At 43.1% G+C, this 143841-nt stretch overlaps 3 protein-coding genes and 1 long non-coding RNA gene across 8 annotated transcripts; 1 reads left to right on the top strand and 3 right to left on the bottom strand.

Annotated features, from left to right (window-relative positions):
- Positions 1-34367: 34367 nt before the first annotated feature.
- On the bottom strand, positions 34368-73930 carry PDGFRA (platelet derived growth factor receptor alpha). 3 transcript variants are annotated; one of them, XM_085545423.1, is made up of 23 exons: positions 73763-73930; positions 64700-64760; positions 63215-63529; positions 61047-61310; positions 60194-60324; positions 58653-58824; positions 58360-58549; positions 57731-57846; positions 57111-57237; positions 56037-56230; positions 50467-50561; positions 50233-50365; positions 46131-46235; positions 45301-45411; positions 44875-45028; positions 43995-44161; positions 42768-42883; positions 42100-42222; positions 41395-41506; positions 39296-39395; positions 39070-39175; positions 38186-38421; positions 34368-37700 (listed from the first exon to the last, which is right to left on the bottom strand). In XM_085545423.1, exons 1-23 carry the CDS (start codon positions 73928-73930, stop codon positions 37553-37555), a joined length of 3444 nt encoding a protein of 1147 aa, XP_085401549.1. In that variant the 3' UTR covers positions 34368-37552. The 3 variants fall into 3 exon arrangements, with proteins under 3 accessions (XP_085401549.1, XP_015717782.2, XP_015717781.2); XM_015862296.3 differs by lacking the exon at positions 73763-73930 and adding an exon at positions 71962-72136; XM_015862295.3 differs by lacking the exon at positions 73763-73930 and adding an exon at positions 71955-72136.
- Positions 73931-100650: 26720 nt separating this feature from the next.
- On the bottom strand, positions 100651-102092 carry GSX2 (GS homeobox 2). Its single transcript, XM_015862153.3, has 2 exons — positions 101502-102092; positions 100651-101386 (listed from the first exon to the last, which is right to left on the bottom strand). The coding sequence occupies exons 1-2, from the start codon at positions 101980-101982 to the stop codon at positions 101049-101051; spliced, it is 819 nt and encodes a 272-aa protein (XP_015717639.1). The 5' UTR covers positions 101983-102092; the 3' UTR covers positions 100651-101048.
- Positions 102093-111555: 9463 nt separating this feature from the next.
- LOC107313757 (uncharacterized) lies at positions 111556-114780 on the bottom strand. 3 transcript variants are annotated; one of them, XR_001555175.3, is made up of 4 exons: positions 114689-114780; positions 113879-114001; positions 112569-112674; positions 111556-111827 (listed from the first exon to the last, which is right to left on the bottom strand). It is a non-coding gene; the product is annotated as an uncharacterized LOC107313757 (long non-coding RNA). The 3 variants fall into 3 exon arrangements; XR_001555174.3 differs by having other exon boundaries at positions 112569-112677; XR_014945440.1 differs by lacking the exon at positions 112569-112674.
- A 25-nt stretch (positions 114781-114805) lies between these two features.
- On the top strand, positions 114806-139080 carry CHIC2 (cysteine rich hydrophobic domain 2). The gene is made up of 6 exons (XM_015862339.3): positions 114806-115096; positions 121945-121999; positions 122147-122302; positions 131271-131327; positions 131494-131553; positions 134356-139080. The coding sequence occupies exons 1-6, from the start codon at positions 114978-114980 to the stop codon at positions 134404-134406; spliced, it is 498 nt and encodes a 165-aa protein (XP_015717825.1). The 5' UTR covers positions 114806-114977; the 3' UTR covers positions 134407-139080.
- Positions 139081-143841: the final 4761 nt, after the last annotated feature.

Raw genomic sequence — 143841 nt, forward strand, 5'->3', positions numbered from 1 at the left:
ACGCAGCCACACGTGTTCTGCCTGCACTACCTGGTTCCTGTTTTCAGTTCAAGGATTTTGACATCACAACTGCTACAGTAATTGGGAACCGAGATCTTTTTTTTTTTTTTTTTTTGTACGGAGAGATGCTGTAAGGTTGTATTCATTAGTATTCACTATTAATTCTGTGCGGGGAAAGTAATAATTTTGTATTCACTGCAAAGGCTGAAGGATACACAGTAATTAAAAGAGGGAAAAGTTTGTGTAAGTTTCTTGCTTCCAAAAACCAAATGAGAGATAGGTTTTGCAGGAAAAATTGTATGCTCTCATAAGGGCTGTGTCCCAGTGCACACTGCAAGAAGTCGTGTCAGACTGCCTGAGGTGACTCTTCTCAGTCATTTTCCAATCTGTATTTGATTATACCATTTTACCATTAACTTAGAAGCAGTGCTGGATGGATTTTAAAGCATTTATTTCCAAGAAAGGAACATTTAGAGAGATTCAGGTGCCTAAGCGTAAGAGCTGTCTAATGTCATTGGAGATGCTCTGAGCAGCCCATCTGGCTTGCAGCTGCTGCTCCAGCAGGGCATAGATCCTCCCATAAATCCTGTGTCAGAGCTGCCAACACAGTTAGATGGCTCTAGCAACCGCAGTCATCTACAGAGGCATTATGTTTAGGTACCTGTATTTCCCCATTTAGATTACATTTGAGCACTGAAAACAGAATACAACAGGTTGGGGTGTAACTTCAGCTAAGGGATTCCTAACCACAAAGCATACCACTCTCATTTCTCTGTTTCAGTCATTCCTGCTTAGTTTCGAGTTTGTTGCCTCTTGGGATCTCTGTCCAATTTTGGGGAAATGGCTGACAAATCAGAAGTGTGTGATCAGAGGAAACGCTTGCCTGCATGCAGAAAGCAGCAGACGTGGCATTTCCAGGCAGCCCAGTAATCTTCCTTATAACAGGGCTTTGAAATCATAAACAGGCAATTTCAGCCTCCTGCTTTGTGCTGGGTTGGGGATTTTTTGTTTATTTGGTTCAGAAATCCATCCCTGAGTAGTCACTTCTTGCAGCAACGGAGAAGAGGAAACATTTCTAGGAGCCTAGAGCAGGAGATGGAGCACATAGAAGAGACAAAATGACAATGCCAAGGTTGCACAGATACCTGCAATTCCATTCCCGTCTGGAATATGCTCTGTGATGCAATCTCTAAGGGATGAGATTTACTGTCCAAAGAAGACAAGGAAGGTACTGCAAGAATACCAAAAGCTCAAAAGCTCGCAGCAGTATGTGCACAGTCAGAAGATTTAAGGACTCCCAGTGAAATTCCCTAGTATTCTACAATCCTGATTTTATGATTATTTTGGGGTTTCTTAGAAATATGCTTTGGCATATTTAGCTAGCACATGTGAATGTGCAGATAGAAACTATGCTAAGGCCTGATCTAGGAAACAGTGATGTTCTCATCTAATTTCATCAGACTTAACTGGACAGCTTTCTGCATTTGGTCTCCAAACCCTGTTACAATCTGATTATTTCTTTCACATTACTATCTGATGTCCATGCTGGCAACACCTTGTAAGCATAGTGTAGGCCAAAGAAAGGGGTGAATCTTGCTCGGCTCAGTGAAGTGTTAATACCATCAGTAGCAACTGGTATGAGAGAAGTATATCCAGTGCTGGAGATATCAGAAAGTTGGTGAAACAGGCCAAGCAATTCCAGATGCTTACCTGGAGGAACATTCACACGACTCCAGCCACAGCTACCAGATTTTCTTATAATATCTCTGTGTGAGTACTCCAGTGGAGAGACGCCCGACATTTCCAGCCACTTTGAAAAAAATATATAAAGTGAGGAGGTCAAATAAATTCATACGTGAGGAAAACATTTTTTTACGATAAAGGTGGTTACACGCTGGAACTCTCTGCCCAAAGAGATAGTGGAAGTCTTGTCCCTGGAGGCATCCAAGGTCAGACTGGATGGGGCTTTGAGCAACATGGTCTAGCTGTAGGTGTCCCTGCTCATTACAGAGGAGTTGGGCTAGATGGCTGTTAAGGTCCCTCCCAACTCAAGCAATTTGCTGATTCTATGATTGTATGAAATTCTGAAGCAAGAAATATCATGTTCTGAAGTTCAGTGGTTTGGAAATGTGTTCTCTGAAAACATGCATATGTGATTTGAGTAATGACAGCACAGTCATCCTCCCATGCTGTGGTTGCCTTGTGTATGTAGACTGTGCGATCCTCAGAGCTGGGCTGGTCTTTTGTTTTATTTTTTGTGCAGAGTGACCTTTAACTTCAGCCGTAGATATTGCAGCCCAACATAAAGCAAACTGCGGGCAAGAATATCAGTGTAAACAAGAAAGGCATGTACGTGCTGTGATCTCCCCCTCCCTGTCCAAAAAGTATAGCTCATACCTCAGTACATACATACACCAAAGCTGAAAAGGGAAAAATGTTCAGTCCCTAAACAGTTCTGTCAAAAATCCCTACTTGTGGTTGCCATGGTATTTACAGACTGAACAAGGTAAGTTATAGCAAGGAAAACTTTGCTGCAGATGAAAAAGGCAGCCACCCAAAGTCACAGAATGTGAAGTCTGAGGATGTCATTGTAAAGATTTAATTCCTTTTTATTTCTCTATTCTGTGATATGTTTTTGAACTACTCTCCATTGGCAATATCAAATTGTATTCACTCTCTTTCCTTCACCTGTCTTTGCAGAGCTGCTGCAGGAGTTCAGAAACTGGGGGAATGCCTTGGGAACCCCCATTAGCCTCATTCCTGGTGAGAGGACAGCAGGAGAGCTCTGCTCTTGCTGCCCTCACAAGACTCGTGTGACTTCTCAGGAACTGCATGGAGCTTAGATTGTTCTGAGAAATGGTATAAAAAGATGACTTTTCAGATTTGAGCATCAGATAGTGTCATTTGTATATCTGCTATCTGGCTTGTTTTCCCCTGTTGCTCTGTGTGGGTCATCCACACAACAAAGAGGGTAACTGAAGAGTCTGTAAAGAAAGGAAAACATAAAACCTTGTAATTTAACAGAGGTGAGAAGACCTGACTGTTTTACTTTAATATTTCTAGACTTCTTGACATGGGTCTTTAATTAGCTGTGAGTTCAGGGACTTTTCTGTTCCAAATAAGGGCTCAGGTCTGGTGATCCCGCAGACGCTGCAGAAACCCATGTGCCTAGTACAAGGGGAGCAATCTTTTTCTTTATGTGATCGTGAATATTACCTGTCCTGACCTCAGTATTTACACAGTTTTACCACATTTTCTTATCTCATCGATATAGTCTTTCTTTCAAGTCCCAAACTTTAGAGATCATGGCCATGTTTTTAGAAAACCCTCAAAGTCAATACCCTTCTGGACATGCCTGTAAGTGTGGCAAAATAAAACCCACTCAACGCTAAGTGACCTCTCTTCTGAGCCTTCAGAAGAGAAGCAGCAAGAAGAGAGGAGATCTATACACATCATACATTTTTTGCTTTGGTCATCCCTTAATGAAGAAACTTGGATTTTGCTTTCTTGTAAGTGCTTGCCAACTGTGTTTCTTGTATCATAATCCTGCTTTACGAACACTGCAAGCTCTTGGGATCACGTTTTATCAAATGCTTGCACAGCATCCAGCTTGAGGGCTAGCACACTATTGCTATGGAAAAAAATGTCAGAAAGTTAGAGGAAAAGCTTGCTGAAACAGATATGAAAGGGAAGGGAGTAGAATAGCCTCATTTTATACTGAGAACGTGGAGAAGTAAAGCATATCACATCTACATCTGACCTTTAAGAATAAAAGAAAAGAAAATCTGAGCTTGTTGGCATGATGAATCAACAACGACCTAAAGAAAAACAACAGTGAGAAACCAAGGACTGACCTCAGCCTGACATGCAATGCAGATATTTGCAACCCTAACAGTCATTTGACTTAAAACACAGTACACAAACAGCCCAGATAAAAGAACATTCTAACCCTTCTTCTTTCTTCCCTTTAATTCTTTCCTTTCATCTTACTTTTTGCAGATGTCTCCTTTGGCATGCTTGCGTATTGCACTCTAAATGCACTTCCACCTTTAATGAAATGGGAAAGGGCACCACAAGAAATTGGGAATGACCTGAAAATGCTTTTTCTATTACATTAATTTAGCTTTTTCAGGACTGAATGGAACGTTTCTGTGTCAATAAACTCCTTAATCTGCATTAATTTCTTTGATTACACTGTAATGGCTGATACATTAATGGTAATCACTGGCCAAGATATTTGGTTGGCATAGGCAAATTGAAGCTGTAAAAGAAGAAGAAAAGAAATCCCAAATCCAGGGAAAACAAAGCCATAATTCTTGTCTATGTATCAACAGGATGAACCTGAGCTCTGATCAAAAACATTTCTCTGAGCAGGACACATTTGTAAGAATGCAGAGCTTGAGGCAGAAAGTAGGGAACTGGCCGAGTAATGCTGACAAAATGAAAACTTCCAGAATTCCAAAGATTTCTTAATAATTTGTCCATAACATTTATCTGTCCAAAATGACCTGTCCACAGACAGAGCAAAGAACCATGTTTGTTGAACTGCAGTTCTCTCACCATCCCAGATCCCTTCCTTCATACAGCTTATCATACTGAAGAGAAGGAAAATTGAGAGCTAACTTAAATGAAATTGATGAAAATGTAAAACAAACAACAGCTCTGTTGTACCTGTCATTGCAAATGTTTCTCTTTGGTTGGCTATTGCAGCTGGCTTTGAAAAAGTACCTGTATAAATGACATACCATTTTTCATATGAATAAAGCACAGAATTTCCTTAAAACCTCAGGAATTGTGCCTTCCAGGTCTCATCAGTCTGTCCTAAAATCATGAAGTGTGCTTCAAGTAACACATTTTGGAATCTTTTTATTTGCCTTTTAGAACTTCTAGGTGAAATTGCTTCATGTTTTGCATTTTAAAAAAGCTGGAAGTGTTACAGTGACTTTATTCCAAGAGTTTAAGTTCGAAGAAATGAATCAAAAATCATGAAACTTGAAATTAAAACATGAAACTTGGCAGCGGTGGTGAACAGTAACTCACTCTTCCAAGCACTTCCTCACCCTTTCAAATAGAAATTGCTAATCATGAGAAAAAAAATTCATAAACGCAAATTTGTAAAGCACAGATCCAGCCAGCAACATATAATTAGTTCTTCTCTTTTTTATTTTTTTTTTCCCTTCCATATTTAAAACCAAATGTAACATTAATTTCACTCATCTAGCTCCAGTTTCCCAGCACTGGTCTGAAAACATACGTAAAAGAACAAGCCCAGTTTTGCACCACGATGGCCTTGTCTTGTACAAATCCGTGTAAGTGTGGCAGCCATGCATCACCTGGCTGTTTGCATACACATTGATCCAAGTCTATTGACTTCCTCTTCTGTAGTTCTCTCACATGTATTATGCAAAATTGAGCAGGCAGATATTATAATCAACACATTAATCACTGAAGAGACACTTCCAGTTTCCTTGTAGCATCCCAAAGTCACATCCTGAACCTTGAGCACTTAGTGGTGCTGGAATCTTGTTGAGGGAATAATGAAGCAGGACAAAATGAATGTGCTACGATACTTCAATGTGCAACACCAGCTGATCCTCTGGTGTACAAACATGTACCAGAGTGCTTGTTTTCACCCTTTGCCACTTGCAGCAATGAGAATTTCATTCTGACACATTCTGCTGAGGAGCAGCGGTACCTAGCGCTCCATCCATTTGCTGCTGCAAGATGTGAGCACAGCACTCTCTCATGGCTTCTCAACCACATTCTGCTTCAGTAATTTCCTAGACTAGACAGGAGAACTGTAACTGAGGAAAAGAGATACAATGCTACAGAGTCAGAGGTTGAGCCCCTGGAAATTGGGTGAGGTCTCTTCCTGCATTCTGGCACTGGATGTGAATCCTTCTCCCAGACACAGCAGAAATCTTCTTCCCATCATCTGCTTTTGGTACTCACCCAGAGAACGTCAGGCATCAGACCTGCAGCTCAAGCTTTTGGCTGTCAGAAGTAAAACATCATCCAATGTTTGCCACTACTTCTCTCATTCATTCAACTGCTCTTCTCTTTAAGGAGAGACCCTCCAGATGTTATTGGAATGCTATTTCCCATCCTTGGAGATGCTCTTCCTTATCTCCAGCTGTGAGTTTTCTTGACAAGGAGAGAATAAGAGCTGGGGATTCTCCTCCTGTCTTCTTAAAGAAGCTACCCGGGAAATGGTGCCATACTCCTGAGTTTTTGGATTTACATAAAGGATACTGGTAATATGACTGAGTCTCTCGGGGTTTCTAGAATCACCTAGATTGCTGGCACATGGACAGCCACAGCAATATTTCACTTTTCTCATTAACATAAGAGCACTACATTGTTTAATCATTTTGATTAATTCATTATCTCATCATTATTTTATGAAAAAGCTGGAAAAGCTATTAAAATAGCAACAAATGTGCCCTTCATGGTGATTAGAAAAGCTAAGTAGTTTTTCCAACAGCTATTCTCTGATCTAGAGCCCAATCCAAACTAGGTTCGAAAGCTCCATTCGGTTTTAATGGGCACAGGATAAAGAATTTAAACAAACTGAAATATTCACTTTAAGGTTAGCCACACTGATCCAAAAAATCATACTTGAGAAATCTGTCTGGAAATCTACATTCTGACTTGAATTTTATCTAGATTTCTGACACTTCCCCATTTGTTCTGAACAGAATACCATAAAAGCCACTTCTCTTCCCATTCAGAATGCCCCTTTCATTGCTTCTAACCAAGAAGGTTAGAAATGAAAAAGAATACAGTATCAGACCAGTAAAGACAAAATTGTTCTGAGCATGTTTTGGTCAAAAGCTCAAACCAATTCCTTCATTACTTCAACCAGTAGTTTTGTTTTTCATAATCATTTTCAAATTTGAAGAACTTTGTCCTCAAGAAAACTCAGAATGAACAAAGAATGATAATACTCCTTGTTAAAACAACCCTTGGTCATCTTTGCTATAAGCAAGTTGACTTCAAACACCTTAAGAACTGTGAGCCTTTTTCCAATCTGGTTTTCACTTAATTGTAATTACTACTAAACATTTTAGATTCTGATAAAAATGCACATATTTCTTTTGACTTCTGCAATATTTTGATAGCATAGAGGGCAAAATGTTTTACTGGAGATAAATGTGACTGTGGGTTTGTGACTTTACTAATGATCATGAGTCAATAAGTCTCATGATACCTACAGTAGCTTTCTAGATAAAGGAATATACCGATGTTTATCTCTCCAGAGACAGTAGTTAGAAAAGCTTAGTAATGCTGACTGCCCCTCATCTGTGCACTGATAAGCTCATGGTAGGTCAGTCTATAGCTAAATGCAAGTCCAGCTGCCAAAATATGCAAATTTCTTCCATATTCCCTGCCAAAAAAAAATTCCTTGTTGAAATGTCCCATGCTACTGTCTCAGCAGACTAAATATTGTCTGCTAGCTTAATCCCAGAGAGGAAAAGAAAAGGAGTGCAAAATTATAGCTTTAAAGAACGTTCCCCTTTGATTTTTACATTTAAGGGGTATACTGTTAGCTCTGGAAATGTGCAAAGATGGACTACATAAGAACTTTGTTTTATGGATCATCTTCAGAATTAGCTTTCAGCTCAGAGAGTTTAGAGGAAACTGGGGGGAGAAGGTATGGGGCATTAAATGAATCTAAGCAGCTTATCTTACCTTAGATTTATGTAGACATAGATAGGATTAGCTGTGGACTAATTAAAGGAGACTTTTAGAGAAGAAGTCAATGGGACAGTGCATGGGGTGAAGGACAAGGTGCTGCATATCATTGCTCTGACAGAAAAACTGTGCATTTGAAGGCCTGTGGTGCGGCATGGAGGTGAGGATGGGGCATTTGGCACCTTTAAGCCACTGGGAACTGGAGTGGAGAGGCTCCTTCATGTGGGCTTCTTTGGGTGACCCCAAACAGCATGAGGAGTGGGGCCCTTGAAGATGGCTGGAGACTTGGTGGCCTGGAGCAGTGCCACCTTAAAATAACTTGCTGGCAATGTACCCCTAAAATATTACATATGCAGCAGTTGCTCAACTCCCTTGTCTGTAATTGGTTCTCAGGGTTGTTGGCCTCCTGAATTTCAGGGATTTGCATACAGCCCGTTTTTCCCACAATAACCATCTCTCCAGCTATGATGCAAATCGAATACACTGAAGCAAAGGTCTCCTCCACAACTGTTTCTTTGGGGTTACGACTGCTTTTAGGACTTGAGGAAAGAGCTGTCGGAAAGCAAGATTAGCTAGAGAAGATGTAGAAGAAAGTAGTCTCAGCGTGGAAGTATCAAGGCCCATCTGCAGAAGTAGAGCAGGGACACACAGCTTCTGCTAAACCAGACCCCCAGTCTCCCAGGAAACTTGGCAGGAGTGCACTGTGAACCTAGACATTTAGAGGTATTAAGGAGAAAAATAGGAAGAAAACTCTGAGCTGGACAGAAAGAGAACTAGCTGGCTCCAAGCAGAATTTTTTAATGCAATTTTACAAGTATTTCCAGGAATTTTCTTATTGTTTGTTCACTCTTGAAACGCACTGTGTTTCTATTTAAGCAGCTCAATCTCAACTGTATTCAAAATGCTCAGACAGGGTTGTGGCATGGATTTCTTTTTCATACATTGTTTCTATGTGACGATACACAGTTGAAACATGTCAAACTGCAGAAATGTGACTGGCAGCCAATCTCCTGCATATTGCTCAGGAATTCTGTTAGTGGCTGTCACAGAGACATCACCTGTGAGCCAGGGAAACTGCAGAGGGAAGCTACCTCCACTTCAGAAAGGCTACCTTGGGACCTGAAGAATAATATTCTCTTGAGTTTTCTCTGGGTTCTGCTATCTATAGGTCAGCCTTGCTTTGGGAAAATAGAGAAAACAGCCTTGGACATTTTTTTCTAGAAGCCCAAGGAGCACTTTCCTCTGACAGACCATACCTTGTGGCATTTCTGAGGAGTTTCCAAACTACCTCCTACTTACAATCCCTTTGGATGTGGCACGGTGCCTTTCTGCTATTGATATTTTCCATTGTAGGTACAGATGTCTCAACAAGCAGAGCACGCCGAGGTCCATAACCACCTCATATGAGCTACCTGGTCACCTTGGAAATACTTTAGTGATACCCAAGGGTCCACTGACCCTTGGGCTCACCACTGCCCAAGGTGAGCTTCTCCAAGAGAGAAATGATGTAAGTTTGGGTTTTCCCATGGCTTCCAGGCAGAACAGGACAGAAAACCAGTGGCACCTCATCTCAAGGCTGAAGGCAGGTTGTGAGGAGTGATTTCCTTCCCAGACACTAGATGGAGCTGGGTAACTGAGGTTCCTTTCCAGACTTTTTCAGGCTGAGGGTGGGTGGGTGAGCATACATCCCCATTTTTGGAGCTGCAAGGGGGTGCCCGAACAGGGCTTGCTTTTTTTGTCGGCAACAATAGCCTCATACAGCAAGGCCAGCCTCACCCCGACATTACATGAAATAGGTCAGTATTTGGATAGACAGATTTATTGTGTAGTTTGCATTTAGGCTCAACGGTTAAAATAAATAGTCCTTTTCTTCCCTTGGGAGCTGATGAGCCAGACTCACTTTCAAGCCACTGAAGACTTCTGTACTTTTTGACAAACACAGTTCTCCAATTAAGAACAGTAAATAGGATTATACAGTCTGAAAAGGCTCTTTATCACTAGAAAGTTTGTATGTGGGAAGTGGGGGTTCTCTCTTTAGTGTTCATTGTAATTCTTTGAAAATACTAATGATTTTGTCACATCCAGAGTTAGAAGCTTTCAAAGGCAGAAGCTGCTTAAAGGCAGGCAGCCTTCCGCGGGAAGAGATGTGCATCCATATGATTAAATCTGTATAATATATGCAGAATTAACGTATATTTTTAATCAAAGCATTTTAAATGCAATCTTTGCATTGAACCACATGAAGAAGTAAGTTATGTTTAATTTTCTTTCAGGAAAATACTTTATTATTGAAGTTGATGCATATATATATGCTTCTCATTAAATCAGAGTGTAATAAACAGTAAAAGTCAGCAAAGGCCAAATAGTTCAGCACTTCAGGAACTTGATGTGGTGGCTGTCTGCCATCTATTTAGAAGATACCACAGGCTCACTGCAAAGGAGATATAAAATAACCTGTTAATAAGAGAAGTTTGATCCATACGCCAGCAGTAAGTACCTGGTTGATGCCATATGGTGTAAGGGCTTCCATCCTATATCACATAGCTGCAGATGTTCATATTATGTATATAATCATCTAATCTCTCTTGACTCTAGAACATCTGTGACATAGATTAATTATGCATTGTGTAAAGACAAAGCGTGGTGATTTAATTAGGCTTGTGATTACTGATTTTCAGTTCCATTGGCTCCCTCTCTTTTCCTTGTAACACAAAACAGGATTTACCAGTTTATTTTCCTTATTTTTTTTTCTTCCCCTTGCCCAGCTTTCTTATCAGTGCACTTTTCCCTGTTCTCCTCTCATTTTGTCAGTTCCCTGTACCCCTTCTATTTCTCCTGTATTTCTTCAAGATTAAGTTGCTAGGAATGTAAATATTCATCTAGGTGGAGGAAATACCATCTGTTTCCATATTGTTGGCTTTTTTTTCATTCCAGATGCAGAATGATGACATGAATTGCAATATGCAGAGAGTACACTGATGATGATATTTGTAAAACAATACAAATTATGTCCTGAACTTGTTACGTTATGATTTACACTGCAGTAGATTGCATTCATGTAATTCCCTTGGCATTAGATAGTAGGTATTTCTTTTTAGTGTGATTTTTATTTATTTCTTTTAAATAATTCCTTTAAAACTCTGAGAGCATTTGTAATTTTGTCAGTTTGTGAGATTTCTTTTATTCCCCAGACAGCTGTTTCCTCCAGGGACAGGTACAACTCTAAGAGTCCGCTATTAGCAGGGATTGCAGCCTCCCACACTTCTAATTTAGAGCCAAATAAGGATGGTTTCATCTCTTTGCAAGGTGCCTCAGGTCTGCTGAGTACTGAGATTGCATGGGTAATTCCTTTCTGTTCCTTGCAGCATGATGCTGCACTGGCTCATCTGTTCTGTTCTCAATTTCTTCTCTCAGAATGTATCAACAAGAATCACTCTAGTCAAATGATGAGAAATAAAAAGTGACAAATAGGAAGAATTAATGTGGATTTTAAAAAATCCAATTCCAGTCTCTGTTTAATGTTGGTATTTGTACTTCTCTTTGCCTTCTATCACTTCTGCATTAACTTGGAGGTATCTGATGGAAGTACTCATCTCAAAGGTGGAAAAACACAGGTCCTCAACACTGAGAGATGAATCTGAATATGCTTTAAAGGAGAGATTATATTTTGCATTTTTACTGTAATTTCCCAATTTGTTTGTACTTGAAATGTGTCCCGTTTCTTTGATAAAGGAGAGCTGTCCCGGCCAGGGCAGGAGAGTCAGGCTCAGTGTGGAGCAAAGCATGTTGCAGCTGCATCTGTTGGAAATACTCTCGTAATGTCCTGGCTTGATGCCCCTGTTTTCTTGGTGCCCAAGGCAGTTTCGCACATTTCCTAGCAATCCATCTGTGGAAGATGGAAATGAAGCAACAATGCTCCATGCACAAGCATCGGTAAAGGCAGAGGAAGAGCCTTGGCTCTCAATGGCTGAGCCCAGTACGACACTGAGAGATTCATTCAGTTCGGCTGTAGCAAGCTGCAGAGCAAAGGGCCTTTAGGAAAAAAAATCTTTACAGCACACTATAAAGCACACAGCTGCTAGTGACTGTAATTGCTAATGTACATCCGCACCAATACAGATGTGCACAAAATTAAGATTTTGAAGGAAGATAAAGCAGTGATTGACTGCAGGACATGTTCTTCTTTATAAGTATCTGTTGAGAATAGTAAATTTCAGAATTGAGTTTCCACTCCACGGAAACCCATTGCTACTCTCTGGGAAGGTGGATTTTCAATAGATAAGTCCTCAGTGACTTTCAATTAGAGCATTTCAATTTCACCTAAAATCTGTGTGGTGAAATATTTATTATCGCCCTCAGGGACATGGGATCTTGCTATTTTAAATAAATAAAATATGTGGCATGTTTGCTCAGCACCCAATACTTTCATAGATATATCCTTTTCATCTATAATTAATTCTTCCATGCCTTTCAGTTTTTAGTAGAATCGTGTGGAGAAGGATGGGATGCTTAGTTTTGCTGGAGTTTTCATAGAAGCGGGAGTTAGACTAAACACTATAGCAATTGTTCAAAGCTACATGCATTGCCTACCTACATTTAGAGAACAGCCTTTTGCATTTTTTCCCCCCCAATTAATCTTTTGAAACTCTACCTCAAAACCACTCAAGGTACATCAGTCTTTTTAACAGTAATAGCAATTCATCAAGCGTTGGGTGCATTCTTGTAAATGAATACTAAGGCTAAGAACCCGTGTAATGCTTCAGTGGTTTACATCAGGCCTTTCTGCTATGTGAAACATGACACAACATTTGAAACCCATTGTCTTCTCTTCACTGGAAGGGAATTTCCTTGTAACGCATCATTTCTGTAATCATCTTGATCGTAAAGCACACCCTATGATGTAAGGCACCAACAAGGTGCCCTCTGGTGAAGCACAGAAGGGAGAAAAAACTGAGATGCTGAAACATCTCTTGCAGTGATTTTCCCACCCTGGGAATGCTGAACCAGACTCTAAGCAGAAAAACCTGATGCAACTGGATGAAAAATAGAGAAACTGCCCAGACATGGGAGCAGGAGCACTTGAATTAAATCATGTGTCTGGTTTCTGAAACTGAAAAAAGCCCAAACTTTTTGGTTGAAATAAGCCTGTTCCAATGCACTTCTAACTTCTGAACTGAGTGGAAGTGAACTCACAGTGCCTGTCACTGACTGGACCTACCTCAAACTCAGAGTCAAGCTGTTACCTGAGGGATGCTGATTGTGACAAGTTATTGTGTAGGTACCAAGTCCTATCCAAGTAGGACTCAAGATACCACTGAGTTTTGTACAGCAAATGCAGAGCTGCACACATTAAATGAGTTTTAGAATGTCTTCTCAAGACTTTCACGCTTCCATAGGCTCATTTTGCACATGGAGAGCCAGATACTCATTTGGACCATGCATGGCTGAAACAGGCCTGACTTACTTTGGTGATCTTTGGCAGTACAACTTACCTGTATCATTTGCAAAGTTCTGCCTTTGTTGATACAAGTATCATGGTACATAAAAACTATGCTTCCATAAACCTGCAGAGTTTTTGCCTGGGAGTTACAAATAGACAGAGCAATGTTCGACCTCTCACTCTAGTCATTTTCTCAAATCTGAGCAATGCAACTGCAGAAGATTGATATTGTCAAGATGAATTCCCCAAATTCATGAAGATCTCATTCACCTGTTTTAATTAAAACAAAGGTCCATCTGTAAGAGGCATTTTCTGATAGAGATAGGAGCTTTGAACCTAAAAAGCATGGCACGTCAGCCAGGACATTGTAGACATGTGCACAAAAATGTGACTGAGACTTTGGAGCCATAGGTGAGATGCAGTATTAAAACTGGTGCATATAATGCATTTTAATGTTGTTTCACATCAAAGAGCCTTGTTTAGATATTTGCTACTTGACCATGAAGATCCAGAAATGAGCAGAACATACAAGATTATTAACTCCACTGAACCCTGAAATGAGAAGGTGTTACTTGGTTTACAATCACTTTCTGAAACTGCTGCCCTTCTTTCCCTTATAAATCTGTCCTTCTCTTTTTGAACTTGCTTTTTATAAAATAAATTCCTTCCCATTTCATCACTTCAGATTTTCCCCATTTGAACAATTCCGGTACTCCTGTAATTAAAATTGTTCTTGGCAAAGGTATTTACTTACCATTGTGGTGTTACTGACTGTAGATCAGTCTGTTATCACTCTTTTTACATTTGCGATGACAGGATGCTATTGAGCAGAAGCAATAAGGTCATTAACTTTACCACCTCAAAGCTCCTGCAATGTAAATTTGTCTCCCAGTTCAAAAACCCTTCATTCTCAGTGGAAGGGGGAGAAGGGAAGAACTCCTTTTTTTCTCATTTTTATTTTTAATGGGTTAGAAAAGCTCAATGGATTTATTATAAATGCAGTGCATTTAGGTTTCACACAATAATGGCTAATGCTACAAGTTTATTTAAATTACAGTCATATGACCAGGTTTTGTATGCGCTTCTGACCAGCAGTGCATGCAAGTAAAGAGCACACATCAGAACTGTTAATATGAAATTGCTTCAAATTCAGAATTTATTTGACATTGAGTAGGAATATTGAACTCTGCATGTTCTGTGCATCCTCTGAGCCTGCTTGTTGTGTTCTTCTGTTAAGCAAGCTCCTTAGTTTGCCTGTTCCTGGCTATCATTATAGACAAAACTGCCAATGGAGCCAGAGCAGAGTGCCAAACTAACAGTGAACACTATCATTAACTCAAGCATTTGCTGTGATTTCTTCATTGACAAACATGTTTGTTAGAACACATACCCGCCACAGACAACTTACAAGTGAAACAAGAATGAGGAAATTAAGACAGTTTGCTTGACATGCAAATTATCATCTCAGCTCTAGCCGGCTTCTGAAAAAGATACACTCTGTAGAAATGACACACCGAAGAGAATACGCAATGGCTTCGTTTTCAGTCAACTGCTATTCCATTTCATTATTTATTTCTTTATTTTGTATTTATGGTAAAATTCTTCCTTTGCTAAGTATATTATTCTGGATTCCCTTTAAACACGGAAGCTTTTCTCCTGGTGGCTGCAGGTTCCCATCTTATTCACCTTTCTTCCCTCACGCTTTAATTGAATCTGCAAGGCATTCTTCTCCTGGTACTGTAATCGGGTGTCATGGAAACTTTGGAGCCAGCCTAAGGGAGAGGGATTCAGGGGCTGGCAGTCATTAAACAGCGAGAAGGATAGTTTTTGAAAGTGAAGCTTTATAAATTTGGAATTTATACCAAGCTATAGGAACAAGTCTATTTTAATTATTTCCCCAGTACATCTGTGCACACACTGATATCACCAACAACTTCCCTCAGAGTTTCCCAATGACCTGAACCAAATGCCATCAGCATTGGCAGAATGCTCCTATGAACAAAAATTTCTCATTATCTAACACTTAAGCAGCCAGAACTATTCAGGGTTAACAAAAATTAGTTTGAAAAATGTTTGTTTGGGGCTAAACTCTTCATTACTCAAGGTAAAAAAAGCGTGGAAGATGAATTTCTAAAGTAAATCCATACTTTCTGTGAAATGCAGCTGTAATAATAATGCCATGTGCTTGTACGAAAGCTATTGTTTCACTAAGAAAGTGATTTGATTTGCATGAGTACAATGGATGAGACTATGGCAGAAGAAAAGAGTCACAAATCAATGGCTATGCTTTTCAACAAATTGAATGTTCCATAGCCGCACTCTTCATACATACATATCAGGTACAGAGACTTCCATACCTGGAAGCAGAACTGAACACAGCCAAGGAAAAACCCTGCATCCTTGCACCCTAAGCTTAGTTTTACATTGTTGGGACTGAATTACGCAAATAAAGCAACAAATATGTCCCTTGAATAGTAAGAATAAGAAACACCAATTACACGCACTGAAATTGGTGTGCATATCAAAATAATACATTTTTGTGATGGAAAAAGAACACAGGGCTGTTAGTGCAACAAAGCTGTTTTTCTTAAGGGAGATTGCTTTACACTGAATAACATTTCCATTAAAATCTTTTCTAGCTAAAAATGCATTCTCGATTCTCTGTCCTGGAGACCCAAACTCGGACATATCCCTTGTTCCAGTTTTCTGCTGCTGAACCCAAGGTGAGAAGCCTATTATCAGTATCTCACTGTGGTAGCAGAAGACCTCGGGGGAACAAGTCTTATTCTGGCAAGAGCCCATTTTCACCTATGTGGTACCTAAGCCTCACAGATCAAAACTATCAGATCAAAGAGGGAGAAGAGGTCCTGGGAAGGAGAGGAGGGGAAGCTCCAATCTGGTTCAACCCTCCCCCATCTTCCAGGCTCTCTGCATGCATCTCAGCCAAAGCAGAGAAGCCAAGATAAAAAGCTATTGACATTTCTGTATTCGTATTTTTAAAGAAAATTTCAAAAGCGTGTGGGATCCTCTATCACTTCCATTCAGAAGGATTAGTAAAGGGTAAATCTAATTATTTTGTTTTCTCACTTTGCTTTAAACAAAGACCTCGCATTGAATAACTAAGTGAATCTGAACAGCTCGGTAATGCTAAATAAAGGCTACTGAAAAGCCAACGTCTACCCTTGTGGTTTCTGTTTTTAAAATAATTGCTTTGCTCATGAGTAAAATGAAAAGTTTAATTATTCAAACTGGTACCCCACCAGCACCCTTGTGAAAATACAGGCAGCTCAGCAGGTGAGCAGAAGATTACCTGGCACTCATCTAACAAGAATAGAGCTAGCCCTGTCCAGAGCACGGCTGCATGCCTGCTGGCACCAAGCAGCACACACTACACATGCAGCACAGTCCTGCACTTCAGAGATCACTCCTACTACATTGCCATGGCTTTTAGTAGTCTTGATTGCAGGTTTTGGATCCTGCCCTTCCATTAGTGATCTTGGTGAGAGATTTTACCATGTCGTCTCACCGGAAGCAGCAGGTTTTATGTGATGCTTCTAACAGTATGTATAGTGGAATCATTGAATGGCTTGGGTTGGAAAGGATCTTTAAGTTCATCTTATTCCAACCCCCTGGAGAGTCACTTTGAATCTTCAGTTAATGTTTGGGTACTTCTCTTTACAGTGCCCTCCTCTCAGTGATGATGATGACTGCCCATGTCTGCTACAAGCAACAAACTGGCACTGATGTGGCATTTTTCACTAGTAACTCTGAAATAACCATGGCATGATACTCACCATCCTTATGCCTGCATCTCCTTTGCTTTCAGTGTTTTAAATACCAAAATATAATTTTCACAGCCAGTGCTTATGCCCAGGTACAACTGAAATAAAGTAACCTTCAGTCATCAGGTGACACCCACAAAACAAATACTGCAGTGGCTAAATGGAATTAATTCTTAGCATATGATCGCAGGTGTAACATTTATGCCTGTGATCCATTTACCTTCAAATTCTATGCAGTAGATAGACTCTCAGATTTGAAGGTCTGGCATTCAGGATTTCTTTTTCTTAGTGTTTTCCTCTTTCAACTTTCATTTTTGTCATTTCCTGCTCGGATCCGGGAGTATTCTCATAAGCGCACACTGACTTCGCAGGCATTGCTCATGTCCATAATTCCTGTGCTATATCACATTTGGTTTTGAGTATTACTCACTGCCATAAAGCTTCGCAGGTTTGGGCTTCTTTTCAAGGAAAGAGAAGGCACCAGCCGTCAGTCATCTTTTTTTTCCATTGCATGAAAAGAATCAAGTGCTGTCAAGAAGAATGCATTTGCTTTGGAATACGACAAACAACAAAATGAAATGAATAGGCATGAGGCATCCATGAGACAACAGCAGGCAAATGTTTTTTTTTCCTCTTTCAAAACATTAAGTTGATGTCCAGGAGAAACAAAATCGTAAGCCAAGTGCTCTCTTAGGCAGCTGTATTTGTCTGAGGCTTTGGCCAGAATGAGAGACAACCTGCCACAGTAATGCTCTGTTTTCCCACCAGTGTATTATTATAAGATTTCATATAGGAAAATTGTTAATAGAACAAGAAGTTGTCTCTCACACCTACACCATTAAAATTATCATCCTTTTTCTACTAAGGAAACAACAGTGTGCTTTATATATTTGATGTGGATTAAATGTAAATATTTTCCCCAAATTAGGACAGCTGCATCGCAGAGATATGCTCAGTGTTGTTACCTGGCTTGTCAGTGGATTCACAGCTTCTTTATTATTCCTTTTCTGCTGTGGCACCATGCAATTCAGTGCTTCCCCTCTCATTTCCCTGGCAAGCAAGACAGAGCCTCAGGGCTCCCAGGGATAGTCACAGCCCTGTGCAGCACCGGCTGCTTGCCTGTCCCTGTCTGTGCCTTAAAGTCACTCTGACAGCGCTACAGTGCACAGCGTGTACCAGAGCAATGTCACCCTACTACATACATGTGAAAGTATCTGCCAAGGGAAGGTTCTGCAACATGCAAACTAAAGCATACTTCACTTAGTGCACTTTCTCTAATTGCTCCGTGTGTCCAAAATTCAGTTACAGGTGTTGTGAAGTCTGGGTGCATTCCTGCAGCCCGACTGCAAACTCACCGCTCAGGTGGGAATTAACCAAGCAAGAGAGTTTGCTGTGAGTGTTTAATTCCAGCATATATGGAGGATTAGCTTGCAGACTTCTTCCCTGCTTTTGTCCCGCTCTGCACAGGTGTGGGGCAACCCTGCAGGACAACAGAAGGAAGCTGATAGGACACCTGTATGTGGCCAACAACTCTCACTGAAGCAGACAGACTGCTTTCTGGGTAATTAGAAAATCTACAGACTGTCCTCTCTATCATCTGCCTGAATACACTGCTAAGAGAAATAGTTTCCTACCATATGAAAAGGAAAAAATTCTCAGCAGTGAATAATGAATACCTAATACATTTGAATTTGCTTTTTGGCCACCTGTGACTTGTCCCTGAGGATAAGGAGCCGCCTGCTTTCCTTAGGCTTCATGCTGCCCACGCCGATTCAATATTATATGGAGAAAAACCCTGCAGAGATGGCTCACAGTTGGCTCTGCTGGATGTGGAAGGGATGCTGGGGACACTGGTGCAGTATTTGTTTATGTTTTGTGTATGCTTGGAGCAACGGCTGAGAAATAAGTGATGAGCAACAATCCGCCTACTCTGGATGTCAGCCTCTCTGGATGGATCCACCTAACTTTAAATAATGCAGTGTGGAAAAAAAAAGTTTATTCACCAAATACCATTTCCAAGAGAGTCTCTCTGGTATATCTGCTATTTTACACACATGCTAAATCATTCGAGTTTTGTTAGGCAGTATTATTTTTACTAAAATGATATTTTGCTTTCCACAGCTTCCCATTTCCTGCAAAGGAAAATGGTCTTAAAATATATGCCTCAACTACCTAAACCACTAAGCCACAGGCAGAAAGGAATAAGCCAATTCATGGACTGTCTTCACCTACATAAATGAGATTTAAGCCAAAACAAAACAACAAACAAACAAAAAGATCACAAAGCAAGTGCAAGCAGCCTCCCTTTGCAGTCTTTGCATTTCTTTTCAATACTGAGTGTCGGGAGGCACACAACCTCTGCATAAGCTTTTTAGCTCAATTCTTCTGACCCTCTGACTCCTTTCTGAGACTTTCTGCCACCAGCACAATTTCTCCTGGGAAAAAATGGTGGCTGGCATAAGGGTACAAGGCTGAGGAGAGCTGCAAATCACTCTGGCATGGGACTTTGACATGCAGGTGGTGATGATGTTCCTGAGCATCTCCTCACTGTGTTGAACACAGCATCACTACACCCACATCACATCGTTCATCTGCTCCTGCAGAAGTTCTGTTGGCATCAGACATGATCTGACCAAAAAACCACCTCTCATTTCTGCCACTGCTTGGATTTGTTTGCCTCAAGTTTGAGGTCCTTAGAAGAGTGGGTTTAGAACATCTTTGCAACCATCCGAGACAAATGAGTGCTGTGGTAGGAGCCACGGGTGGCCAGAAGACATGCTCACTGCTAAAGGGTGGCCATAGGGGCATCCTAATGCAGGACCTATGAAACCACAAGAAAAAGTACAAACCTGAGGACAAGAGTATTCCAGAACATTTGTGCTTGATCATGTCTCATGCCTTGTACTCCACTGTGTCTTTTACCTTCACTGATTACAGATCAGCCTTTTGATTTTTGTGACATTTAGACGATCTTTTCTTTGTTTGCAGCTCCTTACACATAGTTCTCAGTTCTGAATTTGTTGAACCAGGCATCTCAGAAATCTTTTTTTAACATCAGCTGCAATTCTTACTTTTCTGGCGATTCTCTTCCAGATTTTCTTATTTGAAGCTTCTGCCCATGCCCTGGGTTGACAAGAATCTGAACAGCGTCCTCATTTGCTTTCTTTCAGATGTTCATTTATGAAGGCCATCTCTAGTCAGAAACAGCATCATCCCTGCTTTATAACAAGGAGATACAAACTTGGTCCTGTGTTTTTAGGAAGCAGTGAGAGTAACAAGAATGCTGCCACGAGAGTCGAATGTGCAAGTGTGCAGGCCCAGCGAGGCCTCTGGTGCAATGGCAGTCACCTTATGATGGCTGAGTTCCCTGGAAATGATTACACAAAACTCAGAAAGTGATGGGTACTTTGTGAGCAATGCAGCTACATCTACCCAGTGATCTCCTAAGTCACTCGGGGCTCCTCAGCATCCTGGGGATCAGGCCCTGCTGCCTTCCTGACAGCAAAGGGTGGTTAGAAACAAAATCCGTGTTCACAAGTGGGATCTGAGTACAAGAAGCAGAGCAGTACACGTATCTGTGTGTGTGTAAGGCCTGCTCTGCTGTGGGAAGTTAGCTTAAACTGGCTTTTTTTAACAGAATTTAAAACAGAAGGTTTCTCCAACTTCAAATATTTACATGAACGGGAGTACTGTACTATATCAATCAAACACTCGTGGACTTGAAGATGTGTTGAAATCTATGTACCTGATCTCTCCGAGAGCCTTGTGAGCTGCTTGGAGCTAGTTTACATTTAAAAGCTGTAACCCAAATGACAATACCAGAGCTTGTTAGTTCTGTGTTTACACTGTGTGAACTTAAGTTACCAGCACGACAGGAGAGGATGTATATTTTAGATAACAAAATCTGGTTTCTATCTTTTGTATTTTTAGATTTCGCTCCTATGAATCTCCTAGCCAAGCAAATGAGCATTGAGTTTAACTATTGTTTTAAAGGGGGAAAAACCCAGCTTATCCTTAAAAAAAAGAAAGGAAAAAAAGAAAGAAAGAAGAAAAAGAAAAAGAAAAAGAAAAAGAAAAAGAAAAAGAAAAAGAAAAAGAAAAAGAAAAAGAAAAAGAAAAAGAAAAAGAAAAAGAAAAAGAGAAAGAAAAAGAAAAAGAGAAAGAGAAAGAAAAAGAGAAAGAAAAAGAAAAAGAGAAAGAGAAAGAAAAAGAGAAAGAAAAAGAAAAAGAGAAAGAAAAAGAGAAAGAGAAAGAGAAAGAAAAAGAGAAAGAAAAAGAAAAAGAAAAAGAAAAAGAAAAAGAAAAAGAAAAAGAAAAAGAAAAAGAAAAAGAAAAAGAAAAAGAAAAAGATAAAGAAAAAGAAAAAGAAAAAGAAAAAGAAAAAGAAAAAGAAAAAGAAAAAGAAAAAGAAAAAAAGGAAAAGGAAAAGGAAAAGGAAAAGGAAAAGGAAAAGGAAAAGGAAAAGGAAAAGGAAAAGAAAAAGAAAAAGGAAAAGGAAGAAAAAGAAAAGGGAAAAGGGAAAAGACCTTATTGGTTTGAGCAGAAAAATAAGTTAAACCTAATAATTGCACTTAGAATCTGAGTTGCATTTCTCAGACTCCTTTTTTCAGTTCATGAACCGTGTGATGATGTAGTAAAAGGAAATGGATTTGCAGAATTTTTTATTCTGTTGCCTGCCTTTTCATCACAGATGAACAGAAATAGACTCTGAGAACTGACTTCTGCAGGCATTATTTCTCAACCATTTTCAAACATTTCAAGTGAAACATCCACTTTTCCCCTGCCTGCCCTGTAAACACCAACCTGAGAGTCAAGCCAGACCCTTTCCTCCTCCAGTGAGCTCCGCAGCTCAGAGAGGACTGTGGGACCTTCCAAAAGAACCTGTGCTACACCAGCACACCTCTGTCATTTACCACCTCAACTGTTTGCCCTCACCCTTTCACTCTCCAAAATGATATTTTGAACTAATAAGCTGCAAGATCCAAGCTGGGGGTTCTGCAAAGGGCTGCTTGTTCTTTGTGTGAAGGAGACACACATTATGGTGATAATTTCTTGTGAAAAACCATTTGCACTACATGGCAGTAATTAAACCCTGAAGCCCCTTGATAGCAAGCATGTGGACAAGAAGGAATCAATTAAGTGCACTCTTAGACTGGGACAAAATGTTTTCCTTGGAAAAGACATATTGCTACATGGTGTTATGGTCACTTCAATGTACTCGAAAGTCAGGTTGCTGTCCTAGGAGAAGAGGAAGTCTCTCAGATGTCTTTACCTGATTGCACCTGAGCTTATCAGAGTCCTCCCTTCCTGTTGCTACCACATCTGCTCTAATATCTGCTGCCTGTAGTGGGTGAGCAAGGATTATTTGTTTAAGGAAGGTTAATGTTATACTGTAGGTGCACCTTAGGGCATTGTGCAAGTTGATTTCCACCAAAACAAGCAAAACCAGGAAATGATGGGAGCCAAACTGAAGGAGTGTCTGATTAAAATAAATGGGAATAAGGCTTGTAACTCAAGCCTTTCATGCAACTCAAGTCAAGAAAATACTTTTGATTTAGCACTAAGCTAGCTATTTTAAAAGCTTTGAACAACACCTCTGATGTATCTGACCTTGAAGAAATGTGTTATTTATTGTGCCATCAGCCAAAAAGGTTTGAATTCCTATGAAGGCTTTGCAGGGTGATTTCTTAGGAAATTTATAGCAGTGGAAGCAAAAAAAAAAAAAAAAAAAAAAAAAAAAAAAGAAAAGAAAAAGCAATTCCTATGAGGGAATAAGTAGATCCAGACCTGCATTTTTTAAATGTGTGTCTTTCCCCTCTTCTTCTGTGACTCCATTGCTGCCTGACAAACTGATAGGCAGTTCAGGAAGCTGCGATGAAGGCCAGTTTGTATGGCTCTGGGACTCCTGGCCACATCAGATAACGTCACTGGATGCCTGAGCGAAATTTAGTTGTGGTGCTGGCTGTGCTCTTCTGCCCATAGTCTGGCTGCATTCATCCCTGTTTCTGTGTCTGTGGGGTGATTCATGACCTTTTGCTCCTTTCAACCTGATGAACATGACTGATGAAAGAGCAAAGGGAAGGGGTTATTAAAGAGATGGGTGGCTTTAGCTGGAGCCCTCTAACAAAAACCTGAAGAATTTGAAGACCTCTCTGAGTGCAGTAGTGGGACAGACATCATAGTAGGAATGTATTGAACTAGTCAGGTCAAGTTATGCTGTCAGAGAAAATAAGTGCCTGACGCTTTTCCTCATATAACACTGTGAATGTTCATGTTTCCATAGTTTCATATTTTTCTGTAACCGCATATACTTATACCTCCTTGGCAATAATAAATACTGTTCTTGTTATGTCCACAGCTATGAGGCCTAAGACTATTTTCCAAGACTGACATCTTGGTTGACCTTCAGACTCCTCCAGGCACTAGGTCTGCTTATGGCTTGCTTCATTTTAGTGTGTTAAATGTAAGAGAAATCAAGTAGTAGAAGCCTGAAATATCTGAGCGCCTGATTTTCCCTATTTGGCACTTAAACACTTCCTAGTTTCTGTAGGACTTTAGTTCTCTCTTTTTGAGACATGAAGATGGCTACCTACAGGGCTGGAAAAGGGCCATGTCCTCAAGAAATGCAGTTCCCCTTTAATGGGGAGCCAAGGAGCTCTTCTTTCATATAGTTATGAGAAGTTTCATTTCAGAAAGTGTTGTGAGGCCTTGGAACAGGCTACCACAGGAGATGGTAGACTCACTGTCCCTGGAGATGTTCAAGAACTGTGTGGATGTGCCACTGGGGGACATCATTAGTGGGCATAGTGAGGCTAGGTCAGTGCTGATCTTAGTAGTCTTTTCCAACATTAATGATAGAGTACCTGTATTTTTCTGCCAGTTTTTCTGCCCATCATCCCCTTCCCCCTCCCCCTCCCCCCCCCCCCCCACACACACACACCTGCAATGGGTGCTTCAGCCTTCCTGTTGAGGGCAACATGGCCCAAAAGCCAGTACAGTCCTGACATGGTGCTCAGGGAAGTGCTCAAAGGTGTACCAAGGTGCAGGGGACTGAAATTGGGAAAAAGAAGAGGTTTAGAATAAGAGGAAAGCAAGAGGGATGAATCTTTAGAAGAACAGCAATGTATACTCTCTTTTCATGCCCTGCTTATAAAAGTAGTGATCTCTGGTGGGAGACTGGGACAGATCATAAGCTAGCCAATGAGTGAATTTCATAGTGAGCTTGTGCAAAAGTCTGCAGTGCCAAAACTCCCTGCAACAAGGATACTGCAGAACAGTTTTAACAACATATTCCAAACTTCCTGAGGTTGTTTATACCATACCTCAGACTGATGAAAAGCTTTTTCTTACTTGTGGACTAGTGCGAAATACCTTGTAGCTAGTGCTAAAAAGATCTGGGGGTAGCACATAACACATGGTTTCTAAGCTAAGAACAGAAGAACTGGTTATATATCTCAAGAAGAAAAAAAAAGCCACTCGCATAATTACAAGATTTGGGGCTTTTTCCAAAGCCTTTCCTTCTATAAATTAACATCCCAAACAGGAGATTAACTGTTATTTTTAGAGCAATGTTATGGTGTAGATGTGTCTCTGCAGCTTTTTCTCAGACTCAGAGGATTGATGAAGAGATGTGAAACATCACATGAGAATCATTAGTCTGACCAGAAACAGGGCCACATTCACTTCTGCACCTCAGATGCATGCTCACACACACCACACTGACAGTGGTACAACACTCAAGAGTTACAAGGATGAATCACACCCGAAGTCATTACAGATTGAAACTAGTTACTAATGAATGGCTTGTTTGGTGAGCCATATGAAAAAATATGGTGTTTTCAGTACAAATCCCAGAAGACAGATGTCCACATTTCAGAAATTGCTTCCAAACTGGCACTACTTGGCACTCTCATAACAGAGGGGGTGGGGGGAGAAAGGATTTAAAAGAACACTCTTAATCTAAAAACATATTTGTGTCTGAACTATATTTACTGCTGTGGCCTGTGAACATTTGAATGAAGGACCTGATTCTGCAGTATTTTTGTTGATTGTAGCTATCTCTAGACCTCAGAATTCTTTAGTACTTCTCACCTGAGCAGATAAAAGCCACAAAGGCATCTATTTCTAGATCATCCCTTTCTATTGGATGTTGCACACCCTTTACAAAATCATTTCCTTTATTTGTTTTCAGCTCTTCTGATCTACTGAAACCCCCAAAGGCTGCCACATTAGAAACTTGCTACAGAGGTTTTAATATCGCCACTGAAGGTGTAGGCTTCTTTTCACCACCCTTTTACGTAGCTTAGAGATGGAGAAGTCTCTATGCCCAAAGGAAAACCTCATAGTGTCGTGGGCTTGGCATGTCTTAAGGCCAAAGGCCAGTTCTGGCCTGCTTTCTCCTGTACAAAGAGGTTTTTGCCTACATCCTTTACCCAGAAGACTGGCCACAGCCTTGTAAAATGTTGTGCGGTACAGAAAGGCTTCTGCAGGCTCTCCTTTGGATCCAGCTTTGTTCTGTGCTGCTTTCAAACACAGATTGCTCTGGGGAGAGCATTGCAGCAATCAGGGCTCCCAGGTGGGAGCTGGGACACAGGGGACCATCAGCTGTCATAAATATTTAATATTTACATGCAGAGTGTAACAGCTTCAGCAAGGGAGGCTCTGCACCTGCCAGAAAATGTGGCCTCAAGCAGACGGAGGTATTCAACATGCCTCTCCCAAACCTTCAGCACATGCTTTAGTCAGTCTGTACATTCATCCCAATTAGTGAGCAGGGCCAAACCAGCCATGGACATAGTGTTCTCACACTACACAGCTGATTGAAGCAATGGCAGCATCCTCACCAGGGATCACCAGTTTGTCCCGCTGCTGCTCACAGCCCCACAGGCAGCGCCCATGTTTCACAACAGCCACTGTCTTCTGCTGTCAGTGTGCATCCTTTAGACACCAGCAGGAAATAAAGCACAAAGCTGGAGACAGGAAATTGTCCAATGACAGATATTGGCAAAGACAGGTGTAATCCTCAAGCTACCTTTAACTCATTTCAGGAAATAAGCAGTATCATTTTGACAGCATCCCTCTAGCATACAAAGCTGCAGAGCCCCATGATAGGGCGTGGTCTTCCTGGAGAGAGCAAGGAGACCCAGTCCCATGCTGTTGCAAAATGGAAAGTTCCAGCCTCATCAAAGCACAGGTGGCCATTTTTTGTACAATCAGTCTAGAAAAGTATGTTTTAAATTCAATTTTCAGTGTCATTTAACATCACTGTTAAATGTCAGGTAGGGTGTGGTACAAACTGAAGCAGGTGTATTAGTATCTTCTCTTGATTTGTGAGCTGCTGTTTGGCATCAGCTTTGCCATTTCCTTACCATCAGCAGCTCCTTCACTTCAGACTTTGGGTCAGGATTGACTTTAGTTCATTTCCAGCATCTTCTGTACCTAGAGATTCATCCCCACTCTTTTACTACCTCTTCTACTTAGCTGTTCTCTATTCCTCTTTTTATTTATTCTTTATTTTTTTCCAAGAAACAAATAGTGAAAGCAATCACAAAACTGGAAGCACCAAATTTAAGTCAGGAAGGACTTGTGCCCTGGGAAGAACTTGAAGTCTCACTCAAATACTGATCTTCAGCCTCTCCCCAGCTGCGTGCTCACACACACAGGCACAACCCACTGGGAAATGACAAGGAGCAGTAAGAGGAAATGGACTTCAGAGATACAAAATGCTCCATTCTGAATCCCAAGGAATGGATGAGGTGGAAGAGGAAGTGCCAAATCCCAAACAGACCCCGTATGTACACCTGTGATTGTGTACACACAGCTCTTTGAACCTGTAGGAGACAAAAAGCAGATGAGAAGCTCAACTCGATAAGACAGCCTGGATATTTACATTATTGCATGCTAATGATGGTACATGAGCCAGAATATAAACCTGGTCTCTGTGAAAATGGGGGACACCAGTAGGAGTTGTTTCCCTGTTTTATGGATGTGAATAATTAAGACTGAAGGCAGTGCCTGGGTCTCTTTTGCATATAACCCTTGAACTTTCCTTCAGAATTAGTCTAATTACTGCTAATTATTAAAGACAATTATCCAGGCAAAATATGGATTCTTTAGCAACACACCTTAAAGAGTTACTACCAGACTAAAAAAGATGAAAGAAATGAATGTTTTTTCCTGCCAAAGCATATAGCTGTGCACACAATGATACTAAATCATCAGATTGCTGGTATTTTTCCCAGAGAATGAGGTCTTAGAGAAGGGGTCCCTAATCTCCTATGAACTCCTGTGGAACTGCTGTGCTGGCAGAGGAGTTGGGCTGCCAGGGTGATGTGCTGCTTCACTATGCTCTGCCATGGCTTTGCAGTGTGTGATACAGCCCCAGTTCCTGGAATCACAGCATTTTCACTTCCATTCACACACAATGTGTTTCTCACTCTCTTGGTTGCAGATCAACATAGTAACATGAAGCAAACACAACCCAAAAATTGACCATATGGAACTGAAAGAATGCAGCATATTCTGTGTCGTTGTTAGATCATGCCTTGGAGGATCAGTCCACACTGGAAGCTAAGAAGGAAATGGACCCTCGTTTACAAAGAACTGCAGAGTGATGGTTTTGGGATCTGGAGATAGTAGCAGGGTGCAGGTGCATATTGTTTTTATCATGCTGTTTTTTTCTGGTTTTTTTTTTTATTTCCCTTCTCCGATGGGTAGCCCTTATATAAAACACTTCTATTTTAAAGAGGGGACCTATCTGTGTTTCTGGACAATCACTCACTTGCATGTCACTTCAAAATCTGTAGGTTACAAACTTAAGACCAAGCTGTGATTCCAAACACTGCAGTGAGCACAGAGCAAAGCCTCAGAGTCTGTCAGGGTGATGTGAATGAGTCACAGCACCTGCAGGGACGGAAGAGGAGTCAGACTGATTTTCCAAAATACTGACCACTGACATACCACCGGGGTGATGCAGCCTTCAGTGCTTCATTGAGGGCAAGGACAAGAGAGGAGAAAGACACAACTTTTCATGTTTTCCCTAATGATATGTTTGCGTAGTTAAAAGGGAGGGAAGCAGGGAATGTAATATATATAATATCATTATATATAATATATAATATCAGCTGCCACTTTCAGTTTGTTGCATGCTAAAGGACCTTTCTGCCACTCTCTTTACAAAAATAGAAGTGAGCTAGTTGAATTCTAATCTGGAGCCTTATCCTCGGACAGGACACACTGTTGGGAGAACACAGATATCAAAATCACTGCGCAGATAGATCCTGCCCCTCCTACTTCCCTAGTGCCCTTGAATTACCTCACATCCTTTGCTTCTACTGCTCCATCCAATGCAATAGCTTCAAATTCCATAAAAATAGTTTCTCAGGAGAGAAAATGCACCTTTTAGAAAGACATGAGTAGATACATAGTTATATGTCTATGTATTCTTCAGAATCAGTCCTACTGAATGACTTAGAACACAAACTGCACGCAAAGGTTGATATGCTGACACCACAAGTCTAGATTTTAGGCAAAATTTCCGCAAATCCTTTTGACTCAGTCACTGATATATTGAAAAGTTTGGAAGATGTGTAACTTTTGCAATAAAATAATATTTTCTTATGCTTCAAGTTCATCCTCTGAGCACTTTCAATCACAGAAATGCTAAAGCTGGAAAAAAAACAGGTTATTGAAAAAGGCAAGACTCTATGAAAGTGATTTGATCTAAGCTCAGGCTCTGGGTCACATAAGACTTTCTTGTGGGTATTTTAAAGAAATGGAAAATAATAAAAAAGATGCAGTTGTCTTCATTGCAGAAGGTAACTGATATCTGGAATGTTTGACCATTCAAAGAGCAAAGAAGATACAGGTACATACATGCTTTCAGAAATATGAACCATCTAATCTCAGGACATTGTCTTAATTTAGTTTCAGTAACATAAGAATGAAAAAAATAATGATTTGTTGATATTTTAGCCACTGCATGTCTATGTGACATAAAACTAGCCAAATGGGAGAAGGAGTGAGTGTTTTTTGAGTGTTGATAGGACAATAAGTTGTCAGCTGTTCAAATCCAGCCCAGTTTGCCAACAGAAATAATGGATTCTCCATTGCCGTTGCCACCTGACAGCTGTTTGGCTTATGTGTAATGGGGCAGTGGACTAATCTGATATTTTTAGCCTACCCATCATTCTTATTTCCAGACAGGACCATAAAATGCCTCAGACTGCTTCCTAGAAGAGGTATCGATGCACAAATCCCAACAAGAATGTCTTTAGACACATACAGGACTGAGCAACATCAAGACAGAACAAAAAGCCCTCTGAGTCCTCTCAGTGCAGGGCTGGGACAAAGTGGAAGCTTTGACAGTTCTCTGAAGTTCTGGGGTTTCTTCAAGATAAAATGCTCAGTTGTCCCTTTGTACTTCTATGCTGTCCAGGAGTGTCCCTGTTTAAGCAACCTCTGGCAGCCGTTCCTTCCACTAGTCTCTGCAGCGATGTGGGCTCAGTCCTGGCACGAGGTGTCAAAGCAGACAAGCAGCTCCCAGCAGGAGAAGGGAAAGAGGGATCTTTTTTGGAAAGAGGGGCCAAGAGTGGATTTCGTTAGGAAAAATAAATAAATAAATAAAAATCCCTCTGCTTACGTTTTCCATAGAGAGCGTGGCATTTTCAGGAGAAAATCTGAATACCAAAATATTCGAGCCAAAATATGAAGGTTTTAGTTTTGGCAGCTTAGGACAGGTTTGGGTTGCTCAGTTTTTGACAGTAAAGCAACATATATTCACACTATTTTTTTTTCTTTCTTCTTCTTTTTTTACGGAATGCTGACATTTTCAGACTCATTTTCTTTCAAATGCTGTTTCACTGAACATTCTCAATAACACTTTTCATGGTATTTAATTCTGAGGGCTTCTCACTGTGAGAGGAATAGCCAAGGAACCAGGAAAGGGCAGTGGGAATGCATTAGCTCTGCTGATTCTTAGGAGTGACTTCAAGCAGTGCTTGGAACCTTGCTCACCCTGTCTTTGCAATACAGAAGTGGAATAAACCATGCCACTGCATCTCCTCAGCCACCTTGCAGCCAGAGTGCCTCTCCCAGCCAGTCCAGGGGATGAGAATAGAGGACTGGTGTAATGAAGGTCCACTATCTATTATTCATGCTGGCACAGCTGCCCAGAGAGGCTGTGGATGCCCCATCCCTGGAGACACTCAAGGCCAAGTTGGATGTCATTCTGGGTAGCCTGATCTGTTGGGTGGCAGTCCTGTCCATGGTAGGGGATTGGAACTGGTTGAGCTTTGAGGTCCCTTCCAACCCAAGCCATTCTGTGATTCTATTCTTACTTCATTTGCATGTGTGAAAGACAAACATCAAGCAGAATCCCTCCTGCTCTGCTCAATGCAAATGGATGGCGCAGCTCAGAAAAGACTGAGGAGCTCCTAGGAAAAAAAAGAGAAAACCTTCATGTTTTACTGAGTTCACTCAGGGTCAGAATGTCATACCACTTTTTTGGCTAAAGGCACCTTTCCTCCTCCGCTAACTTCCAGCTAGAGGAGCTCCTGTTGCATATACAGAGCATCAGAGTATTATAAACATGTAGCCAAAACTGCCAAAGATAGCAATGAGGAGCTAAACTGAAAGTGATGGCAATGTGTTGATGAAATCCCTCTCTCCCGCTCATCCAGCCAGACTCTAAAGGATGGCTAACGGGTTTCTGAGCTCCTCTGAGCAAACAGCATGGAAATGTAAGTCATGGTTTGGTTTATGCCCAGAGTGTTGAACTAATAGCACTTGTCTCACATGTAAGCAGCTGCAAAACCTGATATTTACACAAGGATTCACAGAGATGAGAAAAGCCTGCTTTTATTTTCTAGATGACAGCCTCTGGTTCAAACAGGAATTAATTTGGGAAAACCCTCTGGTCTGTGTCGTAGAGAATGCCAGGTTAAATGATGATAGCAGACTCTTTTTTTTTATCATGGAAGATTGGCTTTTAAGTATTGCCATCATTCCCACATCGAGACAGGAGCAATCTTACCTACCAAGGCACCCATCATTTTGCATGCCAAGTAGACTGTGAGCAAAATAAAACTCTACCTTTTAAAGCCATCAATCAAAGAGCTCACCAATGCTTGTATAAATACAAGCACACCCAAACACACTTACTAGTAGTTGCCACATTTTCACAGAGCTATCACCGGTAGTACATCCATACCTGGCTTACCTTCAGCAAGGTGGATCTGACTTCAAAGCTTAAAACTTACTTTAAATCGGCATTTCTGAGATTCAAGCATCAGCTGACACACATTGCTGCTGGCTCTTGTCTCAGACACCCAGAAGTAAGTGCACATTGTAGTCTTTCAAGTCAAAATGTGAAAACAAAATGTTCTGGTGGTTCAATGATGTCTTATATTAGATCATCTAGTGCAGCTGTGAAGTACAGTTCAGCTTCAGATACCAAATCTGACCTCAAGTCCTAATGTGAGTTACGTCTGTATCTTTTTCAGCTACATCAGCTGGTCTGACAAACCACATCCCTGTTCTTACAAACCTTACATCCTTTCCACGGAGAAATGATGGAGCAGGTGAAGCTCCTGCTGGTGGAATGCAGCACTGCTAGTTGCAGGCAGGATACTGAAATGTGTGATACATGAGATTGCTGCTGGATTTGGAATAGTTTGTAAACGCAATAAAAATTTGAACCTGGACTCCTGCTGGGAGTTTGGAGGTTTTGGCTCCATGCATTACAATGGTTCCAGAAGTATATTTTAATATTTACAGAGCCATCAGGGCAGTGAGACAGCATGGCAGCAGCCAGTAAAGCTTCCAGATTTGCTGAGTTTGGTCTTTACGCTGTAGCACAAAATGAGTAACTATGGCCAAATATATACCTGGCAACTTCTCTGTCTACCATGGTGCAGTTCCAGTTTTTCTTGGTACAAGTAAACTTGAGCATGTGTTTTATTCTTTAGACAAGAGCATCTTCCATGGGTCTTATGCTATGATTATTGTACACAAGTTCAAGGTACTTCCAAATCAAACATTTGGAGCTGATGGACAACATACGTATTACTCTACCTCCTATTTCCCTAAAGTCTCCAGTTACTCTGCATTTGGAGTGTCAGCATATCTGTCCTTCTGCTGAAACCAAATGAGGGAAAAAATGGTGAGGAAAAGAGGAGCTATTAAACAGATTTTTGTCTGATGCTTCCACCTTGTGGCCAACTTGGAAAAGAAAACTTCTGCTTGCTTTTTCAGTTAAGGCATTAATTAACGCAAGCAAACATTAAAATGTGTACAGGTGTCCCAAACATTTCCTCTAGTTATAGGAAGGGCGATGAACTACAATCATGTTTTCCATTTTGAAGGAACTGAATGCTGTCAGAGGAAGGGCTGGGTTCCTTCTACATCACCCGCTGTTTTTCATACTCAGAAGAGCTGACAGTGCCAAAGGGCACAGGGCAGAGACAGGGCTGGGCTGATGAGGCCATGGGTGCTGAGCTTACAACCCTTTTCCTTGCTGTGAAACCAGACCTCACATGATGTACAGACTCTCATATAGACTCTCAGCTATCAGCTTAACGAGACAGTCCAGGTCTGCAAAATGGCCTTCCTTCTTCATCATCTGTGAGCATATGATATGCTTACCTTCCATTTTCTCTGATCTTTCCGAGGGGTTATCCCAGCACACAGTTCCCATACCAGAAGTTGATGGGATATAGACTTCTCACTGGGACATGTGCAAGGTCACCATTCCTTAGGTGCCATCAGAAACAACTCAAGGTGGCTGGACAGCTTGGTTCCATGTGATAAAACTGCTTCTTCCCTTTGGCATGGCTCATAACAAGCAAGAATGTTAGCCAAAGGTCTGCTCACCTGTATACACTGAATTGTCCTGCCTACGGCCCACGTATAATGTGATTCATTGATTTTCCTTTCCCATCCTGGCCAGAAGCCCACCCTATCTGTTGCACAGGTCACAATGCTACTCTCACCACAGCTCCAGACTCCTAGGCAAATGCCTTTTCCACAAGCCTGAAGGCTCCCTTGGTAGCCAAGTACTGGCAGAGGCCTTGAAGAAGGGAGCAGGGTCATAAGCATCTTGGTTGTTGTCTCCAGTGCAGTGAGGAATGAGGCTATTGTGCAGGATGGGTCTGCTTCAGCAGGGGGGTTCCTTGAGTGGACACACTCGCACACATGCAGTCACAACCTGTGCAGTGAAGAATGCATTCCTGCTCTGCAAAAAGAAAAAGTAAGAGCTGAACCTGAGCTCTGCGTCCAGCCACAGGTTCTTGTGTGGCCCTTAATCATGGCTTAATGATTAATGAATCTGTCACTCCCTGCATCGGTGCTGGCCCTCCAGAAAGCAAGGCTGAGAGGGATAAACACAGCAACGCCATGACTGCCTCCCATAGCACCTGAAGTGGTAGGAAGGGTTGTATGTCCACATAGCTTTGCAGGAGAAGGAAACCTCTCTGGGAAGAGTGCAAAGGAGAGGAAACCTGCCATAATTCTTACCTAAGCCAAGAGCCCAGGCTGCTGAACCCTGATTGATGCAAGGAGGAGTTTTGCATTGTAAAGAAGTGGTGAAGAATGAGATGTTAGAGGGAAGGTTCACCCCTAAAATGTTAAAAGGAAAGTGAACGCTCTCTGGACAGGAGGTTGCTAACCTGCCCATTCACAAGATTTTCCCACAACAAGAATTTCTCACTTTACATCTGACAGTCTTTGTACTGTTTTCAGGCTGATAATATTTAATTCTTCTCAAGTTCACATTCAGTCATATAAGCTACTGTGGGAGTACAGCATCATAGAGCAAAGTCTGGTTTGGTTCATAAAGAAGCTCACTTCAGCACAGATTTAAAACAAATACCTGCATCAGTGGCCAGAAGAAGAGAAACCATGGCAATTTGAAGATGGATGTGTCCATCCTCCATGTTCATCAAGAGCTTTAGACTAAAGGCTGACATAAGGCAGCTTTAGTCCCTTATTAAAAACAACCTTTGCATAAAACCTCTTATTGTACACCTGTATCAGAAGAAGCAGAACATATATAGGAGATACATGACACAGTGCTGTTTTTCGCATCCCATGCACCCCATTCCCCAGCACGTGCAGACAGGCAGCACTGAACCTACCAGTACCACTGAATCTACCAGTGCTGAAACCAGAAGGATTTTATCTTATGTGGGGAGCTCAGATGTCGGTCACTGGAGCACTAAACCTACCACAGCCTGGGGTCAAAGGAGCTTCACACGGACAGAATTCACTGGTTAAGTTACATTCTCATTGGCGGTTCCTCACTGTGCACACCAGAAGGGCTCAGGGAACTGTCTTTGCTGCCCAATGGCTTTGCAGAGTGTTCTACTAACCCAAATTCTCAGGCAGGAAAAAAAAGTCAAGCAAGACTGATCCCTTATAACAGTCTTTCAATAAGTGAGTATAGACCCCTCACATATCCTTAAATTATATATCATTTATTGAAATATAGAGATCTTTATTTACAGGATTTGATTTTTCAAAGACAAAATATCAACAGGGGCATTTTGTAATACATTTTGTGCCTACCATCACTCGGGCTAGTTTGCCCTTCTTCAAATATTTCACAACAACCACCATTTTGGAAACACTTCCTTTTTTATTATTCTAAAATATAACTTTTGGACATTCAAAGTGCAACAGTTACGTGCCTGTGGAATATATCACAGTTAAAAAAAATATAAACAAAGGCAGTGATATAGCTGTCATAAATGTTTTGGCAGTATTCTAAAAGTCTATATAAAAATACTTATATACATATTGATGTATAACATCACCATATCTCACGTCCTTCACCATGTAATAGGACCATTTTGTACAAGCTGCAGACCACACTGTAAGGAATTGGTTGGCCATTCCAAATCAAATGCTGTGATAGGCTAACACTGATTGTCATTATAAGATTACCTTAGAGTAAGATTTGGGACTATCTTTTCCAGTGGCTTCTCAAAAATTAAGCCATAAACTAAAATGTTGGTAATACTGAAAATATTGTAAAACTAAAGAATCATCTCCTCCCACTTCTCCCTCTCTAATAAATCCCACTCTGCCTCTGCCTCTCATTCCAGTTTATCGGCAAGTTTATTGGATTCCACCCTGAAATAAGCTGGGTTTGGCTAGACTCATGCCACAGGTAAAATTAATGTATACAAACACTCATGAGCGGCTCTGGTTCACATCCACCATTTTGGTCTAGCCCCAATGTATGTTGTGCAATACAGAATGAAATCAATGAGAGGAAGGGGAGACCATGGGAAAATGTCCTTGTATTCCAGTAACTGGTATAGTAAAACATGCCAGGCCTGATTTTCAAACCCCGAAGAACACTGGGCCATGTGCAAAAGTGCAGGTGAAATCGCTTGCCTAATTTGAGCATGCAGTTGTAATGACTACACATGCAAATTAAGGCATGTGCGGTCCCAAATGGCCATTCAGATATCTGGGATATCCAGTAGACAATTTGTGTTTCCTCAATTTATAGTTCATAACTGGAGGGGGACTTTGCATCATCTTGTGTGTCCAGGCTATCCCTTCAAGAGTCTTTATATTTCACAGTTGTCCCCATGCGGAGCTCAGAAAGACACTTGGTATTGGTCTGTTGATTGCAGAGAAAGGAGGACATGTCATTGCTCATGGTTTGTTATGATTGTCGAACATGACCAGGGCTGAAAATGCAGGTGCCTCACTTCAGGTCACGTTTCCACATCTGCAGGACATCTGTATGTGGCCACAACCAGGTGATATTTTTGAAACTCAGAGCCAAAATTATTTGCCTGTAGAAATGACAATATTACATTTATTTTTCTTAAATCCACAACCATCCATGAATGACGTGATCGGGAGTTGTATAGCTTTCCTTAGGGCCATTTCAAGGTAAAGCTCAGTTTGTTACTTAGATCCAGGTAGCTTGTGTTGTCAATTGCTGCTGGTCCATCTTTCATACTTCCTAGGAAAAGTACTTGAACGCAGAGATGAGTTTGTACCACATTTGCATTTGTTCCACCATGCCAGATGCTGAGCGCGTCCTGTGAGGCACTCATCGCACTGAATTAGAGTTAAGTTTGAAAGATGAGCACCAGAAAGGATGGGGCCCTTTGCAGTGATGTACCTTTCTTTCACGTGTAAGTCTTCCAAAACATAAAATATCAATAACACTGTACAGTGATAGCAGTAATCATAATACTTTGCTCTTGTAAGTGGTGTCAAAAAATAACTATTGCAGGCTGAGAGCAGGTTTGTTCTCATGCACCTTCATCCAGAAATCACACCTGAAGGCAATTACTATTTGTAGTTAGAGTCTGCAAAGATAATAGTAAGTTTTCTGCTTCTCTTTAAACTTCAAAATTAAGACAAGGATATTTGTTGCAGAACTATTTCTGCTTTTATCATCTGGAGTTCAAGTCTGGGAGAGGTGTCTTTTTTCCTTGAGCCGTTCAAAAATAAAATTGATTTTTCATACCTAATCCTGGAATAAGATTTCTTTTGAGAAACTATGAAACACTAACAATGGGATGTTGCTGTTGGTTTATCATGATCTTTCACTCTCCAAAATTTGGGAAATCTGGCATAAATTCAAATTAAAAAAAATTTTTTTTGAATGCTTATACGTTCTTTTAACTGGAGGACAATAATTGCTTCTAGTACAGCTGATTAGAAAAGCTGCTCAATTCAAAATAGAAAACTAAATCTTAGCATATTACAGGATGCAACTTCTCCATATTGCATAAGTTTTAGCTAGTCAGAGCAATTATCATACTACATAGGGCCTGATAAAGGTTGTTTCATCAAATTTTCAGGTCATGATTTTTTCCTTGTACTTAATAATATTTCTTGAGATTGCTCTTACTGAAGGACAGTGAATTATAAAATATAGGCTTAGTGTTACGGAAAACAGTAGTAGTATTATCATGAAAACAGCTATCTTCTATGGTTAATAAAGACTTACTAGGTTTCTAACACCTATTATAAACTGGTTTTTATTATTATTATTATTATTATTCCCCTTGCATTAATGTTAAAAAGTAACATGTTTTGTAGTACCGGTCAGTTTTTTGTGGTTTCAGACATTATTGGTCCAAAAGTGGTTTTCGCATGTTCTTCAATTCACATGATAGTTCAACAGCAGCTGACACTGAGATTGAGGGAAGAAGTGCACAAAATTCATGGGTGATCCTTTCTAAAATCCATGGAGTGTATTCAATGTGCACCTCAAAAGATCCTTGAGCTGATAGTTATTTACATAATTACAATGATGAAGTATTGCTGCAGTGGAAATTCTATCCATCAAAGTCATAGGAATGCCCTTGGAACACAAAACTGGTCTGTTTATGGCCTTTCCATCGTCCTCCACCAGCTGGAATGGCAAACAACACTGAGATGCTCATAAAGTACTGCAAGAAGCAACACTAACAAAATCCATCTTTGACAGTTCTCTCTCTTTCATTCTCAGGCTGATTCCTTTGCCCATCACTGGGCATCTCTCTGTACAAATCCATCTTCTCTTCACATCCTTGACATTGCAATGAAGTGGTTTTCTCTGTGTAACAGAAGTCTGTAGACAGCACAGTAAGTTTCCCTGCGTGCAGTTAGAAGGTGTCTGGGATTACAGGAAGCTGTCCTCCACCAGATCCGAGGAGTCAATCCCGATGTCATCCATCATGTCAATGTCCTCAATGGTCTCATCCTCTCTCTTGATAAAAGTAGAGCTACTGGAACCAGTTTCAATGGCGCTTTCTTCAGAAGTCTGGGAACTGGAAGAGACGAAGATCTCAGAGCTAAAATACACATTAAAAGGCACCACGTACCCCAATTTATGAATTGAACTGAACACCACATCACACAGAATCACACACAGAATAACCTAGGTTGGAAGGGACCTCAAGGATCATGAAGTTCCAACCCCCATGCCTGGCAGGGCAGGTTCAAAGTCATCGAGCTGTAGAGGCAAATGTAATGTAAAACATGCCAACTGAACCATCAGACAGTTGCTATGACTTGGTCAAGTTAGCAGCTGCCTTCCTCTGGCAGACACAGAGGAGCCAAAATAAGGTATTTCATATTGGAAACATTATGGCCAGTAATACTGCCACACTACACAGAACCTTCCTAATGCATATCTCCAACAGAGCCTAGGAAATGAATTGCGAAGTAGGATTCTAAGAAGTACTAATGAATATCACCAAATGCAACCCAGAAAGGGGACTATGGGCTACCTGATTTGTAAAACTGTACCCACCTGTGCCTGTTCCTTTTGCCAAGCTCATCTTCAGAAACAGGGTCAATGTCAGGCAGGGGGATGATGTACCCACTGTCAGCACTCAGCCTCTGCTCATCAAATCCGCTCTCTCTATCCTTTAACTTGTCTTCATTCTTGTAGGTGACACCAATGTAGGTGTTGTCACAGTCTCCTCTCATTCGAGTAACAGCTGGGTGATCACTTTTCAGGAAGTCCAGGTGAATTTTCTCGTAGCTCTGAAAACATTCATTTCAACAACCTCATTAGATGCTACTCACTAAGACCACCTTTCTTCAGCTGACTAGCTATGATTCATTAACCCCCAAAACATTTGCTCAATGAGTCCACAACACTGGATGTAAAAGCCCAGCACCACCAAGTGACTGAGAGTTGGTTTTAGAAGATACAGGAGTGAGTGTGGCAGCACAGAGCAGACAAGAGAGACAAGGAAGGGCAGACTGGGAAATGGAACACCAAATGATGGAGCAAGCAAAGCTTTTCCAGAAGCAGCAGAAATTGGAATCCAAACTCTTCTGTGGGAAGAGGGAGGGAGAGAAATTCTACATATGGGCAATACATAGTTCCTTTTCTGGAATACTTTCACTGCCTAAAATATTCTGTGAAAATATATGTAAAAAAAGCATGCTCTGCTAGGAATCTGAAGTTGGTAGGATATCACTGGAAGCAGAGAGTTCTGCTTCCCAGCTAAAACTGCAAAATTGCTTTTCTCAATAACCTCAGCTTCCTTTCCCCAGACCATGTGATGTCCCAGCCTGCATCATGTAACTCATCCAGGTTAGGATGTGTCAGTTCAGTGACCATGGCTCTGATGGCTGGAGCAACAATCGCATTTCCCTCTAAAAACATATGCACAAAATACAGACCTTTTTGTACTGTCCAGGCAACAAGCTCTCCACAATTTCACTCAAATGATAAAATGAAGGTCTTTTCTCTGGTTCACTGTTCCAGCACTTTACCATGATCTCATACCTACAGATAAGACAGAAAACAATTTAATCAACTGGGAAGGAAAGCAAGCTATCAGGCAAAAACAAAAGCCAAAATTGTCCAGAGACTGGCCAGACATGGGAAAGCCAAATATGCACGTACACTTCATTGGTAGCGTGATCAGGTTTTGCCATTCGGTAGCCACTCTTTATCTTATTGTAGAAAGTGGAGTCGACCATCATGCCAGGATATGGTGTGCCACCTGCAGATAAGACAGAAGAAAAAGAATACTATATAAAACTGAATTTAAAAGTATTATTTTACGTTGTGTTAATACTTACAACCTTGAAATAAACCACAGCTTATGATAATAAAAATGTTTGCAAATCCACAAATACTGACTAGCTAGTGTTTGCTGAACCACATAAAGATGCTGACTTGGAGAAAACAGATAATTCAGTTGTCTGGTTAATACTCCTCTGGGGTGTATTTTAAATTTCAGAGAGTGTTGATATGCCTATGAGTCTAGAAGGGTGAGATACAAGTGGTTTTTAAAATCTTCTTGAGAACTGCTCAGAGACCCATATAGTTATTCCAGTTATTGATCATTTTATGTTTTGTGGTGTGAAATACAAACTTTAAAAGAAGTATTAAACAAGCCTGGAAGCTGTTTGCAGGCACGTGTGCCTTTGTGTATAAAATAATCTTTCAGTGAGGAGTTACTTTTACAGAACTGGAGCTTTGCAACTCACTGCTTGCAAAGTCAGGTAGTTCTAAAGCTGAACCTGATCATAAAATTGAAATATTGACATTTCACTGGGGAAGCTGAATGGTTCCCAGATAGTGTCCCCAAATACTGATCAGCTGCTCAGACCAAAGTTTGACATGACATCAAAGTTAATGAAACTAAACCAAAGCTGGCAAAAATGAATAACTGACGTACATTGTGTTGCATCAGCTGCAAGGCATTTCTGGTATGCTCTGATGTGAAACATTGTCTAGGAAAGACTGAGGCTGGTGCCATTTTAAAAAAAAAAATCCCTTTGTAGTGTTTCTGAAGAGTACTGACTGAGCACAGAGGCCGGATGATACCCAGATCAGGTGGTCAGCCTGTATCTGGAAGACTTAAGGTCATGCTCTGCCACTGTCTTCCCGTGCTACTTTGGCCAAGTCATTTGCTTGTGTACGTTTCACTTTTCAAGACAGAGAGTGCTTTCCTGGGTGCAGGCATGCATTCTGTAATGTTTACACCAAAGACCACAGCCTTTTCAAAAGCAAGATTTTCACTTAAAAATCGGCTTCAGACCCTACTTTAAAAGTAAGACAATGAAGCACAGACTTATTTGTGCTTCAGTTCCCCATCTAAATAGCACTTCTGTGACCTCAGTGATGCTTGTGAATGGATATTTACAGGGCCCCGTGATGCCTAGAGATTGCAGTTATCAATACTATAAATAGTGCAAATGCTGTTTCTGAGAAGCAGCTCTATTACAACTTATTCTAGAAAATAACGTTAGGCTTGGGGTTGCCATGGGGCAGTAGCAGATATCATGCAGGCGTGATTAATTCTGCTCAAAGTAAATCTGGGCAAAGCACACTTAGTGAAGCAGGCCAGCCACCCGCCCAGGAGGCTAATTAATCAGCCTGAGTCAGGAGCCAGGCTGCTCCCAGCTGGGAAATGTATATTGTCTGTAACTGCTAAACACTGTCATAACCACTTTACGCTGCCATAAACCAACTGTGAGAATGGTGCTGACCTGGAAATGAGAAATCAGTGTCCCAGAAGATTGACATTTTGTTTTCATTCTGTAATGGGGCTTAGATGGGATCTTTTGAAACATATACAAAGAGATTGCTTCTAAATAGCCACTCGACTGAGTTGCAGCCAAGGCACCCTGATGCATGAGGAAGTTCATTCCTCCACAGTTTGGCCAGAAATTCCATCCTGGCACCAATGCTATTCCAGAAAAGCTTTTCACTCCCTGCCTTCAATTTTCTGTCCAAAAAAAAACAAACACAAAAAAAAACAAGAAAACAACCAAACAAAAATCTTGCAAAATAAATAAATAAAACTAAATCTTTAGGAGAACAGGGACTTCTTGCTTCAAACTTCATGCTGGGACCTGAATCCTCATGCAGAAGAAACTAAAAGTTGATTTCACACCTATATTTCTACTACAGGATTTGAAATGCTTTGTGTAGAACAGCTTGGACTGAACAAAATTAATTACGACATGTAAGAAAGTGTTCACAGTACATACCAAGAGAAAATATTTCCCACAGCAGAATACCATAAGACCAGACATCGCTTAATGTTGTGTACAGATTGTCAAAAATGCTTTCAGGTGCCATCCATTTTACTGGGAGGAAAGTCTGTAGCAGAAGGAAAGAAACCCCAAACCACATAGATTAGTCATTAAAGAAATGCTTCCTGTTACAACTGTTGTTTGACAGTCGGGATTAGCTTCGCCTTAATAAGAAAAACTTGTGAACATGGCCATTACATATTTTTAATTCCATTTCACATGGAGATATCAGGATTAGAAGCAATGCTACTCTTTGCTCCCCAAAAGAATTTATTAAACTACAACTGCATTCATTTTCCCAATAGCAAATGAGTAGGCTGATTGGAGGTAATAATGCAAAGGGTGGCACTGATGATCTAGATCTGATGTGTCATTGATGGACGTGTTACTGCTCTACATACTGACAGATCCTTACTTTATCCACTCACAAAACTTGCCAGTTAAAATTTAAGCCTGTGAAGCACTAAGTGAGGCCGAAGAGCTTTCCAGCTTTCAAGCAATCTTAGAAAAGTCATAAGAATTAATGAACTGAAGAAAGATTGTTCTCAAGAGCGCTCATCTCAGCAGTTAATTAGTGTAACTAATACTGCTAACCAGCATTTAAAGCTGACACTTCTCACTGCAGTTAAAGCAGAGCCCAGGAGATTAAGAAATACATACGCTGCCCTTGGAGACGTAGTTGGAATCATGCATGATGTCTCTAGCCAACCCAAAGTCACAGATCTTCACGATTTTGCCTTGAGCCAGAAGGACATTACGAGCTGCCAAGTCACGGTGTACACACTGCATGGAGAGAAATTAAGTCTTTCAAGGACGTGCTAATTCCTAGAGGGCTGTTTCTCTTCCAAAGCTCTATGAAAACACCCAGATCGTATTGACTTTCTGGGCACAGTCTTAACAAGACATTCTTCTACTGCACAGGCCCCAATACTGCCCTCTAACAGAATCATGGAGGCATAATTCCTCAGAAACAGAGGGGCCTCATGTGCATTTGCAACAGTGGGAAGGATGCAAAAGCAATGCCTGTCCAATGATAGTTTGTGCTCACACCACACTGGCCAGTGCCTGCATAGAACCTCCACCCAGACCCTGCCAAGATCCACCACTGGATCTAAGACCATGGCTTTACCAATGACAAAGACTGCAAATGAGAAAGAGGATGTTGCTTTGATTTCTCAAATCATGGTAATCTCAGTTTCCAGGTTAAAAAGCTGACTAAAACCCCAAAACATGACTATATTGTATTTGTTTTCAGAATCTAAACTGAAACCCACAGCTCAGACATTTGTACATTTCCTGCATTGTTACTTAGTGTTTTATTTACTTACATTTTTAGAAGCCAAGAATTCCATTCCCCGTGCAACCTGGTAGGTGAAGCTTAGCAAATCCAGCAGGCTCAGATCTTCTGAACTGTCATCCGAAAGAAGGTAATTTACTTCTGATTCTACGGAAACATAGAGAAAAGTATATCTATGTTTGTGCTGCAAAGAGTGAAAGAAGCATCCATTTCCTCTACCTGTTTTATTTTGAACTGATGACTTTAACAGTCTGACATGACCAAAACAGTCTTCACAATAACTAGCCACAGCTGACGTCTTCATCAGTTGCTGAAACATGCTGCTTTTGGTGTTAAATTTAACATTTGTTTTTTCTCCTGTCTGTTTTTTTCCCCACAAAATTGCAGGGAAAAGAGGGAAGAAATGTAAAAGGCCCACTGAAGTGTTACACAGGTTGTTTATAATACTCAGTGTGTGGTTCAAAAACATTTACCAAGTTTTTTTGCATACACATACATTCTTATCCACTTACTCTTTCTGAACACTGCTGTATTTCCCAATGAGTATTCGTTGGAGCGGAACCAATACCAGCAAAAAGGATCAGGAATTCTAAGGCAAATAATCTTATATTTTTTATGAAAGATGTTGGCAAAAAAACAGTCATGATTCTGTGATTCATTTATCCCCACTGTCCTAGAGCACAATATGAGTACATTAGTCTGCCATGTAAATGTGGGCTGGCTATGCTTCAGTTCCTGGAGCCCAGAGCCAGAAGTGACTGTGCCTATTTTTAAGTAAAACATAATTCGATTCTGAGAAAAGGAGCAGGGAATAGGATGTATTCATTATCCTCATTACATAATCCAGGAAAGTATTTGGGACTGTTGCACATTTAGTGTCAATTAATGTGAAATGTAAGTGTAAACAGAGTAATAAAAATTACTATTATTGTTGTTCATTCTTACTGCTCAAAATCTTGCAGACCACAAGACTAATGAAACCACTGCCTCCAAAGAGTGTCTGCAGCCTCATTACAGAATATGGCCCCTAAGCAGTTCAGCACAGAAGCAAACACACTGCCCCAGCAGCACACAGTGCCACTAGAGCACGCTGACAGTCTCAGAATCACAGAATCATAAGGCACCAGCTTTTAGCTTGCAGGTGATACTCGTATGCATACAGAACACAGCTGAATAGTTTACAACCATGTCATAAATGGCAAAAATCAGATGTTCATTTGTGTTAGTGATGCATGCAAACAGGACAACTCTACATTACCTGACAAAGATTTCTTCTTATATGAAGCAGGTCGATCATATACAGATCTCTGAATATCAGAATATTTAGATCCTTCCTTCCTTTCCAGCATTGGCACGTACTGAGTCGTATCAGCTTGTTTCATGTCCATGTATTCTCCAGTGTTTTCAAATGATAAAATCACATAGCTGAAATTATTAAATATATATACAGTTGTATCAGCTATCAGGGAAGATGGCTTCCCTGCCATAACATCCTATGCTCTGACAGTTCTCAGGACACACACAGCTGCATTGCTAAGTAATACAAGGGTTTAAGAGCTGACTTACTGATAGGGAATCCTGCATAAGAATCCTACACCACAACACAGCCACGTATTACCACACACACATCACCACAGACTACAGTAATTGAACCTCTACAAGAGCTTTAAACTTGTCCTTTCATCAACAGTCAGATATATATCTATGTGTCAATATACCTTGTCTAACTTCCAGTAATCCCACTGAACTCAGCTATTACTACATAGGGTGTTTAGTTCAGAGTTCCAAAGGACAGATCAATTTATTCGCTCACACAGTTTGCATCAAGCCCAGTTAAGCTGAGCAAACTCATGCTCAGATGAATAGTCCCAGATGGACTTGGCTACTGAGTCAGTTGGTCTATTTGCCAGTGTGTTTTTTTGAAGGAATTTCTGTCCCCTTCTTAATCCTGGCTGATGTTATGACATTGCTTGATTGCTGCTGAAATCTTTTTAGATATTACAACACTGATAAACAAAAGCCCATTGAGATGAATTATTGAGAGCTCCAAATCAAGGAATGAAGGGTAAGGAATAAGGATTAGTAATGCTATTCCTTATATTGTAGGTCATACATTTTCTTTTCCCCTTCTTTCCCACCTTCTTGTGCTTTCATCAGCTGGGTTCATCCCAAAAATATCCATGTCTTTCTTTGGTTTCTCTGGATGTCGGCTGAGGAAGTTGTCCCTGTTCTTGTGTAGATAGTTCACCAAATCACCATAAAAGCAGTATTCAGTGATTATGTAAATAGGTCCTGATGAAACAAGGCAAAATAATTCATCTTTCAAAAACGACAGCTCCCAAAGACAGCATAGAATCAAATATAGAACAAGAAGATTACTAGAAGTTAATAGATTTCAGTGTATTAAATTATGACTGTAACTACTACCAAATAACAAGTAGGCTTGTGAAATCTCGTATTTATTCATATTAAATGTTAAGGTCAATCACACTTGATATTTGTGTGATTATTAAACAGTGAATGGCAGCTCCACAGCAAGCTTCCATTTAATCAGCCATACCCACCTGATTTTGTACAAGCTCCAAGCAGGTTCACAATGTTCAGGTGGGGCCCAAGATGTGTCATTATCTTCAGTTCAGACATCAGAGCTTGTTTTTCGCTGGATCTAGCTGTAGCTGTTGAAAAAGCACACACACCACTGAGTGAGAGCAATCACTATTTTCACAATAATAATTGATCTCCCTTTGCTTGCCTCAGAAGAACATTTCTAAAATTATTTCTTGAAGAAGACTGTGTCCTTTTCTTGAAAATGGGACTTCTTCAGACTTGGAGAAGAGTCATAAGTCATAGAATCACAGAGACAGTAAGGTTGAAAAAGACCTCTAAGATCATCTAGTCAAACCATCCACTTAACATTAATTTTGCCCACTAAGCCATATCCCTATGTACCACACCTCCATGTTTCTTGAATACCTAATGAATGACCACCAGCTCTGCTAATGGAGACCTCTTCCATGGGGCAGAAGACATGAAAGGCAGGAGAAGGAAAACAAAATGTCTTGGTTGAGAAGCATTGTAAGCAACAAAAGGGCTTCAGATATCCACCAGGAAAGAGGACTTATTTAATTTATCTCAAGAGTTGACCCAATCTGTTTGCCCTTTTCCAGGGGTACACTGGATTGCTTGTGTGGCACAGAGGGACTTTGCAAGCTGCTTTTTACAGCACTAGGAAGTTCCTCGTTGCTCTTGAGCAAGTGGTACAAACCAGCTTCATCCACACTGCAGGTAGATTTGAAAGTAGATATTGAGAAGCTACTTATACACAAACAGTGCTCAAATAACCCAATGGGAACGTGCACAGACTAGAATGGAAAACGGAACAGTGATAACTTACGTTTTAGCATTTTCACAGCTACTTTCATCACTGGTTGAGAACGACTCAATCCATATGCTGTCCCTTCCACCACTTTTCCAAATGCACCAGAACCAAGGATTCGACCTGAACATGAGGAAGAGCATTATTAATTCCAGGGTGTAACAGCAATTAGCCTCATTTCCTGCTGCTGTTCCTCTTCAGAATATGAGTACACTCACTCAGAACACTGGTGTTAAAAATAATAATAGTAATAATAATAGAAATAATGTGATGTTGTTGAACAGAAAATGCAAATATATTTTAAAGAAATTAAGTACAGTTCCCAAATGAAAGCAAGCAATCATTAGAAGCACATCTATATGTGCGAGTTTGTAGGACAGGAGCTCTGAGAAACAGTGCAGTTCATATAAATATGTCCCTAATTCTGCCCTCCCACACTCACCCTTCCTAAGCATTGAAATTCCTATGTCTAAACTTGCCTCAGCCGGTATTTGACTAGAGTATAGTTGTGCCCTTCATTTCAGATATGAACTGGGCTCTCCAGCTGTGGTTTTGGGCTGTTATATTGATGCTGATACAGCTAGCAACAAGACAGGCTGAAGAGAATCAGCAGAACATTTAGAAACAGACAAGCAGGACCATCAGTAATATGAAGGAAGCTGAAATACATATTGATCATATATGAGGGAAACTCCTCTGAAGTTTAATGTACAAGTGTGTTTCATCTGTTTGAATAAATTTTATTGCAAATTTCCAAGTGCTATGATGAAACAGCTTATGTTTATACACATTTACTCTTCCCACAAATCAATTTAGACAAACAGTTTTGGTTATTATATCCTGTTTTCTATTACAGATGCAGTGTGCAGAACAATTGTGTATAGATTTAGCAGAATTCTAGAGAAGTATGAAGTGCACAAACATTATCCAAAATGCTGTAATTCATTGATTCCATATTGGACAGCAAGTTCATTAAGGCAACATTTATTCAGTAAACGAATCCCTATATGAGCTCCAGATGCCAGGACATTTTCATATTCCCAATGAGCTCTTTCATTTCATGTGTTTGTTTTTTCTAACTTCCAACATGAGGAGACTATATAGGGCTTTTTACTATGGAGATAAATGACATTCTGTCCATGATGTTCACTTGCAGTTTGAACTTTCTGCCTTTTGCACATCTGAAGGTGTTATCTGGCATGCAATGCCACATGTTTCTGTTATCCTAAGGCTACAGCCCATACTTTTGTTGTATACACTCCTTAGGAAAAAAGTTTCCAGCAAAAAAATAAATATCTACATCATTAGCAAGAAATGGTGCGTGCTGAGTTACAACTAACAAACCTCTCCAAGATCATGACAGTGTAGTTTGTCATGCACACGAAAACCATGCCGTTTCTTCTCAAGATTCCTGCGCTCCAAAGGTTATTCTTTCCAGTCATTCAGGATGTGAGAAATCTTCCCACTAAATTTCAGACTAATTCAAACAACCTGAAATTTGGCCCCTGAAATTTTTCAGCCCGAAAATCTGGGAGCCACATGGCAGGATGCAGCCCTTCAGAAAGTGATCGCGTTTGCTGATGCTCCTTGATCTTCTTGTCTTCACGAGCCAATTCCTCCCCAAACCATGAGACACACATCTCCCTCCCGTCCCTCGGCCCAGCCTGAGTGCATTCAGAGGCAGGGGGAGCACTTCCGGAGTGACAGGGAGCTATTGCTGCTATTCCCCTTTTCACCCCTCTCCACACACATTCCATCTGTTCTGCACTTGAAAATTCAGAGCCAGGTGACTGCTTACAAGTTGGAGGCATCTGTAATGCAATAGCTCCATCACTTTCTGGATGTCAAGGCCTTCAGCAGAGACCAAAATTAAATTGTGTATTTATTACTCTTAGTATAAAGGCACGACTGGGATCTGCCTGCTGGAGGACTGCTTCTCTGTGACATGAGGACCATGCAGACAGCATCATTTCCAAGCTCCTGAAGCTTCTGGAGGGACTGTACTTGGTGTGAGAGCTAATTTTAGTCCAAGCTCTGCCCAGGTCCGCAATATCTGCTGAGACCAGTGCAGAGGTGCCATGTTTCTCATCTAGAGGACATGCCTACAAATATGAAGTCCCAAACAGTTTTCTTGACCAGACTGCTCTTTGGCCAAAATTAAACTTGGATTCACCCCATACCAAACCACAACTTCCTTAACAAATACCAAAAGCCAAACAAGATTTATATTCTATACCCAGCTTCTAGACTCACGAAGAATTAGGTACCACATCCCTAAATGCTATAAACTTTGAACCTTAACTTGCCTTTTGCAAGCTGCAAATGGAAATGGGTCTAATTCTATCTATTAGACCAGCATTTTGTTTTATGAACTCCACTGTGATAAGTAGGTGGTTTGTTAGGAAGTGATGGGAGCAACTCTGCAGTCTCTACTGCCATTCCAAAACCTCGAGATGCCACAGCACTCAGGTTCCTCTCCTTAAAGGACCCTGCTCTGCCTCCCCAGCTTCAGGAGGATGAGCAGGGACCTCACAGCTTCACAACAGCACCAGGAAGAATGGCACACAGGCAGCTCACTGCATTATCCAATTTCTAGTTGTTGCACATCTCCTAGTCCTGTGCTGGCTGCTGGGTGTTTCAAATAGCAGAGCACTACACACATAGTGGAAAGAGGATAGCAAAGGGAAAAATGCAAAGTAACTCTAATTTATTAATTGAAACTCCAGCCAGCCAACATTCAGAGTTGGCATTTAATGCCACTCTGCACTCCAGGCCCTACTAGATGGAAAAAAAAAAAAAAAAGAAAGAAAGAAGAAAAGCCATACACACAAATAAATACCAGCTGGCTTACTCAGCCAGAGTGGGAAGCACTCATCTGAATGAGCCAAAATGTTTTTTCATCCTCTTTCACAGCCTCCTTTAGTTAAAGGTGTGATTCCTTTGCTGCCATCTTCCACTTCAATAAGGGAAAACCCACACAGACCAGAATTATCAGACCCAGAAACAAAACAGGTCCCCATCAGCCTGACAGGAAACATTTAAAAAGACAAAACTGCCAGCAGAGAAATGTCAACCACATCAAGAAGAATGCTTGAGCAGTCCTGTTTGCTAACAGGACAAGTAGCACCCGTGTTTAAAGCTCTGACTGTCATGAATGTACTTGTAAACAGGAAAGCACTGAAGGAGACTGGTGCTCATGAGTCAGAGGGAGACAAAGTCACGGCGGTGGTCTATTAACTCAGATCTGACAAATCCTATTTAGGCAGATAATTAAAGTCTGAGTTGTAATAAAATAATTCCATTAAATATTCACTCTCTCCTAGTTTTCAATTAGCAACATGAATTTAACATGAAGTCAGTCCTGAGCCAGAAAAAAACTATGCCTCTTTTAAGAATTAGCATCAATTCTTTCTTTATGGTGGGGCAAGGAGAATTACAGCAGGGGAATGCATTCTCTAAACAGCATCACAGAAAAAAATCTCCTTTTAGTTCTCTTCTGCATTTTTTGTATGCAGCTTGATGCACAGACACCTCCAAGAGAGGGCTGATTTGTGCATGTAAAACACTCTCTGGATAGAACATTAGAATTGTTTATAGTCACTACAATTTCAGCTGATAGAAATGACAAATTGGGCCGTTTAGCTGAATTCTGTATGAACTCTAATGCAGGGACAACAGAACGAGAGATCAAAGGTGGAAGGAAGAAGGGCAGTAGCCACAAAAAACACATTATTCAGTTACTCAGCAATTATATATGTGCATAATGGATTAATAATTTAAAAAATATTTCTAATAAAACTATATAACGACTTGCAGGTTTCCCTTGGCCTCTCCACATAAAAAAAAATGTCTTGCAAATTAAAAATACTGATTCACTTCTCGTGGGTGTCTTAGCAGCAATGACTGTTGGAGCTGGAATTTAACTCTGGCAAGGGCCACTTAAGTAGTGTTGAGATGGGCACTGCACATCTGGAGCACTGCAGTGCTGGAATGAAGGTGTAGAAAACACTAACATGTTGCTCGAGGCTGACACCAATGCAGAAGAAGGGGATTTGGAAGGAGAACAATGGAAAAACAGATAAAGAGAGACTCTGGCCTCCAAGGCCACCAGGAAACTTACCAAGCACTAACCCATCTCGAGGAAACTCCCATCTGGAGTCATAAGGCAGCTGCATTGGGTCCACATAAATATATTCATGGCCATCGGGGCTGATAGACTCAATGACTCTCCATCTTATCTCGTACCTTGGCTTCTGCAAAGCACAATGAATGTAATCATTAGTCTTATGTCTGACTTGAGATCAAAACCCAACTGGGCTCCACATCCAAACTGAAATCTTTATTTCTAGATTACCTGCTTCCAGATGATGACCAGGACAATCAGTGAAATTATCACAATCACCAAGAGTACTAAGACAGCAGCAGCCACCGTCAGTTCTGATCGCAAGGCTGTGGAGTAAAAAGAAAGGCCATATTTTCCTCCAGAGCCATGAAAACACAACACATGCGCAAGACACCCTTCTCCCACAGCTTTGCACTTCCCACATCCTACAGACATGGAAAGAGCACACTGAGTTGGTGTCATGGTTTTGTAATTTTGTAATTTTGCTATCATACTATTCTGGAGAGAGAGAGTTTCCGATCTGAGATTCAAGCCCAAGTTAACTCTGATCAGTCACAGGAGGCATCAGTAGCAATATCAGTTGCCCCTGTGGAAGGCAAGAAATGGAAACGGGTGTCCATGCATCTAGAACGAAAAGAAGGAGAAGCAGGGGGGGGGGGCAGCAGAAGACCCAGGTGCCGGGCATGGAGCAGTACCGAAAAAAGCAAAGGGAAAAGCCAAGAGGCATGAAGCTCTGAAGCTGACTGAAATCCAAGGCTCAAGAAAGGAGTTTACATGGCGTCAAGATGAAGGTATCCTTTCTTGGTTGCTTCGCTGCTGGGACAACAGGGCCAACAGCTTGTCTCTAGATGGTAATGAAGCTCACCAACTAGGAAGCATTGCCCAAGATGCAGGTGTTGACAGAGGGATTAGCAGATGTTCAGATGGAGTTGCCACTCTCTGGTTGCGGCTGTTAGAAGCTGTGAGAGAAAGGTACCCCTACAAGGATGCTTTGAAGCCTAAAATTACTAGTTGGAATACCGTCCAGTACCTGAGGGAATTGGTCATGTTGGAAATGTTGTACAACCCTGATCCAAGCGAACATGATCCTGAGAGAGTGAGGGCCGATCCTGACATGTGGCAGAAAATCACAAGTACAGCACCAGAGAGAATTGCACAGTCATTGGTAACAGCATCTAGAGGATTCGAGGGCAGATGGCCCCGAGTTGTTGAGCTGATTATAATGCTTCAAACCGTCAATCAGCAGCTCCCCCAACTGCATGCCACAGTTTCTGCCATCTCACGGCTAGAAGACCGACTAGATGAAATGTGCAAGAAATTGTTTCCATCAACTAATCGTAATGATCCCGTAATAGTATCAGAAACAACTGATGAAGGTCAATCCTCATACGGGCCACCAGGTCTAATGAAAGATCTGATCAAAGTATTCCAGTCCTACTCCTCACCTGTATCATCAAAAGTCTCAGCTGTTAAACGCACACGCTTCCCAGCTCGAGCAAAGAACAACAGTACGATTGCACCGCGTGTTTCCGTGTGGCGCTACCTACGTGACCGTGGAGAAGACATAAGGAAGTGGCATGATCAGCCTACTTCTGCACTACGAGCACAGGTGAAAGAACTACTAGACATACCAACCACCAGTGGAGTTGCTCCAGTCATCACAGGTAACCAATAGAGGGGCCCTGTCCTCAGTCAGGGGAGGGAAAGGGATAATAGAGTTTATTGGACTGTGTGGATTCGATGGCCTGGTACATCAGAACCACAGGAATATAAAGCACTGGTGGATACCGGTGCACAGTGCACCCTAATGCCCTCCAGTCATGAAGGGACAGAATCAATCCATATTTCTGGAGTGACTGGGGGCTCTCAAGAATTGACTGTGCTGGAGGCTGAAATAAGCCTCACTGGCAAAGACTGGCAAAAACATCCTATTGTGACTGGCCCAGGGGCTCCATGTATACTGGGTATTGATTACCTCAAAAGGGGGCATTTCAAGGATCCTAAGGGGTATCAATGGGCCTTTGGGATAGCTGCTGTAGACATGGACAACATTAAGCAGCTGTCTGTTTTGCCTGGCCTGTCAGAGGACCCGTCTGTTGTGGGGCTGCTACGAGTAAAAGAGCAGCAGGTACCGATTGCTACAAAGACAGTGCACAGACGGCAGTATCGCACCAACAGGGATTCCTTGCTCCCCATTCAGGATTTGATTTGCCAGTTGGAGAATCAGGGAGTGATCAGTAAAACTCACTCACCTTTTAACAGTCCCATATGGCCAGTGCGTAAAGCCAGTGGAGAATGGAGGCTGACAGTAGACTACCGTGACCTGAATGAGGTCACACCCCCATTGAGCGCTGCTGTGCCGGACATGTTGGAACTCCAGTACAAGCTGGAGTCAAAAGCAGCCAAATGGTATGCCACCATTGACATTGCCAATGCCTTCTTCTCTATTCCTTTGGCTGCAGAATGTAAGCTTCACCTGGAGGGGCATTCAGTTTACTTGGAACCGTTTGCCCCAGGAGTGGAAACACAGCCCAACCATTTGCCATGGGTTGGTCCAAACTGTACTGGAACAGGGTGGTGCTCCTGAACACCTGCAGTACATTGATGACATTGTTGTGTGGGGCGATACAGCAGAAGAGGTTTTCACAAAAGGAGAGCAGATCATCCAAATTCTTCTACAAGCTGGCTTTGCTATTAAGTGAAGCAAAGTAAAAGGACCTGCCCAGGAAATTCAGTTCTTAGGTATAAAGTGGCAGGATGGACGTCGTCACATCCCAACAGATGTGATCGACAAAATCACTGCCATGTCTCCACCAACTAGCAAGAAAGAGACACAATCTTTCCTGGGTGCAGTGGGCTTTTGGAGGATGCACATTCCAAACTACAGCCTCATTGTAAGCCCCCTTTATCAGGTGACGCGGAAGAAGAATGATTTTGCATGGGGCCCTGAGCAGCAGCAGGCTTTTGAACAGATTAAACAAGAGATAGCCCGTGCTGTAGCCCTGGGGCCAGTACAGACTGGACAGGATGTAAAGAACATCCTCTATACTGCTGCTGGAGAGAAAGGCCCCACTTGGAGTTTGTAGCAAAGAGCCTCAGGAGAGACCCGAGGCCGACCCCTGGGATTCTGGAGTCAATCATATAAGGGGTCTGAAGAGTGCTACACTCCAACTGAGAAGGAGATCTTAGCTGCGTATGAGGGGGTTCGGGCTGCTTCCGAAGTAGCTGGGACTGAAACACAGCTCCTTTTGGCACCTCGACTGCCAGTGCTGAACTGGATGTTCAAAGGAAAGGTTCCCTCCACCCATCATGCTACCAATGTCACCTGGAGCAAGTAGATTATGCTGATTACACAGCGAGCGCGAATGGGAAAACTCAATCGTCCAGGAATTCTAGAGGTAATCATGGACTGGCCTGAAGATAAAAAGTTTGGAACATCACCAGCAGAAGAGGTATCACGTGCTAAAGAGGCCCCACCATACAAGGAATTACCAGAAAATGAAAAGAAATATGCCCTATTCACTGACGGATCATGTCGCATTGTAGGGAAGCATCGCAAATGGAAAGCTGCTGTGTGGAGCCCCACATGACAGGTTGCAGAAACCACTGAAGGTAAGAGAGAATCAAGTCAGTTTGCAGAGGTAAAAGCTGTCCAGCTGGCCTTAGATTTTGCTGAACGGGAGAGGTGGCCAATGCTGTATCTTTATACTGACTCATGGATGGTGTCAAATGCCTTATGGGGGTGGTTACAGCGGTGGGAACAAAATAACTGGCAATGGAGGGGTAAATCTGTTTGGGCCACTGAACTATGGAAGGACATTGCTGCCCGAACAAAGAATATGGTTGTAAAGGTGCGTCACGTGGATGCACATGTGCCCAAAATTCGGGCTACTGAAGAACAACAAAACAACCATCAGGTAGATAAAGCTGCCAGAATTGAGGTGGCTCAAATTGACTTGGACTGGCAGAATAAGGGCGAATTATTTCTAGCTCGATGGGCTCATGAGACCTCAGGTCATCAAGGAAGAGACACGACATAAGTGGGCCAGAGACCGAGGGGGGGACTTAACCATGGACGCTATTGCGCAGATTATTCATGATTGTGAAACATGTGCCATAATTAAACAAGCCAAAAGGATGAAACCTCTCTGGGAGGAAGGGCGATGGCAAAAGTATAAATATGGGGAGGTGTGGCAGGTTGATTATATCACCTTGCCACGATCTCGCAGTGGTAAGTGTTATGTACTCACCATGGTAGAGGCAACCACTGGGTGGCTCGAAACATATGCAGTACCCCATGCTACTGCTCGAAACACCATATTAGGTCTTGAGAAACAAGTCCTATGGCGACATGGCACCTCAGAAAGAATTGAATCTGATAATGGGACACATTTCAAAAATTCTCTTATAAATAGGGCCAAAGATCATGGCATTGAGTGGATTTATCATATTCCCTACCATGCACCAGCTTCTGGTAAAATTGAACGATATAATGGATTGTTGAAAACTATGTTGAAAGCAATGGGTGGTGGAACATTTAAGCACTGGGAGAAGAATCTGGCAGAAGCCACTTGCTTGGTCGACACTAGAGGATCTGTCAATCGTGATGGTCCTAGTCAATCTAGCCCCCTACACACTATAGAAGGAGATAAGGTCCCTGTTGTACATGTAAAGAACATGTTGGGAAAAGCTGTTTGGGTCCTTCCAGCTTCTGGAAAGGGCAAACCTATCCGTGGAAATGTCTTTGCCCAGGGACCTGGGTGCACTTGGTGGGTAATGCAGAAGGATGGGGATGTTCAATGTGTACCACAAGGGAATTTGATGCTGGGGGAGTGCAGTCAATAATTTTATGTATCTATATATATATGTTTGCATGTGTAGTGTATTTTAGTTATTATAGTTGTACATTTAGTTATGTTACATGCAATTCTACTATTTAGCTATCATAGTTTTACATACGTGCATATATATGTATATATATTAACCATGATGTAATAATGTAGAATAAGGGGTGGAATGTCATGGTTTTGTATTTTGCTATCAGTATTCCACATCATAACATCATGTAAAGCATGGATACTTCTATTGAATGTGCAGTCCACAGAAGAAGACTACATATCCCAGAGAACAACAGGGGTAATGATAAGTCACGGGACCAGGACGCTATATAATCTTGTTCCCAGGCTGGAGTGCCCTTCTTCTCTCGAACTTCTCGGAGAGTGGGAAGCGTTCCAGACGTGTCGCCTAGAGTTCACAGTAGGCCTCTCAGTTTTCGGGGACTCTCTCTCTCTCTGTTTCGTTCGATTCGTTAGCCTCAATTATATTATATTGTGTTATGTTGTATTTCGATATCATATTTAGTAAAATAAGTTTTTCCTCCTTAGATTGCCACTGTTTTTATCCCATTCCCCTTTTCCCCCTCCTTTCTGGGCGCCGGGGGGGGAGGGGGGGGGGGCACAGGGTGGCTTCCCCTGTCACGGGCATAGGTAAATCTAAGTAACTCGTGACAGTTGGTAACTGTAAAGCCTCTCTGAGACCAGAGCTACACTGTCTACTTTGTTTAGAAGAACATCCCATGACCAATCATAATGAAATGATAAAACAAATCAGATACCCCATAAAGACCTGTAAAATGCTTCATTCTCAGTTGTTCCTTGGTGGATAAAATCCATTTTCATTTATTCTTATTTGCTGCAGATTATGTTTTTATCTACTAAGCTTTCTTATAGACTAAAATGAGGTATGTTAACGAGAGGTTAAGATGGCTTCTGTAATCTCATAGAAGGACAAAGCAAACTCACTGGGAGCCACAAGTTTCAGTTCCCGAGTAACAGCGCCAAGGTCGTTTCTTGCTACACATCTGACAGCCAGGGTTTCCTCTACCTTCTGGAAGGTCACCTGGCTTTCCACCATATTCTTCTCATCCAAGTGGGCTTCCATGTGTATATCAGAGACGTTGCTAGTCAGAAGAGTCCAGGAAGTGTCATTGCTGCATCTGCAGAGAGTGACAGTGGAAATACATGTTGGATGTAGGTGTAGATAAAAAGTCACCACAGTGGGAATCATCTTTTCCTATGCCTTTCTTCTGTCAATTATATTTTTAAAGAAATGCTTAAGACCACCTCTGTGAAAAGCCTGCATCATTCATATCCTGTAGAGTTATAGCAGTGGATCTCTACTTCTGCCTGAATCCTTCATGCCATACAAGGCTTCCTGGGGCAGGGCTAAGAGGACAACTGTCCCAGGTGGCAGGAGGAGATTTTAGTGCAGTGGGAGTGGAGCACAGCTGGGAGGTCCCAGGGCTCCTAGCCTCCCTTCATGTTTAGTCTCCTTTTCCTTGGATCCTTACAGATTCCTTTAGTCTCCTTTTCCTTGAATCCTTACAGATTCCCAGGGAGAGCTCAGCAGTTCCCAGCAGCTACAGAAGAAAACAGTCTAGAACTAGCAAAACCAGGAATGATTACTACATGTGTCTAGAAGTCTTAGAAGGTGAAAATTATAATCTGGGGAGAAACTGTCCAAGTGAAAATTTAGAAGCACACAAGAGTATTAATGAGGCAACAGGGCTACCTGTGAAGTAGCAGGAGTCCTCAGAATGGAAAGACAGTTAACTTTAAGATCTACTACATTCAATTATTGAACACAGAACTTTTATCAAAGTTAAATGGATGCATTGTGTATTCTTCTATAGGACATTAACACTAGGAAGGGTACTGAAAACCTCTCAAAATATAAGCAGTGTGTCTCCAAAAAGACATCAGAATTATGGCTTACTGGCTCTTGATGAAGAAAACACGGTATGATAACTAATAATGTTAAGCTAGCCAAGAACAACGGAGTCATGTTTTAGATAACAAAGTTCCTCTTCTTCTTACTTTTTAATGTCCTTGCAAACCAACCATTCCACATCAGGAAGCGGGGTCCCTTCAGCCAAGCACCTCACTGTCTGCCTGCCAGTGGAGCCCTGGTGGTCATCCACAAGGTCTAAGATCAAGGCTGGAACTGGAAAGGAGTCAAGAATTTGTTAAAACGTTCAACAGGGTCTAAAAGAGCAGCCTGAAATCTCAAACAAAGCAGGGCAGGTACTGTTTGTCTGACAGCTTAGTGGCATCTAGAGCCACTTGGCCAGGAGGTCCCTGTCTGCTGAAGAACACAGGGTATCACAAGCTAGAGCGATGAAAAGAAAGTGCTGCGTGTATGCCACGTCCTCATGTCATGCTAAATGAGTTATCGTTCCCGCTGTCAGCTGGAATAACTTAGACAGGAGGATAAAGTTTCTTTCTGGCACAAGGCCAGTGCAGAAGTCAAAGCCAGGATTACAGTATGAGAGCTACGAGGACTCAGCAGACATGCACTGCTCCAGACACCCCAGTTCACACTTCTCTTATCTCTATAGCCCAGGCAATCCAGTATTCATTGTTGACCCATACATAAGTGGATCAAATTCATGCTGTGGCCCATCAGTTCTGGTAAGGAAGGCTTTTGAAGCCATTACCTTGTATTAGCAAGGAGAAGGTGTATCTCTTAACCTCATCTTCATTTTCAGCAACCAAAGTATAGTACCCACTGTCTTCTTCCTTGGCCCGGATCAATTTTAGTACACTTTGAAACCTGCAGAAATGAGAGTTTTGGTTTATATTTTTGTATTTTTACATTTTGTTTGTATGTTGAAAGCAGGCATAAAAAATCTACTTCAATGCAACATATAATCTGGACACACGGATATTATAATGTGCTGACACTCAGCATTTCTGGCATGCCTTCGCACTAAAATCATTGTTCAAACAGTAAATAGTCACCAAAACACAACCAAGAAAGAAGTGGGCATTATTATATCCTGCTTGGCTCCAACGAAGACTGCGATGTTTCTAGAAATAGCTAAAGATAATTAGAGAGAAGATTTCTTGGAGGGACTGAAGAGGGTTAGTACCTAGAATCCAAGATTTGTATGGTTTAGAGATGTTAATGTTATTAAGGCATCACCCTTTAGAGCAGAAAACATAGGATTTTTAAATGTTATTGAGGAAGAACTGCAGTGGAAAGAGAAAGCAGAAGTTCTCAGGTTTCTAGGGGAGAAACACTTGAGTCATCGTGGCAAAGTAAGATTCATAAGAGTATTTTTACCGTGTTTCCTGGACTCTGTTTGAACTAGTAACAATCTCAGTAAGGTTTTCAATCAGAGTCACATTATCCTTCAACCAGTACATTTTTGGAGCGGGGTACGCCTGCACATCGACGACAAAATTTTTGACTTCATGTAGATTGACAGCTTCCAAAGGGCTAAACTGAGGCTCTAGATGAATGAACCCTTTGTCTGTAAATGAAAAAGCCACGCATGAACAATGCTGTGCAGCATTTTTCAAGAAGAGTGTTTTCCAACACATTAATAATTTTTGGACACTGAAATGAGACTATACCATGAACTGTAATGACTACTTTCTTATTTTCCTTAACCTCCTTGGTTGCATGTCGAGCAGTACATTCATAATCCCCTGTGTCCTTCACTGATGCGTCAGGAATGGTCAACGTGTAAACCAACTTCTGCGATGGGACTTTGATATCATCAAGTTTTATCAGACCTTTTTCTTTCTGTAGTTTGGAGAAGGAAAACAACAACAAAAAAAAGCCTTACTTAAGTAACTAAGCTGAAAATTGAGGATTAATGCCACTGGAGCAAAAGCAACAACCTAAACCTTGTATGTCAGAACTGTTTAATCAATCAGGGGTATGTTTTGAAGCTACAGGCATAAAAGGTCTGTCTATACAAAGAATGTCCTTCTGGGGGCAGCCACAGACCAATGAGGAGACTGAGAGCTCATGTTTTGTTAATATGAAACAAAATACCATGCAAACTTTGGGCGTGCAGCCTGAAGGTGCATTTCACTGATCCTGCTACCTTCTCCTCAGATAGAAAAGCTGAGGGACACTTTCTGAATTTTCTTTCTTTAGTTCCCACAAAGAAGGGTGAAGTTTTATCCCCTCCACCAGCAAAAAAAAAAAAAGTAACCATTTATTAGATGCTTCGTCCTCCCTGTTCTCAAAACAAGAATAATTTATTGGTAAGGAGAAGAATCCTGCAAAGGTAAGGATGGTGAGTATGGTTGACCATGATAGGCTAGAATAAAAAACATCTCTTGCAGATAGTTTTGAAAGACGCCATTTAATGTAGAAAACAGAACAAAATCTCAAATCATTTCATTTTTGGGATCTTAATTTACTCAAATAAAAGCTGCCATTTGGGATCACAATCAGGTAGTCATTTCTACTGCTCCATGCCCTGAGTTACCAGATTTTTATATGGGATGCTCTGAAATTTTCCACTGACAGGGAGACTAACCAAATTTCACTGAATAAAGATGTTGAGCAGGTTTGAAGAGTTCCGAGGTTGTCTCAAAGTTTTAAGGCTTTCTTACAGCACTGTTCTCACATGCTCTTTTTTTTCTTGTTCAAAAATTCTCTTTAGTGAGTCTCTTTACATCGACTGTAACAGTTATTTAATTAACACTGGCACAAGATGCAACTAAGGCTCTGAACTTGATTCCCCATCATTCTACGTTATGCTGAAACATCCAGGATTTAAGAGAGCTATTTTAGAGATTCACACCCTCAGCAGTAGCACTAAGTGCAGATGTCTGACACATTCCTAGATCTTTCTATTTCTACATTTCTTTTTCTGAGCCAGCACAAGACCCGAGAGGCAGCATTCCTCCCTCTGCGCATGGGCTCCCAGTCACACCTCACCTTCCTCTCATGCTTTGCATACTTACTAACAACACTTTAACTTTTGATACCACTTTCTTTTGTGGTACCCTGAAAGTAAAACAAACTACTTTGTTGGGTTGTTTTTCCTCAGCTGCCCTCATTCAGAGCAAAGATTATTTCTGACCCCACCTTCTTCCTAATAAGTAACTATAAACATCCAAATAAACAAACAAACAAAAATTAATGAGAGATTTACCACTTTCCCGGGATAATTCCACTGTAAATTAACCACCTCATTGTCAAAGACCACACAAGTTACTACGATCGTCTCGCCTGTTTTGTAGACAGTTTTCAGAGCTTCAATTTCAACAGGCAGCTGTGAAGTAGCTAAGAGTAAAGAGAGAGTGCAAATTTAGTTTAGAACAGTACTCGATGTTCACATTGTGTGATTTCACAGCAGAAGAATAATATGGAAAATTCAATGAAAGTACTACTGATTTACACTGATACAAATGCTGTATATTTAAAGCAATAAGTATAGAGGTATTGAGTTTAACCAAGTCAGTTACAAAATGATCCATGCCTAAAATTTCAGTTCCTATCTCAAATGCACTGCATTCAAAGGCAGGCAGTACAAAAGTGATTTCCCATTTGCAAATCGGTGACTATAGTTGAAAATCTTCCTCTTGTGGATAAAACCATGGCCTCAAAATATTTGAATCTTTTATTTTTTTCCTAACTATTCCAAATCCTACAGTTTGAAACTACTGGGAAATGTCAGGCTTATAAGTGATGTTTCAGCAAACTGGATGAAAACACATGGATTACAAAAGATTTCTGCAAACATCTGAGAGAGGAGGTAAAGTTCAAGACATCTTATTGCCATGAAAATTGTATGCAACTACTAAGTGAGCTAGGAACTAAGTGACTATCAATATAGCTGCAGCAGCAAGGAGTTCATCATCAGAGAAGTATCTGATATAACCCCATGATGACAGTGTTAATATAACTTATTACACGTATAGCTTATATATGAGAAAGGAACTGGCCTACACATTATTTCTCTGTTTGTTTGTTTGTTTGTTTTCCAAATGAAAATAAATAAATACCTCTTAAAATATAGACGAGGAACTCATCGGACTTGAACTCCATGCCTTTAACCGTTGTTTTGCATGTGTACGGTCCTGCAAGGAAGTTCCCTACAAAGCCTTGTTTGCTGTCATAGAAAGCATAGACAGGCTTGTCTAAACTGTTAACTAAAGTCACTTCAGCACTTGGGTCACTTGTCCGACATGGGATAACAGTGGGATCACCTTCTTCTACTAGGATGAACTGATCTTCTGGTAAGGAAGGTACAAAAGGCATGTCTGGGTCTGTAAGAAATAAAAAGTAAGTTTACATCACCTTGTTTTTTTGAAGTCCATGTAGAGGAAATGGATGTCAATTACTGTGTTCAGGACCTAACTGAAATTAGTACAGTAGAAATCTGTTTTGGTGTTGCTTATATGGCTAACGCCATTGAAGTCACAAATTCATCGAAAATACTTCAGGGTGCACCTCTTTGTGCATTTCTAACATATCTAACATTGCATTTATGAGACATAGTCAATTATGGTTGCAGCATGTGGTTTTCAGATGATGGTATTCAACCATAAAAAAGCAAACAAACACCTGGTAATTTTAGTTCTTTTAAAGTCAACAAAATACATGCCAGCTTTCCTATCCGGCTAGTCCAAAGACTAAGTTCAAAATATAATTGCATAACATATCAAACATAAAAAGCAGAGCCCTCAAATTATCTGCACTTGGCCATTCGGAATAAACAAATAATCCCCGCTAGCCTGAAGCTTCTGTGCAAAGCTTTATAATGAAATTTAATAAACAGCAATATAAATCCCTCCAACAATAGTATTTGTGCTGCACTGGCAGGCTCTTTGTAACAATAGTCCAAACACAGCCCTGTATCCCAAACACACTGCCAAATCCATGTATTCATTTTCCCGACTTAATTTGAAACAGAAACAAGATTCACCTAGTTTAGTTTTCTCAGTGCTTTTAGTGAAACTAGGATATTGTGTGAAGTCTCAAAGTAATCTTCCTTGGCCAAAGTGGGTTGCTGCCACCCATTGCCCTCCTAATTCGTTGCAGGAAAAACAATTGTAAAGACGGTTTATAGTGGAAACAGAATCATTCTCTGTAATTTGGAGGAAAGGAACGTTTCTGCATTTATGACATCTTCATGTTTGCTGAGTGGAAAAAATTACAGGGCGTTCCTGCCTTGCATATGTGGTAGACTGAAATCTACACGCTCTTCAAAATCAAACCAAAAGAACTCTTCTTGAGGAAATCTTCCATCTCTTGCCTCTGTATCCTTTTACTAGGTGAATTACAAGCCTACTTAACAACAGAATCTTTTGGCAATGTGGGTAGACCTGGTTGGAAATTGAAATGCATGTGCCAAGGCCTGAAACCTCTTACTACTTCAAAAATGAATACAAAGGTTTTAAGTTTATTGTGGGAAATGTAGAGAAAGTCTTGGAAGAATCACTGCATTCAGATCACACATCATGAACTGCAAAAACTTAATACCACCTCAAAACAGCCTCAGAAAAGCCTCATTATACTTCCCTGCCCTTTTCCCCTTCCACAATTCTCCTTGCAGTTTCAGGCATCATCTCCTCTAAAACTTAAATAAGTTTTGCAGGATTATCTACAATCCCTTCTTTTCCCCTTCATTTCCTGCTCAAACTATTTACTGCAAATATCATAGCTTGGACTCCCCTGGCCCTGCTCTTCTGCCACTCTTCAGCCTCAATTAAAGCAGCCACCTCAAAAGAGCTCTGCTTCTTTACGCTTCTTGGGCCCTGTGCATGTGTGAGCTTCTCCTTACTCTCAGATTAAGTGAAGAAGGTGAGATGGCCTTCCCCAGCTGCTTCAGTGACTGATTCAGTGTCTGGCATGACACTAGTTTGGCCAGCACACATCCTAGAACATCCACCAAAGTCACCAGGAAATGGACCAGTTATGCTGTATAACTCCAGACTCATCCTTCTTGAGAACTGAAGCTTCTACCAAACATGTAAAAAGCAGTATAAAGAAAGCAGAATGTGTCTATAGACTGAGAGATGCTGGTCTCAATTCACATGTTAGGGAGCAGCTCAGAGGTCATTTCCTTTCCCTCACTGGGCAAGCTGCCCCCAGCAATATGCTTCCCGCAGACACCTACAGGGCAGCCCTCCCACCCAACCTTGAGGAGGGCTATGGCACCCCCACTTACCAGGCACATAGATGTAGATGTCCTTCCCCTCAACTTCCCCATCCTCCACTTGCGTGTGGTTATAATAGCAAACATACATGCCCGTGTGAGCGGCTGAGGCATTTCCGACTTCGAGCACTGTCACGAAGAGGCCACTGTTGTTCTCCTCGTGTCTGATGTCTATCCTGTGGCTTCCCTCAGTCACCGGGTACTGCCAGCTCACTTCGCTGTCTCCAGAGCATTTGAGTGTGAAATTGGAATTCAGCTGTACAACCATCTCATTTCTGTCGGGAACAATAGTCGGCAGAGGAAGCTGGCAAAGTGTTAGGAGCGGTCCTGGAAAAAGAGACAAATAAAGAACACATGAGCACACAGCACATCCTCAGCGCAGGGATGGGAGAGGAGGCAGTATGGACCCAGATCAGGCACCTTTATGGCCATTTCAGACGTGCTGACACCCCAGGAAATTTGCTCTTGTTAAAAGCCAGAGCTGTTCCCAGCGGAGGGCAAATGGCCTCCCTTTGAAATGCTAAGCAAGGAGTGTTTGCTTGCAGCACTCTGTTTGGCAAATCCAGAGGTGAAAGACAGAGGGCGAGGTTAGAGAAGGCTCCCAATCCACACCTCGGCTTCCTGCCCAGCTGTAGGTGCTGCTTTTTTGGTTGGTGGGCACTGCAGGGCTGGGCTGTAGGGCTGCTCCGTGCAACATGGTCGGGAAGTCAGCGGTCAGACACCGCTCGCAATCGAAAGTCAGAAACTGCTTCCCAAAGCCAACACCTGTATTTTACATCTGGCACCTCTTTCTGCAGAGGGCCAGAGCAGGGGCTTGGATCCAAAGTTTGTGCATCGGGTCTACCTCTAGCCAAAGCGTACAGAGGGTTTACAGCCAAATAAAACTGTATTTCGCTGAACTAGATGTTGTAGATGGCACCGCTATTCAGATGCCACCTATGTTTATGTGATCAGATTTGCAAGCATAGGTAATTTGTAGGTGGGCTGGGGTAGGGCCAAGTCCCAGAAGGAAAATGAGAAGGTGCACCCCCACAGTTCCTGAAGGAAAAGAAAGGGGAATTCACCGGGGAAGCAGTGTGAAAGTGAGCTCTGCACAACAAACCAGCGCCGGGAGCCCAGACATTCTTTGAAACCAGTTTCCCACATCTGCACGTGTTATCTGAGCCTGCAGGGCCCGTTCTATATTTGGCAGCCCTGTGGCAAGCCTTGCCCTCCCCTTCCAGCACCATGCGTCCTGCAGATGTGGGCAGCTCTGTGGTGGGGACAGGGGTGCCGGGCCCACACAGGCAGCCTGGCCTGTGCAGAGGTGCTCCGGCATGGCAGGGCCGGCGGCTGGATCTCTGCCTGCTATTGGTCTACCAAGGGGAAGGGCAGAGAAATAGAAGCTGGAGGCAGCTGGCCAGCCATTTGGTGTGGGTTGGTGTAGATGCTGGAAAGGAAATTTAAACATGGATTTACTGAGGAGCGGTGATGGCTTAGAGGAGTGAGGAATATTACCTGTGAGAAAACATCCCAGGATCAGGAACGTCCCTGGGGGAGTACCCATAGCTAGCGGCAACTGAAACAGAAAGAAGGCAACAGGGAGCCAGTTAGTAGCTACAACGGCTTGTGGGATCCTTCACTGCTAAAGGCAGGCACGTCCCTGGGACCCCACTCACATGCCAGCTTGGTGTTGTGCATGGGGCTACATGGCGCTGGTGACATAGCCAAGGCACCATGACCGCTGCCATTCTGGCCCACCCCACTCCTGAATTCTGCAAGCAGAGCCCAAAGCTGGCACTTGCAACAAACAGCCTGCACACAGCCTGCTGCCTGCCATGGCATTTGGCATAGAGCCCAAATAAACACCCTGCCCTGATGCGGGGTTGAAGCTGGTGAGGGTACAAAGCTGTACGCTGTATGTGTCTGCCTTCTTTGCTACTTCCAGCTTTTTTTCTGGGGGAGGGGAGGAGAAAATGTATATTTAAAGCCTACTTTTCTTATAAATCTCCCAATTGTAAGTGATATTTTTGTCTTACCATTGTACACATGTATATATATAGCTTACTGAACACAATACAAGACAATAGTGTTTATTGCTTATTTACCAAGAATTGAGAGACACGCTATTTAAAACACATGCCAACATTTTCTGATGGAATAAATACCCGGCAGACTACAGGCCTGCACTGCCATCACGACAGTGTGAAAGAGCCACACATCATACATGATAATTTCAGCTTTCAAACAAATAGTCATAAAGCATCAGTTGAGAAGAAGCAACAAAGGCAACAAGCAACCGCTGTCATTTCTGTGCAGTCTGATTCTATTTCTACTCAGAGCCCTCCAGCAGACTGATGGATGGTTTGCAAAGAAGCAGCTCCATTGCTTCCATTGAGATCAATGGAGATTCTTGTCAATTTTAATAGTGAGTGGATTTGGCCCCAAATCCAATGTACGTTTAAAAAAGACTACGAGGAAGAACCCCTAACCTGAAATAGGAGTAAAATAAAGGATGATGTGGCAAAACAGAAACCACTTCTCAAAGGTTCCAGAGAATTTTAGTTCATCTTCTGCTATTCTGCTCCACAGTTCTGAGACAGGAAAGCACATAGGTGCATTCAGTCATTAAAGCGATGCCAGCACCATATGGGAGCAAAACGATTGCAGCGTGCCAAGGCGTGTTTCTGAACCAGCCCTTCTTTCCTCCTGCAATGTGTGGAGCAGGCGGCGCTCCTTTGCAAAGCACAAAGTATCTGACGCTCCAATCAAACTGAAAGGTCTCGGGAGCAGAATTAGAAGACCTACAAAATACCAGTCCCCCAAACACATCCAAACAACCTCAGAAATACAGCTGACAACATTCCAACAGAGACGAGCTGTTTTGCCCCCATTCTTCAATTAGCAACAGTTGCCATGTGTTTATGTATCTGTCTCCCGCTGATAGCAGATTCTCCGACATCAAAGAGGTTCCTTCGTTTCAGCCTCTTTACTCCTTTTTTATCACATCTATACCTTGCAATATTTTCTCTGATAAAGTAGCCCACTTAAATCCTTAAAGAATTCCCATCGTTGGCCTTACTGACCTGATTCCTAAGCTCCCAAGCAAGATCCACAAGACAATGTTACCCCACTATCTGCCAATTTTCCTTCTGCCCTTTCCATCTGAAATGAGCAGATCTCTCCCCAAGTTGTAGTGTTTTTCCAGGCTATTCAATGCAAGGGATGCAGTACAGGGAAAGAAGACTCAAAACTAACTCATCTTTGACACACAAACCTGCAGAAGCTCTGCCGAAGCAGATTTACACTCCTGTAAGGCTGTATGGGGGCTGCAGCTCTGTGATTAACCCAGTTTAAGCACAGGTGATGGCATTTCCAATGCATTACTTAGAATCTAAGGTCTTAGCTGGAGTGCCATAGCATTCAGTAAGAGCTGAGTGCCTCAGTCTACCCTGGCAGTTTAAAATAACACAAGAACGTACTGAATTTGCATTTCCCAGCAGGGTATTCTTTCTGAATCCCTAGTTTTGATCTTGCCCCAATGATCTGTTAATCTCATCAAAACCCATTGCAATATTTATTCACCTTGAAAGACAGAATAGCCTGCTAAGGACTCATCGTCATCCATACTCAACATCTATTTGACCTGGATTAAATTACCTTGTGCACCAGAGTCAGGCATGCCAAAATCACTGTTTAGCACAGGCACAATTAACACCTCTGTTTTTGGCAAAAGAGAGTTTCCTCATTCCCACTCCAGGCAGAGATGCTTAGTGTTGGTTGATTATTTACCAACACCTTTTTTACTTTTTCTGCACTTATTTGGCTTTTTTGCCTTCTTCATGGCAGGGAAACCCTTCTCGTCCCAAACTACCCACATCTCAGCCCCAAGTAAACGCACCAGGTTCCATTTCTAGCATCACCACATCAATCCGCAAGTTGCTGTCATCTTAGTGAAGCTACAGATTTATGGAAGTATTGCCAGTGCCCACGCAGTGTAAGTTTGAGCTAACTTTGATTCTGTGCATAGCTTGAAAATCACAGAATCACCAAGGTTGGAAAAGACCTACAAGTCCATCCAGTCCAACCATCCACCCATCATCAATAGCTCTCACTAAATCGTGTCCCTCAACACAACGTCCAAACATTCCTTGAACAGCTACAGGGTCAGTGATTCCACCACCTCCCTGGGCAGCCCATTCCACTGCCTGACCACTCTTTCAGAGAAGTAGTGTTTCCTAATGTCCAGCCTGAACCTTCCCTGGTGTAGCTTGAAGCCATTCCCTCTAGTCCTATCACAAGTTACAAGAGAAAAGAGGCCGACCCCCAGCTCACTACAACCTCCCTTCAGGAAGTTATAGAGAGCAATAAGGTCTCCCCTGAGCATCCTCTTCTCCAGACTGAACAATCCCAGCTCCTTCAGCCGCCCCTCATAATGTTAAAATAGAAAACATGGGAGCACACAGTGAAAGTGCAATGATGCCATGAGGGGTTTGCCATGTTCACAGGAGTGGAGGCTGATTGCCCAGGGTAAAGCAATCATCGCATCTGCCCTAATCACTGGGCTTCAGAAGGAACTAGCTGTAAAGCTGGTATCTCTGTTGTGTGCTTTAATGATAATAATAATTTAAAAGAAAAAAAAAGCCAGGAAAAGAACATCAGAAGAACTTTTATCAGCAAGGAGTCCATCTTCCCAATTCTCACTGCCAAATGCTGGCTTTCCGCCAGGAAGGATTTCATTGACTGCCAAGTAGAAGACAAAGTAAAATCAATATCCAGAAAGCTGATGGAAATATGTGTTTAAAAGATGACGATACTCGTAGGTGATTGTTCTGCATGACCTAGAGGGAAAGCATGACCGTGCAGTAAAAAGACCCGGCAGTATATGTATTTTTTATACGGCAGTAAATCAAACAAAGAGCTCATTCAGGACAGAAAGCCATCCCATCTACCAGGAGCCTGGAGACAACAAAACTCATTTCCTGTCCGCTACCGAATCGCCGCAGTTCATCCTTTTCGCCACACGATGGCAATGTTGATCCACGTTGATAAACCAAACCTCCCGTCCAAGAGACGGAGACGCTGGTCTCCAGCTCAGCAGCTGGAACCCAAACCAGGTCTCCTACATCAACTTACAATAAAATGTCTTATATGTTAATTTCATGCAAATTTGACGATTTCTCTTCTTTGGGGGATAGAAAAAAAGAAGTGTCTATTGCTTGTATTTACATAGATTATATGATGGTAAGTGAGTTGCGTATCTTGGCACGTAATGATGTGATTATCCTTGTTGTGAGATGGCCGGGTAATTTCAGGGGAGATTTTGTCTGAGTGGCAATCTGACCTTCTGGGAAATCTTTACAGCCCAAGAAAAGAGGAGAATGTTTCCTCCCTGTGGCATAAACCACTGGTTGAATGTAAATATCCAGTCGGGACCTCCTGAAACTTCTCTTGGTTTGCAGTTCCCAAGTTACAAACTCAGTTCTCTGTGAGAGCGGAGAAACCCTGCGGTGCAAACAGGAGGATCTGAAGGTTTCAATGGGGAAAGGCACAAACAATGCAGGAAAATTTCTTACTTGAAAAATCTGGCATAAATGTTCTTCTCAAGCAAGGTCCATTTCACAACCCTCTGCAAATATTTGCCTATAGTGTAGCCTGTACATCCCTTCTGAGCTACGTGGGAGCAACCACACATCAAGCTGAGCCCCTGTTGGGCTCCAACATCATCTTAGTGCTCTGCAGGATACCTAGAGAGGGGTGGCAACCTGTGAGCCTTCTGGTCAGCCCCAACCCTTCAGCCTAACCCATGGGGACAGAATCCACAGCACTAGGAAATGACAATGGAGAGCAACTCACAACATCTGAATTGGACTTTCTAGATAGTCCATCCAGCGGACGGACACAACAGGCACTTCCAAGGAATGCATCTCGCTCAGGTTTTCAGGTTCAGAAACTTCAGAGAACCCCTCAGATTCCAGTTTAGGTGCTCAGAAGCACCGCATGGAAAAGCCAATCAATTTCTGTCCACCACAGAAACCAGGAAGACTCACCATTGCAAGCTTTCCCCATGGGCATCCATGCAAAGCCTTACTGACAGCAAGAGATGAGTCAAGCAGGAGAGCAAGGCAAGAGGGAGAGACAGGACAGCTTGTTTACTTGCTTGTTCCTTTGAATTACCAGCAATTTTTGCCAGCACCAGAAAAACGACCTTTCAGAAACTATACCTTAGTCTTTAAAATGAGGGAAGCAAATACGTCCCCATGAAAATTGTAGAACTGATACAAAAGAATGATGCCATTTTGGCCATGACGACCTAAGGATACAAGTGAGGGGAGGTTTCTATAAGGTTTTCCATTTTGCCTGTTTTTAGACCAATTGGTACTACTGGAGGTAAGCAACAAGGTCTGAGCTGCACAAGCCTTTTTCTGCCTATGTAAACGGTGCTCAAATCCCAGCTTGATGCTGCGGCACCATGGAGATGTATTCGTTTAAAATATTTATTACTTTCTGCTTTCCTGAAATCTAATACCTGCCTATTCCTCTCACAGCCACATGAAGGTTTCCAATACACCAACAAATGGCAAAGATGGCCCCGGTGCAGCACCACGAACCTTCTGCCCGTGGTGCCTTGGAGCAGTACTGGGACAACGGGCTCATTCTGCAGCAGGGAAGCTCGCCTGCAGGCTGGGAGAGCAGCTTTGCTTGCGGACTCCTAAATCCCACTGCTTTGTGCAGCCTCGTTTTTTTCCAACGTTTTTTTTTTGCTCATGCATCGAGGTTGGCTGAACTGTTGTTTAGCCGAGGGCTCTGCAATGCTCTTTGTTAACTGGTAACTAAAACAGGAGATCTGGGTGATCTTGCTTTATCGCTGCTGGATCCAGAGTTAAAAAGCAGATCTCGGCAGTTGGGATTTCGATCCACCAATGAGAGAGGGACCATTGATGCTCTTCTATTTGTTTTGATCCCTTCTCTGGCCAAATCCAGGCCAGTGCTGGGCTCCACACCAGCACAGAGAGATGCTGAGGGTATCCTCCTTTTTCTGGGGTGCCGCACTCTGTCCCCACTCCCCTGAGCCGCATCAGACAAGGGAGCTGGAGGGAAAGGAGGCAACACCAGCTAGACGTGGAATAACCGACCGCCCACCGTCTCCCAATGGGGAGGCAGCGGGGACCCTCGGCCAGCCAGAACGGGGTGGGTTCATACTTTCCAACCCTCATTCTCGGGGCTTTCCTTCCCTCTGCCCTCAGGGAGCTCGAGTGGTCCCCGAGGGGGCGGGTAGTAGGGTGCCCCCGAGCTCCCCGAGCTTCCCTCTCTCTGCTGAAGCTGCTGCGGATCAAAAGCTGCCGGGACACCGAACGGACCTTGCAAATATGGTAACTCCCGGCCACTGCGCTGTTTGCGCAGGAAACAATAGGAAAGCCTTTGCCAAACCGAAGGGGGTTTTGTTGTTGTTGTTTTTGTTTTTTTTTTAAACACGAGGTATCTAGAAAATAAAGCAAAGCGGGACGGGAGGGTAAAGAGAGGGGCTAACAGAGTCGTGTTTTGCTGCCCCGACGTGCGCTGTGCTCCTTCTCCGGCGCGCTCCATCAGGAAAAGAGCTGACCCGCCGTGCCCCGGGAGACTGGCGTTGTGCCCCGGCCCGGAGAGACGCGCCCTCGGTCCCGGGACGGTTCCGCCTGTCCCCACCCGTCCCGAAGCGATGCTCGGGCCGTACAGCGGCGGGCTCCTGACGCCGGAGCGTTTGCAAGAATCGAGCCGAAAATGCCGTCGAGGGGCGATGGACGGGGGCTGGGGCAGAGGGAACCCCCCGCGGCGGGTGCTGCTGCAGCCTCTCTGGGTCTGTCGCTGCTCTCTCCAGTAAAAGCAGACCGAGTCCTGTTCTCTGGAACGGCTCCTGGGCTGCTGGGTATCCGTCCAAAAATGTTGAGCAACGCCGCAGCCAGCCAAAAAGCCATTTCCTACTCGCTCCCAGGACTTTTCCAGGGGACTCCAGCCTGGCAGCGGCTGGCAGCTCCGCAGCTCAGCGCTCCGAAAAATCCAAACGGTGACCGCAAAGACTTCGAACGCCCGGGCTGAGGGGCGGTGGGCTCAGGCCGTCCAGCGGGGCGGCGGCGGTTCCTTTGCGAGAGCGGAATGGAAGCTGGAAGGGCTCCAGGTACCCGTCCTGCCCGAATTCAGCATCTCCCTTTCCGCTGAGACGTGTAAAAAAGACGGGGCGCGCGGGGACGAGGATGGGGAGGATGGGGCAGCGCGCGTCCCGTCGGGGGAATCGGCTGCGGGATGAGGCGGGGGAGATCCGAGGTGGTGAAAAACAAAGGGTGGGGGAAGGGAGCGAGTGAAGGAAGCGAGGGCAGAGGTGCGGACGCGAGAAGCGGGAGAACTCTGGGCGCGCACCCGCCTCATTTCGGAGCGCGTCCCCCCGACCCCCCGAGGAGCGCACGGTCGCTGCCCACGGAGCCGCGGCTGCAGGAATGCGGCACGGTGGCCCCGCCGCGTGTCCCAATGTGTTTGTCATTAACGCTGCCCGCGCCTCTCCAGCTCCGCCGCAGCCGCCGCCGCGCCCCGACGGCCCGCGGTCCCGGAGCCGGCAGCGCCCGCAGCTCCACGGAAAGAGACCGGTTGAGCCGCGCTTGGGCAGAACGTCGGGGGAAAGCGAACCACCAACAAATAAATACGAGGGGACGGGGAAAAAAAGAGAGAGAGAAAGTGGGAAAAAAAAAATCAACCGGCGAAAGGAAAAAATAAAACAAAAGGTGGGAAAACTGCTCCTCACCTCTTACCTCCTCCTTTAGAACGCGCAGATCCCGTCCTGCAGATTGTAAAATATCCAAAATATGTCCAAGGCTTTTGTGACTCTCCCCGCTCAAGCGCGCTCCCTCCCGCTCGCCCTCCCTCCGGCTCCGACTGCAATGGTCTCACAACCCGCGTCCCGTAATTGATTCAATGTTATAGTCCATCCTTCCAAAACTAATCATTTGCTTTAAGTAAATAGCTGTCAGGAAATGAAGCCCCCTCCGGCCCCTTCACAATAAGAGCCGCCCCGGCTCGGCCCGCGCCCCCGGCCCCGAGGGCGGAGGCTCTTACGCAGGCAGGGGGACAGCCTCAGCCTCCAGCCTTCCCCGGCCTCGCAGGGGAGGGGGCGGCCGCCATATGGCAGAGGCGAGGGGGAGGGAGGGGAATGTGAGCGTTATGAGCTGCGCGGGGGAAAAAAAAAAAAAAGAAAGAAAGAAATCTATAAGAAAAAAAAAGAAAAAATAGTTCCATGTAAACTCCGAGTGCTCCCCATGTCATGAATGAGCCTTTCCTCCTCGCACCCTCCGGGACGGCGGGGCGGGCCCGGTGGCCGCGGGCACCGTGTTGAGGCTGCGGCCGGGTGGTTTGAGCTGGAAACGAATTGGCGGCTTCCTCGTGTCCTTTATAGGCGGCGGACAGGGGGTTCGGGACGGAGCGGGCGGACGGTGCGAGGCACGGGAGCAGGAGGCACTGACACGCGGGGGGCGAGACGGAGCCCTCGTGGGTGTGAGTGAGAGCAACAACGAGAGGTAACCGCCGGGAGCCGGCCGTCCCGAGCCCTGCTGTTCCGACGGGACCGGGGCAGTTCTCCTTTTCGTCTTTGGTTCGTTTCTCGCCAACAGAGCCCGTCCCGTCTGAGGCCGCTTTGATCCCCGCCGGGTATCGCAGAGCCGCTATCTGAGGGCGATAAGCGGGAGCCGCTCCTCCCGCGGGCACCGAGCGCGGCGATGCGGCGGCCGCGGGCAGAGGGCAGTGCTGCCCCGAGCACGGCGCGCCCTGGCCTCCCCGGGGACGGAGGGCGTCGGAGCTGAGCCCCGGGGCTTCGCCCGCCTCTTGCTCTCCGTCTGACACTTCTTTATCTCTTTTTTCCCGTTTAACATTAAACAAAATTTGGTCCTCTATTTCCAGCGACAGGATGCGGCGGGTTTTCTCCGTCCTATCCTAAGGCTCAACCTCCGAAGCGAAGATGCCCCGAATGTAGCGAGAGCAAAACCGAGGCCTCCATCCCCGACGTGTGCGCGGGGGCTGGGAATGAGCTCCCCGGGGTAGCTCAAGCGGTGCCGGCCTCGGGCACGCTCCGCTCCGGGGCTTCCCCGGTTTGGGGAGCTCACGTCCCCGCTATTGCTTCCACATGTTTCTGCAGGAAACCATCGGAGTCGGATCTGCGAGCGGCTTCTGCTCGGAATGCTAACAGGACACCGGAATGCTTGTGAATAAACAACGATGAGACTGAATCAAAAGCATAGGGGGAAAATAAGGAGAAAAACAAACCAATACACCCGGAGATTCTCTGCCTGGGGGCGAACACACGCAGCAGCCCGACCCTGGAATTTGAGGAGTAAAAATCCCATCTGTGGAGCCGAGGGCTTCGAGCACCGCGAGGATGCGGCCGTGGGCAGCGCCTGGGAGCTCCACGGAGACCCCGCGGCCGTGCGGGTGGGGCGATCCCCGATTGGAGCATCGCAGGGATCGAATGCGATGCGAAGGGCGCTGCTGGGAAAGGAGAGAGCAAAAGGAAGGGGAGAAGGCGCCTTCTGGTTGCAATTACCTGCCTCATTTGAATAATACCTTTGTCGTGATCTTTATCGAGCATTCGTTAACGGCTTCCATGTGGGATCTCACAAGAGCGAGAAAAGAAAAAGAAAAAAAAAAAAAAAAAAAGGAATTTGGGTCTGGCAAAGCGGCCCGTGGGGCCGGGCCAGCCGTACCCCTTCCCCCGACGGGGCTCCCCGACATCCACCACGGCAGCAAAAAGGGGCGAGGGCCCTGACCGCGGGAGGCACCCTCCGCCTTCCGCCTCGGTCCCGTCCGTCTGGCGGCGGTGCCTACGGGTTGGTCTCAGGCAGGAGGGCTATGGCATTATTTAACACAGACCCCCTGGGACGGCTCCCGAGCTCTTCCTCCCGCCCCGTGAGGCGCAGGGGGGTCCCGTCCAGGAGGCGCGGGGTTACCGAGAGGACAGGCTGGGGGCGGGGGGATTCTCAGCACGGCAGCTCCTTCTGCTCTCCCCTCCTCCCCCGACGTGTTGCCGCATCAGGCATCCCGGAGCGTGTGTTTATGTGGCAACAGATGGGAGCTGCACGCTCCGAACAGCACCGCGACGCCCGCTCTGAGGCCGCTGCCTCTGTCTGCGTCCTCAACCCGCACCCAGGGGCTCGCTCCGGCCTCGCAGCGCCGATGGGCCCCGACGGGGCGGCCGGCTCCAGCTCCGCCAGCTTTCCGAACAAAACATTCACCAAAGCGAGAACCGCAGTGCTGCGTAGGGCAGCTCCAACCTGGCGCAGAGAGCCGTCAAACCTCCAGAGAGGGAGAAAGCCGAGCGGCCTCTCCTCGCTTGTCACTACCAATCCGTGCTCACGTCTATCATGGAGGGAAGAGAACGCAGCCTCCAGGGCCGCCTGGGACAAACGGGAGCAAGAGTGTGCCGGGCCCACCGGGGATGTTCGGTCCACGGGAGCTTATGGGGAGGTTATTTTTCCTCTCTTTCCACGGCTCTCCCATTCTGTTTGTTCGAACATCATCTGGATCTGCTATGCAGAGATCCGGTATCTCCAGGCGGACAGGAGCCAGAAAAAAAAGGAGCTAAAGGCAGCTCCCCGGCCCCAACCTCCCCTCCCCACCTTTGTTTTGATTCACCCCATGGTGTTTAAGGTAGTTCCCTGCGCCCACCGTGCTCCCACTAAGGCCACTGCTGCCGCGACATCGAGTTGTTTTGCTTTCAGTGTTACATTTGGCTCTTGACATTAGAAGTTGCCAAAACAGCCGGGAAGGTTTTATTCGTTGTGGTTGGGGGGGGAGAGGGGAGGAAGAGAGAGAGAGAAAAAAAAAAGAAGAAACAGGCTTTGTTTTTCCTTCTGCTCTCACCCTGGCGTTCAGGATGGGGCAGAATAAACAGGCTGCTCTATTCCCAGCCCGGCTCAGTGCGAGGCAATGCGGCCGAGAGGCGCAGCAGGACACTAGGGGGCACCGCAGCCCGCGAGAGGAGCGGCCCGGCCCGGCCGGGAGAGCGGGCACCGGCGGAGCAACCTCGGGCAGCCTTAGGGAGGGGGCAGCGCTGGGTGCGCGCCTATGCCTCGCAGCTGGGGGTGATTATCTCCTCTCTTAAACAGCACCCGCTTAGGCGGGGTTTAGCGTGTTCGTGTTTGGTACGTGCTTGGTTTTGCTGGTCTTAGTTACGCGATCAGCTGCATCCCTGCGGGTCCGGCTCCGCGCAGCCCCCAAGCTGCCTGAATGCGGCGAGCAAAGTCACGAGAGCACTCTCGGCCCCGCCACAAATAGGATGTTTCCCTCCGAAATCAAAGGACCCTCTCTGCTGATTCAGCCCAGGTTTGGTTTCGATCCATAGGTTCCCAGACCGTTATTTTTGCCTTTGTTCTTTGGAGCTGTAGCAATTAAAGGTTTGCAGTAGGACGCAGGCACGGTCGAGCCAGGCTGCTCTGTTTCTGTGTCTGGTTCCTATTGGTGTGGGCTTTACGCTTCTGGGCTGCTGTGCTCGGGACCTTCAAGTGTGTCCAGAGGAGCTGCCCGGGGCACTGCTGTTCTTACACTGGGCACAGCCAGCCTGGGTTGGGCCCTTGGACGTGCCGGGACTGCTCGTGTCTCCCACGTGTCTCTTGCATAGGCAAGGAAGGACCGAGGCAACTGAGCACCGTTATGTGCCTGGCTCTGGAGGGCACCATTCCACGGTAACTCTCCCTTTGCTACACATCTCTTTGGAACAATCTGCTGTAGAATAACTGAAGCTAAAGCCACGGTTTCTGAGTAGCAAGTGAGTTTCAGAAAGGATCTTTCTCTTACACGGACGTTTTCTGCTCTCAAATATTATGGCAAACAAAGCCTTGTCTTTCCTTTTATGTGACATGGAGAAATTCTGAGTATGAATGTCACCCCTCCTGTGGATGAAGAGGAGGGAAATCCCTCAGTGCCTCCTAAGAGCCTGCTAAACTGGGGTTCCTAAGCTGCAAGTTTCACCTAGTGCTCTTCAAATATAGTTCAGCCATTTGGAATCGGAATAATAAACATCTGTGCTGAAACACGCAGCAAAAGCTCCAGACTGAGAAATGAATTGAGCTGCTCCTTTGCTGCAGCATTGAGGCTGTGCTGGAGGTGCGTCAGCAGGAGCTGCCATTCTCGCAGTGCTGCGCTTTTCCTGCTCTCAGACGTGACACTGAGGATTCTTATAACCCTGATCTGAGACAAAGGAAATCAAGAATTTCTATCAAGAGCAGTTCCAATAGGTGCTCAGAGGCTTCCTTTAGGTAGGAGGGACTGACGCTCTGAAAAGTAGAGGAAAATCCTTTCTCCCTCTTTACTGTCACTTCGATAAATGAGTAATGAGGCTTTTCCTTTTGTCCGAGGTCAACAGGTTTTAGCCTGTCCCTCATCTCATTCTCCGGGGAGTACTTGCCGCTCCAGTTACGTGTTTATTTGCCTGTCCATTGTCGAGAGTCCTTTAGGGCGCTTAGTTGTTTGCACTTCACTTGAGTGGAGCAGTTGCAGAGGGAGAAATGAGAAAGTGAGATGAGGAAATGGCAGGGACAGCCCCGCTCCCCCCAGCCACAGAAGGGAAGCGATAGCTAAGGGGAGACTCGAGAATAAGGCAATGGGAGCGTCTAGGTAGGCTTTGACACTCAAACTGGTGGCTGTTCTGGTCGTATATCTCTGTTTTTAGTCTCAAATATCTTTTGGAAACAAACAAGAAGTGTCTAATGGGGAAACTGGGACAGATTCTGCATTGTGTAAATCTGGTGTAACTCCAACTTCAAGGGAAATATTCCAGATTGAATCTGGTATAATTAAGATTAAAAATTGGCTCTGGAAATCTTTTCTTTGGCAATAAAGTTAGAGAAGTACTGTGAAAAAAAATAATTCAAACCAGAACATTGTTTCAGTGCTCTTTTAAATAACATTCGCTATAGGCTCTTTGAAGGCATTTGCTCTCCATGACAGCAGTACTTTAAAACTTTCACTTTGGTTCCACAATCTGGGTTAACCCTTGAAAACCAAGAGTGGCTAAAATAGCTAAAATGCCTTATGTGCACCGACATCATTTTGCAGGACTTTCTCCAAATTAATTAAAAGAAATCAGTGGAAGTGCTACAATTGCTGCCACGGCAAACCTCTCTGCAAGGATAAAGCTACACATATCACTATCATACCCAAAGCAATTCGGGCATTGCGATCGTTCTAAATTTATACTTACTTGTCAACGGGGTTTGTTTTTGTTTTTCTTTCATGGTGAAGACTTTATCTGAATGTTAAACTCCCCACTGAGGAGGAGCGACTTCCAGAAGGCAGTTGTTGAGTATTTCTGGGAAGCAAACTCTGAATGGAGTCCCTAAAGGAATGCTGAAAAACTGAAGACCCATAAGTTACTGAGCATTTTTCTAGCATCATAAACCAGATGGCAAGATGTCCTTTAGCAGTCATTGCATCCAATGCTACCTCATTTATTAGGCCTGTGTCCCCAGACAAAATGACTTCACTGTCATTTTATTGCAGTTCCTGAGAAGGTGCTGCTGTTTTGTGTAGCTGGATGAGTGTCCCAGGTCTGTCATTAATTCCAATCAAAGTTTTGATTCTTTTTTTTTTTTTTAGTGGACCTGGATATTCAACATAGATTATTAAGAACATTCTTTAAGGTGTGGAAGAAAAGAGGGAAAAAATGCATCAGCTGAGCCTGTCTTGGGTTCCTTATGGCATACACGGTGTGGTGTTTTTTTGCTTTTTAAGTCAGATGGAGAAGTAGGAGTCATTAAATCTTATTTATTTCAAAAGCACAGGAACATGGAGGCTTGTCCACTGTGTTCTGGCCAGAGAACTTCTCTGTGAATACTTGAGCTGGGACACTGGGATGACGTTGGTTCCATGGTGGCAACTATGTTGAAAGATAGTGTTTTGTAGCTGAGAATTTGCTCTGTCAAATAGTGTTATTGTGCTCTTTGTGTTTGTTGTAGTTTCCACTGAAATAAATAGGAGGTGTTACTTTTGAAATGACATACATGCAATTTATAAATCAGAGCAACGTTCTTTTCTGGTTCTCCTTGTCAGCCAAGGGCACTGCAGAAAAAGAGTAGGGTAGGAATGGGTCACTTCAGCCCTATTTTCTATTTTTACAGTCAAAGGGAATAGAAACGTGTTCTCCTCAGTGTCAAGAGAATTCAGAATTTCCATTTCTTCTCTTTTTGTGACGAGAGAAAACATTTGTGGTGCCAAAGTAAATCCAAATAAATTCTTGCAATTCCTATCCATCACCAAACCTGTGTTTCCTCTTCTCAGCTATTTTTCTCTTCGTTTGTGTTATATTTCTATCACAAAAACTGTTTATTAAATCCATACCTCTACCAAACTTTGTAGGGAACATCTCATTAAGAAGGCAGCTTGTAGAATCACGGGAGATCCAAATGAATCTACGATGCCTGCAAGATTATTCCTTTCCAAAGCAGTAGGATTTAGTCAACATGACAACAGGAAGGCTTTGAGGAAATGCTTTCCTCCAGAACATCAGCAGCTGTGCAGCTGGGGGCCACTTGGATCAGTGCTGGAAAGCATGGCCATGTCCTCCACCATGGATGGGAAGTCAGCAGCATGTGGCCCTGCTCATAGCAGGATAAAATACATGAGTGGTGAGACAGATCGGGTGGACGGGAGCCATTGTAAATAGCTAAGGAGTTGAGTGCCTTTTATTTTCTGGGAGACAAATGGCCTCACAGCCCACTTAGCACCTGCCGGTGCCCCTGCTGCCCTCTGCCCTGTGGGGCTACTCACTCCAGTGGCTTCTGAAGCTCTCCCGGCTTAAAATGCCTTCTCCGTATGTCAGCCTTTTTCATTGCTGCCTGTCCCAATATTGACTTAGGGAAGGAGGAGAGCTAGAAGCAGTCAGCCCTATGCTGCCTACAGACCTTCTTCCTCACTTTGCTTTAGGCCCCAAACCACAAACATTGGCTTAAACTCCATTAGCATCTGAATGGTGGTAGGGTTGCAAGGAGCCAAGAGGTGTAAGTGTAAGATTAAGTGTGTACATACACTTACTCGTGTCAGTGTGGCCCCTCAATTATTTGGAGTTGGAGAAAAGTGAGATCACAGCTGAGAATGTTTGCCTCTCATCTCAGCAGTGGGGATTACTTGTCATTAAAGAAGTAACAAAGCTGCCTTCTAAAATGTGTTTTGGATCCCGTAAGGAGACCACTAGAGTCTGAGCAAAGCCCAGTGCCATAGATAGGTTGTTTCATGTCTTCACTCTGCCTCGAGTGCTGCCCTGTGCTGCTTTGCCCAGCACAGGGATCCCAGGGTGCCTGGCTGTGAGGAGGCCATGGGGCTGGCAGCCAGGGGGCTTATGGCTATAGGGAGGGCAATAAGCTCCATTGGGCCACCAGGGAGAGTGGGCTTCCCAGCTGAAATCACTCAAACACGTGGTCCTGCATGGAAAAACAACCTTACTCCAGCCTCTGGGAATGCAGCTCTGCCATGGTTTGTAAGAGTGTCCCAGAATATCTCTGCACTGCACAAAGACAGCCAGACTCTGAGAGAGATGCCTTCAAGGCAGGATTAAAACCAACTGCTGGATTCCCACCCAGAAGCAAAAATAAAGCAGCAGAGGCTGAACGTGGCCCTGCAGGCTGCCTGGGCTCCACTTTGCCTCAGCCTGCAGCATTTCCAGTTGCTGTGGCAGCGTGGAGGTGCTGCAAAAACAGCCCCAAATGGGCCACATCAAGGTGTCCTCCATAGCAATGCTTTTCTAGAGCTTCACAAAAGCTGAAGCACGCCAGGAGTGACTGCTTTGACCTTGATTTGATTCTGAGAGCAGGTGGTTGAGCCAAGAGCATATTGGCTTTATGGCTTACTTTGGCAGGCAGACAGCACTAAGAGAGATCTGATGTCACCCTGACGTCAGAGTTTGAATGCAATGTATATGGGTATGTCAATATAATGAGCAACAGAAGCTCTAAAATGGCCAAGAATGCTTTGTTTCTTTCTAACATAATTTGCTGAAGTGGGACTGAGTGTCCTCTACATGGGTAAGTGAGGGGGGATGTGCTAGTGATGAAATGGAATCATCTCTCTCCCTTTTTGCTGTGCTTGCTACTGTTTAAAGCTTTGCCTGCTTCCAGAACTTGGCAGGATGTCCACAGTGCCAAAGATGTCCTGTCACCAGAGAGGCATCTCCAGAGGCCAGCTCTGTTGGGGAGATCTGGGCTCAGTCTGGTCTCCTGACTTACATGGATGCCTGGAATCTGGATAGGAACACAGTTTGAGAGATGCCCCATGCTGGGGATACAGGCAGAGCTTGTATTCACGCACTCTTTACAGTGGTGGTAATTGGTCTCCAGGCTTACTGTATTTGTGTTCTCAGTCCTCAAACTTTTTGGACGGATGGAAAGCACTTTTGCTGACAATTAGAGCAGATTGTTAACATTAGGAGGATGAGTTTGTCAGGGCAGAGAAAATCCAGGGTAGAAGGAAAAGCTAATCACGTTGAGAAAGTATAGGCAGAGGTTTGTGTCCTCTCACTGAGATTTAAGTTAACCGTGCACTCAGAAGTTCTCCAGAACAGCTGCAGAGGTGCAGGTTTAAACTACTTACCTTTAGTGGAAAACCATTGGGTTGTCTTAGAGTCTCAGTTCAGGCTACTGGATTAGGCTGAATGAATGAATCACAGAATTGCAAGAGTTGGAAGGGACCTCATGGGATCATCAAATTCAACACCCCACTAAAGCCAGTTCCCTACAATAGGCTGCACAGGTAGACATGTAGATGGGTCTTGAATATCTCTGCAGACAAGACTCCACAACCTCTCTGGCCAATCTGTTCCAATGCTCTGTCACCCTTATTAGAAAGAAGTTCTTTCATGTGTCAGAATGGAACTTCCTATGTTCAAGCTTTAGGCCATTACTCCTTGTCCTATTGCTACACACCACTGAGGAGAGCCTCATCCATTTGCATCCCATCTCCCTTTAGATATCTAAACATGGATATTTGTAAACATTAATCAGATGAATGAAATAAGTCAGCTGGTGTTTGGTGCTAGCTGTATTTGGAAAGAAGGCCAAAGGCTTCACAGTGCAGTGAATTTATTGATGGAAAGGAAGGGGAACTGTTGAAATCCTTAAAGTTACAGCACCATGTTAGCATGGAGATAAGGGGATCAAGAAGATGGAGATGTTTTCCTTGAGGTCATGGTGATCAGCCTCCATGTTTTTCACATTTGAAAAACTGAAGTAGTGAAATGTATAATCTTTAAGGACATTGTGCACAACAAGCTGTTATCTACGGGGGTCTGCTAGATGTCTCTGAGAAAAATCCATGTCCAAAAGGTGGGGCTTAAAGAGAAGTTACTGTTGTTTTCACTTCACTCATTTGGTCTATGTTAAGAATACCACCGACAAGGCTTTGCTTTGGAAACACACAGAAAACGGAGCCAACTTTCCACTTCCAGCATCTCCTATTCACAAGGAATGTGCAGAAAACCTTGATATGATGCAAATTACAATGGTTATGTCTTTGCCAGCCCTAAATTCCAGGATGTGAAGCACACCGTCCTCATCTGCCATTCCGGCAACATTTGCTTTTGCTCTAGCCTGAATAACAGACTGTTTCCTTCATCTCTAGGAGCCGACCGCCCGCTCAGATCCTTGCCCTTTCACAGCTGAACAGAGTGTTCTCTCCAGGCATTTTGTATGCTCTTGTGTGTCGTTCAAACCTCTGCCCATGGAGACATAAAGGTGCCTCTTGAAGGAAAGCATCTGGATCCCATGGCACAGGCTGGTGGCACAACATCTGCACAGGGTCATCTCCATTGGGAACAGGAAATCCTGTTGAAACTCATGCCAACAGTCTGGGTTACAATCCTGCAGGACAGTGGGCTTATAAAGAAGATTCAGAGCTTTGTGAAATCCTTCCATGGTGCTATCAATTATTGCTTTGTTCATACCTCGTGATATCATCTTCTGCAGCACAACTTTCAATGCACAGGCATTGGGCATCACACCCCTCTAGTGTGCATCCTCCTGGAAACATGTAGAAGCTCTCTTGTCTGGAGCAGATGTCTCCTGTGTAGATCTGTGTGCTCTGTGACACAATGGATGCCTCTCCTTTAAATCCTGCTATGTCCAGCACTCCTGTAGGGGAGGTAATGTTAATAACCCGCTCCATCTACAGAGACAGAGCAGCTTTATGCCATATCCCCAGCACTGGGCAGTGGTATGAAGTTCCCATGCCCTGACATGGGCTGAACAACGCATTCAGTGAGTTGGTCCATTTTGATGTTTCCTCCTGCTCAACACATGTGGGTGTTGCAGAGGAGGGACTGGCCGGGCAGAATAATGGGGGATGATGCTGTCCCAGCATGCAGCACCAGCAACATCTGATGCTCTTCAAAGAGGTTATAGGCTGCATCTGGTCGAGATGCTGTCATGTGGAGGAAGGATGTGAATTGAAGGACTTGTGTAGTAGCCAGGCAGCCATTAAAGTGTAGAGATTCTGATCCAAAGGAAAATAAGGTCAACTGAAACCTCACATTTGATGGGATTCCCATGCCTGCTGTATGCTACCCGTGCTGCTTTCTCCTTGTGTCACCAAATTCTGCTGATAGTGATATACCAGAGGTGCAGGACTGTAGCATAACAAGGAGTAAAGCATGCTGAAGTCTGTGGGGTTCCTCCTAGTTTCTACTGATGCCTGATTTAAAAGAAAAACATTTTAAAAAGCTGTAATACACTATAATACCAAATAATTTACTAAATGTTTTCTGAAGTTGCTGAGATATTTAAGTAGTGAACAATGAAGAACAGTACTCAGAGGTAGTGTAGCAGCTTTTAATCTTGAAAAAATAATTAGACACAAAGCATATCTCAGCACATAAGAATTAATCAAGGATGTTTTAAGTGTTTTGTCCAGAACTGTACCTAGTATAAAAAAGCCTTTCTGCTTGGCCATGCCGCCTGAGGCTGGGTTAACATCCATGTTCCCAGACACTCTACAAGGTGAGTAGAGAACTTCAGAGCAGAGCATGCATGCACACATCACCTGATGTTAAAGGCTCCCTTTCTGCACAGTTGTGGGAGGAACTGGGGCAGTGAGTGCAGCTCGGCAGCAGGCCCCCATCCAACATCCCTCTGTGGCTAAATGCTGCGAAATCACTGCTCATGTTGGGCCCCTTGGAGCTGCTCACAGAAATGGAAAATCTTCAACTATCCAAAACAGATCACTCCTGGAAATGTTAAAAAGGCCTTAGTGGAAATTTTAAGTTTTCTCCAAGAATTTATTTATTTGGGGGGTGTCAAAAATGTGAAGATTCAAATCCTTAAAATAGAAAAAACTATTTAAAACACCCTCATCTTCTGCAATTCTTAATGAGCAAAGAGAAAAAGAAGAAAGGAGAATGGTAGAAGTCTCTTTAAAGGTTGCCTGTCTCACTAGCACCAGCTCTGTGCTTGAGCTGTCCCTATTTACTCCTTTATGCAATGATGCAGCCTGCTGGCTTGCCATCAAGCTGTTGCAACAGCCGCCTCCTGTCATGCTCCCTCTGCCTGTCTTCCATTAGGCTGAAGCATGTTCCCACTTACTGGAATGGGAACAGAGGGAAATGAGGTCCAGAGAAAGTGCCAAGTCTTCAAGCTGTTCTGGGGACACAGGTGGGCCAGATGCTGGATGCTACACTGAAACAGGTGTTCACATCTGAGACTGCAGGAGATGGGTTTGGTCAATGTATGGGTCCAAAACTTCTCTAAGCAGTTTTGAAAACAGAGAATGGTGAAATGCAGGAACAGGTCTAAAGAAAAACGTGCAGCTCCTTTCCTGTTCCTCCCTCCTCTGTCACCTCATCTGGTTAAAGCCGAGGTGTAGGAGAAGAGCTCAACAGGTGGGGACTAATCCTAAGTGATCCTAAAGATATCAAAAGAGAGGAAACTTTGGTAAAATAAAAATGAACAACAACAACAAAGTACCTTAATTTCCTTACAATACTGAGAAGCCTGCAGCGTGCTGTCTCAAGAAAATGAGATATGCAGTATTTCCAGTACATCAGATAACAGTCATACAAGAAAAACTTAGAAGAATGTGACTATACCAGAAACTTAGGTTGATTTTCATTTTACTTGACAGCCACTTTGAACAGAAATCAGCATTTTGGAAAGATCTTTCATTTCTTATGCTTGTATCAAAGAGATTTTGAGTTGCAGAGGTTAGTGAAGGGTGCGGGTGTGGTGCTACAGATCAAAAAGTTATATCACAGCATCAGATTTGCTTCATTACAAACTTTAATCACTATCAGCTTGTTACGATTCCTATCACAGAAAAACTTTAAAAAGAAAACCAAGTCCCAACAGCACAGTTCTGAAACATCATCTCCGGGATTTATTTTGAAATCTCTTTGAAATATTTTTGTCACACTGTTTGCTTTCACATGTTTGTTTTCCTATTCAGTGAGCTTTATATTTTAATAAGGGTCATACAAAAAATCCAAATAGTAACCTCAGAGAAAAAAAGAAGCATGTACTCAGTCTGTGTATTGTACTATACATTACCCGCCCCTTTGATGATGACACATTTTGCAGTAACAGGTATAATTTCCAGTTGGCAATGTAACCTTAGGCTTTGATTTTGAGAATTGAATTAACATGACCTGCCAGATTTCCATGAACTAGAGATGTTGTGTAATGCTTCTGCACTGCCATCCCTTAGCATGGATCTTTTTCAGAACAGAAGAGCATCACGGCATTTCTGGGGCAATGAAGGTAACTTCACAAGGCATCTCTTCTAGAGAAAGATTACCATCACCCATACTTTTTTCAGCAACTTTCTTAATTTCTCAAGGTTTTCAATTAGATTTGTCCTGCATTGATTCGTTTGCTTCCAACAATTGCTTATTTACCACTAATATTTTGTCATTTATTTTTTACCACAGCAAGGTACCAAGGCTGGAGCTCTGTACTGATGGGTGCTTTGCATACCCACATCACACACAGATGGATGGATTGTTTGATAGATAGATGGATATATGGATAGATAGAGCCTGTCCCAGAGACTGCAGACACATGCTCCCCTTGCTCCTGTCTCAGCCCTCAGTCCTAGAAGAATTGAGTAGAGTTCAGATCTGGTTCAGTCACCGTGCAGAGATGAAGCTGCTCCAGCCCTTGTTTTGGATAAGGATTGAGTGCTACTGGACAGAGATACTCTGGAGAAATGATTACTGCTGAGAGCAATGCTGTTACCAGCAAGGTTGGAGAGGCTCAATACGAAGTCAAAACTGAAAAAATAAAGCGTTAGGGATGCCACTAAAGAGAAGCATAAATCACAGCAGGCAATAAATAAGGAAACTAATAGGAAGGTTCATTATAAATTTTATAAAGTACAGTGTTTTTAAAACAGCAAGAGATTCTTCACCTCTATCAGAAAGAGCGTCTCACTGAAAGATCTAAGGGCCCACTGGATCATGAGGAATAGAGGGGAATATTCAAAACAAATAAATTGCTGAGAAACTAAATAGTTTCCCTTCATCCACGTCCATCATCAGAAATGTGAAAATATGCCTGCCCTGAACTTGCTTACTTCCTTTAAGAAATATGAGATCTTCTTGAAGATGAAAATGTCAGAGGAAATCAGAGTTTACAGGCAATTAAGTTAACAGTTCCAGACGTTTCCTATCTAAATGCTGTGACTAAATTCAGTATTGGGGGAGCTGAGAAGCCAGCAACAACACACAGTCCCAAAAGTCTCTCAAAGACTTGAGCAAAACAAACATGTATTGACACTAAGCTGGGAAGCATCACTGATTGATAGGCAGGAGGACTGGGACAGCAGCAAAAAGAGGAACTTAAGGACAGGAGTTAGAGAAATTAGATCAAATCCATGATAAGAAAGTGCAAGGTCACATCACAGTGGACTGTTAAAAGATTTTGCTGTGGAAAAAGAGATACTGTGGGTTCACGGCATAACTTGGAGCTCCTAGATATGTGAAGGCAAGGAGAGAAGGCAAACAGATAACAGGATTTCTCTGAACAGGAATTTACAGCACAGAAAGGGAAGAATAAAAGTCATTGTGCAGAGAGAAAGTGATCTCTTCATCCTGATGTTTAACTGTCCTAAATAAAGGGAAAGCAGCAGTGGTGCTGCTGGTTCATCAGCTGGCTTGTTGAAGTTCAGCATTCATTCAGGATTTCTTCTGAAATTTCTGTTTACTGAATAGGTTATCAGAAAGTCTGGAGGAGGAGGCAAAAAAAAGGACAGGGTTGGAACCAAGGCTGCAACCTGGTAACTCCACAGTGAGCTGGCACGCTTCTCTGAGAGTAGCTCAGTGGTGTCAGGGTATCAGCTTGTGAATCCTCCCTTCTCACCACACAGCCTTTCAGAAGTTGGCTGGAGATGACAGTGTATCACAAAATACTTTGGCTGTGCGCTGAATTGCCTTATTGCACTGCCAGGAGTAAAGGGAAGATATTAAAGCAGGCATAGCTGGAAGCTGTATTCTGGGAGAGATCTGGACCTCGTGTTGTTTATATCTGTAAAGTGATTAACCTCTGCACTCTTCTTTCAACACATCAGCTCTGTTTCATTCTAAAAATAATACAGTGAAACTACATCTGTGGATATTTCATAGGTAACTGTGTATGTAGCTGCCATCCTTACTTGCTCTCATGGCTTTCTTGCTCTTCAGCACCCACATCTACATTTCTCTAAATAGCGTATCCAGGGGCTGGTACTGCGCCAGTCTCCTCTCACTCACGTGTACTTATTGCCTCTTGGTTTGCTGAGACACAAACCCAAATTCCCCTGAGGTGCTGGTAAATATTTCCCTGTATTTGCTCAGACTCCCAGAGCAAATGCCACCCCCTCTCTCTGCATTTACTTTCTTGTCTCTCCAATCTCCTCTTTCTCTGCCACATCCAGAAATCAAAATGTTTTGCCTTGGCCCAGATTTTCTACTTTCCACTGTTATTTTTCTAATGCTGCAATGGTAGTGTCCACTTTTCTTTGCTCTAGCAATCAGGTAGCTAAGTTTCTGTAAAGCTTTGCTGCCTGCAGAGGGGTGCAGGTTGACATCTGTGGGTGACTCTCCCCCCACAGGTGGCTCATGGAGGCTCATGTGCTTTGAAGTTGAAAGATAATATTCTCATTTCCAACCTCACAGTTCTGTGAGGGTTAAAAAGTAATTTATGTCAACTGTGCCCTCAGTCTGCATCGCACGGCTCCACTGACACCTCCCAAAGTCCATTAGAAAAGTACACTGACTGGCTGCATCAATTTAAAGTGTTACATGTTTCCTGTGGAGTGACAAATTCTAGTGTGGACCAATGGAAAATGAGGTCTCTGTATCAGCACACATGGAAGCGGGAGAGAATTAGAGCCTTTCAATAATCAAAAATGTATAAAGTTGAGGCTCAATTCAAAGCCTGAATCAGAACCCATTGAATCATCTGGAACACTTCCAAAGGCTTCAGTCAGTTTTGGGCCAGTTCCAGGCTGTAGAAAATAAAAAGGTGAAATTCAGCATCCAGAGATATATGGGAGCACACTTCGGATGAAGTAATGATTTCATTTCAGATTTCTGCTCTGTACACCTTGTCAGCTCTGAGGCTTTTTAGCCTCTTAAAAACAGTTCTAGCACAAGAGGTGTGAAGAAAACAAAGTAGATGCATACACTGAGGGGTGATACAGGTCTCCCAGGGGCACTGCTGCCTGCATGCTGTTCTTCAGCTGCATGGCACTGTGCCCAGGCTAATAAGACCTGCTGAGCAGCAGAGCTTGTTAGCATCAGAGCAGCTTGGCCTTTATGGTTTCTCATCTTTTATGTTCCCATTTCCATGCAAAGACCCCACCCGTTTCTGTCCTATCTGCTGAACTGTTTGTAGGGTTCTGATGTTTCCCACAAAATAGGTCAGCTTAGCAAAATTCTGTTCTTTGAAGTGATTAAGTTAACCTGGTCCACCTCTTCTGACTATGTAAAGTGAAGTAGGAGCAGCTCTAAGTACGGATACAAGCACTGCACCAAATCTTGAGTATCTTGTTCTAGCACATTGTTGCAGCTCTCTCTAACTCAGACATGCTTTGAGTTACGTGGACACAGTTTGATGGGCACGGTGGTGGTGGGCTGACAGTTGGATTAGATGATCACAGGAAAGTTTTCCAACCTTACTGATTCTATGATTCTATGAAACTTTCAGGCAGAGGCACTACTCTCCTGCTCTGGAGAGGACTGCAGTTCAGGCTGACATCAGGAATCTGAGATTCATCCTGAAATAAATAAGCAGGTATTAAGTGCAAATGAGACAAAGAAAAATGGAAGAAACCTTTACTGTCTTCTTTTGTTATTCATTAACTTTTACAGAAGAGGTAGCAAACATAGAAGAAGAGTCAATTGTTCCACCTGTTTCTGGCTTTAAAATTAGAAGTTTCCTTCATCATGAGCACAGACAACAACACATTTTTCCAGACTACAGTTTATCATTCCCTCTCAAGACAGCTGATTATGCAAAAATAAAGGCTATGACTGCATCATTTCTAGTGTTGTGCTTTCACAATATTAAAAGACAGCCATGGCAATTTCACCAAAAGATGTGATGTGTGATATTTTCCCATCGTGCATTAAAAATGCCTTTAAAGTGAAGAGAATCAGCACAATTTTCCAAATTATGCCAGAAATAGACTATAACTCTTCAGTACTCTGGAGGAATGGAAATAACAGTTGGCCTTTTTACTGCAGAAAGCACTATTACTCCAATAATGAATCATTTGAAACATTCACACGGCCTATTATAACAGTATTTTAAATCAAACTGTAAGGGAGTTAACCCCATAAATCTGAAAATGGGGTAAGCCCTATGGGAACTACATTGATGTCTTGATAGGCCGGATTCTGCACCACTGAAATCAAGGAATAGTTTTACTTTCCTGGGGAAAATAGGCATGAGGAATTTATGTTCCATAAGTTTGTCCTGTTGTGTATCCATATGCATATGTATGTGTTCAGGATGTTAAAATACAGTTTCCTTTCTGTCAGTCTCTCTTAACCATCACAAGTTCTCCCATCATTCCAGCTCTGATTTCTCATGTGCAGTGTGGATTTCCTAACCCTGTGGTACAGCAGAAGTGCTACACGAATTAGCAATGTTTAGGAACAGGAAGCAAAGAATGCCAAGAAATCTACCTGGTCTGGAAAATACACTAGTGGAGTAACTCTGGGGCACAATAGAGAAACCTACGGAGGTGACAATATACTAAGCTCAATATGAATGTAAAAAAGTAATATCCTTAATAAAATTGCATTTTGCATTTTATGCCACGTGCCTCACTTCCATCTAGAAATGCTCTCTATCACATGGAAAGGTGCTTCCAGATAAAACCTCATAGAAGTTAATGTACAGTTAAAATATGATATTATTACAGTACTACCCCTTCTTTTTTTTTTTCTTTTTTTTTTTTTCTCCTTATAAAGCTGTCAAAATAATATGGTAGTTGTAAATCAAACCTCTTTTGTTTCAGCCCAATACTGGCCCTGCTGCCAAAGCTGCTCTTGATTCCTTGACACGGAAAGCAGGAAATCCCATCTACTCCTCTTCCATCACACCTGCAACCAAGCATGAGCTGCTCTATGAGCTTGCTCTGAGACACATCTGTTAGACCTCCTTATTCAAAATAAACCTCCTTTGAGAGGATACCATCCACTCTAAGGAATAATCTTTCCCAAGGAGAGCCATAGAAGTTCCTGAGCTGAGGTGTAGAAAGTGAGTTGGGGAAACACTTCACTGCATATTCAACCTTTGAAGTGTGTATTCAGTTTTCAGATCAAAAGCCTGGGTACTTACCCAGCATACAGCCACAGTGATGAGAGACAAATCAACAAACACAAAGTACTAAGAGCATCAGTTTAGTCTTCCCTTATGATGTAAATTCTCTGCAAGATTTCTTGAGAGCACTTGTATGCATTGCCTTCTGCTAAGCACAGCCTGTATCTGATCATGTTTCTCAAAGAGTTTAAGTACACTTCTGGGTATTCCAGGTGTTCTAGACACCTGAAGAAAAAGGTTCCTTGACAACATTTTATACTTTATTTCATCACATATATATACATATATAACTTACACATGTATGTATATATATATACATTTGTAAGATAGGTGTAAATGTCAAAGCATACTTACAATGTTTTACAATCATTGTTCAGGCAGTAGGATCTTTCACAAGTCTCATATTTCTGTAGTCTGAGTAAATGTGAAAAAACAGGAAGCTCTGACACCTTGTAAAATATATAGTATAGCCAATTCTTGAACTTCCTTTTTCTTCTGGGCAGGGAGGGATCCACCTTGCCTTAATTCAGGCATGCGGTGTGGGCTATTTCTGTATACAGGCTGGGATACAGCCCATGGAGGAAGTGTGCTGAAGTGGCCTCAGGCTGTATTTTGTATATGTTATTTCACTGTCCAACAGCAGTTCCAAGATGTGGCTTTTGGTCATCAGTCTGTACTGGTGCTCCTTCATTCTCCATCACCCAACATAAGGACAAAATGTGTTGATAAGTTTTCTCCAAATAATGGGCAAGTGAAAGCTCTGACAAACTCTTAACATTGGCTTCAGAAAACCGTGGAAGAACACGAAAAGGAAGCTGGTGGGAAATCTGCATTACTTCTACTGTTGGGTTGCCCACAACAGTATTGAGGACACACTCTGATAGCACCAATCTCCATGTCCTACAGGTAGCTAAAACCAGTGCAAACCTCAGCCTCTTCAGATCTGTATTCAAATATAAACCTCACAGAGAAGCCATTTTGGTTAGGCAACAACTTGACACATCCCATCATTTTATAATCTGCGTGTGGAGGACTGTGTTTCCCTGATGTTGTTGAAATATGCGAATGCATTATGATTCATTCAAGTGAACAGATGCATTTTCTTCCTTTTATTCCAAATCTATTATTTCTCCTTAGAATGCTGATAATAGATTTAGGGTGAGATCACTTACTGTACATCCATGGCGGGTGGTTTCCAAATACCACACCAGCAGAAGGACAATGGAGTCCTAAAAAAAAAGGAGCATTTTTTGTTTATGAAGCACCAAGAAATATTGAAAGATGCAAATGAAGGAAAATAGCTGATGCCTTTGGCATGGATAATTAAAGTACATTTATAAAATATCTTTTGTGTTAGACGGAAAGCCCAACTCAACCTTAAATATGAAGCCATCACCACCACCACCCATTTTCTTATTTATAGTATTAATATTTTATTAAAACAATGTATGGCATTTTATATGGCATGTTTATAAACTTTATAAACTGGGCATACTTCACCCATAAGTATCTCTGGAATCTGTCATGTATCTGCTAAATGGCACCTCATGCTGGAATTCCCAAAGTATTTGGATGAGGTGCCAAACACACCTACAGGAATCGCTTAGATTTTAACCAGATTCTAACAAGCTTGCCTTAAAAATGTGGACATGCTACAGAAATACACCACAAAGTGTTAGAGTATCAACCAATTGGAGAACCTTGGCACCCATCCTACCCCTGCTCTCTCCCAGTGCTGCTCCAACACCACTCCACCCTTGGCTCGGAGGCTCAGCATCCCCCAATAGTCCCTGGGAGCCTTTCTGCATAGACCCATCTGACTCCTGCTGTCACTCATCCCTGGATCCGCGTCCCACTTCTCTTCCAGCTGGATGCAAAACAAGCAAGCTCTATCTGCAGCCCAACAAACCCTTCCCAGCTCTTTCCCAGGAGAGTGGGAAATGGATAACAGCATGAAATGTTCCAGGCAAATATTACCATCCTGCTTCACTTTCTAAAACAATTAAAGCAACTTTTTCCCACTGTTTTCTGCTGCAGCTAATCAGTGCGTGTAAGCAGACTCCTGTTTACACACGAATCCCATTTTGTATGTGCAAATGCATGGATGCATGCAGACACCGTGGGCTGTTTGCTCATGGGTACAGTTGTTTGTGTGCATCCTAGCCAAGACAAGCAGTTTGAAATATTTGCCTCTTAACTTTTTCTGCTGAGAATAAGCACAGCACACCTTAGACAGAAGTCTGCTTTTCGGAGTGCTCAAAGTGATCAGGATAGGCTTGTATTGCAAGTGTGTCCTTAACCACTGTGACATCACTTTTATGATGCTATAGAACAGTTTGAAGATGTTTACTGATTTCCATCCATGTCATTAAAGTGGAAGCTGCTGTTCCTTGAAGATGAATACCTATTTGTTAATGCAGTGTTCCAGAGCTGTGAGCATACAGTCGGTCCAGAAAAAAAACAGCAAATTCCACAACATAAAGAGCCAAAGGGTGTTGGGACCACACAAGGGCACCTTGTTAAGGCTGTAAGGGGTTACCTTTGTGCCAGTCCCATTCTCACTGACAATCATTGCCACTAGAATGGATTCACATTGTGCCACTTTTTGTCCTGGCTACAATCAGAATGAAGTTTTCAAATCCCTGTCTGCTCTTTGATTTGGCTGTCATTCCCCCTCCCCCTTTTATAGCTTGGCAGTAGAACAGTAAAATCGACAGAGAATCAGAATATCCCTTTTGGCAGGCAAGCTTTTGTTCTCCATTTGCCTTTACAAATCTTACCTTTTGCCTTCCCCACACCTTCCAGGGAGGCTTTACAGGGACCGGCTGCAGCTCTCCTTCCTGGCCCTGAGTGCTGACCTCCTGGGTCTCTCCATTAGGTGGCATTCGCTCTAGTTCCTTCTGGCACAGCACACAGCCCCCAGCAGCCCCCTGGTGCTCTCCTCGCCCCACTCCTTCATGGCTCCCACCCCCAACACTGCGAGCTCCGCAGGCCTGCCAACATATCCTGCCAAAACCTTGCAACAATTTGCAAATATATACATTTTTTGTGTGTGAATAATCTTTTAAAGCACACAGTTTTCTGTGATATTCTAGAACTATTTTCAGTGCATAGAAAGAACAGCGCATACACTTCTGTGTTTAATTGAAAACATGTGTACAAAGCCAACCAATTAAGTACAAACCAGCATCCAATATTATTCTGCTTGCTTCAAAGGGGAAAGATGTTGGGAAGTAAAAGGGAAGTAAGTCTTCCTTATCTCCTTCCTTAATGAATCCTGAAGCAGCAAGAGGGGAAAAAGCCAGTTATTCAAACTATTTCTCTTTTTATTTTCTGTAAAATGCTGTTGAGTTATTTACAGTATAAATATGTAGCAGAAAGTCCAGGGTATAATGTGGTCAGCTTTCTTCTGAGAGAAAAGGTAAAGGGAAAACAAAGAAGGGAAATGGAAAAGGAAAGGGAAAGAGAAAGGGAGAGTGAAAAGGCGAGGGAGAGGGAAAGGGGGGGGAAAGGGGGAGGAAGAGGGAGAAGGAAGGGAAAGGGGAAGGGAGAGGGAAAGGGAAAGGAAAAGGGAAAGGGAAAAGAGGGAAAGGGGGAGGGGAAAAGGAGAGGGAGAGGGAGAAGAAAGGGAAAGGGGAAGGGAGAGGGAGAAGAAAGGGAAAGGGGAAAGAAGGGAGAGGGAGAGGGAGAGGGAGAGGGAGAGGGAGAGGGAGAGGGAGAGGGAGAGGGAGAGGGAGAGGGAGAGGGAGAGGGAGAGGGAGAGGGAGAGGGAGAGGGAGAGGGAGAGGGGAAAAAAGAAAAAGAAAAAGAAAAAGAAAAAGAAAAAGAAAAAGAAAAAGAAAAAGAAAAAGAAAAAGAAAAAGAAAAAGAAAAAGAAAAAGAAAAAGAAAAAGAAAAAGAAAAAGAAAAAGAAAAAGAAAAAGAAAAAGAAAAAGAAAAAGAAAAAGAAAAAGAAAAAGAAAAAGAAAGAAAAAGAAAAAGAAGGCACGTAAAAACCATAGAATCATTGATACACCTATAGTTTTCCTTCCTGGAAAAGATGACGCAGGGGATTCCCAAGTCCCTGCACACTAAATAGGAATGGGAGATGTGAGGTGTATGGACTGCTCTGGTGAGGACTGCTTTATGCCCCAGCACTGGGGAGGCTGAATCTGAATGCTGAAAATGAATGTAAAGCAGAAATAACTTTCAAATATTTGTTTCTCATGTTGACTTTTGAAACAGAAATTACTCCCTCATTTTGAGGATCGGATTTCTTCATACGCCCTTGGGTTTGCCTAGGGGGAGAAATGCAGACATAAGGAAAAAACAGTAGAACCCTTCCATTCAGAGTTAGAGGAAGAACTCAGCACAAAGTTAAGAGCGGAAAAAACAGTTGTGAAAACAACGTGTCTGAGCTGCCCTTTGCTCTGAACACACACCATGTTTAGTTTCTCCTTTTCCAGAGTCTTTATGGAAGGTTTTTTCTCTGCAGGTCAGACTCCCAACTGTAAGGACCCCAGTTATATCATTCTGTGTCTCTGGGCACAACATGGTGCTGCTGGTACTGCTGTACCCCAGCATCTTCCTGGAAGAAATGCCTCCTACATAGGCTGCATTTATACAGAAGATTCTTAAAACGATTTCAACTTTGACCCAGCAACTCTGGGAGTGCAGCTTCTGCCAGCAGCTGTAATACTGCATTTTCCAGAGAGATGAAATGGATGAGAGCAGTCTGCCCATCCTTCCCTGTCTGTCTCCCAGACCTGTCCCACCCACTGAGCTTGGCAGTTCTGGGGTCTATGAACCAGTGTCAATCAGGAAAGGAGCAGAGGTCTGAAGGAAATACTCATGCCCTGTCCTCCCTGCAGGGGCAGAGCTGTAAACAGGATGACCTGGTTGCACCCCCTGTTTTCTTGTACTTTTCAGGAAATGGTATGAAGACAAGGACACAAGTTTCAGCATGAAATAAAGAGGAATAAAGGAGGGGACAGGCCAGAGAACAAGAGATGGGCAATGGCAGGAGATAAATACCACCTTTTTAACTAGATGATCTTTGAGATCCCTTCCAACCCAAAATGTTCAGTATGATTCTATCTTTTCCAGCAACTCTGACGTCTTCTATCATGACCCCCCATGCAAACAAGGCTGATACACACCATCCTGGCAGCCTATGTTTCTCACAATTCACTCTCACAGGATTTCTCTCACAATGAAAAGCAGCACGTTCCCTTCTGTTTACCTGAGAGTGCCCTCAGGATGAGGAGCTCCAATACTGCAGTTCTCAGCCCAGCAGCATCCATGCAGACACCAAGCTCAACTCCTGGTAGGGCTGTATGGGGACGCATCTGTTCCCCTGTGCATGCTGATGGCATTTGCCACACTCCGAGCATTGAAATGATTTCCTCAGCCTTGTTCCTGAGTATTCAAAGAACAAGAAGCCACAAATCAAGACGTTTAAAGAACTCGGTGCCTGGTTTAGAAAAATCCAAAACTTGAGAGCTACTTTCTGTGCACTCAGTCACTTGCTCACATTTAATAGCAACCGTGAAAGGGGACAAAAAATGCTCTGACAACTTCGCTGCAATTTGACAACTCTCACTGAAAAGCCAGTGGGCTGAACTGCCACAGTCTATTACATCACATATTGCCTAAGCTCACTCAGTCTTGTGGTAATTACGGAAGATGAATCTGGCTGTGAAAATGGCTTTTTATCAGGAGGAAACCCGATGGCAAACACAACAAAATGCCTCCTGTCTTATGACCTTTCCTTAATGGCATGTTAATACAGTGATTTCTGAGATGCTATCTGTTACCTGTGAAAGACTGGTAGGTACTGATACCTGGGAAAAAAAGGAACTTCTGATTGCTCTCCATAACCTCATTACAGTCCCTTTAGAAGCACTGAGGTTTCTGCACAAGCGGAACTGACTTATGATCAGAGTTCACCTGTACTCACTGAAGTCACTCGTGTCTAAAAATTTCATGGTGTCTTTACTATAATTGTTAGCTTAATGAAAGCCAGTGCAGGATTCTTGTCTATTCATTCCACAATATGTATCACAGAATCACAGAATTATCAAGGTTGGAAAAGACCTAGAAGATCATCCAGTCCAACCATTACCAATACTTCCCAGCTAAATCATATCCCTCAACACAACATCCATGTATTATAGGCTAGGCTGAGTCTGCTGGGGAGCTGAACTACAGAACATCCCCCTTGCAGTACCTGGACTGGGGGTGGGGTTTTCCGAAGACACACAGAGTCTGAAGCTGTGACTGCTCCAATACTGTTCTGCAGGATGGAATAACAGTGACAGGTTAGTTAAGATCTAACTATACCGGTGAATAACTAGAGTAACAAACTTTTGTTTAAAGGTTTCTTAGCTCAAAGCAATCTCTGTCAACTGTACGTTGGCCAATTCTGGCCTATGCTTCACACTACTTGAGAAGGTCAGGAACACTTGTAGTATGAAAACATCTTTGATTTCCTCCGTTGTTGCCTTCTTCTACTTAGTGCTCCTGCCTTTGTGGACCTGTTGCTGGTGCAATACATAAGTTTTGGTTGGTGGATGTCAGTTACCTACAGCCGAGTAGGGCTGGGGCTGTGCCATCAGATATTCACCAAATAACAGAGGCAGGTACACACATCAGCCAACCCACTCAAACCCATACCAAACCCATATCTACGTTTCTTGTTGGTTTTGTTGTTGTTGTTGCGTTGTTGTTGGCTTTTTTTTCCACCGCCCCTTCGCATAATTAATATATTCGCGTTTCCTCCCACTCTCCCAATGGGCTACCAGCTGCAGCGCTCCTGAATAGCGAGCTTAATTGTTCTTTGTCATGCAGAGTACCTCCCTTTTCTATAGCAGGTTCCAAAGGGGCCCCAGCGGAGGTGGCAGCGGGCGGGAGGGCGGGCGGCCCCGCACCGTGCAGGTAGCGCCCGAAGGGGACCGATCCCACTCTAGGAGCCCCTTCGCTATCCCACACGGGGTGATACAAGCGGGACCCCGCGGGGGAGTTTCGTAGCGAAGATGGGCGATGGGGGCTGATGGCAGAGCCCGGGCTAGGAAGAGCTTGGCCGTTATAGGTTAATCATGTCCATAAACAGAGTGGAGTGTGGGCTGTGGATACTCACTGCGAATTACGCCTAATTATTGTTTAGATAGCAGGATTTGGATTGCGCTGCCTCTGCCCGCTGACCGGCACCTCTGCCTTCACAGCATCTCTCTCCCCCTCTTGTTTCTTGTTTTGACAGTTTGAATCCAGCTCTCTGCGACATAGAAAGCCAATAAAATTCTCATTTCATCGTTAATCTGATTCCTTCGCGGTGTGGGTTGTTACCCTCACACCTGCGTGGCAGGGTGTAATTCCATTAATAACAATAATAATAAAATCAACATATTCATTGCATGTCTTTTCCCCGATGGTATATTGTGAGCAGTGCGAGTTAAAAAGAGCCATTTATTCTCACCGTGAATGAGTCTGCCGGGAGCCGAAGACTTCACCTGCCTCCTCCGTCAATTAGGAATGTATCGAAAATTCTACCAGAAAACGAGTTAAATTAACCGTTGCCTAATTTCCTTGTGTCCCTCCTCCGTAATCCCCCCTTTTCAGCTTGCCCCAGAAATTACCACATGTTGCAAGGTTCAAATAGCGCCTAATGAAACAGTGACTAAATGGTTCGCTCAAACTCACAGCGAAGCCCTTTCGCTGTGCCTTCAAAGCCTGTGGGGCTGCAGCGGTCGGGGGTCCCTGTCTTAGGAAAGAAGAGGAGGGAGTGGGGGGAAAAAAAAATGAAAGAAAGAAAGAAAAAAGAAGAAATGGTCGGTTTTGGCAGAGAATCCTGCCCGGCCGCACAGCCCTCCCGCCCCGCCGCACACGGACGGGAGATTGGGACCGGTGGGGGCGTCTCGGGAGGCGCCCTGGGGACACGGGGACAGGGGGACGTGGGGAGCAGGGGGGTCGAGGACAGGAGGACGTGGGGACAAGTGGACACGAGGGACGGGGAGCGCCGGGGGTGTCCCAGAGCAGCGAGATGCTGAGCGCATGCGGTTTGCACTGAAGGACCCCAAATACTCGCTATTTTAGAGGTCTGGGGACGGAAAGCGAAGCGAGCCCCGGAGCAAGAAAATAAGCCCCGGGCGGAGTTTTGCCCCGCGGCGAGGGGCTGCGGTCACTGCCCGAAGCTGTCGCACCGACTTGTCATCTGCAGAAAGTCGGTGAATTCCCTGAAGGGAGCAGAGTCACTTCTGTGAAGCGGTGAGGCTAATACAAAGTCATCAAAGCACTATGGTTCTTGTCTTTAAGTGACAACCCCCTTTATGGGACTGCTTGAAATACGCCTCCCGCTTTTCAATGTCCCTCTATCCATCTTTGTCTGCTCTTCAGAAAAGCAGACAATATACAGCAAAGCCTGGCGAGCTCCCCACGCTCTGGCTTGGGCAGTGCCAACGTTAGCCTTGAAATTGTCACTCCTTCATTAATCTGCAAGCAGTTCTTTTGCCAGAGCGAACAGCACACGCTGCCGTTCCATTTGGGCTCGCCTTCGCCCGGGGGGCTGCTTCGGGCCATATCATTGCGCGGGGCTGTCACCTGCCGGAGGAGCGCTCTGTCCGCCCCCTCTGGCCCCGGAGAAGGGCGGCTACAGTTTTTCCTCCCTCTGGAGAAGGACCAGCTTTCCCCCCGCTGCGCTCTGCTCTGCCCAGTGCCCGTCGGATCGCCGCCCTCGGGGCCGCCCGTACTCGGGGCACCGGGACACGGCGGCGGCTGTCCCCGGTGGTGGTGCTGAGCCGAGCTGTGCCGGCTGTGTTTGTCGCTGAGCCTTCCTTCCTTAGCGGTTCCTAAAGAGTGGTTGATGGATTGCTCCCTCGGGAGCGCTAAATCCAGCCGCGTTTGCAGCGCCTCCAAACACCGCCATGACAAGTGCCGAAGTAGGAGGGCAGAGTTTGTTCGCTGAGGTTGCAACGAGGTTGGAATGGCACAGAATCATGGAAGGAAAAAGCTGCTATTTGGGTTCCGTCCCATGGCCCTTCAGGCAGCCCCACAGCTCCTGCACCCCCTCTGCTGCTGTCCCGGCCCTCGGGCTGCCCTAGCGGCGCTGTTTCCCCTTGTAACGACCTTTTAGGATGCGTCAGGTCACACCTATAGCTGTGTTCCTGAGTGGAAATGGGGAGGGCTTTTCTCACATCCGATGCTCACTTTGAAATCCAAACAAGTCTGGTGATGGCAGCAGCTGCCTCAGTGGCACAGCTTGCACACTGAGCCTAGGTCACCGTTTCTTTCCAGTCCCTGAATAGCACACATTACCATTCACACTGCAGGTAAGTGAATCTCCTTTCCTTTCCTTCTCATCTTTAAGAAACTACTAAATACTTCAAGGAAGTATTCCCACATCTCTGGTGCTGAACTTTAGAAGGAGACAGAAATACCCATTCATTCCCTGAGTTACTTCCACAGAGCTACACTAAGGACATACACACACACAGGCAGCATCCCTGCAGCTCCAAAGACAGCATCACCCCGATGCAGAAGGGTGCAATGCTCCTCAGGCCTGGAGCTCCGCACTGCTTTGGGACATTGGTGACATCACTGTGACTCCCACGGTGCTGATTTCTCCTCTCACAGCTTCCAGGTGGGAAAGGCTCAGGAGCCTGGAGTTCCTCTGTGAGGGAATCATAAGGGCTATGTGAGGACACAGTTGACTAGATTGTCTAAGTTTTTTTCCAGAGTTAATGTTACAGTTCTGTGACATAAGGGAATGGCATGGGCAGTGAAGGGAAGGCCTTTGGGGAAACAACGTGCCCCCACTTTTTCAGCTGGGTGCCAACCTCTGAGCAGCCCTCATCTGTGAAAGAGTGGAGTGAGGGTCTGCACTTAGCTCCCAATCCCAGTCTGGTTGCCATCCCTTCCCAGCAGGATCACAATGCTATTCCAGACCCTGAAGCAGGAACAGGCCATGAGCAGCCCATCCCTGGCCTTCTCCTCCTGCTCTCAGCAGCTACACCCGGCACTGAGCAGTTTCTGCTGAGCTGCATGAGGTCTTGTTCCTCTTTTTTCTGATTAGAAGCAAGGCAAGCACTTGGAACTGGAGCTTTGAGCTGAACTTCTGAGGTTAAGGATCAAGAACGGAAAGTGTCCAGGGTATTTTCCTAAAGGCTGTACACTGGATTCAGGGGCTTAAGTCAGAAGCATGGATGGAGTCAGCTGAAAACCCACACTGGGAAAGGTGTGAGTGGGGAACAGCACAGTGGGATCTCCGATTGTCACCACCCAGCTCAGCACGGGATAAAAGTAGCGAGGTCGCTGTGTGCACGCAGCCCCTTCGGGAAGGCAGAAACAGAGTGTCCCGGAGCACAGCCCCGCGCCGGCACTGGTGGCCTCGGGACAGACAGACAGCGGCAGCCGTCTGTGCCCATTCCCGTCCCCGTTCCCTTCCCCGACGGCAGAGAGCTGTGGTCGGTCTCGGGCCGGGCTTTCCCGGCCTCGTTCATATACCCGGCTCCACCTCGCTGCCGGAGCCCCCACCCCGCACCTCCTGAGCCGTGGGTAGCGAAGAGCCTCTCGGCTGCTGGCTGCGGAGCTCAGCAGGGTTGTAGCGGAGTTAGGGCACACGGAGCAACGCTGTCCCGGCTGCTACTGTGCCTTCTCTAGGGCAAAAGAAGTTAAACAAAAATAAAAGAAGAAGAAGAAATTCTCATCCGATCTCATTTATTTAAATAAATATAAATAGAACTTTTATATAAAACTATTCACAAACAAACCGACGGCCCGAACCCAAGCGACTGGTGCTTTATTGCTTTCCTTATTCACTTTCAGAAAGTACGTCCAGGAGGTTCTCAGCCTACGAGTTCTTTCAGGTTTTAAAGTCTCGGCTTTCGGGCCGAAATACTTGGGGTGGGTTTTCCTTCCTTCAAACCGCTCTGGCGAGAGGCGGGGAGGATCTCCTGGCCGGGTCCGCGCCCCGAACTGGGCAAGGCAGGTGCCCGTCCCAGGGTCCGTGCACAGCGCCGTGGCTGAGCTCCCACCGCTGAGCACACCGACAGCCTCTGCCCGCAGGCTCCGACGGCGGTGCCCGAAGTGTCCCTGCCGGTTCAGAGAGGGGAGATCTCCTCCTCGGTGGCCGAGGATGGGGAAAGGGACTCTTCGTCCTCCGACCTGGGGAAGTGGCCCTGGCCCGTGCCGCACTTGCAGCCGCCGTGAGAGCTCCGCGGGGCGCCTTTGCCCTCCTTCTTGTGCTTGACGCGGCGGTTCTGGAACCAGATCTTCACCTGCTTCTCGGAGAGGTTCAGGTACGTGGCTATCTCGATGCGGCGCAGCCGGGACAGGTACATGTTGGACGAAAACTCCCTCTCTAGCTCCAAGAGCTGCGTGCTGGTGAACGCCGTCCGCATCCTCTTCCCGTTCTGGATCTGACTGGAATCGGACCCTCCTTGGGAGGCAAGCGACAAGTTAAACGGGGCGGGGGAAAGGAGAAAAAGAAGAGAAGGACAACCGAGGAAGGAAACCCGCCTCAGCCTCCCCGTGCCCCGGTCGCGGGCTCCTACCCATGCCGAGGCAGTGGAACCTCCGCGGGTCGCTGACGCTGTAGGCGGTGGCCGCGCAGGCGGGGGGGTGATGCGGCGGGTGTCCCAGGGCGGCGGCGGGCACGGCGGGCGGCGGGGGCTGCGGAGGGGGGGCGGCGGGGCTGCCCCGCGGGCAGCACTGGGCCTCGCCGGCGGCGGCGGCTGCAGCAGGGGGAAACTGGCCCTTGAGCAGCGGGATGGCCCCGCCGCCGCCGCCGCCGCCGCCGCCGCCCCCCCCGCGGGAGGAGTGCAGGTGCGAGGTGACACAGAGCGGGCAGACGCAGAAGGACCCGCTCTTGCGGGACGGACATCCCGGGCCCGCCACCGACATGACGAGGGGGGACGGCACGCCGAGGGGGATGAAGAAGTCCTGGCCGTGATGATGGTGGTGCTCGGGCAGGGACGGCAGCGGCCTCGAGGAGTCCTTGATGATTAAGGAGTCCACATAGAAGGAGCGCGACATCGCGGCGGGCTGCGCTGCTGCCGACCGGGCTGCCGCTGAAGTCCTGGCGAGGCGAGAAGGTGCTTATGTTGGAGAGGCGAACAAAAGGGTCCCCGGAGAGGGCTGGTCTTAAAGTCCCCCCGCCTGGATCCCCTGCGCTAGGGGTTTTATATCAACTATTTAAACACGTGATGGCTGAAAGCCTCTCGGACCTAAATCTGCCCAGCTTCTCAGGCCGCCGGGAGAGGCGGCGAGAGGAGGGGGAGGGGAGGGGAGCGGGGAGGGGAACGGAGCGGGGAGGGGGGCACCAAGTGTGCACTGGTGCTTTTTTGCTGCCCGATGGCTTCAGTCTTTGCCTTCGTGCCAGACGAACTGTGAGAGCGTGGGAGCGGGGGAGGGGGCTGTGGCCCCGCACCCGTCCAGCAGCAGATCGGAGGGGAGATAAACTTGCGTGAAACCGTGCGCTGGGATCTGCTCGGAAAGCACCTCTGCATCCCGCACGGAGGGAGAGGGGGAAGAGGAGGAGAGGGGAGAGCCGGAGTCGCGTAGGGAGAATAAGGCAGCACTGCCCTAGAGGCCGGGGCTCCCCCTCGGCACCGGGAGGCCGCTTCCGAGCGGAGAAACCCGGGTCGCCGCTGTGGATATGGGTAGGGAATTAGGGATGGGGTGAACCTATGTGCGTCCATAAGCACTTCTGCTGACAGGGTTTGGGGTTGGTTGTTATTGTTGTTGCTATTACTATTATTATTTCGCCCTTCTCACCCCATTCGAAGCTGTCTCCAAATTAGCACTGAGCGCGGTGGACAAAGCCTTCCCCACCGGGACACGTCTCGACCCAGTGCTACCACAACGGCACTGCCCCACTAAGTGCCCGGCCTCGACGGGACCGGCGCTCAGCGCTGCTAAGAGGCGGCCGTGCCGGGGCCGCTTTGATGTGCACCAAGTGTGCTGAAGCAATCATTCAAAGTAAAATTGGATAAACAGCTAAATACGGTCGGTGGCTCCCGAGCATTTCAGATTGCATTAAAGAGCCGAGGTATTTGCGGCATATTACGCGATTTTCCAATGACCTGTTTTATGGGAGTTTAAGAAGAGTCCTCGGTGGAGGAAGGGAGATCGCACTCCTGTTGGGCAGATGCGAGGCGGCATGTGGAAGCGGCAAAGCATCCCGCTCCGCTCGGCTGGCGGAGGGGAGCGACGACTGTGCTGTAAGGCGGAAAATGCAAAGCAAGGCCGATCGCCGGACCGCTGCCCGGGAGGAATCGGCAGCCTTCACGCCTTTAGAAGTGGTTGGCGTGCTCAGAGCAGGGACACGGACATCCCCCGTACTCCTTTGCTGTTTAAACCCCCAAAAAACACCACCCACAGCACCAATACAGCTGCCCACCCTCCGATCGGGGTGGTTCTCCCTCGGGCTAGGTCTCAGCGCTTTGCCCCAGCCCCGTCACAGAGGACACGGGCGGCCCTGGCTCCCCTCGACGGCCGCTATGCCGCTGAGTTTTAGGGACGCTCCGCAGCCTCGAACCGAGGATTTATGGATGGCAATTAACGTTTTATGAATTGCAGCTGAGGCTGGTTATGGAGCTATTTGAATGTGATTAGAATTCAATTAGAAAGTGTTTACCGGCCGGCGGGGCTCCGGAGTGTAAACAGACAGCTATTCCAGCAATGCGCTAATCCTGCGTCTTGTGACAACAATTAGGGACCGGCGGCTTTCGGCGGGTCAGCTCCGACCTCACCTAGATCTCCCCAAACCGCTGCCGTGGTTTCGGGGCGGCCGGAGCCCTTCCCGAGACTCAGTAGTTACGGTCTAAGGATGAACGCAGTGGGCTTGCTCGGCTATCTCCGGTTAAAATGCAGTTTTGTCTTTTCTGACGTTGTTTTTTTTTCTCTCTTCCCCCCCCTCCCCCTTCCCCTTTCCCCCTTTTTCTTATAGGAGAAGCTACTTAAAAAGAAGTCCGGTGTGCATGGAAAACCTCAGTGTGCAGCGATGGAGCAGGGCTGGGGGTTGGGGTGGGGGCTGCTGTAAGCGGGGCGGACAGCGAGAGTCGGATCAAAGTTGCGATTTCTAATTGTTATAATAAACCAAGCGCGGTGATAAAAGAAAGGAGGGGGAAAAAATAGCACAAAGCAAATCTCAGCCCTGAAAGCAAAAAAAGAAGTCATTTGAGAGCAGAGATATCCCAAACCAGGCGGAATGATGTAAGGCGTGCGCCCACATCACATCGGCCTCGTTACGATTTTATTTTTCAATAATTCTGTCCGATAAAATTTCATTGTCCATTAAGTAATCCCCGAAATGAGAGCTCTTATGAGCCTATAATGAGCTCTAATTGCTACGACTGGGAGAGCCACGTGGAAGGATTTAGAAGGTATTAAGCGGTTGGGTACAGAGCACAGGCTGTTACCTAGCCATTACTTTCATAATTCAAGGAGAAAATTAGTCCTTTTAAGGGAAAATCCTTTGATTCCCTTCATTCTGCTCGGGGTGACAGAGTATAGCTTTGTCTGCCTTTAGTTCAAGGCAGTGTAACAAATGAGAATGTAACGAAATTGCCCCCTTTTGAAAGTGGAGCAGTTCAAAAAGAACATCAGAGCCGCTCCCCCGGCCCGCGGAGCGCAGCGCTGGGCGCAGGTCCCTCCTTTCTCCCAGATGTCTCCAACACCTTTATGTCGGGGAGATTCACGGCTTATGCGACAAAAGCGGCTCTCTCCCCTCCCTCCCCCAGCCCCGGCTGCAGAGAGGCACTGCCCGCCCGGTGCAAAACCGGCAGAGAGCCGCACCTCGGGGCCGCGGTTTGAGGAGCAAAAAGGGGGAAAAGAAAACGTTTGCGGGGCTGCCGAGGGGGCGAAAGTGACCCGAAGAGGGATCTGGGCGGCCGCAGCCCCCTCCCCAATAAATCCCCGTGTGGCCGCCGGCTCTTACGCAGGGAGAGCGCTTCTTCCCCGGTCTAACATCAATTTGGTATCAGCTCCCAAAGCCATCTCGGAGCGGGGCTGTGTGAAGGGAGAGCAGGCAAAAAAAGACAGGACTTGCCCACAGCTCCCATTAATGAGGTCATTATAAAAGCGTGAACAAGTCTATTAATGTTTTGTTGAAAGCGCATCGTTAACTTGTATCCATCCTTTTCTGAGAGTGGCATTGTGATATTGCTGTCTGTGGCACATCTTACCCGATATAGCCCGAGATTTCTCCATTATCTGTAACCAAGCAACACTTTCTGAATACCAAAAATTGAAAAGAACCGCTTAGTCTTCAAGAAAGTCCTCAATAATAGTGGAAAAGAACAAAGATCCAGGAGACAACAAAATGCCACAGGGGTGACTTTTCATGAGCAATTATCTCTCATTAATCAGAAGAACAGCTGCAATATTAATTTTCCTTCTTTCTTCCTCTCTTTTCACACTCCCCAACATTTGAATAATCATAAATTTTGATTTCATGGAGCGGCAGCATTGCCAGCGGCTTCGAGACACAAACCACCTACACGGGGAGGACGCTTTGCAAACGGCCCCCCCCTTTTTTTAAGGCTGCCAAAGAATAAAGTGGAGAAAAGAAAAGAGAGAAAAACTCGGGGCCGGGCCGCTTTCTCCTTTCCCCTCAGCCGTCGAGGCCCGGCCCCGCCGCCCCGCAGCCCCACGGCGGCGGGCGGGGACGGAGCGGTCGGAGCGCAGCGCAGCTCCAGACGTGGGAGTTTCGACAACTTCGCTGGCCATTTAACTTCCAAACATGAAGCCAAGCGTTGTAGATCTGTCCAAAGAGACAATCTTGGGGCGTAACATGCATTGTGAGACATCAAAAGGCCCTGGCGTTATATGCACTGAGGAGTGCATTCAGCAAGAAGGGTGCAATGCCTCTCCTTTCAGGGCTCGGGAGCTGATTGTTTAACGAGCGATGTCGCCGAGGCCAGAAAACCGCACTCTTTCCAAAGAGAGGGGTGTAACATTGAAAACTCCCCCCTTTATTTTTGAGGGTTTCAAAGGATCTCAGGGACAGGAGGCGGTAACTGGGAGAAACCGCACTTGGGGTCGGGAGCGCACCAGGCTGAGACCCCTCAAACTCAGCCCCACCTCCAGGCGCTCGCATGTCCCCGCCTGGCCCCGGGGAGCAACCCATAGAGCAGAGGCAGCTCGTTTTCCCCTTTGCCCCACAGATGCGGCCCTGGCCTGCTCTTCCAGTGCCCTTCCCTTCTCTGCCTGCAGGGTTAAATTTCTTTAACTTAATGATCTTTTTCTCCCGCTGTTTCTTCTTCTTATTATTATTGTTAATAGTAGTAGTAACCTTCATTAAATACTTAAAGGGAGCTTATAAAAAAAGATGAAGACCAACTTTTTACATGGTCTGATAGTGATAGGACAAGATAGTTTTAAACTAAAAGAGGGAAAAGTTAAATTAGATGTTAGGAGGAAATTCTTTACTCAGAGGGTGCTGTGGCTGCCCCTCCCTGGAGGCATTCAAGGCCAGGCTGGATGGGGCACTGGGCAATATGACCTGCTGGGTAGCAGCCCCATCCACGATAGGCAGATGGAACTGGGTGAGTTTAAGTTCCTTCTAACCCAGGCCATTTTATGAGTCTACAGTTCTGTGATTCTTGGCTTAGACTTGTGAGGCTTTGCCATGTCCTTAACTACATGGGGCAACACCGGGCCAGACTTCAGTCTGAGTCCTAGTTTCAGGAAGGACCTTTATTTAGAGCTCTTGCAGCTAAAATTGTTACCTGCCACAGATGACTGAACACAGCATCCATGACCGGAATTGGTTTTTACACTGACGTATCACAAAGTAACACAGGAGTGCTACAATTTATTATGATAGGGACAAAGAATACAAGCTTCTATTCTTTTGTCAATTATCCTATTTCATTTCTGTTCTTGAAATTACACCCTCAAGCATTTAAACCCTTGGAAGTCATGCTTAGGTTGAAGCGTTCTGTTTGGGAGTGACAAAAAAGTGGTCTTTTGAATTTTCTACCAGAGGTAATGCTACTTTTCTTAGATAGACAGGCAGGAATGAACATTAAGCATGGATTGTGAGGAAAAATTGAGGTAATAAAACTTACTATGGTAATGCAGGATCTGCCTTTCCACAGACTGAATATTGTATGAATATTGAGTTCAACTCATCCACACTGAACAAATCAAATGGTGTTCATTTTTTATGTTTATTTTTAGTTTTGGTGTTCTTCTGGAATACAAATGTGGATGAGGGGTAGTTCAAGAACTGCAAAGCAATGGAGGAATTTCCTAGAGGAGATATGGTGCTACCCCTGCAGGCACAGAATATACAGGGGAACACAACAAACAATGGATGTCCTTGAATGCTACTCTCAGAGACAGCTGAATTAGTTGTAATTCTTGCTGTGACCAGTAGGACTACTGCATTCACAACAGAGTATAAAACTACTCACATTCATAGTCTTGGCTATACTTTTTGCTTTACATTACTCATTATAAGGAAAAGTCAGAATCTGTGGAGGGTGGTACATTGTACTGGAATGAAGGGGTGAAATGATAGAGAAGTAAAGAGATAGAAGTGCAATTACAAAGCAAATGTAACCACTGGCACATTAATCCAAGGTTATGAAACATCAGTGTGGCATGGCCAAATGATGAGTGAATGCAATTACACAGCATAAGCAGCAGTATAATTCCACTGAAGTCACTGCATGGGAAAACCTTGTCTGTCGGAGGGTAGAGCTTTGGATGCCCATATTCAGGAAGGACTAAATGAGAACAAGTCTAGAGAATAGCATGAGGAGTATGAGTGGAATGTGAACCCTCAAGATGCACAGAGAATGGATTATTTAGGAAAATGAAGGCTTGGAGTAGGTGTGCTTTTTGCATACCTCAGGGAAGTATGTACTCATGAGGGAGAAGAACTGTTCCATCTAAAGAAGTTTGAAAAAGGAACAAAAACGTGTGTTACATGAAGCAGAGTCTTAGTAAAGTACGGGCTAGAGGCACTCAGCCTCTCACTGCAAGGAAAAATGGGCCTTCTTACAGAAGCACACAATATGAGTGTGTGGAAATGGAACCCAAATTCAGATTTTTATTAAAACAATATGAGGAATTTTTGCACAGCTTGTCTCTTTTTATTTATGACAAATATATTTTCCAAGCTTGTATTCAAAGCTTTCTCTTTGAAAAACCCTAGAAACAAAGGATTTTCTGAAAATGGAAGATTTTCCATAGGTATACTAGCTCAAAGACTCAAAGACTGTTTATTCTGCTACAGAATTGAGGTGACACTGAAACCTAATGGAAAAACATTCAATAGCAGAAGTTTATGAGATTCAGAGCTCTGCTTTAGTGGTAAGAAAAGAGACTGAAATGGAAAAATATACAGTGTGAAGCTTCTAAAAAAGAAAGAAGTACTAGAACCTAAACCATAGAAGGGAAATTGGAAGAATTACCCAACTTCTATTGTAAAGCATGAGAGATGAGAATAACTTGCAACTCGAAAAGTGTTTTCCTTTCAGAGCAAGAGAGATATTGGAAAAATAATTGCCTGTCTTTGCGATCCTGTTCTTTCTTTGGCTCCAGTTCATTTTTGGCTGCTGGTAGCCTTGCGCTGGCCATCAAACTTGTTGTAGCAGATACATACTTCCTTGATGAATGTTTGAAAGAGTGAAGGACTGTCCATGTGATTCAAAGGCAGTTTTAATCAGATTTGTAAATCTTGGTATGACACTGAAACAGAGTTGTTTTCTGTCTCCAAAGAGAGGAGAGTAACAATTCCAGCCTGCAGTAGAGAATAAAAAAATAGTAATACTGGTCACTTTGTACTCAATGGACAACTTTTACCAGAATCTACCTGAGGGCAGAATAGCCTGTAGAAATTCTTAACCACAAAGGAATGGGGAAGCTGCATTAGGGTTCCTTTGCATTAACAGTTTTTAAAGTTCAATTGATCAGATTCAACGGACTTTGCAATTCTGAAAAGATCACTTGTGAAGCAATTCCTAGAACAAGAGCATCTATTTTTTTTCTTCTTGGTTTTAGAGCGATTATTGGTCAAGACTGATACTATCATAGAGAAAAAAATATTTCCTTGGAAGCACAAAAGACACTATTCAAAGATGATCAGAAATAAAGTTGTCCTATCTGAAACAGAAATGCTAGGAATATGTCTTTGCTTGTGTGCAGAAGGTATGAACATGTTAGTATATCCAAATATCAGTGAACGTTAAAGTGCTTACAGAAAATTGTTATTCATGTTTTGAGGACTTTACATGAAAGCCATCCTTCCTTATTCTCTTTAGATCAACATTTGTCACAGTAATTAATGAGGAAGTAATTATAATGTAATTTGTCAGAATAATCTGACAGGCAAAGAATTATGTTCTCAATCCTAAAAGAATACGCAGTTCTAGTTTTCCGACTGATTGGGTAGATGTGGGTGGCATAGCAGAAGGTATTTGCCCTTAAGCAGGATAAAAATGTTGGCACTTTCTATTCTCAAGCAAAAATGGGCAGAGTCATTGTCTAACTCTCTTAAATATGTCATAATAATGCATTTCATCTTAACAGATTAGTAAATCTGATATTTGAATCTTCATATAAAAGTTATTTCATGGTATAGTGAAGATTTACAGCTCACTTGCAGTAGTTAGGTAGTCATCGCTATTTATTGTAGCCAGACTCTGCTCCTTTATATGGTGAGTAAACAACTTAGGCATTCAGCCATGTGTACTAAGAGAAAAATACTGTCCTTGAAATAAACACAAGCTGTCAGGTGAGGCTTTAATGGAGGTAAAACCAGTAAAACTAGGTAAAATAAAGATGATGTTCAATGGGATATGAGTAATCACATCATTAACAGCTAGAAAATCCTCAAGTTTGTCTTTGCCTTTTCTGGTCCTTTTAAAGCTGCACCTTTACTCAAATAACAGCATCTGCATCTCTAACAGCACAGAGAATCTGGCCCTCAGTAATCCTTGGAACTTGTTTTCAACAGTGCCAACAATACTCTTCTATAAGGTGATCTTCAGAAGAAAAGTCAGGTACTGCACATTTGCCATTTGTGCATCTTAAGGACCTTCATCTTACTGGTCTGTTTGTACTTCTAAATGGATTTGCTGTTTGTATTCAGCAGACTTCACACTTCTGTACCTGCAGTGTGAAAATATGCCATCAGTTTCAGTGCTATATCCATCTCACCAAATGACAAATGAAGACTTTGTGTTTTTTTTCTGCTTGACTGATGTGATTGTTATCAATAAATACATTAAAAAATAAATAACCAAGAAGTATAGCATCAGATTTTCCTATTGATGGGAAGGGGTGAAACATGACCACATATATTTCCTACATCAGCAGGTTCTACTGAAGATTAAAAAAATAAAAGAAGTCATGTCTAAAAATATTCAAGAACTTATCTTGGCTGCCGGTTATGTGGAATATAAGGAAGTCTTTAACTTTAGAGTATTCCAAATTCTTTTTGGATTAGCAAATTCTGCCTTCAATAATGTGTTGTCATGTATTTCTTGAAGGAGCAGAAACATTCAGCTGCACCTCTCCAGTTTTAGCAGACTTGAAACTGCAAGAACCCTATTATTCACTTTGATATATGTAGGCTGCACCAAAAGTAAAGCTTTCATAATGTAACACAAATCTGATTCTCATTTTGTTTTGTTGAAACTCCAGAGGTCAAGGTGACTGATACCATAGTCCTACATTGTCAGTCAGGTTTGTGGATAGCAATGAGACAGAGGAGCCAACTCAGAGAGGAGAGGCTGTGTGGCAAGGGAAAGGCTCGTGTGAGAGGTGGTCTATATAATAAGTACAGCACGAAATGAAGTGAACATCTTCAGAAGTCTGCTACAGTCCTACGGCTTTTCTCAACTCCCTGTGTAGCATCAAGTGCTGTATATTATGGTCCACTATTTCTACCTTATCTCTGACTTCATGCCCTGTCCTCCTCTGCTTGCTCTCTTCCCTTGCTATCGCCATCCACCTTTGTTTTTCCTCTTACTACCTCTTTTCCCTTAATTAATCAGAGAAAGTAAAAGAGAAGTTGTTCTTGTCAGCTTTGCTTTGCTGTTTAGTGGTAGGAGTTCAAAGAACAAGGTTACCACTGCACCCGCTGCTCTTTCTTTGATTTTTCACTTTTGAGTGGGAGTTTCCTTCAGGAGCTGAACACCACACTAATTAACAAAGGAAAAGACAGGGAGAAACAAGCCAGCGTGTATGGCAGCAATGAGGCAAATGAAACAGAGATGTTAGGGAAACAGAGGGAGGGATAAATGGCAAAGGGGAAAGTGGGAAAGAAGCACAGAACCAGGAGAGGAGCAAGCAGTAAAGAAAGGAGAGGGAAATAAATATATCAGGCAGAAAAAGATGAAGAGAGGGAGCTGGTATAATGAGCTGCCAATAAATAAATAAATAAAGGGGGAAAAAATAGCAGCAACAGTTAAGAAGCCCCTTAGATTGCAGTATGTGGCTCTTACAGGGCAGCTCTTGAGGGCAGTTCGTACTTTGGTCAAACTGATTTGTGTGTGGCACCAGTTCCATCCCACTGAACAGGCAGGTGCAGAAAACAAATTAATGGGGCAGGGAAATCCTGCTTGAAACAACAGCAAAGCACTTCTCAAGTTGAACTTTAAACCCACCATCTTTTATTTAGATATCAAGAGAATAAGTGGCTTAAAAATACAATCAGTACAAGACTGGCAATATTCATATTGTTCCTTGTAAAAGGACAATGCACTGTTGATAGGAGAGGTATCTCACCATTTTGGGCAAGTAAATGTGGTGATAAGGAGGCACAGATGGGCTCTATTCTGGCCGAGCAAGTGTCTCATGGCTGACAGTGAGTGGCTGCCAGGGGTCCAGCAGTGAAGGTGTGACTACTTGTGTGATATCCACTGAAAGACAGGAGAGAGGCCCAACGTAAGTCCTTCTGCAGCATGTGCTGGGACACCAAGATCATGAACCATGGAATCTGCTGCCTCTAAAGGCAGTCCATTACGTGTCTGGGAAAGATTTCTGGCAAATGAGACAAAGAGACATAGCAACCTGGTGGTTAAGGCATAACATTTCTGCCTAACTGCCAAACTTTAGGCTAGCTGTTCCTATGTGAGATGATGGAAAAGTTCCTTAAACCAAACCTTTCAGAGGTGGTTGCTATCTGTATGTACTTTGTGAGATGCTGAAGTAGCTGGTGCTCACTACCCTTTAGTCACACGCTACAGAACGCAGTGTGCTGAAACATCATGGCCATCTCAGCCTAGGAACTTGCTACTACAGTTCAATATTTGTCACAGCTTTTCCTCTGTTCAGGTAACCATAGAAAACAGGTAATGTATACTTCATATGATGAGCAAGTATTCTGGGACTATTTTTTCCTGCTCTTGTCTCAAACCTATTGAGATAGCAAACCAAGCTTGCCACAGTATGCAACACAGGGACTGCAGACCTCAAACAGGACAGCTGGCTTGTGTAGGTCTACTATAAGAACTCATATGTAGTGTTGGTAAATCCACTCCTGAAAAACCATTTCCAGCACGGTGCTGCACTGCATTAACTCCAGTTATCTGGCTGCTACAGTGAAACAGCCATTTGAAAAGAAAAACAAGAAAAAAGAAAAAGAAAACAAGAAAAGTTACCCAATTCATTTGTGGAGTGAACTCGCATATGAAGCTTCACTGAAACCAGTGGGTTTTCACTAGCTTTTGCCAATATGAAACTTGGCCAGTTTTCCCAGTTTTAGGACTGCTAGGTAGAAGCAATTAGTCATCAGTATCACAAACTCCAGTTTCTACGTGCGAGACATACACAAGAACATTCACTAGATAAAAATACAAAACACAAACAACAGAACGACCCACACATAAGGATACTATTATGAAAGCAAGAAATTACTCAGCGGGAAATTTGTGTTATTCTGCAGAATCTTGTTATTTGGTAAGTGAAACCTGTTACAAGTAGGTCATGACATAGAAATACAGTTTTCCAGTGTGACAGTGACAGATAATACATTATTTTTTCCCCTCTGTGGCAAATGTAGAGTTCTCTCTTCACTTAAATAATATAAAACAAACTAAAACCAGGTTCATCCCCTGAAAGTTTCTGAAGAAGTTTTCCATGTCCCCATATCTGTATTATCTACCCATGACCCATGAGTTTCCTGCCCAATACAAATATCTTTCTCCTCATTTAAATATCACGTAGCCAAAAACAACTCAGTGCTGCCTTCCTCTGCCTTCACAGCAGCCAAGAGCTCACCTGCTGTTTGGGCTGTCACAGTCTCACTGGCTTTGCTTTAGGTTTTGAAGTCGGTATAAGGCCTGGTCCTGTTTAATATCTTTATTGGTGGTCTGGATGAGGGGATTGAGTGCACCCTCAGTAGTTTGCAAATAACACCAAGTTGGGAGGAAGTGTGGAACCATCTGAAGGTAGGGAGGTCCTACAGAGTGATCTGTTTAGGCTGGATTGATGGCCTGAGGCCAATTGTATGAGGCTCAGCAAGACCACAGGCCCAGTCCCACATTTAGATTCACAACAGCACCATGCATTGTTTCAGGCTTGGGGCAGAGTGGCTGAAACAATGCATGGAGGAAAAGGATCTAGGGGTGTTAACTGACAGCTGGCTGAACACAAGCCAGCAGTATGCACAACTACCCAAAGAGGCCAATGGCATTCTGGCTTGTATCAGAAATAGTGCAGCCAGCAGGAGAAGAGGGGTGATCATCCCTCTGTACTCTGCACTAGTGAGGCCACACCTTGAGTAGTGTGTTCAGTTTTGAGCTGCTCACTACAGGAAAAACAGGTTCTGGATTGTGTCCAGAGAACAGCAACGAAGCTGTGAAGGGTCTGGAGCAAAAGGGAAAGTTCAGGTTGGACATTAGGAAAGAATTATTCTCAGAAAGAGTGGTTACGCATTGGAATGGGCTGCTCAGGGAGGTCAGGGACTCACCATCCCCAGAGGTGTTCAGGGAATGTGTAGATGTAGCATTTACAGACATGGTTAGTGGGCACAGTGATGATGGGCTGACAGCTGGACCAGATGGTTTTTGAGGTCTTTTCCAACCTTAATAAACTGTGGAATGAGAATCTCAACTCGCTTTCAGGGATTCATGGTTTATTTTAACATGCATTATCCAAAAAGGACCATTCTCCTGCAATCTCTCTGCTTTGCCCTCCACGCACAGAGGACCGGACAGGCTCCCAGAAGGCTGCAGTACTCAGACACACTCACCGCACCAATACGTTTTGGGCTGACAATAGCAGGACACGGGGAAATGGTTTTAAGTTAAAAGAGGGAAGATTTAGGTTGGATGTTAGGGGGAAGTTCTTCACTAGGAGAGTGGTTAGGCCCTGGAACAGGCTGCCCAGGGAGGTTGTGGATGCCCCGTCCTTGGAGGTGTTCAAGACCAGGTTGGATGAGGCCCTGGGCAACCTGATCTAGTAAATGTGGATGTTTGGTGGCCCTGCCAGGCAGGGGGTTGAAACTACATGATCCTTGAGGTCCCTTCCAACCCGGGTCATTCTGTGATTCTGTGATTCTGTTTTGCACATCCCCCATGCGAGCAGCAAAGCAGCCATTGCTGGAGACCACCTTCCTCACAGAGACCTCAGCTAAGCCATTAGTCCCAACAGACACCGGTCGGTTGACAGCAGACCCCCAACCCGCCTCACTACTTCTGCGGACACCCCATAACAGAGCACAGACACACACTTAACACCCACCCAACCCCACTCGGCCGTACCGCCCCCCGTTACCCACCAGCGCAGCGCCCGCCCCCGCCGCCCATGGCGTGTTCCCGTGCGTTGCGGGGCGTGGCGTGCTGCCGGCCGGATGTTGTTGTTGTTGTTCCTGCCCCGCCTCTCGCCCCCTCCCCCCGCGGAGGGTGACGGGCGCTTCCTCGCCCGTAGCCGCGGTCTCGCAGCCGCCGTCTCCCCGCGGGCCTGCGGCCGCCCGCTCCGACCCCGGGACCTGGGGCCTCCCGCGGCCCTCCCCAGCCCGGCCCGCCGCCTCGGCTTCTCGCTTCGACCTTCCCCTCCCGGGCCCGGCCATGGCGGACTTCGACGAGATCTACGAAGAGGAGGAGGACGAGGAACGGGCGCTGGAGGAGCAGCTCCTCAAGTATTCTCCCGACCCGGTGGTGGTGCGCGGATCCGGCCATGTCACCGTGTAAGGGCCGCGCCGGGGCCTGCGCGCTGGGGGCGGGGGGAGGCCGGGGACGGGCGGCGGGCCGAGCTGCGGACGGCAACCGGAGCTGCTGCCGCTGCCTCGGTGCTGCTGCCCCGCTGCCGGCCTGGGCCCCGTGGGGGTCGCTTGGGGCTCGCAGGGAACTGCGGGAGGCGAGGAAGATGCGGGGCTGTGAGTAAGAGAGGAATGCGAAGCACGGGTCCTAAGCGCTGAGGTGTCAGGAAGTCAGGTGCGTGGGGCTGCGTGGGATCAGGAACTCGCTGCCGAGCTGTCTGCCTGCCCGCTGCACACCCGCCGTCCACCCCCGAGGGCTCTCGGGGGGCAGGAGGAGCCCCTGGGACACGCGGGTACGTGTGCGGTCGCGTTGGGTTGCGGTGGGTGCACGTGGTTTCACTTTGTCTGACACGGGAGTCGCTGCGAGTTTTGGTTTGCAAATATCCCCGGCGCTAACGCTGTGAGTTGGTGTGGGGCTCCTCAATAATTAAACAACTGAGGGTGGCTTCCCTCCAGTCGCTTCCATCGGGCTCGCGCTGTTGAGGCATAGGGTTGTCAGCTGTGATGTACAGCTTCAAATACTGAAATAACAACGTAGAGAAAGCACCGTGCGACAGACTTTATGTAGATACTTCTGTTTGTGTGCGTATACATTTAAAAAAGTATATTTTAACTGTTCAACAGGACTAGCCTGGCAGCAGAAGCATCAGAGTTGAAGGTCTTGTGTTCTTCTACTCTGACTCCTGTGACCTCTGCTGATTTCCAGATACTGACTCGTCCAGAAATCTGGGTTTAACTTCAGAATAGTTTGGTGGCGCTTTGATTCATCACTGCTATAATTGATTGATATTATGAAATGCTGACGACGAGGTGGTGCAGATTGTCAGCTGGCTATAAACAGGAAACAAGATGTGATAGACAGAGTGGTTTGGAAGCTTGGGAGGGTGTGGAGTGGGCAGGAGGCTGTGAAGCCCTCTGAAGGAAAACATATCCAAAATATTCAGTGGCTGACTTTGTATTTCAGTTCAGGGTGATCAGGAAGTTTTTGTTATCCAGTGGCTGTTTGCCATCTGTGAAAATAAGCTGGTAGCCTTCATTTTTCTTTCTGGTGAGCGATCAAGGACATTGATGGTTGTCTTATTGACAGATGGAAGTGTATCAAGAGCTGAAATTGAGGCAAACTCTGGTTTCTTCTCCAGTACATGAAGACCAGTTGTGCATGATCTGTTCGTAAAGTCATGAGGAAGCTTGCATACCATGTCTGTGACTGGTATGGACTTTGTGGCTGAAGGATAGCTGCCTCATTAATTGTTTATTAATGGTCACCGGTTCATTATAACTGTAATACCTTCCTCAAAATATTAGTTCTGTAGCTTCTGGATGAGTAAAGAAGTGTGAGCGTGGACCTCCAACATCATGCAATTGGATTTTAATGAACTTTGTTTATTGTACTGGGCACACAAACAGTTCCCTGAATAGTGGTAACCACTTTCACCTTCCTACAGCCTATAACATTTTTCTTAGTGATGGAGAAGCTTATTACTAGTACTTAGATCACTGTCAGGACATTCACTCGTTGAATTTAAGAAACAGGACAAGGTGTACATGTCTAATCAGTTTGTTCTGCCTGGCATAAAAGCATGTATGTGCTTTGAAGGCCTGGCCAAAAAGTAAAATAAAAATCAGTGGTTAAATAAAGTGAATGCTGGGTTGGTCTGTCTCTGACTCTGCTGTTTAAAGAGGTACTGACTGCTTTTGCTGTGTGTGTACTTAAATAGAAGCTCTCTTCTTCATTGACCTTTGTCATATCCTCTGATCTTCTATAGGAGTCATAATGTTTTGTTTGAAATACGTCACTTCTATGACTACAGATTTATGTCAGGAAGGCATTTACTATGACTCGATTTCATCCAACAGACAGTGGAAGTGTGTGAGAGTCCTTTCTAAGCTGAGTAGTTTAAAGAGAGTCAAAAGAATATATTATATTGTATATATAAGTATATGTATCCTGGTACTCAGTAGTAGTATTTGAGGTGGCAAGTTGGACATGTGCCTTCACAGCCCAGAAAGCCAACCTTATCCTAGGCTGCATCAACAGGAGTGCAGCCAGCAGGGGGAAGGAGGGTGATCCTGCCCCTCTGATCTGCACTTGGTGAGGCCTCTTCTGTGGAGTACTGTGTCCACATGTGGAGTTCTCAGTGCAGGAAGGACATGGACCTGGAGTGTGTCTACAGGATGGCCACAAATATGATCCGAGGGATGGAACACCTCCCCTGTGAGGAAAGGCTGAGAGATCTGGAGCTGTTCAGTCTGGAGAAGAGAAGGCTCTGGAGTGACCAGATAGCTGCCTTTCATTCTCTAAAAGGGGGCCATGAGAAAGAAGGGAACATTCTCTAGCAGGGTCTGTTGCGATAGAACAAGGGGAAATGGGTTCAAACTAAAACGGGGGAGATGTAGATTGGTTATAAGGAAGAAGTTTTCTACAATAAGGGTAGTGAAGCACTGGAAAAGGTTTCCCAGAGATTTGGATGCAGTGTCCTTAGACACATTCAAGGTCAGGCTGGATGGGGCTCTGAGCAACCCGATCTAGCTGTGTAGGTGTCCTTGTTCATTGCAGTTGGACTACATGACCTTTAAGGGTCCCTTCCAACTATGATTCTGTGATAGATAAGAAGAATGGAAAAAATGGTTCAGTGTCTCAATAACAGACGACAAAGAGGAGGGAGATAATGGCTATCAATTTTATGTGTTAGGAAGATCAGAGCTGCAGCCTGAGAAAAGGTGTGTTGGCTGAGCCCTATACTGTAGTTTCTGTCCTTTGAAGATTCCGCCTCTCACCATTTCTTTCTCCCCACTGTAAACAAGGGAGGAACTCAGCCGTGCCTTTCAAGCAGAGACATGTTTAAGAAACACTTTTTCAGGTTCCAGGAAGGTTAAAGGAAGTGCTCGTTTGTGAGGTGAGCGTGCATATATTGAAAACATGGAGGTCGTGGTATGAAAAGAGGAAGGGCATAGAGCAGGCAGGGGAATGTATGCTTTACTGAGGATGGAGCATAGTACAAAAGACATGTAGTGCTAAATGAGGACAGCTGTCTGAGAAGTGCAGCTCCAGGATTTTACTTCACATGTTTGATTTTAAGGCAGTTTTTGCTGCTTTTCCCAGAGCTCCTGTATCATTACAGTGAAACTGTAGAAGTGTCATGTGTAGTTCCTAATCTTTTAATTTCCAAATTACAGCGTGCAGTCAACAGTGATAACACTGGGATTGTATCACTTACTTACCAGAGCATTTGAAGTATGGAGTCATCATTTTTTACCACCTACATGTGGCAACTGTAAAATAGAAAGCTCAGAATGCTATTGGTAGCTGGTGAGCTTTGATGTTTCAGTTTGGCTATCCCAACATATATTAAATGTTGCCACAAATCTTGAATAATGAATTTTAGTCTCATTTGCTTGTGGCTTTACCAAAGTGCATCTGTATTGGTCAGAAGTTTCCATGCTGGAAAGCCACTTTTGAAGCAATTTACAATCACACTGAGGCAATGTGACCGTTTCCAAATAGAAGAGTGGGGAAGAATATTTTGTTTACTATAAATACTGATGTTTCATTCTAAAAGACTCCAGTAACTCTGGAGCTTTCGAGTTGGGTTGTCTTTGTCAGGCAGATGTGCTGTAATCTCCATGAATATTGGCTTGTGTTTGAAGCTGTGAGTATTTAAATACTTCTGGATCATACATTTACAAAAAAAACCCCTTGTTTTTATTCTGCTGTTTTCCCAACCAAACTTCAGCATGAGACTGCAGTTATGTTGTTTTGTGATTTCACTGGGAACATGGGAACATAAGCTTTTGCTTTACTTGCTCGTGCCTTGAGGTAAAGACTTCCCTTAGCATTGCAGGTAGAGGAACAGCTGAAATTCTTTCATCTCTTGATGCAAGGCTCAGCCTTACTTCTGTTTGAGGACCAAGAGTTGCTTTGGATGGATTTATCCTTACAGCTGGCCACTCCTTTATTGTATTAGTTCACATTTAATCTTTTCTGGGTGTTGAAGTATCAGGTACATAAGATTGCTTTATGATTCATTCTTTGAAGATGAGATGTTTTAGAGGAAGCATGTCCCTGTTGAGTAGATGAACTTACAATGTAGTAGCGTGGTGTCACCAGGCTCGGCTGCATATGAAATATGTGTGGATATGTGAGGTTTTTTTTTTCAGCACTTAGTTTCGTCTTCAGCCTACTGGCAGTTTAAGTAGCTTAACTAATAAGACATGATGCTTCTGACATAACCTTTGCCTGGGTACTAGGTTTCACTCAAGATTTTGGGGAAATGTAGGAAGGTCTTCCTGCCATGGAATATTCCACAGAACTTTCAGTTGTAAAGTTGTATTTCCAATAAGTGTGTGTGTTATGTCTTGAAATGGTTAACTTGCCTTACATTTTTCTAGCTAAGTTTCTGTTCTTCAGTTTTGAGGGATTTCTACTTAAAATGTTCCACTGTGTTAGATGACTTAGGTGTAAGTTAAGGTACTGTATGCTGTCAGTGGCAGGGGTATGACTTATCTAACTTCTGAAGAACATATGTAGGGGTTACAGAATCACAGAATGACCCAGGTTGGAAGGAACCTCAAGGATCATGTAGTTCCACCCCCCCTGCCTGGCAGGGCCACCAAACATACACCTTTACTAGATCAGGTTGCCCAGGGCCCCGTCCAACCTGGTCTTGTACACCTCCAAGGACGGGGCATCCACAACCTCCCTGGGCAGCCTGTTCCAGGGCCTAACCACTCTCCTAGTGAAGAAAGGGTTACCTATGACATCCAATTGATAAGCCATCTATCCTGGCATGATTTTGCAAACTGTGGCAGTGGACGTTGCTGTTTGAAGGCTGTGTGAAACCCTAGCTTTCCTGGCATCTGTTTGCCCTATAGTCTCTGGCATCTGCAGCTGTGTATGGGTAATATAGACTTTGACATTTTTTTTCCTTTAGTGCTTGTTTGACTGGGAACTTGTCTAATCTGCCTTAAAAATCTGTTGGCACAGTCTGCCTCTATAATCTCAAGTGAAAATAAACCCAGGAATTTGCTACTTGCAGTTTAAAGAAGCTCTTGCCTTATCTGTTTAAAGCCAGTCTCCTGCCAGCTTCATCCCTCTGTTGTGGGATTTGGTGATTAATGGTTGATCATTCACCTTAACCACTCCTTTCTTGAATCTTTGTGCTTCAATCCCATAACCCCTTCAGCCTTCTGTTTTCCAAGTTAATGTCAGCCTCATGGTCTTATAAGGCAGCTGTTCTACTCCCTTAGTTATATCAGTCTTTCTTCTCCCTGCTTTCTCTTAACTCCAAGTTCTCCATGAGATGTGGATGCCAGAAGAGCAACCAGTACTGAACATGTGGGTGTACAAGGGTTTTATGAAGAGTCAACATGATACCCTGTGTTGTGGTCTTAATTGTCTAGCTAATGATTCCTAGTCTTCCCATGCCACTTCTTGTGGCAGCTGCTATTTAATTCATGTTTTAAGAGAATCATGCCTTGAGAGCTCTAGTTGCCAAACTAAGTTGAGCATCATATAAGCATAGTTTAGTTTAGCTTTCCCAAGATTCAGCACCTCTGATTTAAGTTCACGTACCACTTTTTGCCCACTTGGTTTTGTGCAGTCTGTCTGCATTGACCTCTCCATTGGTGAAGCACTGAACTGCTCATTGACCATTTACATACTTGGACACACTTGTCCATTGGCAAGCAGAGCATTCAGTTTAGTAAAAAAAAAAAGATTGTCTGAGGAATACCTTGCTGCTCAATCAGTGTGTTCTCTAATAATTTCTTTAAAATTGTCGTATATCAGCACTTGAGTTACCTTGAGCACAACTGAGCTGTGTAATTGGTCTTGTTGTCAACACTGAAGTCTTGCATAGTTTAATTTCTGATTTGGTGTGTAGTATCTGCTGGTAAGTCTGCATTGGTTTGTATTCAGGGAGTTGGTAATTGCAAATTAAATTTGACCTGAGTGTTGTTTTCCAAATTAGTAACCTGTCATATGGTTTTGTTATCACCTTTTTCAGACTGTATAGTCCCTAAGCTACAACCCAGACTGAATGCCAGAAAGCATTCAAGTTTTCTTTGAGGTGTTTCCATTCATGAACCCTGTCAGCCAACTGTAAGATAGAAAACAAACAGGATTTTCAGTCTTCTTGTTTTTTTGAAGACAAGGTGACACTCATTACTTCCATGACCTAGAACAGCCAGTAATCCTAGTTCATCTAAGACTTTTTCATAGCTTTCAATTCTCAATTGATATGGATGTTTGTTTGTTTCAAGTTAGCACTTAAACCACATTTAGTAAGTTTCAGAACACAAAATACAATCTAACTAGTTATTGTTATTATTTCTGAATAAGCAAGGTGTTACTGAACCCATTTCTATGCTTAGACCAATTTGGTGTTACTCTGCTTAGATCCTGCTAAATGAGCTTCTCTTCAAGATGCGTATGTACTGGGTGGAGTGGGAGGATTTGTACTGTCTTGTTACCTTTCCTCCTTTAAATTCTTCTCCTTTTTCATATTTGATACAGTTGCTTATAAAGATTTTGCTGAGTTTAAGGAAGAGTCTGCAAATGTCAAGGGAACTTTAAAAGAGACTGGAGGCAAGATGAATTCCAGACTGTTTATAATTGCATATTTCTGTCTGGTAGGATGGTAATTACCTTTAGGAAATACTTTTTTTTTTTTTTTTTTTCTTTTTTTTTTTTTTCTTAAATTGATGCTGTTCTTAGGGTTCATATCAGGTATTCATAGCTTTCTGATTCTGGTATGAATATCATTTTGTTTTTTCAGGTTTGGACTAAGCAACAAATTTGAAGCAGAATTTCCTTCATCTTTAACTGGAAAGGTGAGTATCTGAACAGCATCAACAACAAAAAAATAGAATTTGATTTAAGACTTTTGCTATTAAAAAAGCAAAAGCTTAAGTCATGGTCCATTCACAGAGTAATAAATCACACTGTTGTGGTAATAGGTAGTTTGTTTTTTCTTGTAGGTTGCTCCTGAGGAATTTAAAGCCAGCATCAGTAGAGTTAACAGTTGTCTTAAGAAGAACCTTCCAGTTAATGTACGATGGCTACTTTGTGGATGCCTTTGCTGCTGCTGCACTTTAGGTTGTAGTATGTGGCCAGTTATCTGCCTCAGTAAAAGAGTAAGTTGAACTATTCTTATTTTTGTAAGTCAGAATTGTATTGGCTTTGCTCCTTTATTTTTCCTCTTTTTTCTCATATCCTCTTTTTTCTTGGCAGCTTTAATAAAATATACTACTGCTTACGTAGATGAGTTTGATTTCATATGTTTTGATCTCTCTTGTCTGTCATACCACTTAAAATAGGCACCAGTCAGAATGCTGAGCTTACAACTCTGTGACTCGTAGTTTAGCACAGTGTCTCTGCTAGAGCCATGTGCTGTACAGCACTTACTGTTAAAGTAATAACTGTGCATTTTTAATAGCTTCTCTGTGATTCTGTTAGGAATCATCAGAATTGGGCATTGACTGTTGTGAAAGGTATTTATGAGTAGTTTCTAGTTATACTGTGACCTAAGTAGCCATATGCTTGCATTTACAAATGAATTTTTTAAAGATTGTTTTACCTTTCTTCCAAGCTGGAGATGAGTAAGGTATTTTTTTCTTGCACTGACAGCTAGAAATTAGTGTTTTGTCTGAGTCTGCAACACTTGGTGTGTTGTTCATAACAAAAGCTTTTTGCATGTGCCTAATTTTTTACCTCCCTAATCCCATTGCAAGTAATTTTGCAACCCTCCCCATCTCTTCTGTTCTCACATGTGTAAAAATTTTGGCTAATCCCATTTCACTTATTTGCAAGAAGTCTCTGTGCATTGCCATCCTCTTCTTGTATTGGCACTGTAAATCTTTCCAGTTCACGGTGATGCTTGTGTGTAATCCATCTTGTGTAATACCCGTTAATGCTGCAAATCATTGTACTGTACACTGAGCGCTATCGTGCTTTTCTTTACTGAGGACCTCATTTTACACAGTCAGTAAATCAATGCTCTAAAATTGACAGTGATTGTATGCTTCTGCAATGTGAGCTTATAATTTTATTTGCTCATCTTTTCAATACTGATCAAGCATTTGCAGATGAAGGCTTCTGCACAAATGCACACCTGCTTGAGCAAGTGGTGTTGCTAAAACCAGAAGTTGTGCAAGCTCCTTTTGTAGTTTTAGTATTGGTATTACCATTATATGTTATAAAAGCTATGTCTGAACTCCTGAAACTCCCATGTACTGAAAGCAAACAAACAGAAAAGAATAGAGCAGATTTCTTTTGTCCAATTTTTTGTGTAAATCTTAACAAATACTCTCTTGAAGGGATTACTTTAAATTAGTTTTAAATGTATGTAGATTAACCTGCTGGTAATATTGGAGTCCTTGGAAAGATACAGTTGTCAGTTTGAATTATTTCAAGCCCTTGGTTTTGTACCTTTAAGCTGTTACGAACTAGTGAGTTTCCTGTAGGATGACTGTATATCCATATCCTGAAAGTCTACTGCAGGAAATCAGCTGATTCATTCAACAGATAAATTGGTGCCCTAACCAGCTTGCAGAGATAACTATTTTCTGTTCCAGTCTAGCTCTGTTTGTTAAAAACACAAGGGAAACTCACATCTCTACTGTCCCTGTGTAACTTCAAAGCCGAAAGCTTCTGATGTTCTTAAGTTTTGTCCCTCTTCTCAAGTAATGAGCTGTTGTAGCAGAATGTAACATGGTCATAAAAGTAAAGCTGCTTTTGGGAGGACGAGGCTGATGCCCCTTAATCCAGCACTGAAAGTCACTACTAGTAATCAACTTCTTAATTCATTGTTTAATAGTCAGAGAAAAGGTAAGGGCTCATAGTATCTGGAGCCAGGAAACAGAGTTTCAGTCTGAGGAAAGAGGTTCTGTGTATGAACCTAGTGAAGCAACAGAGGAGTGCTTCAGTTGAAGTTAGCTTGGGATGGGAGTTATGGCAAGCTCTCTTCCTGAAGGATAAATCTGGAAACAATGTATGGATGCCCTGTTCAGAAGAAATTACTTAAGGAATTCCATACTTTTTCCTGCACTGAAGATGAGTGATTCATGCTGGATTTACAAGCTTAAACCCCAGTGAAATTAAAGGTAGGACTCAGCTGCCTGAACATTGTGTTGTGCCACTGTGAGTGGTGTAGTGGCACTAGAATTTATGCCTATAGCCTTTTTGATAGCACTGAATACATTTGTTCAGGCTGTTTGATTATTGCTGTGGAATAAAAATCCTTTAAGTCAGATGTTGTGGCAACATCATTTGTCTGTATCAGCAGCACAACATATAGATGTCTGCTTAGAGGATTATTGTCTATCAGGTGAAGACCTGTGAACTCAGTCGGGTGAGCTGATGACTATAATATAGAGGAGAGTTAATTAACTAGCAAGTACAGGAGTGCTTTCCCAAATTGAACTCTTAATCCTGGAACTGGCTGAGGAAGACTTGAAATGAAAACAGCAATTTCAGAGTTTTGAATAATAATAAATAAACAGTAATTCTCTTGTTTTTTTTTTCTTTGCTGCTCACAATGACTTTTTGAATTCTAATATGTGAATGCAGTCACAAATGTAACATATTTTGAAGCTACACACTTCGAATGGTTGCTTATATAACAAGCATATATGCTTATTTTTGTGCATTTATGTGAAAATTAAGTTATGGATTTGTCTTGTTAAATCAAGTCCTTCAAACTAGGCATTTTTTAAATCATAGGCATTTGCAAGCCTGATTGTTAGTTTTATCACTTTAATGTATTTCCATACAGTGAAAGCTTTCCCTTCACTGTGTTTTTCTTCTCATTACTTTGCTCAGCGTAGGCTCTGAAATCTTTGTACAGTATTGTTTCCTTTCTTCTTTTGCAGTGAGATATTAGAGAAAAAGCCTGGTACTCTTCACCAGTAGACTGTTTAATTTGATTTAGTATCTTACTGCCTCTTTCCTTTAATGTGGTCTTGATTGGATTTAGATGAATAAAAGCTGCAAGAAAATTTCAGGAAGTACAGTCCCTTATTTGCAGATCTAGATCATCAGTGATCTTCAGCAGTTGTACATAGATTGTACCATCCTTCCTGGGACAATATCCATGTTATACAGATGGACAATAAGTCACTGAGGTTTTTTTTCTTTGAATCAAAAGAATGACTTAGTGAGCTGTAAGTCAAAAATCCCTACAGGCTGAGATGCCCATTTGAAGCCACTTTTTCAAATTAATTGACAGTTTTCAGTACAAGTGCTGTTGTTCTTGATGTGTAAATGGGGTAAATGTTTTCAACAGAAACAGTAACAGTGAAAACTATTATAAAATACCATATCTCTAGATTTCTTAATAGCTAATATGCTGCATGGAAATTGTGTGCTTCATAAGGTTCATGGGCAGTCTCTCAAAATGAGTAGAATGAGAGATTTAAGAGCAGTCTGCACTAGTACTTTCAAGAGCTGCTTGTTTGTTTTTGAATTCAAACAAAGCTGATGAATGCTGCTTAAACCCTGTTATTAATTGTCACTAACATAGCAATTTACATCTTCAGAGTGCTGTATAAACATAAGCTAATTACAACTTCCAAACTGCTGATTAAATTAAACGTACAGTAGAGACGCAGGATTAAATTTATGGGTGATAGCAATAAAGCGTATCAGTTCTGTTTATTGTTGCTATTAATATATTTCATTTATTTTCAAAATCGAAGGAAAAAAAAAGATTTTCTTCTCTACATACCTGCCAGGAACTTGAGACGGGAGATGCTCTGATATGAGAATAATTTTCCAAATTGTTTCAAGGGACAATCATATAAAACATATTAATAAGTGAAACCTGGGAGTGTTCCTAGGAATTAGAGCTTTATAATTTGTACTTGTAGGAAGGTTCGTGGCAGGCGTTGGTCCTGTATTGTGTAACAATTTCTAGGCATTATCAGGGTGCTCCAGACACTATGGGTGGTTCAGAAAATGAAAACTTACTAATGGAGATGTCAGCTCTTCCCTGCCAGCTGGCTTCAACTGAATGGGAAAGTTTCTGGGCACAGCTTCATTTCCTCATACAGTTGTAACCTGAGATCGTTGAGTTTCTCCACCTACACTGGCTTTGAACTATATTCTGTAGCATGTTACTAGATACTTTGGCAGATTCTGTTCTGTTCTCATCCCTGCTGTGGTCAGTTCTACCTTCCACATTCTGTGCGGCCCTTCTTGTGATGGTGTCATTCAGCAGGTGGGTAAATGCCTTCCTCGTGTCCAGAAATGAATCTATTTGGAGGGATGGAGATTTGTGGGTTTAATGACAGATTCAGAGCTGGAATTTCATCTTGGTATGAAAGAATTAAAAGTCCTTATTTACCAATTCAAGTTTGGGGTAACAATATTAGTTATCATCTTGATGCTTCAGGGATTGAGTCAATATCTGTCTGTCCAGGAAATGTGTTTTTCCATATCAGTTAGGCCTTCTCAGGGGAATACTGCTAGTTTTGCCAAGGTCAAGACTTTTCACTATAAGGCTTCTCCACAGTACGATGTTTCCAGCAGAAATGCTGTGTTTGTTTCCAGGTATTATTCTGTCCATGTAGTATGGGTTTCAGTCACTTTCTTGCACAGATGCTGCAGTGGCTTCTGATATAAGCCTGCTTAAGCTTGTCTTTAGAAAGAATTATCTTAGCTGCTAACAGGAGAGGTGATGCAAGATACACTTACGTGGTCTAACAGACACCTTTTTAAACATCTATAAAGATACTTGTACTTCAGTTATGTATGTATTGATATTTTCATGCCATTAATATAATATTTAAAACTGTTTAGATTTCTTTCACAGTCCACAGTTACAAACTCTACAGAAGGCATTTTAGTACTAGAAGCAACATGCTACTTAGTGATGCTATCTGCAGTATCAAGACCTCCTCCATCTAAGCTCCACCCATAGAATGTTTTTACATTTTTCACACAAAGGTGATTAATCAATATTGATATTGCCTGAGCATAACTATATACTCACACTTTTTTTCAAACTCTTTCTGAAAGTATTGAATCTCTGAAATAATTTGTTTGTGACAGAGGTAGTTCGGGGATGTTCTCTCTTGCTGAAAGCAAGCATATGACTATGTGACTTGGTTAGCTTGGAACTTTATAGGTCCCTATTAGGGGTGATAACAAAATTACTTGAGTGTGAATTTTGCAGACCAGTGTGTCTTTGTCTGGAAAATTAATAGACTCTTACTTCAATCATTGTTTTTTCTTTGAATGAAGGGAGATAGTGGAGTTCAGAGTTCTGATAGGATTCTAAGCTGATTTTCCTTGAGTTGTATTTGAAATTTGGGCTGTATGACCATCAACAAAAAGCTTTTTGAATTGGTCTCCTTGTGTTGTGAAATTTGAGCTTAAAGTATGTTTATTTTTTTCAGTGCAATATTCGTGATTTTTAATACTTGACTGTGTTAAAGTCTTGTATTTGAAAGTCTCCTTGTGCAGCTTATGGGGCTAGCATGTAAAGGGAACTTCTGCTGTTTCCAGACAGCTGTGAATAAAGTTGGTGATGATGAATAGTGTTGTTACTGTTTGCACTGTTTCTCCACTTAAAGCAAAGGAGTTACTCAAACAAGCACAACTTTGGTTATCACATAAGACCTTTTGTTTAGTATTATGCTAGTCATTCACTGGGTTACAGCATGAGATGAGGGAGCTTTGGCTCATTTGCTGGTACTGCTTGATGCAATGTGTATGTTCTGGGTCAGGCACTGCAAGGAGCCTTATATCTGTACAGCCTCACAGTCCATGACTGCATCTGGAACTGCAACCTAACATCACTAGACACAGTGAAGGCATAAGAGGAAGCTCTTGCAGTTGATAGTACAAGTGGTGCTTTGTTTGTAACAATTACTTCCTTTTTGTGTGTGTGTGTGAAGAGTTCATAGTTAGTTTTTCTGATACTTTTCATGTTCCGGGCAAGAGTTTATCTAATTGAGAGCAACACAGATTGGTAAATACTCATTCTGACTTGGGCTTTTTTGGTAGTCTGAATTTCCAAAGAATACAGTCATACATTAACATCTTTAAACATCTTGAAAGTCATTTTATAGAGATTCTTTCATTAAAGGCTGCATCTAGACTGAAGAGCTCTATGTCACAAAAACACTTAGACAACATTAAACGCTGTCTGCTATTTTACAGAATATGTTACAAAGTAAACCTTCACATCATTGCTATTCTAAAAACTATATTTGAATTGCAGTTTAATATTTGATTAGATATTAATGTGTTTTCTAAGAAAAAATGTAAAAGCTGGATAGTGTTAGATCTTTTTAATAAGCAAGTCTCTCTTCCACTTAATTTGTGCTTTTGTTGTGGCTAACAAATAATTTGCTGTATAGGTTTTTCTGTACACCATTGACAGAATATATAAGCTTGTCATCCTAGTGTGTTGGAAATGCTACACTCAAATCAAGTGTTCCTTTCTGGTTTTGTATATCCTCACCTGCTCCTCACTGTAAATCATTGAGATGTCAAGAGCAGTGATTAATTAAGCTGCACGTGCAAGTGCTTTTTTTCACCTGTCAAGTAGGAAGAAAACTTACTATAGTGAATTGTGTGATGCTGCTTAATTCATTTCTTTTTATTCCAAGCACTGAGATTTGCAAAAATAATTTACATTCTAATTTTCATTAACATTCTACTATATGTAATGTGGTGTGATTTGAGACTTGTGTGTCTCCCAGTTTATACTCCAGGATGGTTTGGATGTACATCCTTGGGAACACAAATTATCATGGTCACAAGGCTGCGTGTGTTTTTATCTAATGCTGCTCAAATGACTTTAAACTGGGTTCCTATTTAAGACAACCAATTAATACTACATAACTACCTATCAGTTTCTTATTTATGTGTATGCATTGTAATATATTTGTAATTTTATTGGAGTTTGAAAAGCTTAGATGTTTTTCACACTCTTTTGGGCAAACAATGAAATTAAATTGTATAGTGATCTTAATCTATTATTAAGAGGTCCCGGCGAGGAAGATTACAAGGTAGATTCAGGTTTTGAATCGGTTTTGCCATTGGTTTAGCAGCGGGTGGGCAGGCAGATGCCTGCTCAGAGTAGAACCTATTGCCATTTTTCACCATTGATAGAGTAGCCTTTCAGAGTCAATGAGCTCTGTCAATGTGAGCTTGTCAAGGCTACAACTTCATAGACCTGAGAGGCGGTTTGAGAGGTCAGCCCTTTTCAGGTTTGCTGTGATGCAAATGAACTTTAATGCTTAAACAACTATTGGAATTTTTATGTCTGCTCCTTGTTCTTTTTTCTTCACAAAGTCATTGACGAGACATTCAGTGCTTTTTAAATTGGAAGTTGCATTGTGCTAAAGACCTAGTACAGATTTACGGAGGGCTGAAAGCAGTTAGATCATGTTCTTTTCATGGTGCGATTAGAATCAAATCGATTTCCCTACAGCCTTCAGCATTCAGATGGCAATTTTAACAAAGCTTGGGGGCTAGACAAGGGACAAAACGACTGAACTGAATGTTAATTACACTCTGCAGCCTTATTTTCTTTTGATTTGGAGCTGACTGGCAACTAAATTAACAAAAGTGTGACCATAACTGCTGCCCTATTTTCATTTAAAAGGAGAGCAGACTCTAAAAGGCTATCTTTACAAAGAAACAAGTGAGGTCTACTGATTATTGTTAAAGGGCACTGTCTTTAAAAACATAATAATAACAATAACCCCCAAAACGCTCAATTCCAAACTGAAGTGATAAATTAGTCGCTGGCACCTCCACCTTTGGATAATTCCTTGACTTACGCTTTTTAAAATACAGAATAATAAAAATTCAGTTTAATGAGTATTTATGGATGGCAATGATCTAATTTTTAATCACGTGACCTCAGTCCGTGCTCAGACGTGCTTCCCTGTAGCCACCACAATATTGTGTCGGAGAGTAACTGGAGTTTTTAAAGCAGAAAATGTTGTTATATGATGGGAAATGAATAATTTGTTGTCTGATTTTTAGTTTGCTCAGACATTCTTGTTTGCCAGGACAGCATTTAGCTTGATTTGTTAAGGTTCATTTACAGTACTTGTATTTTGTAGTAATAGCAGCAAGATGCTTTCTCATCCCTTCCCCTCACCCCTCTGTGCCTTGTAAGGAAGCTGCAGCTGCACTAAGTTGTATTTGATCCTTGTCATTGCTCCGTCCTTTTGCACCTGCAGCTCTGTTGGTCTCATCTTAACACCTGGCACCATGAATTATCCTCTATTTATTCATAGTCAGTAGCAAATCCCATTTAGAGCTAAGCAGTATATATTCTGGCAGTCAAATGACCATAAATGTCAGAATGTATTTCTCAAATGTAAATACAACAGAATAATTATATTCAAAATGCCGTGAAACTTTACAGCGCAGAAAGTCCTTTAATGCTCGTGTGTGTGGTTTGAAAAAGCTGCGAAGAAACAGATTTTGGAATTCTCTATCTGAAGTGTCAGCTGTGGAAAAGACAGGCATTCAAACTTGGCTTTAGAATCCTAAATACTGGGTTTGCTCTTTATACAAATCATAGGCTTTCTAACATTCGCTTCTGTTGAGTTACTGAAACTTCTTGCGTTTTGGATTCGCTCCCTAAAATCTGAGTATAAAAGTAACAACTCCTTTTTTGTTTGCTTTAATAGACTACTGCATGTTTGTACTCAACCTATGACACTGTAAAATACTGTTTGCAACTTTAGTCTGCTGAAATGCTGACCTTCTAAGAAGCAGCGTTTAGACCGCTGGTACTTCTGAGCTACGCTCCTGCATTTATACTTAGGTCACGTTAAAGTTTCTGTAACAGGTTTTGAAGCTGTAACTGCTACGAAGGTGAATATATGCGAACAGATTTTGTTCCAAACTGGTTATATCTTTCTACACTGTTTTGTCAATAGTTACTTGTGTGTCAAAAAAAGCAGTTTTCCCCACTGGTTACTTTTTAAAACCAGGGAAGTTTTGGTAGTGCTGCAGACCACCCTGTACTCAGTCACTGTCCTGTACCTCTCTCCTTTTCACACAAAAGCAGCTGCAAAACAAAGTTTTTCTAAAACCACTCAAGAGTAAAATTCTTTCTCATTTGTCTTCCAGACACGAAGATCGATTGAGAAGTTATTAGAATGGGAAAACAATAGGTTATACCACAAGGTGAGTGCCGCAGGGAGCAGCTTCGTACTGTTGGAGTTTGAATTGCACAGTATGGAAACAGATGCTTTTGTTGAACGAAAAATATGAAAGGTGGACAAATGGGCCAGTCTGTGTGCTGCAATAAAATACAGCTCATTTTTCTTCTTTTTCTTTCCTCCTTGTCTAGCTGTGCTTGCATTGGAGACTAAGCAAAAGGAAATGTGAAACGAATAACATGATGGAATATGTAAGTTAAAGGGCTGTTTTGTGAGTTTCTCTATTAAATGATCATTTATTTTGCTTCTGATCTTATTCTTTTCGTGATTATTAATCAGTAAAGGTGTCAGGAGCTTAATCGCCTTGAGTGCAAGGATTTTCTACGGTTCACAGATGCATGGTTTCATGTGCAGGACTGATTTATAAAGTTATGAATGACTTGAAAACAAGGCTTCACTGTGTTCTAAAAAATAATAAATTAATTGCCAAGATAAAATAGCTCAAACATGAGCTGATGGAGTGTGAAATTTTAGATGCTGTATAAAGAATAATCACAACTTTGGTTACGCAGCAAGTCAGATATGGCTGTTTTATATGATGCTAATCAAGTCTAAAAGTATGGAAGAAGACCTTTCAATTAAGCTGTTGGAGCTTAAGAAACCTTTAGCCTTTTTGGGTTTTAACTGCCCCTTATCTCAAATGTCCTGAGAGTGTCTTTATCTCAAATCAACATCACTATAATATTTTTAAGTTTAGCTTTTAATTTAGTTTAATTTTAGCTTTTAAGTTTAGTTTTTAATTTAAAATTAAAACTCCAGTCTTTGGCTGAGACCACGTAAGCCTTTTGAAGATCTGCACAGTGATAAGTTTTATGTATAATGTATCGTGTCCTATGTAGAATTTCAGTTTGTTTAGCTGGCAGTATTCCTGCGAGTTCTTGATGCTGTTAATGTTTCCATTCTAAAAATCTCTTGGAGGTGGACAAAGGGTACTAGATAGGGTGAAATTAAGCTGTTAAAATGTAAGGTTTATCTGAATTTGCACAGTTTTGTTTAACCCTGTAGGTGACAAGAGGAGTTAAATATTTTTTTAAATAAAGAATAATCTTTGAGAAATATCTACTGTATTACTTCTAACTTATCCATGATCTTTCATTGAACTTGCATGTTTTTTGAAACAGCAAAGCTATCAGGCATGTAAAATTGATTTTAAACTTGATTAAATAGTAGGAAATTATATTAGCATTTTCCTTTTAGCCTTTTCTATTTTCCTGTTTCTACATTAGATCTGATTTCTAGCCTGAAACATAAGATTTTCAAGTTCCTTTTTCTTCTGCAGAATTGCTCTACTCAGTTCACTGAATAAGCAGACGCTTTGTATCACCTTTTCTACAAAACTTGTTAATTTAGATATATTTGCATAAAGCAAACTTCACAAAGTAAATTGGAGTTTCTCCTGAATTAAGAATTTTACGTCACTGATTTATTTTTCTAAAGAAAAACTTGGTTCTGTCCAATGTTTTGCAGATTCAATTGAAAAAGAACAACAGCAAAAAAAAATCCCTGACATACACACAGATAGTTTTCAAATACTGCGGCTCAGCAGCATTTTAAATGATCATTTATTATGTTAAATATGTTTTAAAATGATTTGAACTGTTTGCATTAATAATATCTAAGAATGGATGTAGAGCTTTGCAGGGTGATAACCTAAGATTTTATTTTCAGTTTGTGATATGGGACATTGAATATGCAAAATATGAATATGTATAATCAGATTTTTAAAGCTTCCTTATATCGTTCTCTCAGTTTCAGTTAAATAATTTGCTAGTCTCTTAAATAAAGAAACTACCCTTAATGTTGTAGTTCTGATTTAATTTTGAATAGTTTTTTGGTTTTTTTTTTTCAAAATAAGTGATTAAATTATGCTTCTGTACACAAAATCTGCAGCTTTGTTTGCTTCACATTCTGCACCCACTTTTGGAGATGCTAAATTGTTTAAGGTTGTCATACTCCCTTGGCATAAGCACCAGACTTTCAGCTGTTCTTTTTGCTCTCTTTTTAAACCTTACCTGAATTTCAGAAGCCCTGAGAGTTCCCCAGCATCCAGTGGTCAACTCATGTCAGTGGGTTTTGAGCTGTTTGCATTGCCTCAGAATATCAAACCACTTCTGAGTATTTCTAATACTATTTACATACCATTCAATTTTATTCAAAAGACTTGGCCTCAAGTCATATCAGAGACATTTTTTCTTTTGTTGTGTTCAGTATGTAATCAGGCAATCAGATAATTTATTTATACCCTAAGCAGCCAAATTCTATTATTCTTTTGATAAAAAATGTTTAGAAATCCTTTTTTTAACTCGGTAGAAGACCAAGCTCCCCTTTCAAGTAAATGAAATCTTTAGTTATATTACTAAATGTGTTCATTTTTTACTAGTACAACCATTGTGGTATTTGGTAGTCTCATGAAGAATGAAAATGTGCACTTAAACTCTTGGAGCTTTCTATTTAAATATAAAACAAGGTAACTGCTTGAATTGCGTTTCTGACCTTACAGAACTGGGTCTGTATAGTTAAAATTTGAATAGGGACCTGAAGCATAATCATACAGAAACATCAGTTATGTTTCCTGTTAAATACTTGCAGCTTTGTTTGATATGCACATTTTTCAGTGGTCGATATGAATTTCTACATGAGTTTCGAAGTGTAGACTTGCTTTTAGAATCCTATACTGAGTGGAAATTATTTCTAAGAGAATTACATACGTAATTGAAAGTAAATGTTGAACACAGTTTTGGTTCTTTCAGTTTGTTAAAATGTGTTTAGTGTTAGCAGACAGATTTCTGTTTCCTCTTGGTTCTTTACTAGTTAGGATTTTCTTCCTCCAAAACATTGTGTTTAACTTGATTTTCATACCTGGTGGAAGTATTATTACCTAGTTGACTTCAAAATAAAACCAAACACCACCACCAACAGAAAGTGAATTATCGTTGTTATTTATCACAGAGTTGCTACTGTCATTTAATAATTTCTTTTTTCTTTTTGTGCAGGTCATCCTTATAGAATTTTTACCAAAGACACCGATTTTTCGACCAGATTAGCATTCGATTTATTTTTAGAGACTTATTCAAGTATGTTGTCTTTCCAATGGTGCCTTGCTTGGTGCTCTCCTGGTGGTGACATAGCATTGGTTCTACAGACTCTTGTGGTGTTTCCATTCTTTCATTTTTTGTTTTATTTTTGTTTGTCCATTTGTTTTAAGAGCATGTTCAAAGTGCATTTGGTCAAACTCTGCAAAGTCATTTCATGCAAATGTTAACTACTACTTAAGTTATTACTTTTACTACTTCTGTTTGTTAATGTATCTTGATTTTCAGAGAGTCTTTTATGTGTGCGCGCGTGTGTACATATATTACTATAAATACACAGCTGAAAATGTTCTACAAGTGAGCAGGTATTTTTTTTTACCCCAAAATAACAGAACTGTTCGATTGTACATTGTGCAAGTCCTTTTCATTATTAGTTTATGTGCTGAAATACCATCAAAGATCTACCTAAACTTTTGTCAGTGACTAGTCAGTTGTAAATAGTTTTGTTTCTTTTTGGATATTGGCTAGCTTCTTCCAACAAAAGAGGGTAATAAAGTTCCTTTTGAAATTGTGCTTTTTGGAACTCATATGCCATTGCATTAGTAGGAATCTCTGCTTTTCATGAAGAAATCCTGTCAGCTGGTTCTGAAGAAGTTCTAAACTGAGAAGAAAAAAAGCGATATAGATTTACTTTACTCATAATAGAAAATGGTTGAGAGAATTGCATGCATCCAATTAGTAGAATTCAAGATTTCAACAATATATTAGTATATATAAACCAATATTTTACATTGGTTTACAATGTAGCAGTTTTAATTCAGGCTAATGCCATGTATCATTTTCTTTGTGTTGTTTACCAGATACAGTACACAGGGGTGCAGAAGGAATTGTTATACTGATTTTTTTTTTTTCTCCAAGCAGATCTTTCAGGGTTCTTTTTATTTTTTTCATTTTTCATTTTATTTTAAGCCACATAAGCCGAAAAAAAGTTATTGGGCTAATCTTGAATAGGACAATTCTGGACACAAGTGCAGGTGCCACGTATCAGAAGTAATCAAAGCAAGGTATGCTGGTCAGCAGTGTAAATTTATGTTCTATAATCATGTACTGCACCCTTCTGCTCATTGCTTTTGGTTTACAAAGCTTTCTGCACAGTATAAAGACGTTTTTTTGTTTTTTTTTTAAACTGGATGTATGATATATGCTTGGGTCAGGCCAGTTGTATTTTATTTCCTCTGCTTGTATCTTAGTTGTACATATCTTCACACATAGCTTTTCTAAATTGCTACTCAATCATATTTTGAAGTTTCCTTTATGTATCTAAAATTACTGTACATGAACATTAATGTAAGCTATGAATATCTTCCTTGTACAGTTGTGGTAGCAAGCAATAATGTGAATATATGAAAAACAAATATTATACTCTGCTTAATATTTGTATGAATGAGAAGTTGATACCACTACAAGAGTAATTTTCTCTTTTTAATCTTTTAAATACAAGTTTTATTTCAAGGTAATATATTACAGGTACCTTGATGCTGTGAACTATTTTTCTATGTCTTCAAAATATTTATTCTCTGTAAAATATTCTCTAGTGAGTATTATGTTCCTAAATGTTTGATAGTGGGAGTGGTCTAGGAAGTTTTAAGTTTTCTTAAGTTCGTATCCCTGCATCAGCTTTCCCAAACCATCCATTGCTCAGCTTTTGTCTGAATTCCCGCTGTTTACTTTGAAAGTAGCTCAGCTCTGCTTTTCATACAAGCCTACAAATGTTTCTTTGATTTGACTGAAGGTGATTTTGTCATTAACAAGGATCACTTTTGTGCTGTCTAGGTCTTCTGGGGCCCACAGTGGTTTCTCTCCAAAGAAACTAGTTACAATGTTTATTTCTATTTTCATTTTAAATCAGTTACAGCCTCTTCTTTAATACAAATCTGGTCTGCAGCACTCCTCACGCTTAGAAGTATTGTTGTAATCTTGGACCAATTTCAGCCTGTGGAGGAGGACAGAAGCTTAACGTTAATGGCAGCTGAGGCTCTGGAGGTTGGGAATTGCAGGGATGAGGTGGAAAATGAACCAAAATAATAACTAGTGTTAAATATTGGTGACCAGAAATGCATATTGATTTCTTGAAGTCTCAGTTTTCAATAAAATGAATATTGAATATGCCATGCCTATACTTTATTATCAGTGTTCTCAGTTGACAGTGCTGGCAGATTTATTGAGTGGATGCAGTTTTTTACTGTTAGTTTTTTAGTTCAGATGTGTAAGTTGGCAATGGCTTGTAATAAGCTCATAGCTGTACTGGGCTGGGTGTCAGCCAATGACCTTAGTTTGTTTCCCAAACTTCCCATACTATATTCTAGAACACTGTGACTGCCTTGCCAAACCTACTGATTTTTCAAGCTAATTTGAGATTGGTATGTGCTGAAACAAGTGCAGTGAATGCAGTCTGACTTAAAGATTAGCAGAGAACATCTTGTCAGTAAAAATACCACATAAGCAGCAGTGCTTTCTAAGAACTCATCTATTTTAGGTGCATCTGCTGTTAGGTATTTCTGTATTTTCCCTATCAGTTACTCTCTGAGAATTCTATTTGTAGAGGGCCCAAAGTAGGGCTTTGAGCAAACAAAAACCTAAATCCCACAGTAAAGGTGATAGACTAGTTGCCTTTTAAAAAATTTCTTATTTATATCTCTGAGCATACTAGACAGAAAACTTGAAAAAGTGCATTAACATATAGGTGAGTTTTGCTCAGAAGCATTACTCCCTGTTGAGGTAGTACCCTTGTCTAGTAAGAATGTTTCCAAGCATTTTAGCACAATTCCTTTCCATTCAGTAATTATAATAACAAAAATTGAACTGAGGAAAAACTTCAGTAAATTTCCTACTTAAAGCCTGCAATCAACAGGATTTTTCTTTTTTTTTTAATGTAAAATATTTAGATTTTATTTTGATGCTGGTAAGAATACATATTTTACCTTATTTTTGTCCAACTGACCAGAGTTGAAATTGTTTGACCAGATCAGCTGTAGTAGAACTTATAAGACATAGGCTGTTCTTTGCTAAAATAATTATTACATTAGACTAACCTATTCAGCTTCTAGTAACTCAGCAATTCCTACAGATCTTATCTATTCCGAATTTCCTTCAATAGTGAAATTTAGATAGCTACTTGATATTAATCATTTAACAAATGATTGTTGCTAATTATGTCTATTTCACCTTTAGCCTGAGTAACTACTGGTAGAAGCATCATTGACTCCCTGTGAAAGCTAATTATTGTTTGTAGGTATAGTGGCCTTCAGCTAGTCATTAAAGAGTTATTCTGTAACATAATAATAATAATATTCTTTTAGTGGTAGCTAGAAATAAATTTGGGGCAGAAGGGATTTCTTTCTGACCATACATAAGAATTCTGTAGAGTTTATCTCTTGATAAATAATTATCATGTGAAGTTTAAACTGGGATTAGCAAATTTCACCAGAAATCAAAATGTTTGGAAATAGGTTATATCGTGTAATAGTTTTAATAGGCTGTGTATGCAAATCCAAAAACAACTGTAGCAAATCTATAATTTCTTACAATATGGAAAACCAGGTGAAGTATATTATAAGAGCTTATTTACAGTACTTGGATGTAAGCTAAAATCTGGAAATTCATTTGTTAAGTGATACTTTCATTTTGTAACTCTCAAGACTGTGTTCTAAAAAAACACATTCTTTCTGAGTAACTTGCTTACTTAAAGTCAGTTTTCATTCAAGTCATTATCTAGCCCCAAAGGTTGTAAGGGAGAACTTTAGAACACAATTTGTAACTGCTTGGAAGGCAGAAGTCAAAGAGAAAGAACTTGTGTTCGTTCCCTCCTCCCAGCCCCCATCCCAGAGTCTTAATTTTAAATGAATCCCCTTGTTTTGGGAGCCCTAGCTTATAGTTTTTGAGCAGCTGGCAATAATGCAAATTGTCCACCAAAAAGCCCACCATTTGAATTCTGAATGATTTAGAGATCACTTTAATTGAAGAGGCAAAAGACTTGTTAAGCAAAGAAAATCCCTGGTTCTTTTAAGTTCTTTAAGCACTGCTGTTGAGTAATTAAAAGAAGGATCATGATGACCCTACATTTGGTCAAAATCTAGATGATTTCATGTAAAGGAAATGCTCAATTAGAGAGGTCTCAGAGCCCCAAATGTCTGTATTCACAGTAGCAATTTATTAATGAAGGGCAAGAGGAGCTGGCTGCTTTGTATTCATGACTAAAATAATTTATGTTATTCTTCAGCTACCTTGCTTACAAAAATAAAGCATTTTAAAAATGCAGTCTGTATTTGTCACCACTAATTTGCTGTTATTTCCGTGCTGCTTCTTCCTAAAGCCACATTGCATTTCCGTTACGAACAACTAAGTGTAATGGTGGTTATAATGCCTTTAATAGCCATATTGTAGGTAGAAATATATTAACTACTCAGGGACTAATAGGAAATAGGAAAATGGAGTTTATAAGCTGAATGCCTATCTGCATGAAGGCTCACTTGCAAGTGGCACCCCGGAAAACTTCTGATTGTATTATGCATGACCATTGTGAATGTTACCAATATATGGCAACGAGAGCTCTATTTACCCTGTATTATTAGGCTGTTGAATGTTATAGTATGTTGAATAAGGATAAATGAACTTTTTTTTTGCTGATTTGGACAGAGTGATTATTTCTAACGGTGCTACCTTCTTCATTACTGTGCTTGTTCTTTCTGTGAAGTTCACTCTTCAGGCTGGATGAATCATGAAGTGCTGGTAATGAGGAAACTGTCATTCATAGGGAAGTAGAAACATTTCAGGGGGGAGAAGTACTCGAAAGCAAACACTTTCAATGCAAACAAAAAGACCACCAACAAAAACCCCAACCAAACCCAGCATCCTGCATTTGTTCTTTGGTTACAGGTATCCATTCAGGCTGTTTTGCTCATAACAGCGTTCGGTAGTTGGTTAATTTCTTAATCTTATATCTCAATGGTGTTTCAGTCAGCGTGGGCTGAATTAGAAATTATTCTTGCACATTGTTAAAGAGGTGTCCCTGTATGAAACTTTGCCTCTTGACACTTGTTCAGATGTGCTTATCTCCACCACGTGGCATTTGGATAATGCGTCTTCTAGTAACGAAATGTTATTGTGCTTATTAGAAATTCTTCTGCTTCAATTAGCTCGTTAATATTTCATTAAGATTTATTGTCTTGAAAGAGATTAATAAATGCTTGACTCTTGAAAACACAACAGACCATTAGGAGAAATTAAATGGAGTGTAGGAGAAGTGACATACGAAAGACTGAACACCAGGTTTAGGTTTGAAATTGTGTGTATTGGAAAACAGTTCTGAACCATATGAAATGACATTAAATAATGAAAGTGAAGTAAAGGCTAGTAGTCCATGTCAATAATTACATGGAGTGTCTTCATTACTATTGTAGCTTTGTTACAACAAGCGTGCTGTTATGCAGATAGGGAAACAAACATACTTTGTAACTCAGCGTCTTTTGATTTAAAATATCCAGACCAAAAAGAAGTTGGTGGTGAGAGCTGCACAGTGAGTCCAGCCCAGTCTTTTCCTGGGTTGGGGCCTGTAATGCACGGCTGATGGCTTCCAAAGAAAATTCTTGACTTGCCCAGACAGCTCCAGTCATGTGACAGTATATCTAAGGGCTGCATCCAGTGAGGGTAGCTTAAGTTCAGGTAAGTAAAAGACACCTTTGTAGTTAGCTTGCTTTTAGTTCTATGCAGAAGGGAACCATTAATAAATGCTCATTTTTGTAGGGCAGATCTTAGAAGATATGCCGAAACAGGCTTTCTCTCCTCATTTACATCACTGATAGTTAATTTGCCTCATGCTGGAAACTAAGTAATTAGCTGATGTTTTTTTTTGTTTGTTTGTTTTTTGTTTTTTTTTCTGTTACAGAGCTTTAGGTTTGTGAATCCATTTTTTTGTGATCACGCTTAGAAATTAAGCGAAACAAAAGTCAGATGCAATATAGCTCTTAGTTTTAATGTCTCTGTTTAAACGAATTTAATTGTACCAGTGCACACGTCTCACTCATTAACTGTAAATATCACTGCTCCTCTGCACTTGCAACAGGCTTTCTAACTTGTTGGGATATTCAGTGTGTTAATTGCGTGGTAATTTTGCCAATGAGTGGCTTGGTTCAGTGAGGTAACAAGGAAATGCAGGGCAGTTAGAGATCTGGAAAGTGTAACCCGATTCTTATTTCTGTAGGAGACTGAATATAGCAAATACTAATTCCAAACATAAAAGGAACAATAAACGTAAAAATGGTGCCTGAACGTTGTGTGCTAAACTAGCCCGACGTAATTCATTTTGTTTTAAAAGGTTGCAGACTGTGCTTGGGAAGAGCTTCTTAAACATGAAAAGCAGTAGCAGAAAGTGAGTCACTTAAGGGGTGGTAGCTTTCAAGGTGGCAGATGTTTAAATAGAAGAGATATTTTGCATCTATGCTAGGTCTATGAAACAGAAAATGCATAAGCAATAATTTAGCACGGAACTGGATGTGAAGAAGCTGCTATTTATACGGACTCAGTGATAATGCCTGCAGAGGGTTCCCTTTAAATGAAGTGTTTAGGAAGTTGGGGTTGCTGTGATTTTTGCTATTGTAACATTCCTCTTCGGATATTTGAAGTCTGGATGAGAGTCTGAAAGCTTAGAGGCCAGCACTGTGCTCACAGGGCTTTGGAGAGAGAAGATAGGAAGAAAGGGACTTCTTTTTAAGGCTGCACAATTGTAAATACACATATTTAAGACTATTTAACCACGAAAATTACTGAAGTTAATCTACTGTCGAATTATAGGATATTATTTAATACATCAACATTGTTTTTCCTGACCTGACCCAGAATTGGAATGGACTCCAATATAATTTTTTAAGTGTTTCTTAAGTTGTCTGTATTACAAACAAATAAAATGTTTGTTAATTTACCTGCTAAGCCTTAACTATTTTTTGCCTGTGTAGTAGTTTGGTTGGGGGGGAAACAAAAAGAAAAGAGAATGTGTACATAAATGTGAGGTATTTCAGTGTTCTCTCCTAATTTCTACTCAGTGTTGGTTGGGTTGGGGTTGGGGGGAGAAGGAAATGGTAATTTAGTGATCTAGCTGTAATCCAAGAGTCACCCAACCCGGAGGAATTGCCTGCCTTAAAACGTTCGGGCTGGCATTAAATCTGCTTTTGGAGTTATTCAAGCTTTTCACACCGTAGTGCCAGTACGAGCAGTTGTGTGTGTTACCGTCGTGGCTGGGTGATTATGGTGAAGCTGTTTGCTCTCTTTTAACGTGCTATTTCTCTCCTCATGTACTTCCCATCTCGTTAAAGCAGACACCCTTGTGAATATAAGGGAATCACTCCATCCATGTAATTCCAATATGTGGAGGGCTCCGACGCAAGCAGACCTGAGCCCAGCAAGCAGAATGTGCATCCCGCGCTCTGGGGCTTGGTGTTGTTTATAAGGAGCTGGCATTTTCTCCTGCATGCAGAACACTTTATAGCTCTTGGGTTATTCGAGTGTAGCGATCTTAGCAGCCTCCTAATACCGTGGATGTATGATATGTGCGTGTATGATTTATGTGCGTGTCTGCGCCAGCGTGCACCAAACCGAGTGCGTGCGGGAGGGTGCTCAGCCAGGGGCTGTGAAGCGTTCCGTGTTGTAATTTGGCCTTGCAAAGCGGTATGATACAATGTTGCTGAGCAGAAAAGCGCACGATAGATTTAATGTAGCCAATTGTGTACTTTTGAAAAAAAGAGTAACTGTTCGGTGTGAGTTAATTTTGGATTTTTTCAGCATCTCTCTTTTAGGCTTTGTGCTGCATTCTTCTAGACAAATGCGTATTCCATGTGGGCCACTGTTCTGCTAAATGCTCTCAGTTCTCCTTTTGCAATCAAGATTATGTTGCTAAGGAGATTTTGCTTTTATTGGTGCCATTGATTTGTGTTAATACGTTTTGAATACCTCTCGGTATTCTTCCGTAGACAAGGCCAAAAGAAAAACTTCCCTGAGTTTCCCGATTTACATTACAAATGGAGCGGTGGTGTAATGAAGCCGATATAAAGTGGGCAGTTGAAAGGGAACTAAAGAAGGGCACTCAAGTGAGAAATGAAGAAATGTGCCGAGAGCGGTCTGCGGCCGCCTTCGGCCCAGCTGCAGGAGCTGGCTCAGGACAGCGGCCGGGCAGCGCGGAGCCCGTGCCTCGTCCCCGCGGACCACCCAGTCGCTGCGGAGGGCTCCCCGGATTACCCTGGAGCTTCCGACCACGGCGGGGCCGGCGGGCGGCCACAAAGCGGGGCCCCCCCGGGCCCCTTCCCAGCGCCCCGCCGATGGGGAGCGGGGCCCCGGCCCTGCGGAAGCGCTGCGGGCTTCTCTCGTTCCGCACCCAGCGCGAGGAGGGGAAGGGGCGGGGGGCGTTCGCACATCGGACGCGTCTCAGCCGGAGCTCAGACAAAAACCGAGTTTCGACAAAAACAAAAGCAAGCCATTCCCCCTTCCCCAACGACAAGCTTCCTTCGTGCTCGGAGGTGGTTCTGTCCGAGAACGGCCCCAGAAGGGCATCGGGCTTACCATCCCTGTGTGCCTGGACAAGGCCTCTTCAGATGCTCTCCTTCCAGGTTACGTGGGAGGACTCAAAGACCTGGTCATTTTGTATATGAGGAGGATGAAGATTCACATCCCAAACACAACGAGAGTGCCCATCCCTTCCAAGCAGAAATCTCCAGCCTGTGGTGACCTCAGGCCCACCCGATGTCAGGTTGATGCAGCTGCGTGAAGGGCCTTGGCTGAGCAATGTCTGTGTTTGCCAAAGCAATAGTGGCCGAGCTGCAGGCATTTAGAGGTAAGATCTGTGCTGCACAGCATCCTGTTGTCACAGGAAGTCCCATCCCATGTACCCAGGCCAGAGCTGGGAAGGTTGCTGGTTTGGACACCTCATTTGGGTTGTACTTCTCCCCTGATTCACTGGCTAGGTGGTGGTAGCAGAAAAGTGCAGCCTCCTGCATTTGACCTTTAGAGAATGTCATGTATGTAATGAGTTTTGCTTGAAGATCTGGATCATAGAATCAGGGAATGGTCTGGGTTGAAAAGGACCTCAAAGATCATCTAGTTTCAGCCCCCTGCTATGTGCAGGGTCACCAACCACCAGACCAGGCTGCCCAGAGCCACATCCAGCCTTGTCTTGAAAGCCTCCAATGATGGGGCATCCACAGCCTCTCTGAACAGTCTTGGATAATTAATGAAATGACACTGAAAGACATAATGGTAGCTACTGTATCCTAATTCTGTAAGTGTTATTTCAGCATAGCATCATACTTGCAATTTTGTGCTGTTCTGTATTAGCATCACAGTTCTAAGTGAAATCCATTGTGGTGTTCCATGAGTCTATCCCTAAAGACATTGTCTTTCATA

Source organism: Coturnix japonica, chromosome 4 (assembly GCF_054131305.1).
Source record: "Coturnix japonica strain WE chromosome 4, WE-NBRP24, whole genome shotgun sequence".
In the NCBI taxonomy this organism is placed as follows: domain Eukaryota; kingdom Metazoa; phylum Chordata; class Aves; order Galliformes; family Phasianidae; genus Coturnix; species Coturnix japonica.

Bases quoted from the DNA above. Each gene is read 5' to 3' on its own strand.
- PDGFRA (XM_085545423.1), bottom strand. From the start codon at position 73,930: ATGTCGGGGAGCCCCGTCGGGGGAAGGGGTACGGCTGGCCCGGCCCCA. The intron at 60,325-61,046 runs GTATTTATTTAT...CTTTACTCTTAG, and splicing joins CCTCGTCTATATTTTAAGAG to CTACTTCACAGCTGCCTGTT. The intron at 42,223-42,767 runs GTAAGTAAATAA...CTCTCCATGCAG, and splicing joins AATTCTTGGCTTCTAAAAAT to TGTGTACACCGTGACTTGGC.
- CHIC2 (XM_015862339.3), top strand. From the start codon at position 114,978: ATGGCGGACTTCGACGAGATCTACGAAGAGGAGGAGGACGAGGAACGG. The intron at 115,097-121,944 runs GTAAGGGCCGCG...TTGTTTTTTCAG, and splicing joins GGATCCGGCCATGTCACCGT to GTTTGGACTAAGCAACAAAT. The intron at 131,328-131,493 runs GTGAGTGCCGCA...CTCCTTGTCTAG, and splicing joins ACAATAGGTTATACCACAAG to CTGTGCTTGCATTGGAGACT.
- GSX2 (XM_015862153.3), bottom strand. From the start codon at position 101,982: ATGTCGCGCTCCTTCTATGTGGACTCCTTAATCATCAAGGACTCCTCG. The intron at 101,387-101,501 runs GTAGGAGCCCGC...TTGCCTCCCAAG, and splicing joins GTTCCACTGCCTCGGCATGG to GAGGGTCCGATTCCAGTCAG.